Here is a 144179-nt window from a genome sequence, read left to right as displayed (position 1 = left end):
ACACAGCTCGGGTGAAGATGCATGGGGAGTGAGTAGCTGTATTATCAATTAACTCACGTATATATCTGTCTATCTGGTAAGAAGAACAGCTTGTCGGTGGTGGGGATCGTTTCACGTGGTGGTCATACACATCTAATCAAGTTACAGGATTCACAATTTGTTTCAAGTCACTTCAAAGTTTATTCATTTGCACGTTGTCACAAGAGAATGGACTTTTTCTTTTGAATTTTTCACCACTATTTACTTTTGTATGTATTGTTTATTTGTGAAAATTCAAGTTTAGCGCACCAACCTTTTTTTACATTCATATGTTCATATACTTTGGGTAAGTTTATAGCTTTGATCTTTTTTATTACTTTAGGGCAAAATATTCTAACTGACTTTAAGCTAAAATAACATGATTTACAGAAGTAAAATAGTTTGACGTACAGAAGCTATAAAATGTATATTTTTCAATAAAGTCATTCAGGATTTTGAAATAAAAATACAGACTTTAAACCTAATTTTTTTTTTTTTCCCTAGTGTGAATAATCCTATACTTTTATGACATACGTTTGCTGTCTTTCACACGGTGTAATTCTAGTCAGACTGCAGTCAAAATATATTTAAGGGAGTGTTAAAATTGTAATTTTAACCTTCATGCTATAATGAACACAGAAACTGGAGCAGAACAACTCTCAGCAGTGCACTGTTTTCAGTGACTTTGAGTAGGGCATATAAAACAATGGTGAAAAACAAGGAAATATGTGATAACCTATGCTATAAGGACACAGGAGATATGAGGATATGTGTGTACACAGATCAGTGAACATTTTTTTTATTTCCCTGTTCTTTTTCCTGTCTTACCATATTTGTTTCCAGTTTATAAAAGTTCAAAATGAAAAGTTGAATGCCAGATTTAGTTGACAATAACAGTGAAAAGTAGAAAGATTGGTAAAAAAAAAAAAAAAAAAAAACTGAATATAAAAGACTATCCACTATAGAAAAAAGCACAATATCCATATTATCTACTACACTGGCATTTCTTTTTTTTTTTTAGAAAATAGAGTCCCTTATTAAATAATTTATTTTTCAAAATAAAATAAAATTACTGTTATGAATCAAACTAAATCCTTCAGTCCAATTTTAAATATTATCATTGCCTGATGGCTCCTGCCTATATATAAATGCCAACTTTATTGGAGAAGTTTTTGCTCCCTCTGTCTTAAAGCATCCTTTTTGTAGCCAACATACCCCCTTGAGGTTCAACCCTGAGCAAAAGTACTCCTAAAGGTTCATAAGCTTAAGATGTATTTGAAAGTTTAAATCACCTTTATTATGTATCTGTTAATATACAGTACAAATTTTTGGTGTCAGAAGTGTTCACTTTTTATATTAGGTGATATATGAGGTGCTTTTTAATGCTATCTGTATAGCATGTCTAAGTTTATGGAAACATGTTTTTTTTACATGCATGTGAACAAAGTTTTAAAAGTTTCAAACTCATTTGCTATAGCTCTCATTTTCCAAATAATATTTCTTTTTCTTTGAATGCATAGATTTTATGTTTTGTTTAATAAAGAAATTATACTCACTACACATTTTACTGCATGGTTGCCTGAAAAGCCATATATTATAGGAACTGGATTTTCCAAACTTTACATTTTACACTACTGAAGGAAATATGTCTTTTTGTTATGCATGCATGGTTTTCACAGTTGAAATTAATCTGTGGAATAGATTTTTACTGCTTTTACAAGAAGGGTAGTAAAGTATTTAAAATAACTGGAAAAATTGGACATCGCATTGCTTTTGCACTATTAGTCAAATATATCAGTGCAGTGCTTCCAGTGCAGCTCTAGTGCAGAAAAAGCTGTCTATTTTTTTCAGTGATATCTGCTCTGGTAGTTATTTTCAGATTGTCACAGATGAAGATGCTTTCAGATGTTTCACCATAATAGGAAAATAGCAAGTCACATTCTTGGTATCAGATTTAGCATTAACTTTAATAGGAAAATACACATGCCGTGACAGGAATTACTATCAACATTTTCCTTTTAAAGTTTTAATGCTTTTACTAGCAGTTTGTCATTTTCTTATTGTGCAGAGATGAGTGGGGGGAGACAGACATCTGCAAGTACAGCACCTGTGGCTGGCATAGACAGCCAGAGGGACTTGAGCAGTACTCAGACATGCATGGTTAGACATTACACTACTACACAAGGATCTCGAGAAAACTAACAACACAGCTAGTCCACTCACATTATTGTATTCACTGAACTGTAATGGTGAATGAGAAGAGCTATTGGGTCTACGAGTGAATTGATTCTCCGAACTTTAATGGTGAATGAGAAGAGCTATTGGGTCTACAAGTGAATTGATTCTCCGAACTGTAATGTTGAATGAGAAGAGCTATTGGATCTACAAGTGAATTGATTCAAAATGCCTTTTTTACAGTAGCAGTAGAAAATAGCACATCTTTATGTTGCTCCTTCTTTAGATCCAAACACAGTTTCAAGCAGAGCAACAATAAAAAAAATTAACAAAAGTTTCAACTCATTGGCTAGCAATTTATGATAAATAATTAGGCCTATATTAATCCTTTGTTTGCAGTCAATGTCATTTTTGGTCTTTTTATCTAACATGTGTTCATGCCTTTAAAAAAGGAATATATATCTCATCTCTGGGTGATTTCTTTCAAAATGTTTTCAGAAGAGAGACGGTTTCACAAAGTTATTACTGAGTTTGTATACTAAGCAGGTCTGATTTAACTCCCCACTATACAAGTAGAAACTTATTTTTATATATTCTGGTTCATGCATTTTTATGGAGGACAGGAATGGTCTTGTTGGCTGTCCTTGTAGTCTTCACTGACTTTATAGGTTGAACTGGATGGACTGGTGTCTTTTTTCAATCTCACTAACTATGTAACTATGTAACTAAGAAAATATATAAAACACCGGGGAATAGGTATGATCACAGTGAATAGGAAAATATTCCTAGGTAAAGTGTCTCGACTTATTGGTAGTATATACCAGGAACCACAGGCAACTGTGAAATCACTTATGAAAAAAGGAAGGGTTTAGAGGGGATATAGATCCTCTCAGGATGGTTGCAATAACTTGGCTCACAATTAATAAAGTGCATAAATCAATTTTATTGGTGATATCAAAAAATAGGACAAAAATATATACATACAATGTTAACAGGGAACTGATGACTCAGCATGAATCATCTGTATAAAAACAAGACCCTTAGGACCGGGAAGGGTGGAGTTGCTGTATCTAGCAATACCCTTACCATGCCTTGCCCACCTTTGGGAAAGGTCTAAAGTGTGGAAAAATAGGGGATGCTGTGAGTGATCTATCCGGTGGGATAATTATGTCACTTCTACTGCCACCCTATCTATTTAGATCCAAGTTTGCCTTTTATATCGCACTTGGGGAGGACGGATTATGATAATCAAATCAATCAATCATGCATGAAAGTATATAATAAAAAATTACAATTCATTCAACATGCGCAAGTGACATTGGCATAGGGCTTCTTCCGACTCTGGAAGGAATTAGATGAGAGTTGTTAATGTCACAATCGGCCAATGTATTGTGGGGAAAAAATAACCCCTTATCAAAGAAAAAAGTGCACTTGGTTTCATACGTTGGCTTAAGCGTTGGAGCTCATATTGTGAAGATTAACAGTCACTCTAATATATATTAAATCCTAATGTCCGGAGGTATGACACTGTGCAGCGGTTAAGGTGTATTGGATACTTGGTGAAGGGAGGAGAAATTATGTCAGAATCCGGTATTTAAATGGAGAAATTTCTTCCTTAATTTCTGTATGGGACACAGATGGTTAATGTTTGGATCTTTTGTTTTGTCGGCCGTGTAGAGGGGCTCGTGGCACCCGGGACCAGGACAATCTTGTTAGGGGAGTGACTCCTTAATTGGTTATGACAGAGAATTTCTGGGCTATGCCCGATCGTTTCTCTATGTCAGTGAGTATTAAGTGTGCAGGTTCTTTATCATTACTCACCCTTTGTTGTCCGGTCAACCTGCCTCGGTGTCACTGAGCTACATTACCTCTTGGCTTCCAGGGAATGTCCGAGTCCGCATCACTGTGTAGAGCCTCCAGCTTAGATCATCTATGTCGGCTTTCTGTACGGAGCGTGGTTTGTTTCCACCAATTAAGTGCTTTGTGTTGAAATACCTTTTCGCTGCCGTAAGTGCAGTATTGCGGTGTCCAGGGGAATGAGGCTGCTTCGGTATCCGTACCTTCCGGGTTGCTGCGCACGTGTGTCGTACCTCGATGTATCGGTGTGCCGGACTTCATATGGCCCGCGGCGGCCTGCCACCTCTGTGTCACTGTCATGCAAAAAATACATCCTCCGGCCGGTCTCCAAGGAGATATCTCACGCTTCCTCTCCTGGCGCCGCCGCTGTGTTTCTCCTGGCGGCCGGCTGGGCATGCGCACAGCTCAATCTGCCGGCGCCGCTAGGACAGAGGGAGCGTGAGATGTCGCCTTGGAGACCGGCCGGGCCAATCTCCTGCTCTCTCTCCTCAGTCCCTCTAGCGGCGCCGGCTATTAGTGTTAGTGCCTTTTTTTTTTTTTTTCCTGTCAGCTAGCTGCACCCTGAGAGCGGGCTTTTGGCCCAATACACAGGCAGGGCTTGTACCAGAGCAGGGACAGACAGGAAGGTAGGATAATGCACAGATGTGAGAGAGTTTTTTTGGGGGTTTTTTGGGGGGGGGGACCGGGGTGGGGTGGTGAGGGCTGTGGAGGCAGGTGGGAGGATGGGAGCAGAACGCACTCCTGAGCCCCGCACGCCAAAACTCCGCACGCAACCCCGCACTCCATGCGCAGCACACTCCTGAACCAGCACTCCATATGCAGCACACTCCTGAACCCCGCACTCCGTACCCAGCGCACACCAAACTCCGCACGCAACCCCGCACGCACTCCATGCGCAGTGCACTCGTGAACCCCGCACTCCGTACCCAGCGCATGCCAAAACTCTGCACGCAACCTTGCACTCCGTACGCAACCCTGCACTCCATGCGCAGCACACTCCTGAATCCCGCGCTCCATACTCAGCGCACGCCAAAATCCGCACGCAACCCCGCACTCCATATGCAGCGCACTCCTGAACCCCGCACTCCATACCCAGCGCACGCCAAAACTACAGATACCACCGGCCCCTTGAGGGCAACTATACTGCTGATGCGGCCCCCGATGATTTTGAGTTTGACACCCCTGACGTAGTAAGACTTGGTCGAAGTCACCGCGTCGTGCTGGAATATCTAGTGCCCAGAGCTACATTACCTCTTGGCTTCCAGGGAATGTCCGAGTCCGCATCACTGTGTAGAGCCTCCAGCTTAGATCATCTATGTCGGCTTGCTGTACGGAGCGTGGTTTGTTTCCACCAATTAAGGGCTTTGTGTTGAAACACCCATTGCGCAGCACTTCCTTGAAAAGCATGAAGGCAACTCCAAAGGACTTAAGGTTAAAGGCTTCTGGGCACTAGATATTCCAGCACGACGCGGTGACTTCGATAAAGTCTTACTACGTCATGAGAAAGCCTGGATCTTTAGACTTGACACCTTGACACCCAAGGGTTTAAACAACGAATTAAGTCTAAAAGTCTTCCTGGATCCATAAATAAATCTTCAACATCTCATCTCTTTAAATACTCTGTTAAACACCCTCCCTATTATTCTAATATACAAAATGCTTCAAATGCATAAAATAATGTGCATCTAGAAATAATAATAATTAAAAACAAAAATGAAGCACTAATATGTTACCTTTACAGATGCCACCCGTTTAAGTATCAAATATAACTGACATTAATTTTTATTATTATCTATTTTTCCTCTTTATATATATTTTGTCAGTTTCTTATGTGTTTTATTGATGGCCTACCATTACATCAATACTAGATGGCACGAGTTCTGTTAGACAATTAAAATCAATTAAAAAACCGTCCAAATGGGAAAAAAACGCTAACTATTTAAACCACAACAGAACGATGTCCTCTACTTTCTGAAGAAGCGTGCGTCATCACGCGAAACGCGTCAACGGTAGACGCCAGCGCCAGCCCCACCCCTTGGAACCTCCGACTCCATGTGAAGTCCGGTACACCGATACATCGAGGTACGACACACGTGCGCAGCAACCCAGAAGGTACGGATACCGAAGCAGCCTCATTCCCCTGGACATCGCAATACTGCACTTACGGCAGCAAAAAGGTATTTCAACACAAAGGACTTAATTGGTGGAAACAAACCACGCTCCGTACAGCAAGCCGACATAGATGATCTAAGCTGGAGGCTCTACACAGTGATGCGGACTCGGACATTCCCTGGAAGCCAAGAGGTAATGTAGCTCAGTGACACCGAGGCAGGTTGACCGGACAACAAAGGGTGAGTAATGATAAAGAACCTGCACACTTAATACTCACTGACATAGAGAAACGATCGGGCATAGCCCAGAAATTCTCTGTCATAACCAATTAAGGAGTCACTCCCCTAACAAGATTGTCCTGGTCCCGGGTGCCACGAGCCCCTCTACACGGCCGACAAAACAAAAGATCCGAACATTAACCATCTGTGTCCCATACAGAAATTAAGGAAGAAATTTCTCCATTTAAATACCGGATTCTGACATAATTTCTCCTCCCTTCACCAAGTATCCAATACACCTTAACCGCTGCACAGTGTCATACCTCCGGACATTAGGATTTAATATATATTAGAGTGACTGTTAATCTTCACAATATGAGCTCCAACGCTTAAGCCAACGTATGAAACCAAGTGCACTTTTTTCTTTGATAAGGGGTTATTTTTTCCCCACAATACATTGGCCGATTGTGACATTAACAACTCTCATCTAATTCCTTCCAGAGTCGGAAGAAGCCCTATGCCAATGTCACTTGCACATGTTGAATGAATTGTAATTTTTTATTATATACTTTCATGCATGATTGATTGATTTGATTATCATAATCCGTCCTCCCCAAGTGCGATTTAAAAGGCAAACTTGGATCTAAATAGATAGGGTGGCAGTAGAAGTGACATAATTATCCCACCGGATAGACCACTCACAGCATCCCCTATTTTTCCACACTTTAGACCTTTCCCAAAGGTGGGCAAGGCATGGTAAGGGTATTGCTAGATACAGCAACTCCACCCTTCCCGGTCCTAAGGGTCTTGTTTTTATACAGATGATTCATGCTGAGTCATCAGTTCCCTGTTAACATTGTATGTATATATTTTTGTCCTATTTTTTGATATCACCAATAAAATTGATTTATGCACTTTATTAATTGTGAGCCAAGTTATTGCAACCATCCTGAGAGGATCTATATCCCCTCTAAACCCTTCCTTTTTTCATAACTATGTAACTGAGCCTGCCATTTTAGGATAATTGTGGCTCCAGCTCAACTTTCCTTTATCATGGAAAAATCAGTTTTCCTTTTACACTCTATTTATCCATGACAACAAATGTGGTATAATACAATTCCTGATTCCTGTATATCTCATAATTCCAATGTTGTATTTATGGTGAAGAATATAGACTTTAGGTGACTATCAATAAATTAGTCAGAGTCGATCATGATAAAGCCTTGCTTACAAGGCCTGAAGATCTGTTGTTATTAGGGTTGAGCGGACACCTAGATGTCCGTGTTCGACGGGTTCGGCCGAACTTTAAAAAGAAGTCCGGGTCCGTGTCCCGGACTTTTACCGAACTTTTCCCGGACACCGAACCCCATTGAAGTCAATGGGGACCCGAACTTTAAGGCACTAAAATGGCTCTAAAACACCAATGGAAAGGGCTAGAGTGCTGCAAATGGCAGCAAAACGTAGTTAAGAGCATGGCAAGTGCTCTGCAAACAAATGTGGATAGGGAAATAACTTAAAACAACAAAAAAAAAACAGAAAAATAAAACAATGTTCTTCATCTCTGAAGGACGAGGCCCATAAGGAGTAGGAGGGAGGTTGAGGTGGTGGTGGATGTGGCGGTATCATAGGCGTGCGCACAGGGTGTGCCTGGTGTACCTGGGCACACCCTAATCACCTAGGGCACATAGCATTATCGCTCTGTTTGCCAGTGAGGAGATGGGAAAGATCTCCCTCGCACCTGCTCTGCTCTATTTCTCTTTGCCAGCAGGGAGAGTAATGTATCGGGGCCATGTACATGTAGGCAAACACATGCATGTGTATTTCAACTTTGGGGTGCACACCCTAATGCAATAGGCTGCGCACACCTATGGGCGGTGTAGGTGGAAGCGGCGGTGGAGGAGGACCAGGGCCGGATTAAGAGCATCATGGACTTGGTGCTGAGGATTTTGAAGGGCCTTAAGGGCCGTGCCTTGGCATGCACCCAGAGGAGGAAGGGTGCAGCCATGCATGCCTAATTCAACATGGGATGCTGTCTCTGAAGCCCATAAACACATCCATGCATCGGCAACTGTCCCTCCTTGTCCGGCCTTCGCGCTGTGTGGGGAGGTTCTGAGGGTGCTGCCTGGGGAAGCGAGCATAGAAGCCAGACTTCTGTGTTTACAAGTGACAGAAGAGCGGTCACAGTGAATATGGCCAACCCGGGGCCTATATAAAAGGTAGGGGCCTGCATGGAGCTGCAGCTCCAATAGCCCCTACATTAATCTGGCCCTGAGGAGGAGGACGAGGTAGCCAACACTGCTTCTTTTCACAAATTTTAAATGAGGGTACACCCCAAAAGAGTGAGAAAGAGCAAAAATGGAACAATGGCTGGGTAAGGTCGGTATCCATTGCTATTCTGCACAAGGTACGGAAAAGTCCCGTGGGATCCATGCCTGGTTCATTTTAATGAACGTGAGCTTGTCCACATTGTCTCTGGACAGGCGGCTGCGCTTGTCTGTTATAACACCCCCAGCCGTGCTAAATACCCGTTCAGATAATACACTGGCTGCAGGGCACGCCAGCACCTCCAAGGCGTAAAGGGCAAGCTCAGGCCATGTGCCCAATTTGGAGACCCAGAAGTTGAAGGGGGCAGACCCCTCATTCACTACATGTAGGCGTGTGCACACATACTGCTCCACCATGTTGGTAAAATGCTGCCTCCTGCTAAGACGTTCCATCTGAGCTGCTGGTGCTGCTGTTTGTTGTGGCGTGCTGACAAAGCTTTTCCACATTTCGGCCATGCTAACCCTGCCTTCTGAGGTGCTGGCGGTGCCCTGGTTGAGTTGGCGACCTCCTCCTCCTCTGCCTTGTGCTTCCACTGTGGCCCCGCTGTCAGATGGGAATGCCAGCAGCATCACGTCTACCAGCGTGCGCTTGTACTCGCGCATCTTGCGATCGCGCTCCAGTGAGTGAATTAAGGACGGTACGTTGTCCTTGTAACGGGGATCCAGCAGCGTGGCCACCCAGTAATCAGCACAAGTTAGAATGTGGGCAACTCGGCGGTCGTTGTGGAGACACTGCAGCATGTAATCGCTCATGTGTGCCAGGCTGCCCAGAGGCGACGAAAGGCTGTCCTCTGTGGGAGGTGTATCGTCCGTGTCCTCTGTATCCCCCCAGCCACGCACCAGTGATGGCCATGAGCTGGCCTGGGTGCCACCCTGCTGTGAACATGGTTCCATCTCCTCCTCCAGCTCCTCCTCCTCCTCATCCTCCTCATCCTCCAGAACTGTGCCCCTGCTGGACAATTGTGTCCCTGGCGTTTGTGTGTGCAGGAACCCACCCTCGGTGCCCCTTGCGAATGACTGCCCTGAAAGCCTTTGAAATGTTACCTCTTCATCCTCCTCCTCCTCCTCCTCATCCTGTGCCACATCCTCTTCCATCATCGCCCGAATTGTTTTTTCAAGGAGGCATAGAAGTGGGATAGTTAAGCTGAGAACGGCGTCATTGCCACTGGCCATGTTGGTGGAGTACTCAAAACAGCGCAACAAGGCACACAGGTCTCGCATGGAGGCCCAGTTATTGGTGGTGAAGTGGTGCTGTTCCGCAGAGCGACTCACGCGTGCGTGCTGCAGCTGAAACTCCACTATGGCCTGCTGCTGCTCGCACAGTCTTTCCAGCATGTGCAAGGTGGAGTTCCACCTTGTGGGCATGTCACATATGAGGCGGTGAGCGGGAAGGCCGAAGTTACGCTGCAGCGCTGCCAGGCGAGCAGCAGCAGGGTGAGAACGCTGAAAGTGCGCACAAACGGCCCGCACTTTCTGCAGCAGCTCTGACATATCGGGGTAGTTTTTAAGGAACCTCTGCACCACCAAATTCAGCACATGCGCCAGGCAAGGGATGTGCGTCAAACCGGCTAGGCCCAGAGCTGCTATGAGATTTCTCCCGTTATCGCACACCACCAGGCCGGGCTTGAGGCTCGCTGGCAGCAACCACTCATTTGTTTGCTGTTCCATGCTCCTCCACAACTCCTGCGCGGTGTGTGGTTTGTCCCCCAAACAGGCAAGTTGTAAAACTGCCTGCTGTCGTTTACCCCTGGCCGTGCTGAAGTTGGTGGTGAAGGTGTTACGCTGTCCGGATGAGGAGGCGGTAGAGGATGAGGAAGCGGAGTAGGAGGAGTTAGGAACAGGAGGCAAACTGAAGCGCCCTGCAATCCTCGGTGGTGGAAGGACATGCGCCAAATTGCTATCCGCCTCAGGCCCATCCGCCACTGCATTTACCCAGTGTGCCGTTAGGGAGATATAACGCCCCTGACCGTGCTTACTGGTCCACGTATCTGTAGTTAGGTGGACCTTGGCACAGATGGCGTTGCGCAGTGCACACCTGATTTTTTCCCCCACTTGGTTGTGTAGGGAAGGGATGGCTTGCCTGGAAAAGTAGTGGCGGCTGGGCACGACGTACTGTGGGACAGCCACCGACATAAGGTTTTTAAAACTGTGCGTCTCCACCAGACGGAATGACAGCATTTCAAAGGCCAATAATTTTGAAATGCTGGCATTCAGGGCCAGGGATCGTGGGTGGGTAGGGGGGTACTTCCTCTTCCTCTCAAGTGTTTGGGAGATGGAAATCTGAACGCTTCCACGGGACATTGTGGAGATGGTTGTTGGTGACCCAGGTGGTGGTGTTGCTGACAGATCGTCTGTTTGCGGGGTGGCAGGTGCCAGTATCACTACAGATGTGGCTGGAGCGGCCGAGACTGCAGCAGAAGAGGAAGCAGGATGAGCCAGAGACGTTTCTTGGTTTTGAAGGTGTGTACTCCACTGCAGCTCGTGCTTTGCACTTAGATGCCTGATCATGCAGGTTGTGCTCAGGTTGAGAAGGTTTATGCCTCGCTTCAAGCTCTGATTGCACAGGGTGCAAACCACTCGTGTCCTGTCATCAGCACATTTTCTAAAGAACTTCCACGCTAGAGAACTCCTTTGAGCTGACTTTGGTGCGCTCGTTCCCTTGCTGCATTGGGCAGTAGCGGGCGTAGTGTCTAGGGCACGGCCGCTCCGCTTCTGCACCCTGCTCCCTCTTCTGCTGTGCTGGTGGCTCTGTGCGACCACCGCCTCTTCCTCCAAACTACTCAGGTCACCTGCATGACTTTCATTCCATGTGGGGTCGAGGACCTCATCGTCCTCCACATCATCTTCCACCCAGTCTTCACCCCTGCCCTCCTTGTCGGTCTCCACAATGCTGAACGCCGCAGCAGTTGGCACCTGCGTTTCGTCATCATCGGAGACGTGCTGCGATGATCCTTGCATGTACTCATCTTGAGAAATAAGTGGTTGGGCATCGCTGCACTCAATCTCTTCCACTTCTGGGGCAGGGCTAGGTGGATGGCCCTGGGAAACCCTGCTGACAGAGTCATCAAAAAGAAGAAGAGACTGCTGTATGGCTTGGGGCTCAGACTGCTTGCCTGATTTGCAAGGGGGTGAGGTGAAAGACGGTTGGACATCGGCTGCAGGTGCCAACTGTGACCTTTCTGCAGTAGACTGGGTGGGAGACAATGTGAAGGAACTGGAGGCACTGTCAGCAGCAAACCAATCTACTATCGCCTCCACTTGTTCTGGCCTCATCACTTCTAGGGGCGTATGATGCCCTACCAAATACTGATGCAGGTTCTGTCGCCTACTCACACTTGAGGAAGGTGTTTCACTTGTGCGTGTAGCTGGCACAGATCGACCACGTCCTCTCCTTGCAACAGGAGCTCTAGCAGCAGCACCACCACGACCCAGGCCACGGCCCCTATTTGACGCTCTCCTCATATTTCTGAAATTTAAGATCTTGCCCTAGAAAGGTCTTTATTGAATAGCGGAACAAAAGAACAACAGTATCGCACGGGTGTATCTCACAGTCAAATATGCAAACTATGCCGCAATTTAATGTTTTTTACACCAAAAGGGTGTGTATTGAATAGCGGAATAGGATAAAAAACTGTGTATTTCACACGTACAAACACAGACTAGGCCCGATTAAATTTTTTCCTACCCTAAAGGGAGGATGAGGAAGAGGAGTATGGAACAGGCAGCACCCTCAAATCTTCAGAAGTATGAGATGAACCCCAAAAACTTGGAAAGGTGGATCTCACACGTACCGACACAGACTATTCCGCAATTTAATTGAGCCCCAAAGGTTTTTATTGAATAGCGGAATAGGAAATATGATCAAAAAAAAGTGTATGTTTTTCACACGTACAGAAGCACACTAGGCCCCAATTACTATTGTTTGTACACCTAAAAGGATGGATGAGGAAGAGGAGGAGGAGGAGTATAGAACAGGCAGCACCCTCAAAGCTTCAGAAGTATGAGATGAACCCCAAAAACTTGGAAAGGTGGATCTCACACGTACCGACACAGACTATTCCGCAATTTAATTGAGCCCCAAAGGTTTTTATTGAATAGCGGAATAGGAAATATGATCAAAAAAAAGTGTATGTTTTTCACACGTACAGAAGCACACTAGGCCCCAATTACTATTGTTTGTACACCTAAAAGGATGGATGAGGAGGAGGAGGAGGAGGAGTATAGAACAGGCAGCACCCTCAAAGCTTCAGAAGTATGAGATGAACCCCAAAAACTTGGAAAGGTGGATCTCACACGTACCGACACAGACTATTTCGCAATTTAATTGAGCCCCAAAGGTTTTTATTGAATAGCGGAATAGGAAATATGATCAAAAAAAAGTGTATGTTTTTCACACGTACAGAAGCACACTAGGCCCCAATTACTATTGTTTGTACACCTAAAAGGATGGATGAGGAGGAGGAGGAGGAGGAGTATAGAACAGGCAGCACCCTCAAAGCTTCAGAAGTATGAGATGAACCCCAAAAACTTGGAAAGGTGGATCTCACACGTACCGACACAGACTATTCCGCAATTTAATTGAGCCCCAAAGGTTTTTATAGAATAGCGGAATAGGAAATATGATCAAAAAAAAGTGTATGTTTTTCACACATACAGAAGCACACTAGGCCCCAATTACTATTGTTTGTACACCTAAAAGGATGGATGAGGAGGAGGAGGAGGAGGAGTATAGAACAGGCAGCACCCTCAAAGCTTCAGAAGTATGATATGAACCCCAAAAACTTGGAAAGGTGGATCTCACACGTACCGACAAAGACTATTCCGCAATTTAATTGAGCCCCAAAGGTTTTTATAGAATAGCGGAATAGGAAATATGATCAAAAAAAAGTGTATGTTTTTCACACGTACAGAAGCACACTAGGCCCCAATTACTATTGTTTGTACACCTAAAAGGATGGATGAGGAAGAGGTGGAGGAGGAGTATAGAACAGGCAGCACCCTCAAAGCTTCAGAAGTATGAGATGAACCCCAAAAACTTGGAAAGGTGGATCTCACACGTACCGACACAGACTATTCCGCAATTTAATTGAGCCCCAAAGGTTTTTATTGAATAGCGGAATAGGAAATATGATCAAAAAAAAGTGTATGTTTTTCACACGTACAGAAGCACACTAGGCCCCAATTACTATTGTTTGTACACCTAAAAGGATGGATGAGGAGGAGGAGGAGGAGTATAGAACAGGCAGCACCCTCAAAGCTTCAGAAGTATGATATGAACACCAAAAACTTGGAAAGGTGGATCTCACACGTACCGACACAGACTATTCCGCAATTTAATTGAGCCCCAAAGGTTTTTATAGAATAGCGGAATAGGAAATATGATCAAAAAAAAGTGTATGTTTTTCACACGTACAGAAGCACACTAGGCCCCAATTACTATTGTTTGTACACCTAAAAGGATGGATGAGGAGGAGGAGGAGGAGTATAGAACAGGCAGCACCTTCAAAGCTTCAGAAGTATGAGATTGTGTTCACTGTACCCCACAAAGATTGTGTTCACTGTACCCCACAAAGATTGTGTTCACTGTACCCCACAAAGGTTTTGTTCACTGCACCCCACAAAGATTGTGTTCACTGCACTCCAAAAGGATTGTCTTCACTGCACCCCACAAAGATTGTGTTCACTGTACCCCACAAAGGTTTTGTTCACTGCACCCCATAAAGATTGTGTTCACTGTACCCCACAAAGGTTTTGTTCACTGCACCCCACAAAGATTGTGTTCACTGTACCCCCCAAAGATTTTGTTCACTGCACCCCACAAGGATTGTCTTCACTGCACCCCACAAGGATTGTCTTCACTGCACCCCACAAAGATTGTGTTCACTGTACCCCACAAAGATTTTGTTCACTACACTCCAAAAGGATTGTCTTCACTGCACCCCACAAAGATTGTGTTCACTGTACCCCACAAAGGTTTTGTTCACTGCACCCCACAAAGATTGTGTTCACTGTACCCCACAAAGGTTTTGTTCACTGCACCCCACAAAAATTGTGTTCACTGTACCCCCCAAAGATTTTGTTCACTGCACCCCACAAGGATTGTCTTCATTGCACCCCACAAGGATTGTCTTCACTGCACCTCACAAAGATTGTGTTCACTGTACCCCACAAAGGTTGTGTTCACTGCACCCCACAAAGATTGTGTTCACTGTACCCCACAAAGGTTTTGTTCACTGCACCCCACAAAGATTGTGTTCACTGCACTCCAAAAGGATTGTCTTCACTGCACCCCACAAAGATTGTGTTCACTGTACCCCACAAAGATTTTGTTCACTGCAACCCACAAAGATTGTGTTCACTGTACCCCACAGAGATTTTGTTCACTGCACTCCAAAAGGATTGTCTTCACTGCACCCCACAAAGATTGTGTTTACTGTACCCCACAAAGGTTTTGTTCACTGCACCCCACAAAGATTGTGTTCACTGTACCCCCCAAAGATTTTGTTCACTGCACCCCACAAGGATTGTCTTCACTGCACCCCACAAGGATTGTCTTCACTGCACCCCACAAAGATTGTGTTCACTGTACCCCACAAAGATTTTGTTCACTGCAACCCACAAAGATTGTGTTCACTGTACCCCACAAAGATTTTGTTCACTGCACTCCAAAAGGATTGTCTTCACTGCACCCCACAAAGATTGTGTTCACTGTACCCCACAAAGGTTTTGTTCACTGCACCCCACAAAGATTGTGTTCACTGTACCCCACAAAGGTTTTGTTCACTGCACCCCACAAAGATTGTGTTCACTGTACCCCACAAAGATTGTGTTCACTGTACCCCACAAAGGTTTTGTTCACTGCACCCCACAAAGATTGTGTTCACTGTACCCCACAAAGGTTGTGTTCACTGCACCCCACAAAGGTTTTGTTCACTGCACCCCACAAAGGTTTTGTTCACTGTACCCCACAAAGGTTTTGTTCACTGCACCCCACAAAGATTGTGTTCACTGTACCCCACAAAGGTTTTGTTCACTGCACCCCACAAAGATTGTGTTCACTGTACCCCCCAAAGATTTTGTTCACTGCACCCCACAAGGATTGTCTTCACTGCACCCCACAAGGATTGTCTTCACTGCACCCCACAAAGATTGTGTTCACTGTACCCCACAAAGGTTTTGTTCACTGCACCCACAAAGATTGTGTTCACTGTACCCCACAAAGATTGTGTTCACTGTACCCCACAAAGGTTTTGTTCACTGCACCCCACAAAGATTGTGTTCACTGTACCCCACAAAGGTTGTGTTCACTGCACCCCACAAAGGTTTTGTTCACTGCACCCCACAAAGGTTTTGTTCACTGTACCCCACAAAGGTTTTGTTCACTGCACCCCACAAAGATTGTGTTCACTGTACCCCACAAAGGTTTTGTTCACTGCACCCCACAAAGATTGTGTTCACTGTACCCCCCAAAGATTTTGTTCACTGCACCCCACAAGGATTGTCTTCACTGCACCCCACAAGGATTGTCTTCACTGCACCCCACAAAGATTGTGTTCACTGTACCCCACAAACATTTTGTTCACTGCACCCCACAAAGATTGTGTTCACTGTACCCCACAAAGATTTTGTTCACTGCACTCCAAAAGGATTGTCTTCACTGCACCCCACAAAGATTGTCTTCACTGTACCCCATAAAGGTTTTGTTCACTGCACCCCACAAAGATTGTGTTCACTGTACCCCACAAAGGTTTTGTTCACTGCACCCCACAAAGATTGTGTTCACTGTACCCCACAAAGATTGTGTTCACTGAACCCCACAAAGGTTTTGTTCACTGCACCCCACAAAGATTGTGTTCACTGTACCCCACAAAGGTTGTGTTCACTGCACCCCACAAAGGTTTTGTTCACTGCACCCCACAAAGATTGTGTTCACTGCACCCCACAAAGGTTTTGTTCACTGCACCCCACAAAGATTGTGTTCACTGTACCCCACAAAGATTGTGTTCACTGTACCCCACAAAGGTTTTGTTCACTGCACCCCACAAAGATTGTGTTCACTGTACCCCACAAAGGTTGTGTTCACTGCACCCCACAAAGGTTTTGTTCACTGCACCCCACAAAGATTGTGTTCACTGCACCCCACAAAGATTGTGTTCACTGTACCCCACAAAGGTTTTGTTCACTGCACCCCACAAAGATTGTGTTCACTGTACCCCACAAAGATTGTGTTCACTGCACTCCAAAAGGATTGTCTTCACTGCACCCCACAAAGATTGTGTTCACTGTACCCCACAAAGATTTTGTTCACTGCAACCCACAAAGATTGTGTTCACTGTACCCCACAAAGATTTTGTTCACTGCACTCCAAAAGGATTGTCTTCACTGCACCCCACAAAGATTGTGTTCACTGTACCCCACAAAGGTTTTGTTCACTGCACCCCACAAAGATTGTGTTCACTGTACCCCCCAAAGATTTTGTTCACTGCACCCCACAAGGATTGTCTTCACTGCACCCCACAAGGATTGTCTTCACTGCACCCCACAAAGATTGTGTTCACTGTACCCCACAAAGATTTTGTTCATTGCAACCCACAAAGATTGTGTTCACTGTACCCCACAAAGATTTTGTTCACTGCACTCCAAAAGGATTGTCTTCACTGCACCCCACAAAGATTGTGTTCACTGTACCCCACAAAGGTTTTGTTCACTGCACCCCACAAAGATTGTGTTCACTGTACCCCACAAAGGTTTTGTTCACTGCACCCCACAAAGATTGTGTTCACTGTACCCCACAAAGATTGTGTTCACTGTACCCCACAAAGGTTTTGTTCACTGCACCCCACAAAGATTGTGTTCACTGTACCCCACAAAGGTTGTGTTCACTGCACCCCACAAAGGTTTTGTTCACTGCACCCCACAAAGGTTTTGTTCACTGTACCCCACAAAGGTTTTGTTCACTGCACCCCACAAAGATTGTGTTCACTGTACCCCACAAAGGTTTTGTTCACTGCACCCCACAAAGATTGTGTTCACTGTACCCCCCAAAGATTTTGTTCACTGCACCCCACAAGGATTGTCTTCACTGCACCCCACAAGGATTGTCTTCACTGCACCCCACAAAGATTGTGTTCACTGTACCCCACAAAGATTTTGTTCACTGCACCCCACAAAGATTGTGTTCACTGTACCCCACAAAGATTTTGTTCACTGCACTCCGAAAGGATTGTCTTCACTGCACCCCACAAAGATTGTCTTCACTGTACCCCATAAAGGTTTTGTTCACTGCACCCCACAAAGATTGTGTTCACTGTACCCCACAAAGGTTTTGTTCACTGCACCCCACAAAGATTGTGTTCACTGTACCCCACAAAGATTGTGTTCACTGTACCCCACAAAGGTTTTGTTCACTGCACCCCACAAAGATTGTGTTCACTGTACCCCACAAAGGTTGTGTTCACTGCACCCCACAAAGGTTTTGTTCACTGCACCCCACAAAGATTGTGTTCACTGCACCCCACAAAGATTGTGTTCACTGTACCCCACAAAGGTTTTGTTCACTGCACCCCACAAAGATTGTGTTCACTGTACCCCACAAAGATTGTGTTCACTGTACCCCACAAAGGTTTTGTTCACTGCACCCCACAAAGATTGTGTTCACTGTACCCCACAAAGGTTGTGTTCACTGCACCCCACACAGGTTTTGTTCACTGCACCCCACAAAGATTGTGTTCACTGTACCCCACAAAGGTTTTGTTCACTGCACCCCACAAAGATTGTGTTCACTGTACCCCACAAAGATTGTGTTCACTGCACTCCAAAAGGATTGTCTTCACTGCACCCCACAAAGATTGTGTTCACTGTACCCCACAAAGGTTTTGTTCACTGCACCCCACAAAGATTGTGTTCACTGTACCCCACAAAGGTTTTGTTCACTGCACCCCACAAAGATTGTGTTCACTGTACCCCCCAAAGATTTTGTTCACTGCACCCCACAAGGATTGTCTTCACTGCACCCCACAAGGATTGTCTTCACTGCACCCCACAAAGATTGTGTTCACTGCACCCCACAAAGGTTTTGTTCACTGCACCCCACAAAGATTGTGTTCACTGTACCCCCCCAAAGATTTTGTTCACTGCACCCCACAAGGATTGTCTTCTCTGCACCCCACAAAGATTGTGTTCACTGTACCCCCCAAAGATTTTGTTCACTGCACCCCACAAGGATTGTCTTCACTGCACCCCACAAGGATTGTCTTCACTGCACCCCACAAAGATTGTGTTCACTGTACCCCCACAAAGGTTTTGTTCACTGCACCCCACAAAGATTTTGTTCACTGCACTCCCAAAGGATTGTGTTCACTGCACCCCAAAAAGATTGTGTTCACTGCAGCCCACACACAGAAAAATGGATGTGGATCACTGACACCTGCCTATCTCCTATCCCACACCACACAGCAATATCGATTGTAGTTTGTAGAACACAGTTTCCCTAAAATTCAGCAGACTCTGTCCCTAACAGGATTGAGAAGAGATCGTAGATCAGGAGAACTAAGTGCAGACCCCACCCCACACAGCAATATCGATTGTAGTTTGTAGAACACTCTGACCCTAAAATTCAGCAGCAGCCTCTCCCTAACAGGATTGAGAAGAGATCGTAGATCAGGATTGAGTGCAGACCCCACCCCCCACACAGCAATATCGATTGTAGTTTGCAGAAGACACTGATCCTATAATTCAGCAGACTCTATCCCTAAAATGCCTACAACTCGCCCTGCCTAAACACTCCGACCTGTCCCTCAATTCTATCCGGACACAAATGGTTTTTTCCTGCCTATCTTTCCCTAATCAGCAGCCAGCACGTTGATGTGTGCTCTGTCCCTGATCTAAGCAGCATAATGACGCCGCTGCGGCTGCCTCGAACTTATAAAGACTTGGTCACATGCTTCAGACGGCCAATCACAGCTACTGAGACATTTGCAGGCATGGCTGGGATGGCTTAAGGCACACCAGTTAAACGATTGTTGATTGGCTGTTGAAAGCCCGCCATGAAAAGAGCGCCAAAGCATGCAAAACCCGGAAATAAAACGACCGAACACGGATTTTTACCCGAATATACAGTAAAGTGTCCGTTTTCGTGTTCGGGTAACAAAAATCCAATTATTCGGTACGAACACGAATAATACAGTCCGTGTTCGCTCAACACTAGTTGTTATACATATTTTTATTTTTAAAAAGTATACTACTTGCTAATAAAGCAAAATACCTTACAGGGAGTGGAAACTCAACAAGCATCCCCCTCTTTCATCCCTGCAACAGTCTGACATGATCAACTTTATAGATTGCTTAGGATACGTTTCTGGTATAGATTTTAGGGGGGATCCCACACCATTTTTATTTATTTTTTGTGTGGAGTCCACATCAAAGTACACACCAGGACCTTATGTATGTAAGCAGTCTGGGGGATCAAGAAAGAAGGGGGCAGCCTGGGTTACCCTCCCCCTATTAAACATACCAGGCCACATGCCCCGTAGAAGAGGAAACAAAAAAACAGTGTGCATAAAAAAACCCCAAAACTCCATGCCACCCCAAATCCATACCAGACCTTCATTTAAACATTAAGCCCAGCTATGCAGAAAGGGGGAGGGAGCATGCACCTCCCCTTTTTGAACCCTATCAGGCCACACATCCTCAGCATGTGAAGGGTATTTTGCTAGGTGGGCTCCCCTGTCTAGGCCCACTGTCCCAATCAACATGGCCTTATCCCTACATCCCTAGCTTAGTGGATGTGGGGGTCTGTGATGGGAGACTTCTCAGAATCTAAAGGTCAACTTTAAAATAAGGAGGCTTCCCAAATATTTGGCACCCACTACATGAATGAGTAAAGGGTACACAGTATCCCTTGTTACCTATTGAGTAAAAAAAAATGCATAACTAAATAAATACACACACACAAACAATAGAAAAAAATATATTATAAACAAAGTCCTGCCATTTAACTCCAACTTCAAACATGTCATCCAGCAATGTAAATTCATTGTTAATCAGAATGAATGATATTCTGCAGACACAGGCATAATGACCTGCACATGGCGATCTTCTCCTGCTGGACTCACCACAGCAGACAGATCTCTAGCACAGCTGAAATTTAAAAACCAGGACCAGGAAACCTGGCTGCTCTTATAGCCATGCTGATCAATGATGTCACTCAGGGTGCCGGCCGGCTTGTTTACAATTTGAAACAAGCAGGTGGGCAGCCAGAAGCTTTGGTGAACTGGGGGATCAGGAAGTAAATAATATTTCCCCTGCTGCAGCAAATTGTATCATGCTTTATAGGCTTTTTCCCTTTCACTGAATCAACTGTGGGTTTAAGGTTATATTCATTTATTTTGTTTTTTTTTTTCTGTTGGTTGAACTAAATGCATTTCACTGCTATTGTGTCTTCCTGAAAAAAGTGACTTTTTGGGCAGATGGGCCCAAAATTAACTTTCTCTGGTTGGACCTAATGTCCCAGTCTAACCCCGGTTTAAAATGTAGCTTTGTAAGAGGGATATGCAAAGAAAAAAAAGAACATTAAAATTAAACATTATCATTGGTGATGGTGGTTGTAGCAGCTGTGGAAAGTATGGGTAGGAAATGGGAAGGAATACTTGCTTTCACAGTTTTTGTTTTTGTCTCTACCGACACTACCTATAATATATAATCTCGCTTCTTGCATCTACTCTCTCGCCTCTTGCTTTACCCCCATAGTGAATGATAGTCAGCATTACCTTTTGGTATGAGCGTTTGTATATTTGTATTTGTATATATTTGTATGGGTCAACTCCCAGTGCTTTTTGCTATTAGGTTTCTGTTTTCATTATCTTCTTGTCTTTCTCCTCTTTTTCTTTTTCTCCCCCCTTCCCCTCCTTTTTTTCTTTTCACACCCCCCCCCCCTTCTCCCTTTCCCAATGTTCCCTCTTCTTTCATTTCTTCCTTATTTCTCTCTTTTTCTTTTTTATCTTTTACTTTCTTCGTTTAGCAGTGGGATTACTTGACAGCTCTGTATTAAATTATAATAGCCATTTATTCCATCATTAACTAGAGTCCCCCATGTCCTCCGGGGAGAGATTTGTTGGTTGAGTTGGTATAGGAGTTGGTGACCTTTGCCATTCCCAGGTGAGCCCAGACCCCTTCCCCATTAATCCATATCTTTGATTTTGCACTGTTGTACTATTTGTAATTTATACCACCATTTTTTTTTTTGTGGATAGTACTTATTCATGTGTTGTTATCCTCCCTAGAGTGTGCGTATACTAACATCCTCCTGAAGAAGCGGATTATCTCCACGAAACATGTTGAGGAATATACGATTGAACATGAAATTCTACACTCTGTTCTCATCAATAAGTATTTACCAACATAAAGGTGTTATATAATAATGTCGGATGTGTTGTCTGTTGTAATGTAAATATTGTGGTTTGAATAAAATTTTGTAAAAGATTTTAATACATGTGAGTAGCTATTAAACCAAGGTACTGTGAAAGTCCTAATTCCTTTCCTTCCCCCTCCCCCTCTTGGGACTGTTCACATGGTGAGAACAGCCCCAAATTCCCCCTTTTTTCTTTATGATTAGATGTTTTTGGATGTTGGTACCTCCTACTTCCTTATTTATCTCAGGCATATTTATATCACTACCTATAATATGTCTGATACTAGGTCACTTTACAATGACATTGCACTGGATAGTTTTTCCTCTAATGACATTTTGGTTATGCTGTGTTTCCAGTTTACATTTAGAGATCTTTCATAAGGCCCATGTGCGTGGGGTTTAATGTATGCTGCATTAGCCCATTTCTTTACTATGGGCCTCATGCATTAAAAAATGTGCCTGAAATACATAGTTCACTGCAACAAACATTTATTCACGTGTACATTGAAATTTCAAGTGCATTGTTTATTGTCCATTAAAAATGAATGGTAAGCCCTCCCCCAATGCACACCCAATGTATGTTACTTATGTGCATTAATATGCATTACAATGCATATGCTTAGGTCTTGAGCCACACATATTGGGTAGTAGTGAGTTAAATAATTTGATGACATTTTAAGGATTTTCTGTGAAGATATATATGTTTACACAGCGAGGCTGAAAATGTCATAAAGTCCAGCAAGTTCAACCTATGCATGGTCACTTAACTTTTTTATTAGCATGCTTATTTATGCATAAGAAAAAAATCCAACAAATCTTATAATTCTGTGGCTTTAGTTTGGTTTTGCTGTAGTCGTAGTTCATCAAAATAAATTTGCTGCAGGCATGTTCTTATTGTACTGTATTTCTAACATAGTATGAAATTCCAAACTTATTTGGTTACAAACTTTGGATTAAAAAACTAGAAAGAAACATACTGCATATGACTTGAGAAACACAAATCAAACTGAGCTCAAGATGAGTGAATTGATTAGGGTAATATGCGAGTTGATACACTTGTAGCAGATATCTGTGCAGTTTTCAAAAATTAATGACATAAAGTTTTGCAATTTTAAACTCCTGGTGACCTTTGGCAGGCAGCCATATGCCACAAGACATGTCTTCTCAACCAACTTTGTGCCTGCCCAACCCTTGCCAATTAAGGTAGGATTTTGTGACCAAAAACAACTCCCAGAAATCCCTATTTAGGGGCAATAGCAGGATATGTGCTATTGCTAGTGTTCGGTGTCATTAGATATCACAGTTCATTTGAGGCTGCTCTCTGTCTTTGCTACGGTATTAGTGGCTGGGCTGGTGGGAAAAGTTTACTGCGTGTTTAGTGTTCATTCACTCTGGGTAGGTTTGAACACCTAAAATTGAACTTCTAGCAAAATAATCTTTAGGCAATCTGTCTTTTTCAGCCTTGTCATGTTTCGCTCTCAGCATGCCTTTTTTTGGCTATGAAGTTTGAACTTGTAATTGTGATACTGAGGGAAGCCTAACACGTAGAACACCCTCCTTTACCATTAACTCATAATTTTAAATGCAAGCTCAAAATGCTTTGTTTTTTAATCCCCTAATATTTAATGAATGGTAAATTCAGAAATCAGGCTACTGGATCAAAAAAGGTATGTCATACTTGTTGGGGAATTTTAAATGTTCACTGATCTCTCTCTTACTATATTTGATGACCAATTTGTTCTGTCTACTTTAGATACCTACAATAAGATAGAGTTGATTTACAAAAAGCATAATGACTATAATTGAATAACAGCTGCATAAGTTACTTAAAGGAACAGAAAGCAAAAAAAAAAAATATATATATATATACAGCATCAATATAGACTTATTTGGTTCAGATGATGTCAAGCGTGTGTGGCGACAATTAGGTGAGGAGTACAAAAGATATAATGAAATATTTACAAAAACGTGAGATTTATATATACAGCATCTCACAAAAGTGAGTACACCCCTCACATTTTTGTAAATATTTTATTATATCTTTTCATGTGACAACTCTTAAGGAATTACACTTTGCTACAATGTAAAGTAGTGAGTGTACAGCTTGTATAACAGTGTAAATTTTCTTTCCCTTTTCAGCACACAGCCGTTAATGTCTAAACCACTGGCAAAAAAGTGAGTACAACCCTAAGTAAAAAATGTCCAAATTGCGACAAATTTGCCATTTTCCCTCCCCGTTGTCATGTGACTCATTAGTGTTACAAGATGGGGTGCAGGTGTGTTAAATTTGCTGTTATCGCTTTGACTCACTCATACTGGTCACTAGAAGTTCAACATGGCAATCATGTTAAAGAACTCTTTGAGGATATGAAGAAAAAAGAATTGTTGCTCTACATAAAGATGTCCTAGGCTAAAAGAAGATTGCCCAAACCCTGAAAACTGAGCTGCAGCATGGTGGCCAAGACCATACAGCGGTTTAACAGGACAGATTTCACTCAGAATAGGTCTCACCATGGTCGACCAAAGAAGTTAAGTGTACGTGCTCAGCGTCATATCTAGAGGTTGTCTTTGGGAAATAGATGTATAAGTGCTGCCAGCATTGCTGCTGAGGTTGAACGGGTGGGGGGCGGGGGTCAGCCTGTCATTGCTCAGACCTTTCGTCCCAGAAGGAAGCCTCTTCTAAAGATGATGCACAAGAAAGCCCACAAACAAGACAAGACAAGCAGACTAAGGACATGGATTACTGGAACCATGTCCTGTGGTCTGATGAGACCAAGATAAACGTATTTGGTTCAGATGGTGTCAAGCATGTGTGGCGACAACCAGGTGAGGAGTACAAAAGATATAATGAAATATTTATAAAAACGTGAGGGGTGTACTCACTTTTGTGAAATAATGTATATATACAGTATCTCACAAAAGTGAGTACTCCTCTCACATTTTTGTCAATTTTTTATTATATTTTTTCATGTGACAACACTGCAGAAATGACTTTTTGCTACAATGTAAAGTAGTGAGTGTACAGCTTGTATAACAGTGTAAATTTGCTGTCCCCTCAAAATAACTCAACACACAGCCATCAATGTCTAAATGTCCAAATTGGTCCCAAGTGTCAATATTTTGTGTGGCCACCATTATTTTCTTGTACTGCTTTAACACTCTTCGGCATGGAGTCCACCAGAGCTTCACAGGTTGCCACTGGAGCCCTCTTCCACTCCTCCATGACGATATCATGGAGCTGGTAGATGTTAGAGGGAGGGGATCATGCTCTGCTTCAGTATGTCACAGTACATGTTGGCATTCATAGTTCCCTCAATGAACTGTAGCTCCCAGTTCTGGCAGCACTCATGCAGCCCCAGACCATGACACTCCCACCACCATGCTTGACTGTAGGCAAGACACCCTTGTCTTTGTACTCCTCACCTGGTTGCCATCACACACGCTTTACACCATCTGAACCAAATAGGTTTATCCTGGTCTCATCAGACCACAGGACATGGTTCCAGTAATCCATGTCCTTAGTCTGCTTGTCTTAAGCAAACTGTTTGTGGTCTTTCTTGTGCCTCATCTTTAGAAGAGGCTTCCTTATGGGTCGACAGCCATGTAGACCAATTTGATGCATTGTGCGGCATATGGTCTGATCACTGACAGGCTGACCCCCCACCCCTTCAACCTCAGCAGCAATGCTGGCAGCACTCATACGTCTATTTCCCAAAGACAGCCTTTTGGATATGACGATGAGCACGTGCACTCAACTCCTTTGGTCGACCATGGCGAGGCCTGTTCTGATTGTAAGCTGTCCAGTTAAACCGCTGTATGGTTTTGGCCACCATGCTGCAGCTCAGTTCCAGGGTCCTGGCAATCTTCTTATAGCCTAGGCCATCTTTATGTAGAGCAAATATTTTTTTTCCAGATCCTCAGAGAGTTCGCCGTGAGGTGCCATGTTGAACTTCCAGCTATCAGTATGAGAGAGTGAGAGCGATAACACCAAACTTAACACACCTGGTCCCCATTCACACCTGAGACCTTGTAACACTTACAAGTCACATGACACCGGGGAGGGAAAATGGCTAATTGGGTCCAATTTGGACATTTTCACTTAGGGGTGTACTCACTTTTGTTGCTAGCGGTTTAGACATTAATGGCTGTGTGTTAAGTTATTTTGAGGGGACACACAATTTACACTTTTATACAAGCTGTATACTCACTACTTTACATTGTAGCAAAGTGTAATTCCTTAAGAGTTGTCACATGAAAAGATATAATACAATATTTACAAAAAATGTGAGTGGTGTACTCACTTTTGTGAGATACTGTATATACTGTGTGTATATATATATATATATATATATATACATACATATACATATACACATATAAATATATATATATATATATATATATATATATATATATAACATAGGCATCCCAGTCTTAGTCCGTAGGGTTCAATATTGAGTTGTCCCACCCTTTGCAGCTAAGACAGCTTCAACTATTCTGCGGTGGTCCACAAGGTTTAGGACCATGTCTATGGGAATGTTTGACCGTTCTTCCAGAAGCGCATTTGTGAGGTCAGGCACTGATGTTGGACAAGAAGACCTCGCTCATAGTCTCTGTTTTAATTCACCCCAAAGGTTTTCTATTGGGTTTAGGTCAGGACTCGGTGCAGGCCAGTCAAATTCCTCCACTCGAAACTCGCTCATCCATGTCTTTATGGACCTTCCTTTTTAACTTGTTGGATCAGCACTTAAGTTATCTGAGGCTGTCTCATGTCACTAACAAACTGAATCTTCCATTTTCTGAAGACAAAATTATTTTAAATCTCAAAAACCTAAGGCAAGTATACTAACAGGCATGATTTGACAATCACCCGATTCTTCCATTTTCAGCAAGATCTTTACTGTACCCCAGCTGATAAGCTGGTGTTAGCTCCTGCCTTTCCTTCCCCATTTAAGAGAGCACTCTGCTGCATTCTTCCAATTGACTGTACTGTGAGCAGTAATATCATTCCAGCAGGTTTGACCACTTTCCAATGTCTGTGGGCATCTGACTGTAGATTCTAGTGTAGAGCCTAGCTACAAGAAATTCAAGGAAAAAAAAAAAAAAGCAAACCCATTTAAATAAAACCTAAGGCTACGTTCACATGTAGGCATTTTGGGGTGTTTTCAGCTCTAAGGATCAGCTCAAAAAATGTCCAACAAGACAAGTCCTATTCATTTTAATGGCCCCTGTTCACATCTGAGCGTTCTGACGCCTTGAGCAAAATGCCTGACGCTCCAAAAAGTACATGAGCTTCTTTTTGGGCAGATTACAAGCGTTTTTGGTAAATGTCAATGCCTTCCTCCAAACACCTGCAAAAAACACCTATAAAAATGCCTGTAAAACGCTTGTAAAAACGCCTATAAAAAACGCCTGTAAAACCCCTGTGAAACGCATATAAAATAGCAACGCCTAGATGTGAACTTAGCCTAAGACAACACCCTCAAAGATTGCTTTATATGATAGGATGGGCCCTGTTAGGAACCTGTCACTTTGTCGCTTTTCGTTACACCTCTGGATTTAGTCAAATATCTTTTATATCCCTTACCCCTTTTCCTCACAAGTTGTTCTAATTATTTCAAATCGTGTACTGATAAAACCTTATCACCATTTTGATTCAGCTTAATTATTGTCTGTCAGTGTTATTTCATTAAATTTCTGCTAAAACCTCCAAGGTCCCCTGTAGTACATTTTCCATTTAGATTTCTATTATAGATACCTTTATATAATGCACTTTGGATATTGATTCCTAAACTATGAATTGCCTTGAAATATAGGTCATTGCAACCCTGTGGACATCTTGCGATTTACCGAGTTATTAAATGCTGCATATATATTACAAAAGCAACAGAGTTTGCTAAAGCTATTGTATGTAATAATATGGTTACAAAGAGATTAAAAATTATAATGTTGAGAATAGTAATAAAACTGTACCCTATAACACAGGTTTGGGTCCATCAAGCCTGAAAGTGTGTGCCCTTTCCTTTAGGTGAAATAGTCAAATACAGGTGTCTTTTCTCTGCATAACTACCAGCCACACCTATCACAAGTAGAAATACATCATCCTATGTAAGCTTACAGTCTAAGAAAGTGATAGACAGGTAAAAATAAACAAAAATAAAAATGTAAATAATGTGATTAAAAAAGAGAGAGGTGTTGCTTTGGGTGCAGATGTCTATAGACTCCATTGATGGAAATCTGGCCTTGTGTGTCTTCTAGGTAATTAGGAGCTGCAAGTCACACATCAGCAGAACAAAGGAGGAGGTGCATGGAGGAGAAAGGTGGGGTTGGATAGAATGAGAGAGCAACCCTCGCCTTTTCTCCACTAGGAGAGCAAGGCTGGAGACAAAAACGGGGATTTTATGGTGCCTTACATTAATAATAGTTCTATAATTCACATATATATATATAAAAGCAAGAAAAATGTATTGGCACATCAAAAATTAAAACCATAAGAAAGATAGCAATAACACAATATACATATAATATATCCGACTCAGTGGGATCAAATGAATACGATGTGGGTAATTCAGGATCAACACGTTTCACCCTATTTAAGGGCTTCTTCGGGATCCAAATATGAAGAATTACCAACACTACATAAACATAAAAAAGTAGTTAACAGACAAATATGATATTAGACAAAAAAAAAACATATATATAAATATACATGATAATCAAACATATTCATATAAGCATATCTAGCACAAAAAAAGAGAAAGAGAGAAGACATACAAAAAAATGGGGAGGGAGGGGGGGAATGAAGGAAGAAGGGAAGAAGGGGAAAGGAAAAAGGAGGGGAGGGGAAGATCACTATGGGGATAGTGAGGAGAAACCCTGATTGGACATGAAAGACTGGGGGAGCAAAGACAGGGGAGGTGCAAAACAAATATAGCTTATAGAAATTACAATCATAAAATAGTAAATCAATCATAATTATGTTCCTTGTAAGGCACGAGAAAAATGCTAGTAGTCTGAAAGATGAAGACATAGTCCTTACCGGTGACCATGCTTATAAGATGTCAGATCTATCAACGTTTTTAAAAAAACAGGAGAAGAAAATTGTGACGGGCCAGTAGATAACCTAGCCTGTATCTAAACAAAAGTGACATGAAAGTAAAAAAATATAATAAATAGTGAAATGTAAAAAAAAAAAAAAAAAAAAAAAATATTAAAAATAAAACTATCTATGCTTACTCTTAAAAAAGAGGATCAGAGATAAAGAGGACAATCCTCCCTCTCCTCTCCCTTCACCACAAACAGATAGTACAACATCCAACAAAATAGGTAGTGCCAGATTTCAATCCTTATGTACTAGTGCACACGGTGACCTTCTCGGGTGTACAAACTGACAATCCCACATCCCCGCAAAGGGAGGCCGAAAGTATCTCCCCTCACGTGCCTAGAAAATAATACAATGCAGTTAGCATCCCTTGTTATCCTCCTCCAGTAAAGTAATAGGAGGAGAGAAGATGTGCAGCCCAACATTAGACTATCCCTTTGTTAATACAATTACCTGTAAGTGACAGACACCTTGATCAAGCACACAGCAACACCCGTTCACAGTCACACCAGCCCAGTCCCTCGGCTGTGGGCAGAACTGGCGCGCTTTTTAAACCCCCGTCTGCACTCGTAGGTTTGAACTAGACACCGCCCAGTGTCTTACGCTCCCCAATTGTATTCACAAAGGGATAGTCTAATGTTGAGCTGCACAACTTCTCTCCTCTTATTACTTTACTTTAAAATCCCCCTTTTTCTCTCCTGCCTTGCTCTCCTAGTGGAGAAAAGGCAGGGGTTCCTCTCCTTGAGTTAAATTTGGGGATAGTGCCTTGGATTGAATTGGATATGTATTTTGTTTGAATGAGACTCCACCTCTATGCTGAAATGAACCTATTACTGCAGGCAATGTGGGTGTGGTGGTGTCAACACTGCCTGTTTAGAGCTTCTAGTGACATTGAGGGGACTCCTCACTCTGCTGTTCATAGAGCAGCTACAGGTGTCTGGTCACCTGGAGAGGAAATGCTGGAGAAATAGCCTTTGAAGGGTAACTTTGGGAGCGGATACTGTACTACAATAAGGCAGAAAAAAATATTGTATGCAAGGATACAGAATAAATAGGTAAAAGGTTACCAACATCCCTGCAAAATACTATTTTGGCCCCCAAGATGAGCTAAAAGTTCTGTTACATGTGCATTTACCCCTGCAGGGGCTTTGAAATACTGCTTAGAAATATATACCACTGCACCTGGCTTCAACTCACAACAAACCGTGGTATGAGAATAATTGTCATAAATAGTGAATTTTTGCTAGAGGCAGTAATAACCAATGTAACTCATAGTCAGAGTTGTTGTAGGAACTTTTACGTTAGCTATTTATGGACATGATATTCAAAACTGTAAGGGCTCAAATACATTAGTTCTGTTGATATTCTGTGTTTAATTTAAAGCACACTTTAATTGCATGTCTGTGGTTTTCCCATTTACTTTCATTGTATAGTGTGGATGATCTTTTTGAGACTTTCCTACTTTCCTATACATTTTTTTTTTTATTTCGATGCAGCAAGTTCTACTGTATCCATTCACAAGTGTTTTACATTCGATGCATGCATCTGAGTAGCATTTTGCATTTTGAATACAAAATCCAGTGTTCATAAATTAAGTTTGCACAAGTCGTACAAATGTACAACATTTGAGAAATGCTACACTAATTTTTCTAATTCTCTGTAACTGGTAATTTGGGATAGTATTCATTTTTTTTTTTATTTAAATCAAAACATTTAATGCATAGGACACTTCGTTTTACTATGCATTCATTTGATTTGTGTTAACTTTTCTTATAATCTGTGTACATAGAACAGAGTAGGTTTAAATAAGAAGGACATCAGTATTAAAGAGAATTCCATGTCAGCATCAAGAAATGATTCAATTATTATCAAGTCTCGCCTTGAACTAGATTGTTCACTGAAATTTTGAATCTTCAAAGATGCTATGCTATACACCTTTAGAGTGATGAGTTTTAGATGTTTTATCTGTTTTAATTATAGGTATTTTTTTATCCAAGAGAGAATAACATTTTCAGTAAACACTGTTCTTTTTTATATACACCTCTTTGCAGTTTCAAGACCAATATGTATTCTTCTATTTCAACATGATAAAAACAAGTTATTGTTCATAATTATATTTGTGTATTTCAGACATTGATTCTGGTCATTTCTGGCTGCTAATTTTCCAAATGGTAGAAGAAAAATAAAGGCTAGAAGAGAAAAATCAATGCGTAGCAACTTAAATTACATGTTTTTCAAATCAACTCTGTAGTATATATTGTCTATTTTGGTGAAAATGTCTCACCAAATAGACATACCATTTTCACCTGCATTGTCATTCAGGTAGTTATTGAAATGTATCATTTTTTTGGCCAATCAATAGATATTGGAAAATAATGACATGCTAGGTTAGAACCCTGAGTTTTCTAAACTACAACAATCTTACCCCAAAATACTGAACTCTTAATTCCCTTCCAATTTGGTGATTTGACAAATGAGACTTTACTACTGTATAATGCATTTGTAGCTGCCATAAATTAAATTCAACTATAATGTGTACTACGATCATATAACATTATCATCCCCACTTAAAAAGCAAAAATACTATCACTGGGTAATCTGCGAATAGTTATTGCTCTGCATAGCACAGTGTTTTAGCAAACTAATTTGATTAGGTTTTACACCTCTTGGCGACCTCCTAACTGTAATTGTACGCCATTAATTTACAGTTAAGTACCGAGGCTATGGCGGCAGCTAGATGTCATAACCTCTGTATCTTTATTTTTCCTTAGGCAGTCGGTTTTCTGATAAAAGTGATCCCAGTAGCAGATTTGCCCCCCTAGCCGCTTCCATTGGCTGACAACAGCTGTGTTTTAGTATAGAGATGAGTGATGGCTAGGTGGCCACTGTTTATCTCTATGCCCTTGGAGGACCAGAGCAACTTCAACGTCACTTCCAGTTGTTGAGACGTGTAAACATGCTTTTTTTTTTTTTTTAAGCAGAAGATACATTTTTTTTTGATCTTTTGCTTTTAAGGGCAGAGGAGATATTTGGGGTCTTTTAGACTTGTGACAGCAATAAAAGTGATCAGAATTTTTTTTTGATTATAGACGTTTATTAAAGTTGAACATAGAAAATTATACAACCAGAATTTTTTTTAAAGGGACAGTGTAAAAATAAAAACAATATGATAATAATCCCCGCACGCAGTACCAAATGCATATGTAGGTTATGCCCACATATGTAAACGTTGTTTTCACCACACATGTAAGGTATTTCCGCAAAAGTCTGAGCAAGAGCAATAATTCTAGCACTAAACCTCCACTGTAACTCTAAACTGGTAACCTGTAGAAAATTTTAAAGCATCGCCTGTGGAGATTTTTAAGTACTGTAGTTTGGCACCATTCCAAGAGTGCGTGCAATTTTACAGCATGACATGTTAGGTATCTATTTACTCAGCGTAACATCATCTTTCACATTATACAAAAAAACTGAGCTAACTTTAGTTTTTTTTTTTTTTTAATTGTATTTAAAAAAAAAAAAACAACGATTGCCATTTTATTCTCTAGGGTCTCTGCTAAAAAAAAAAAAAATATATATATATATATATATACAGCTGCAAGAAAAAGTATGTGAACCCTTTGGAATGATATGGATTTCTGCACAAATTGGTCATAAAATGTGATCTGATTATCATCTAAGTCACAATAGACAATCAGCTTAAACTAATAACACACAAAGAATGAAATGTTGCCATGTTTTTATTGAACACACTATGTAAACATTCACAGTGCAGGTGGAAAAAGTATGCAAACCCCTAGACTAATGACATCTCCAAGAGCTAATTGGAGTAAGATGTCATCCAACTGGAGTCCAATCAATGAGATGAGATTGGAGGTGTTGGTTACAGCTGCCCTGTCCTATAAAAAACACACACCAGTTCTGGGTTTGCTTTTCACAAGAAGAATTGCCTGATGTGAATGATGCCTCACACAAAGACCTACGATTAAGAATTGTTGACTTGCATAAAGCTGGAAAGGGTTATACAAGTATCTCCAAAAGCCTTGCTGTTCATCAGTCCACGGTAAGACAAATTGTCTATAAATGGAGAAAGTTCAGCACTGCTGCTACTCTCCCTAGGAGTGGCCGTCCTGTAAAGATGACTGCAAGAGCACAGCGCAGACTGCTCAATGAGGTGAAGAAGAATCCTAGAGTGTCCGCTAAAGACTTACAAAAGTCACTGGCAAATGCTAACATCCTTGTTAGCGAATCTACAATACGTAAAACACTAAACAAGAATGGATTTCATGGGAGGATACCACAGAGGAAGCCACTGCTGTCCAAACAAAACATTGCTGCACGTTTACAGTTTGCACAAGAGCACCTGGATGTTCCACAGCAGTACTGGCAAATTATGTGGACAGATGAAACCAAAGTTGAGTTGTTTGGAAGAAACACACAACACTATGTGTGGCGAAAAATAGGCACAGCACACCAACATCAAAACCTCATCCCAACTGTGAAGTATGGTGGTGGGGGCATCATGGTTTGGGGCTGCTTTGCTGCATCAGGGCCTGAATGGATTGCTATCATCAAAGGAAAAATGAATTCCCAAGTTTATCAAGACATTTTGCAGGACAACTTAAGGCCATCTGTCTACCAGTTGAAGCTCAACAGAAGATGGGTGTTGCAACAGGACAATGACCCAAAGCATAGAAGTAAATCAACAACAGAATGGCTTAAACAGAAGAAAATACGCCTTCTGAAGTGGCCCAGTCAGAGTCCTGACCTCAACCCGATTGAGATGCTGTGGCATGACCTCAAGAAAGCGATTCACACCAGACATCCCAAGAATATTGCTGAACTGAAACAGTTCTGTAAAGAGGAATGGTCAAGAATTATTCCTGACCGTTGTGCACGTCTGATCTGCAACTACAGGAAACGTTTAGTTGAAGTTATTGCTGCCAAAGGAGGTTCAACCAGTTATTAAATCCAAGGGTTCACATACTTTTTCCACCTGCACTGTGAATGTTTAAATGGTGTGTTCAATAAAAACATGGCAACATTTCATTCTTTGTGTGTTATTAGTTTAAGCAGACTGTGATTGTCTATTGTTGTGACTTAGATGATGATCAGATCACATTTTATGACCAATTTGTGCAGAAATCCATATCATTCCAAAGGGTTCACATACTTTTTCTTGCAGCTGAATATATATATATATATATATATATATATATATATATATATATATATATATATATATAATTAAAATTGTTGGGGGGTCTAAGTAAATGTCTAGCAAGAAATACTGATTTTAATTTGTAAGCAACAAATGTCAGAAAAAAGGCCCAGTCAGCAAGTGGTTAATGGTCATTTTAAGTGAGAGAAACATGGGGACTGCTATTGCTGACCTCTAAACATATTAGCTGCCTGTCCATCAGGCTAACCCTGAACATTAACCCACATGCTGCAAGTGAAGTCAAAGTGAAGCCAAAATGACAGCCTGAAAACCAACACCTTTATAAAGTGATCAGTAGCTGAAGCCTTTTCACTTCTTTATTGATATATTTCCTTTAGGTGCTTATTGAGACAGGTAAAGGGATAATGTGCTTGCTTTTAATTATTTATACATCACTATTTAGTAAAGATATTAACATTGATAGGAAATGCTTAAAAGCTGGTAAGGTCTGTGTTTGTTGTCTTTTTTATTAACAAAGATACAAGGAAAATCCTTTGTGTATTGCCAAATGCAAGCTGGCATACCAGGAAGGCGTATCTGTAAAATATATGAAGCAATTATTATTAAAAGAAAAAGAAAGCTGAAAAATTGCTATTTTTTATGTCAGATTTTCCTTGGCAATTCTTACTAGCTTAAATTAAAATATTGATTTGGTGAATAACCTAAAATTCTGGTTTACATTAAAACAGCCTTTTTTCAAATGATTTCTAAGTGTTTAGAAACAGTAAACTGCTGTTATGATGGTTCTTCTGTGTATGGTATTCTCACATTTTCTTTTTGTAGCCTGTAAAGCAGATTACAAAGAGCTGTCATTTGGCGGTTGGATCTTCTGACCTCCTACTCATATCTATGGGTACTTTAAAACACTGTAATACTTCCTTGCAGCAGAGCAATTGCAACCAGGCTATCTAGAAATGAAGCAGTTTAAATGTGATAAACCAACCTGAATAGCTTAGGAAGCTAGAAAGCTATATTGCCACAATGCAAGAGAAATATCACTATGAACATTGGAAATGGAAGAATTCAGTAAACAGCATTTTCAGATATACACAACAGTGGATTCTAGCATTAGTGAAGTGCAATGTCATTTAATTGTTCATTAAAATGTTGATGGACATTCAATTAAACTTTGAACATTCAATTAAACTGGAACATTAAGCTAACAGTGATATACAATTCAAATTAAATACACATATATTTACTGTTCTAACCGACAAAAAAAGTATAATTTTGGCTTGCAGTTATTGTAAATGCATATACCTATGGCCAATCAATATGATCACTCTGCTACTGGCTAGCTTAGCATTAGTGCTTCCTGGGGGAATGAAAAATGACATGGAAAGCTGAATTGTTCAATCAGGGTTGTTACCTACCTGGTTGTGAAGGAGGTTTGAGAATCAAAAGATTGGCTAACCAGAATTACAAATTATACATATATCATTACAATTAAAACAATAAAATAAGTATCAACTGTGGTTTTAGCTGTTTACTTGGAAAGAACAAAGAAGCTTAATTTTTTTGGCAAATTTGAAATTGGAAGAAAATGTGTCCTTTCTAAATCATCACTATGTGATACAAAACATCAGCCCAAATGTGTATATTGTGAAGTTTGTAAAACTTCCAAAAAACAATTAATGCTTTTAGTACTGACCTTTTGGGACATCATCACTTTTGTACCACCCTAACAAAAGTCAATAAAAGTTACCAATGTTTAAATCCAAAAGTGATATCAATCAATAGGTATAGACAAAATGTAGCAGTCAGAATTGTGAGTTACAAATTGACAAAGTTGTAAGGTAGAAATGTCCAGCGGAAAGACAATAATATATATATATATATATATATATATATATATATATATATATATATAAATGGAAGCCACACGACTGCTGTGAATGATGGTGTACTTTCATAGGTACCTGTAATGTATCTATTAACCTACATATTCTCATAAATGAATTGTAAAACTGTCAAAGAATATGGCAAGTAAGTGAATAATAAATTGTTGAACATGTGATCATATTGAACTGACCAGAAATAAAATCAGATATGGAACAGTTACATTAGACCAATGGAACATTAAGTAATCTAACAAATTTCAGATAAACTATATAGAAATGTAAGACAAAATATTAATGAAACTTATGAAATACTGCTAACGTGCATGTCAAGCAAAGTACAGTGGCGCTATCTTTCCTTAACATGTAAACTAAAAGATAAGTGGAACATTTAAAATGAAAGTGTGCATAATAACCGGGGGGGGGGGGGGGGGGTACATTTACTGTGATATACCATGCGGCTTGAATGAAATCTAGTTTACTCTTTACACTATCTGAAGGAAATATCTAAGGGGACCCACATCATAGAGAACCATGAAAAGTTACTTCACTGATAGAAGGGTATCGCTAAGATCTGTAGTTACTTTTCTCTGAGACTTTATTTTACAAGATTCAGCCATCATTTAGATGCAGAGCAAGGGAAGTACAGGGGTTGTTCCCTTTTACATAGAAAACACGTGCAAATATTTGCATCCATGATGCATTCATTTTCAGCTTTTGACACAGAAAGCATGTCCCTAATCTCTGCCTGTCTCCATCACTTAAAAACTTGCCCCAAACATATAATATTCTATTACATCCTCCCAAATTAATTTTTACTTTGTCCTCTAAAATCGACTTCCTCATCTCAAAGCTGGCCATACATTGCTTGATTTTAACCAATTCCTGCTCAATCAGACAAAATTTGAACTATGGGTGGCCCTGTCAGCACTACCCAGCTCGAGAAACGGCTACTAAAAAATCGAGCAAACCTGGTAGAAAATTGTAAGTTGAACATGGCTGCATTTTATCAGACTTAGTCACTGTTTGGTTATTCAAGCAGCAGTGTTGCAGCGGCTTGAATGCAATAGCTGCTAGTAAAGAATCCTCTGTTGGGGGGTTTTTGGTGCCTCAGGCCAAGAGGGATTGGGACTTTAAGGGCAAGTGCATGAATATAGAAACAAGTATATAAATATATGAAGGATTATGTTCCATTTAAAATAAACAAAAATTTTATTTACAACAGATGTAAATCCATATATTGTAGAAAAGAAACATATATAGGTGAACAAAGTGCTTGGGGGTAGAGACCCCGGTGTGAAGGAAGTAATAAAGAAGTTGATTCAAAGATGAATCAGTGACAATGGTGAAAAAAGTGACATTTTGATAGGATTTCCACAGGTGTTGAAAGGGACATTAGTCCCCTAGGAGGATCCTATTGCTGACGCGTTTCGGCTCACTCGAAGCCTTTTTCAAAGCGTTGAGTCACTCTGTACTTTAGTCTATGAAAATAATATATATATAGTTTAGATCTTTATTCATGTCAAGTGTAATTTCTAAATTCTGACATTATTTTAGAGCAATTTTACCTACATGGATGTGGCTGACAGTTACTGCGCATGGCTCCCTTCATCCTGTTGCAAACGCAGCGGGATCATATTATGCATATTGCCTAGGATGGTAGGATGTGATTGTATTAGTAGGTAGTAGGACACATAGTATCTTTTGTCTTGTGGAATGGGTGAGACCACTTACATTTTATATGAGCTGAAGGAGTTAAAATACTTCCTCCCTCGGCAGGCATGTGGCACATTCCCACAAAAACAAAATGCCTAATGTCACATTTTCAGCACTGGAAAGGATTCACATACCGTGTAGAGGGGGTGACTGGAATAAACACCTGCTACAAATGGAAATGAGATGGATAAGACGTCTCCAAGCCACAAAACCACCTGGTTTAAACGAAAACGAGAGTTTTCGCCCCTTCCTCGAAGGGTTTGCATCAGGAAAGACAGACTAACCAAACAAAACGCTTTACTTCTTAACAACAGTGGGGACCCATTGGCATAATCATTGCCCAAGTATACCCTTTCTGTATCCAGTTATGTATCTGCCCCCCTCCAACTGAGTTGATATGGCTTATGGCTATCCAATCCATAAGATCCACCCATACTTCTCCTTTTTTGCGTTTTTCTTTCATATTTTATCTTTTATCTTTCATTTCTCTCAACCATATACTTCCCAACTCTGAATGAGATATCAAACTTGTCTCTTTCAACAACTTAAAGAGTTTTTTAATTTGTCATATATACCCTATACATCTAATCCTGCTTAACATGATCCAGAAACCATTCTGGATGACCGCCCCATCGGGATTTTCTCCCCCGATCCATTAGATTCACTGAGGAAAGGTCTTTATTATTGTTTTTCTGCTGTTCAATACTCTTGCAATATTGTATTGTACCTTGCTTTGTATATGTTATTTCGATTCTCCAAGACCAAAGGTCTTGACATACCATTAAGTTGAATATACCATTTTATAGTAAGATATATTACCGAATCACTTTTATTTTTATTTTTATTTATATTTTGCTTGCATGGTTCACAAGCTGTCAGCGCTGCAGACCGGCCCCCTTCCCTTCATCCCTGACAATCGCACCCAGCACGGGTAGCCCCTACGTATCGTCGTAGGGGCTGTCCGGGACCCATCCAATCACCCACAGGGAAAGGAGGGCCCCTCCTCCCGTGCTGGCGGCCAATGAGCGTCTCTCTACTCTAGCGCCTGCGCGCGCATCCACTTGGCGCAGGCGTATTACAAGGTGCCACGTCACGCTCGAACAAACCCTCTGACGTGCAGCAGTCACTGCGCATGCGCGGAGGGCTTTAAAAGGCCGGGGATCGACGTCAAGTCCTCACTTCTCTCCAACCGAGGGAAGAGGACGGACGAAACCTGCGTTAGCCGGAAGGATTACCCCCACCAGTCTCTTCTTCAAAATGTAAGCTCCTTTGGACCGCTTCACTTTCCAACAACAATGGGCACCGAAAGTCACCTTTTATTGTACAAACACAAGGAGGCTATACACCTCCATTGGGGCAAAGTCACCTTTTATATTACACCCAATGCAATTTGAGGTAACATAGACCATTTTTCTAACCTAGATCAAGCAACCTGAAAACAAGAGAGGGAAAACTATTCCCCGTGGAGGAAGTATTTTAACTCCTTCAGCTCATATAAAATGTAAGTGGTCTCACCCATTCCACAAGACAAAAGATACTATGTGTCCTACTACCTACTAATACAATCACATCCTACCATCCTAGGCAATATGCATAATATGATCCCGCTGCGTTTGCAACAGGATGAAGGGAGCCATGCACAGTAACTGTCAGCCACATCCATGTAGGTAAAATTGCTCTAAAATAATGTCAGAATTTAGAAATTACACTTGACATGAATAAAGATCTAAACTATATATATATTATTTTCATAGACTAAAGTACAGAGTGACTCAACGCTTTGAAAAAGGCTTCGAGTGAGCCGAAACGCGTCAGCAATAGGATCCTCCTAGGGGACTAATGTCCCTTTCAACACCTGTGGAAATCCTATCAAAATGTCACTTTTTTCACCATTGTCACTGATTCATCTTTGAATCAACTTCTTTATTACTTCCTTCACACTGGGGTCTCTACCCCCAAGCACTTTGTTCACCTATATATGTTTCTTTTCTACAATATATGGATTTACATCTGTTGTAAATAAAATTTTTGTTTATTTTAAATGGAACATAATCCTTCATATATTTATATATTTGTTTCTATATTCATGCACTTGCCCTTAAAGTCCCAATCCCTCTTGGCCTGAGGCACCAAAAACCCCCCAACAGTACATACAGGGACGGTGGCAACACCTACTTACCTATCATTTTTCTAGCAGCTAAAGGAAAACTACCCCCCTAGTAAAGAATCCTCTATTCAAGCGGTTTAGCTATTAAAAATCTTCCATTCAGCCTGTTGACTGAACAAGAATAAGCTATGTGTGTATGGCTAGCCTATAGTTGGCTCACACGCATCAATACATTTCATTCAATTTCTTTAAATCAATCTGTGGGCTGAACAAAAAAAACTGATTCCTCCATCTACACTAAACAGCAGGGGTGGATGAATCTCCCCTGCTGGCTTCTGCATTCTGACAGCCGGCACCCAGTGGCTGTCGAAATACAGAATAGAAAAATATAAAACAGTAGCTAAATCTGATTGGAAGCAGGTGTTGTTTTGCCAACAACTTTCCATCTGACTCCTTTGACAAAAGTCACTTGAACAAGTGACTTTTGTTGAGCCAGGTGTTGTTGACATTGGTCCACTCAGCCCAAATATCGAGCCTTGTATGTTAGCCTTTAGCCTACTGTCTCACACAAAATGAAACTCTAAATCTGTATGGTAACCTTACTCTCCTCAAGACGTCAATATCTGTGGTGAGATCTTATAGTGCCAGGACATGGGTACAAACTGGCGTGCTACACTTGAGAGCTTTTCTGTTTGGTAGTCTGCCCTTACATTGCACATTTTGGTTGTTTTAAGGTATAACTACAGCCAAAATGTGTGCTTATAGATTTAGATAGCATAGGAAAGGGATAGAATCTCTCTCTTTTTTCATCTATACAGAAAATATAAAATAATTCAGTAAAACAATTAAAAGAAATTCCAGTAAAATAAAGACATTTTGACATGGTTCACAAATTAGAGAAATGCATTGGAGTCTATATTGAACTACATGAGGTTATTATTGTTCAGCAGTATGCTGATATGTAGTTTTGTGCCACTACCACTTGTTTATTATGTGATTTGGTTTCTTCCTTTGTCCTCTTCTTCTGTTTAGTGCTCGTTAGTTCAGTCCTAGCTAGACCCTCTTAATTTCTTCAATATTTCCTCAGTCAGAGTTAGTTATTCACAGAGAGTGAGCCTAGAAAAGTCATTGACTTCCTCTACTTCAAAAGACTGGAAAAAATATATTTTGTACTGCAATTATGTGAAGTAAGATTGCATTGGATCCAACTTCTGTGTCTTTTTGAAGAGTTAAGCTGCATGTGGATGTTGTCAAGTCAGCAGGTAAACACATTATATGGACATACTGGTCAAAGGTGGTATGTCAATGCATAAGGCAGCACTTGAAACAGAACATCAAGTACCTTTTTTTTTAATGGATGCAAATAATTAAATTTCAGGGTCGGTTCACACCACAAACTTCTATTTTCAGGATGTGTTTTGATGCATTCTGGTGTGTTTTTCCCCTCTTCTTTTTAACTTCATCTCCATTGAGGAAATGTGCATTCTGGTGCATTTTTGTATGTGTTTTTGATGTGGTTTGCCACATTACAGATGCACTGCACTGGAACACTCTGCACTGGTGTGAACTAGCGCCATTGTAATCCATGTTAAACACTGTCCATGTGTTTTTGATGCAGAATAAGAATGCACTGGGCTGTATCTGGTGTGAGCAAACCATTAGGTCAACTATTGTATAGTGAGTCATCTGCTGAACTGGAAAGTCAGATTGCTGGTAGCCATACACTTGGAAATTGTGTTGCTTTTTATGTCTATTAAAAGTTAGGCAACAGAACAGAGCTTTGAGACTCGAAACCAAACCTAGATTGCAGAGAAAGTTAGTGGACTTTTGTACGGTATGTTAGAAGATGAGTAAATTGGTTTATGACAGTCTTTGCTGCAAGTATTGTGAGAACAGCATTCATTTTGATGACACATCATTGTCTACATTTTTGGTATTTACCGTTTCACTCCCCCTTTTCTAAACTTAATTAACTCAGAGCTGTAATAAAAATATGTAATCAATAGGCACTTGTATTCTTTAGTTTGGAAAAAAAAAAAAAAATTAGCAAAAACTAATAAATGCACATTGACAGCAGCGTAAGCAAGGTGCATATTACTTGGAAGAAAATGTTTGAGTCAAACATGGAAAGACAAGAAAGGTCAATTGTAAGAAAGTCGTTATGTGAAGATACATGAAAAAAATGCTTCTATGGAAGGAGCTGTGGAATGCAAACCTCTTGTGGAATGCAATGAAAGCAAGTCTTTGTTCCATATTCTTCTGCTCTCCTGAGCTTGTGGAAAAAGCAGAATTAGCAAATTACACGTAAATGTTAAAATGTATAAAAAAAAAGGGAAACAATGATCTGTTCACTTATATTTTCATATCTGAGGAATACTAACGTGTATGACCATCTTTTCCCAGATACTATTTTAAAAGACTAATAATATCTGATACCATCACTTCTATTTTGATTTTTGGCAGTGTTCCCTTGTTTTGCAGTTTATGGAGCTGTGGGAGTGCCAACTTTGATTAAACTTCTCGCTCGTTCTCTGCTCATCTGGCTATGCAGTAGTGCATGCCTGAGATGCATGCTCATTTAAAAACAAAGGTAAGACAATTTTTATACCGTAGCTCTGGTATGTGCTGACAGCACAATTGTCCATGGTCACAAAACAACTAAGTCACGATATATATTATATATATATATATATATATATATATATATATATATATATATATATATATACAGTATCTCACAAACGTGAGTACACCCCTCACATTTTTGTAAATATGTTATATCTTTTCATGTGACAACACTGAAGAAATGACACTTTTCTATAATATAAAGTAGTGAGTGTACAGCTTGTATAACAGTGTAAATTTGCTGTCCCCTCAAAACAAATCGAAACACACAGCCATTAATGTATAAACCACTGGCAACAAAAGTGAGTACACCCCTAATTGAAAATGTCCAAATGGGGCCCAAAGTTTCAATATTTTTGTGTGGCCACTATTATTTTCCAGCACTGCCATAACCCTCTTGGGCATGGAGTTCACCAGAGCTTCACAGGTTGCCACTGGAGTCCTCTTCCACTCCTCCATGATGACATCATGGAGCTGGTGGATATTAGAGACCTTGCGCTCCTCCACCTTCTGTTTGAGGATGCCCCACAGATGCTCAATAGGGTTTAGGTCTGATGACATGCTTAGCTAGTCCATCACCTTTACCCTCAGCTTCTTTAGCAGGCAGTGGTTGTCTTGGAGGTGTGTTTGGGGTCGTTTTCATGTTAGAATACTGCCCTGCGGCCCAGTCTCCGAAGGGAGGGGATCATGCTCTGCTTCAGTATGTCACAGAACATGTTGGCATTCATGGTTCCCTAAATGAACTGTAGCTCCCCAGTGTCAGCAGCACTCATGCAGACCATGACATTCCCACCACCATGCTTGACTGTAGGCAAGACATACTTGTCTTTGTACTCTTCACCTGGTTGCCGCCACACGTGCTTGACACCATCTGAACCAAATAAGTTTATCTTGGTCTCATCAGACCACAGGACATGGTTCCAGTAATCCATGTCCTTAGTCTGCTTGTCTTCAGCAAACTGTTTGCAGGCTTTCTTGTGCATCATCTTTAGAAGAGGCTTTCTTCTGGGACGACAGTCATGCAGACCAATTTAATGCAGTGTGCAGCGTATGGTCTGAGCACTGACAGGCTGACCCCCCCACCCTTTCAACCTCTGCAGCAATGCTGGCAGCACTCATACATCTATTTTCCAAAGACAACCTCTGGATATGACGCTGAGCACGTGCACTCAACTTCTTTGGTCGACCATGTTTAGGCCTGTTCTGAGTGGAACCTGTAATGTTAACCCGCTGTATGGTCTTGGCCACTGTGCTGCAGCTCAGGTTCAGGGTCTTGGCAAGCTTCCTATATCCTAGGCCATCTTTATGTAGAGCAATAATTCTTTTTTTCAGATCCTCAGAGAGTTCTTTGCAATGAGGTGCCATGTTGAACTTCCAGTGACCATTATGAGAGAGTGAGAGCAATAACACCAAATTTAACACACCTGCTCCCCATTCACACCTGAGACCTTGTAACACTAACGAATCACATGACTCCAGGGAGGGAAAATGGTTAATTGGGCCCAATTTGAACATTTTGACTTAGTGGTGTACTCACTTTTTTTGCCAGCTAAATAAAGACATTAATGGCTGTGTGTTGATTTATTTTAAAAGGAACAGCAAATTTACACTGTTATACAAGCTGTACACTCACTACTTTACATTGTAGAAAAGTGTAATTTCTTCAGTGTTGTCACATGAAAAGATATTATAAAATATTTACATAAATGTGAGGAGTGTACTCACTTTTGTGAGATAGTTTTTATATATATATATATATATATATATATATATATATATATATATATATATACACAATCTCAGAAGTGGCACGGCAGTGTTTGCTTCAATGCTTCAGTGCAAATGCAATCAGGCCGTCCCACTGGCCATATACAGAAAAGGTCCACAGGGATTGCTGCACATAAAATTTATTGAAAAAAATTCCATAAAGTACAATTCAGTACATCTGAGGGGTATTTCACATAAGAGTTTTGGGCTGGTATGATAGTGCCATTCTTCAGAAAGAAATACATCTAACACATGTTAGCTATAAACACACTTTTATATGTTTCAATAGTAGTTAGGAATCCATTCAGCCATCAATTAGCAATTAAGACACCACAGTCATTTTCAATTCATTATTTGAAAGGCTAGGGTGTGGCTACATGTAGTGAGTCCATTATTATTAAAAAGATGTGTTCTTCTATTAATAGGTTAGTCATTGGATACTACTGACAATGTGTTGAGGAATGAACTGATGCACAAATGGAAAGATGATGCACAAAAAAACCCGCAAACAGTTAGCTGAAGACAAGCAGACTAAGGACATGGATTACTGGAACCATGTCCTGGGGTCCTGGGGTCTAATGGGACCAAGATAAACTTATTTGGTTCAGATGGTGGCAAGCATGTGTGGTGGCAACCAGGTGAGGCGTACAAAGACAAGTGTGGCTTGCCTACAGTCAAGCATAGTGGTGGGAGTGTCATGGTCTGGGGCTGCATACGTATGCTACATACGCATCCCCGACACTGGGGAGCTATAGTTCATTGAAAGAACCATAAATGCCAACATGTACTGTGACATACTGAAGCAGAGCATGATCCCCTCCCTTCGGAGACTGGGCCGCAGGGCAGAATTCCAACATGATAATGACCCCAAACACACCTCCAAGATGACCACTGTCTTGTTAAAGAAGCTGAGGGTAAAGGTGATGGACTGGGCAATCATGTCTTCAGACCTAAACCATATTGAGCATCTGTGGGGCATTCTCAAACAGAAGGTGGAAGAGTGCAAAATCTCCAACATCCACCAGCTCCGTAATGTTGTCATGGAGGAGTGGAAGAGGACTCCAGTGGCAACCTGTGAAGCTCTGGTGAACTCCATGCCCAAGAGGGTTAAGGCAGTGCTGGAAAATAATGGTGGGCACACAAAATATTGACACTTTGGGCCCAATTTGGACATTTTCACTTAGGGGTGTACTCACTTTTGTTGCCAGCGGTTTAGACATTAATGGCTGTGTGTTGAGTTATTTTGAGGGGACAGAAAATTCACACTGTTATACAAGCTGTACACTCACTACTTTACATTGTAGCAAAGTGTCATTTCTTCAGTGTTGTCACATGAAAGAAAGAGATAATAAAATATTTACAAAAATGTGAGGGGTGTACTCACTTTTGTGAGATGCTGTGTGTGTGTATTTATATATATATATATATATATATATATATATATATACATATACATACACAATATACTGTATATTTATATATATACTATATTGTCAAGAATATTTGGACACCTTCCGTAACACGCACATGAACTTGAACTAATGGCATCCGAGTCTTAGTCCGTAGGGTTCAATATTAAGCACTGAAATGGATCTTTTATAAGCTCCTCTGAACTGCCTATTGCCATTGTTGCACAAAATCTGCACCTGAATTAATTTGCTACAATGAGATGACCTCCAAAACAGGAATGGTGTTACAGGTGGAGGCCATTGACATTTTTTTCCTTACTCATCTTTTCTGACTGTTTTTCACTAGTTTTGCATTTTGCTAGGGTCAGTGTCACTACTGGTAGCATGAGGCAATACCTGGACCCTATAGAGGCAGTCCAACTTCTCCAGGATGGCACATCAATAAGTGCAAATGCAAGAAGGTTTGCTGTGTCTCCTAGCGCAGTCTCAAGAACATGGAGGAGATTCCAGGAGACAGGCAGTTACTCTAGGAGACCTGCAAAGGGCCGAAGAAAGTCCCTAATCCATCAGCATGACCAGTATCTGCTCCCTTGTGCAAGGAGCAACAGGATGCACACTGCCAGAGTCCTACAAAATTACCTCCAGCAGGCCACTGGTGTGAATGTCTCTCACCAAACAATCAGAAACAGACTTCATGAGAGTGGCCTGAGGGTCTGACATCCTCTAGTGGGCCCTGTGCTCACAGCCCGGCACCATGGAGCTCACTTGGCAATTGCCATTAAACACCTGAATTAGCAGGTCCACCACTGGCGCCCTGTGATTTTCACAGATGAGAGCAGGATCACCCTAAGCACATGTGACAGACATGAAAGGGTCTGGAGAAGCCATGGAGAACATTATACTGCCTATAACATTGTTTTGCATGACCGATTTGGTGGTGCATCAGTGATGGTCTGGGGAGGCATATCCATGGAGGGACACACAGGCCTCTACAGGCTAGACAATGGCACCCTGACTTCCATTAGTTATCAGGATGAAATCCTTGAACTCATTGTCAGACCCTAAGCTGGTGCAGTGTGTCATGGGTTCCTCCTGGTGAACGACAATGCCTGGCCTCATGTGGGGAGAGTATGCAGCCAGTTCATGAAGGATGAAGGAATTGACACCATGGCCCCAAACTGAATGGCTCCTATGCTCACCTGACTTTAATCCAAAAGAAAACCTCTAGGAAATGATGTTTCAGTCCATCTGACACCAATAGGTTGTATGTCATTCTGTTCAGGAGCTCATTGATGGCCTGGTTCAGATCCTAGGAGGAAATACCCCAGGGCACCATCTGTAATCTTATTAGGAGCATGCCACAACATTTTAAGGCATGCATACCATACAAGCATGTGGGGGCCATACAAATGACTGAGTACCATTTTGAGTTGCTGAAATGAAATTTCAGCACAATGGACTAGCCTACTGCATCATTTTTTCACTTTGATTTTTGGGGTGTCTTTGAATTCAGTCCTCTGAAGGTTGATAATTTTCATTTCCATCAAACAATGTGGCATATTTTCATTCCCAACATATTACCTAGTCCATATTAGTATAGATATCCAGAATGATATGTTTTCCCATTGAGATCTAATGTGTTTTTAAAGTGTTCCATTATTGTTTTTGAGCAGTGTATTTAAAACAAATCTTATGTATAGAGAATGATTTGACAACCAGAAATCAGCAATCAGACAAGCCTATGAAAGTGGTTCATCCAATCAACCTTTTGGAAGACATTTTTTACACTGTAGCCACCCCCTTATTACTCTTTGATGCATGCTTTAAGATCACAATCCACCATTATCGAGGGATGGCCATTTCTTCCGTTTGTTTTCTAATATTACTTAATAGTACATTGACGTCTTTTTCAAAATGTATGCAACAATGCTTTTGTTTATTATGCACTGGTGTACGATCATTAAATGTTTAATTGTCTTCATCGCTGCATCAGATTGCTCTATTGATTGGTGTTTCATATATCTGTTGCTTTCTAATATACCTACTAGTATATTGATGTATTTTTGTTCAAGTACGCAGTTATGTTTTGATTTGATTTATCATGTTCTGGAGTAGCATCAATATTTAGGCTGTTACTGTTGGTTATTGCTGGTGGGGTATTTAAAATAACTTTGAATTTGATGTTGTTTAAATGCTAAATTGGGATGTAATTTTCACAATACCTGTAATGAAAATACAGTGCAATCTCAATTCATCTGTGTGTAACCAACATTGTTTCTACATGATAAGATCTTTTAGTATCATGAGTCAGGATCGATACAAAGTGACCAAATATAAAAAATGCAAGTGAACTAAACATGGAATGTATCTATTACAACATGTTCAAAAGGAAAAGAGTCTTCAGTGATATTCAATCAATCCAAAAAAAAAAAAAACTTAATCAGTCCAAAAGATCAACGGATAATCCTGCCACCTTTGTGTGAGATAATCAATTCAAAACCAGGTGCTCAAAAAAGACTCCACCACCAGGGATTCCTAGCAGCTCACCTCCAGCTTTGACTCCTCTTTCACCAGAGAGTCAAAGAACGCTGTTCCCCATTAGGGATGGTCAAACTCTGAATAAATGGATAGATGGATGTCTCTAGATGTATCAGGATCCCAATTTTTTCTCATATAAAATGGTCCACCATAGGGAACAAAAACAATATATCTAGTGCTCTCTGTAAAAACTTTTATTATCGCACAAATGAAAAGAGCTCACTCACATAATGTAGCACTAAGCCGTGCCAGCTGTAATATGCTCCTAAAATACATTCACTGGCTTTCAGCCGTAAAGTCGATGATGGTCATGAGTATAGCCGAATGTCAGCTCCTGCCTCCAGACGTGTTGCATTCTCAAAAGAACCTCTTCAGTGGGACCCTATCTATTATCTATAACTATCTTAACAACCTTATCTTTTATATTTTACCAAAAAATGGGTAAAATATTGCGTAATTACATGTCCCAAAATTAGCTTTAGTGTATTTGTTATTAAAATGTTGCTTTTCACAAACTGTTGCGCTAATATTGTGTGACATAGAAAATTGGAACTACCATTATTTTATTATCTAGGGTGTCTGCTTTCAGAAAATATATAATGTTTTGGGAGTTTAATGAAATCTTGAGGTCTAAAATTATTTCTTTAAACATATGTGCAAAAAACAAAAATGCAAAAATGGCTCTGACAGTGCAAAAGTTAAGGGGACATGGATGTTGTCTTTGTTAGATTTTTTTACAACTGTACTTATTTTTGATGTATTAATGGTTACTTTAATATCTTGAATTAAGTCTGTAGACATCTACTAATAGTAGTTTGCTTGTGATTGTTTAATTATATTATGTCTACAAGGACTCTGGATTTATAGGGGTTTTTGTAGGCCTAAACAATTTGGGATGGTTTCTTCTGGAACCATAAGGAATATCACTACAATGCATATAAAATCCCAAAGTGTTTAAGCAAAGATAACATGAGAGGAAGAGAGAGGGATAGAGACAGAAAGAAAGAGAGAAAATTAGAGAAAGAAAGAGAGTGAGTGGAGAGAAAGAGAACTAGTGAGAAAGAGAATTAAAGAGAGAGATAAAGCCAAGAATGAGCTGTTAAAAAGTCAGGCATATAAAGTAGCTCAGCTTAGCTTGTTCAAAGGTTTATGATCTTTGTCAATGTTTAATCTGAGCTGTATAAAATTGATACCTACATGTGAAGAAGCTGGCAATCAGCTCATCCCTTACCACGTGTTCCGCATTGGTGCTGTGGCTTGTTGAGACAGGCAGCTGATGCACCTCAGGCTTTGTATCCTTAATTATCTCCCAGGAATCATGCAGATGTTATAGAGCACACAGCAAGCCAGAATAACCCTAGAAGCCCTCTGGGGAGAGTAAACAAGGTTCAACCCCAGGCTGGGCCAAGCAGAGAAACTGGGCTTTGAGGAGACTGGTTGTGGTCTCTACAATTGCCAGGGTTCTTGGCAAGGCCTTATTGTAGAGATGTTCTGTTTCAGCCCCAGGGTGCCTGGTGGGAGCCAATGAGCCATGCCAACTGAGGATACCCTGCATCACCTTGAAAGAGAAAAGAAAAAAAACATGTAGTTACTTTTAACATGTTAATGGTACAATATGTCCCCAAAATAAAAAAATAAAAAGACTAGAGATTTTCAGGCCTAGGCTTAATGAAAAAGGCATCAGATTCTTCCCTAAGCTGAGAGAGCACTCATACTGCTAGGTGACCAGTGACTTTCCGTTCCCTTGTTATTTTCAATTCAATGTTAGGGCATTTTCAATAAATCTTTCACAATTTTCCTCTTTATTATATTAAAAGCACCCCACAAAAATATGTTGCCAACAAGCCTTGTAGTAATGTGTTGCCTCAAACTCACTGTGGAAGATTTACAACTCCTTATGGCTTTTTACTTTTAATAATGTTTATTAGTTAAAAAAAAAAAAACAGAGAACACTGGGCAAGCAGTAAATAAATGCCAGAGCAAATACAAAGAAACATAACAAGGACTCAATGGCCAGTATAAAATTCAAACTTAACACCATACATAAAGTAATACGAATGATATGTAAGTGGGATACCAAATGTCACAGATCAGCTGTGGAGCTGATCTGTGTCTTGCGGTTTACATCCTTTTTTTTACCTTTTGCTGCTGTAGGTCTGCTGACACCTTGTGGTTCCACAGACTTGTGCTCTGCTCTTGCTGCACTGACTTAGCAGCTAAAGGTGTCGCTTGCTTTACCTGATGGTTAATATTACCTCCTTCCTGCTACTTCCTGTCCAGCCTCCCATGTGTCTCCCTATTTTAATCCCACTCAGACCAGTTTCTGGTTGCTTGAGTAACACTTGTTCCTGAGCCTCTTCCATGCAATCATTGCTAACCTGATTTTTCCTGGACTGATGTACAGACTCGGTTAGTTCTCCTGATTACGTATGTCTGATGCCTGCCCTGATCTTGGCTCATTAAATGGCTCTCCTTTTGCTCCTTCCATCCATTCATCCATCTGTGCCTGCACTGTGTCTTTAGGTACTCTCCCTGCGAGCAGGGTGAACCTGGGGGTCGTGACCTGGGGTCAGTACACAGCTAAGTCCAAACTCCCGTGAGGGGGTTACTGGCAGAACACCGGCTGGCCCTTAGATTTTATGCCCTGGGGGATCCCGTGTCACCTGCTTGCCTGTGGGCTCACACCAGTAGTACCATAACACCACACTAGCACATCAAGCAATCTTGAACCCTTAATTAAAGAGGAACCAAAAATTACCAGCAAAAGGGCATACTCTCAGCCCTAATAAAAAGCCCTAATAAAAAGACTGGCCCTCACACCCTCCGTGGTCTTAAAAAACAGCACGGTTACAAAAAAAAAAGCAAACAAGAAAAAGTAGACAAAAAGAAGGGAAAAAATAAAGGGAGGAAAAAGAAAGAAGGTCTATACCGAAGGTAGAGAGAACTTTCAAATCACAGTACCAACAGTACGTCAAGATACAAATTTAACATGCATATATACCTAGCCCAAGGTTCTCGGGTCCTTTCAAATTTTTGGACTTGGAGTTTTGAAGACTACTAACAATGTTTTCATGTAACATGATCCATTAAATCTTTCTTCCTGCTGGCTTTTTAATGGTCCCTGCTGCTGCATTCCAGAGTGTTCTACAAAGCTTTTTGTCAATTTAACAACGTTGTACGCAAGAGTTAGATTAATTTCCCCCTTCCCTGCAAACCAAAGTTATAAAAAAATAGCTCGAAATTTCTATGAACATGTAAAACTTGATTTTAGTAAAATATATTGTTTATTATAGTTATGTTACCCTTTGCCTAATTTGGGATGGTGAAGGAAAGCCCTGTACACTTTTGAGCATTCTTGGACTCATTACAGAGATTCACCACTACTTCCTGTTATAATAATGCCATTTGTACAAGACAGGAAGTGACAAACTTCACAGCTGAAATTCAGACATCAGTAAAAAGCCCCTTTCTACGTTAACAAAGGGAATTATCTAACCTCTCTAAATGTCAACATATTTTATTCTTTTGCCTCACTTCCTCAGGACAGTAGTAAAATATGAGTGGTTACTACCCTGCCCACCATCACAAACTTTCTGAGTTTTGCCATGTCATTTTTATTCTGCTTGGTATTAGGATGTTTTAACTGAACAGTACAGACAACTAAATTAGCAGATTTTTTTTTTAATTTGTCCAGGTAATTGTTACTTAGCTTGGTTAATAAGAAGCTTAGCTTTCCTCAGAATTTTAGCAATTTATCAAAGTTGTCCTGCCATGTGATTGTGTATTCTTTCCTTATGTAAACACATGCTCTAAACTAAGTAAAAAAATCCTTGCAAAGTGAATGTGGTCTACTTTTTTAAGCAGCCCCCCCCCCCCCCCGTATTATTGTGGTGTGTCCTACAGACTTTCCATTGACATGTGTTTTTTTCCGTTATAGCTGACATTGGATGTTTCTGGATCTGCTTACCAAAGTTTGAGCAGCTGACTTTTAAATGTTAGTGAAAGGCTGTTTGCCCATGCTGACAGAATATGGGAACAGATGATGATTCTAGTGATTTAGCATGAAAACTGATGCTCCAACAGGTATATATGAGAGAGTGGAGAATAGACCGCAAGCTGTATGAAAACCACTTGACAGGCATAACTGGCCTTCTGCATTAATATGCAGAATGTCATGCAGCAAATAATTACAGTGGTCCAACAGTGAATGGCAGCCTGGAACCATTAAACCGCAGCAATGTTTGTATAAACAATGCAAAAATGCATGCAGCAGATCATCTGTAGCATGTACAATAAAACATTACATCAGGACAACTTAATCTTCAAAGGTGTTTTTTAATCCCTAAATGTGTGTAGTAGGTTTTCCAGGCATTGAGCCTGATGTGGGTCTGCCATTGTTACTGGTGACACTCCCAGCACATTTGAGCTGTAACCCCAGGTGTGAGAACTGAGGGAATGACCATTCCAGCATCTTTGCTTTGTTTTGTTTTATTGTATTTAGGGGATGGGCGAAGGGAATTAGTGGGATACTCCTCTGGCTCAACTAGGTACAATTTTGGGACTTTTCTAGAAAAGTGCCTGTTAGCGCTGTCTTGACGCCAGCCGACGCTAGCCAGCGCTTCCTGATGCTTTGAATATACTGTAACGCTGAAAACTGTGCTGGAACCTCGACTTTAATTCAGAAGATCCAGGACTGTAGAATACTTGACTTCTGACACTGCTTTGCTCAAAAGTCACTGAACAGCTCCCTCCAGCCTTACGCTAGCTTGAGGTAGCTTTTTGGAAATTCCTGTGCTGCTGCTACTCTCAACCTGTACACTCCACACTGTACACTGACTCTTCAGGGCCCAAACTGCAGGCGAACCCTCTAATACTTCAGGGTCCTCAGACCAGGCACCCCCTTTACAGCTAGTGGACTCTTGGATCCCAGAACCTTCTCCGGAGTGGTCCCCTCTGACACTAGATAGACCCACAGGGGCAATCCACAGTACTCACGACCTTTGTAGGCTTTCCTGGGACTGGACCCCTGTTTCTCTCCACTGGTTCTCGGCACACCAGATCCCCCTCAGCTCAGCTCAGCACCCTCTGGATTCTCAGGCAACACCCAGAGACATCCGCTTCCTCTGACAGGAGGAGAGACAGCCGTACTCTCCCTCCTGGGACTCTGCTTCCCGCCAAAGACCCCGAGTCATGCACTCCCCTCAAACTTATACCCACTCCCAGAATCCTCTGCAGTGGAATCTGCCTTCTGGGGTAGATACAAGCCCGAATGTATCTCTGATTGGGTATCCTCCACTGCCCAATGAAAAGCATCTCACAGGGCCAGTGGGGAGACTCCCCTCTCAGCAGACACAAGTGGGAGCCATGACAACCTACCTGACCAAAATAAATCATGGCTCTGCTATTAGGCAGACAAAGCACACTATATTTTAGGGTGCTACATCTGCAAATCCAGATACTCCATCAGCAGGACACCCCCCCCCCAAAAAAATAAAATAAAAACCCGCACAAGCACAAGAATTTTAGATATCCCTCACACGTTTACCACACTTCACCAAACCCCTCAAACCAACAAACACATTCACTTCCTGTTCCCTTGCACTGTCACCTTCCCTAAATCCAGCACAATTTGCCTATACATTGATCTAGTACTACCCCCACAGATGCTCACAACTTTGCACCACTGAACCTTTCAATTCACCCTCTCAAACCTTTAACACACTTTACATTCTTCACAACCCCACACAGCACAGTTCTTTCAGGATTCCTCTATACTCTCTGCCACCCACTTCTCCTATGTTTTCTCTCACAATCATCCCCCTATCAGCCAACACAAACCTCCTCAGCCACCATTATTCACCATGCTCTTATTCCTCCCACAGCCCCTCCCTAACTCCTCATAACCTCCTTCTTTTTGGATCCTACACATTCATCCTTAAACTTCTTCCCATGCCATCTGTCTTCTCCTTAACCCACTCAAACATTCTCCAATCCTTTATCCTCTCCTTAACCCCCTCCAATGTTTTCCTAACCTCTGCCTGCTTTTACACTATCCGAACCTACATATATCAACCCTCTCAAAGTCAATCAAAATACATTTAGACATGAACCTTAACTTAAACCTAAAATGATATATTGAAAAGATTAACACATTTATTCCTAAAATACACTTCTAATAAATAGACCCTTCAGTATTATGTTGGTTATTTGGTTTTATTATGACCTTGAGGGTGGAATATTGTATTGATTTGGTATTGATATGGAAATGTCCTTGTGTTTTTCTAGCCCCAATCTTGGGATTGTCCCCCTGCATTTTATTGGAATAAAATTGTATCTGGACTGCTTAGCAGTGGTGTGAAGCTTAAGTTTTCATTTTTGTTACATCACAAGCCAAGGAGTCCATGTAGATCCTCTGGGGTGTGGAAACTGACTGCCTGGGAGCCATATTATTTAAATGAATGTCAATAGTTTGAATGTGAATGTGGTGAAGTTTTACTTTGTGAAGAATATCCAATCAGGTGCAAGAATAATAAAAATAATTTTTGCTTGCACATGATTGGATGATGGTAATCAGCAGAGCTTCACCACCTTCATTAAGCTCTGGGGAAAATAAGTGCACATTTTATTTGCATTTAATGTATCAACCCCAGTGTGTTACATTGCCAAGCCAAAATTCAGCTCAGTGCTACTAAACATGAACATAGGTAGCAGACACTCTTTCTTTCCATGGACTGTTTTAGAACTGGTACATTTTCTTCATTTACATTATTTTCATTCAAACGTTTTCTATTTGTGTTAAACCTGCACTTTTTATAGGTATGAGCTGTATGCTGTAAATAAATTGCTGAATTAATTTAAAATTGTGCTGTGCCATGGCATTCTATGGTCAGATACACCATTCTCATGCATGCTCTGAACCAGGTTCCTAAATTTGACCTTACCAAATGACTCAAACCTGATGAAAAGGCTAATACATTTTGGGCAGCATGAATTTGCCTTGGCACAATGTCAGCATATTCGTGTTAGCTTAAGTAAACTAGGTCAAATATACCGGAGGAAAAATTTACAGATGATTGCAGGTAAAATATTACATTTTATTAAAAAGGAATTTTCTGATTGTTATATTTTTTTATGAATTCAATTCATAAAAAGAGAGAAAAGGCATACAAATCAACAAGAGCAGTGAATTGAAATACAGCTGAACATCAAGGAAACAGCAGAACAGGAGGTGTATATCATGTAAACATAGCCGTATGAGCTAATGATTGTTATATTTTTGTATAGTGATGTGATCCTTCTTGCAGGCGGCCCAGGAAAAATGACCCTTTTCTGACACTAAATCAGTGGTTGAGGCTGTCACCGGGTACCTTGTTGCAGTCTTCCTTCTGCTGGGCCCTGGTTTCCTTTTTGCTTTGACAGGTAGACTTTAGTCAATGGAGCAGATAAGGATTGTGGCTTAGAAAGAGCGAGTCTTGTGACTTTCCCCAACGGAATTGCAAGACAACCCGAATCCCAGTGTCATGAAGGATCTTGACAAATATGCTGCTCATGCCTGCTTGTGCAACTCTGAGCTTGCAACACTGCAGTGGAACTTCAATTGCAGGCAAGAGTCCCATCAGGAGCTGAAGGGGAACATGTTGATCAGCACAGAGCTGCACCAAAATTACACAGAAGCCCCCTGCAGCCACCAGACTTGGCTGAGCTACAGCATGGTAAGTTAGCAGAAAAGCATGCAATCTGCTGCTGGGATGTTGTGTGTGTGGGTTTTACAAGCTTGGGCTATACACTCACTTTTGCATTCTCCTCTTGGGCTCTTATTATCTTATCTTAATATTATTATTTCTAGAGCTGCACACTGCCCTCATCCCCAAAACTTTATCTGCTATCTCTCAAGTGCTGCCCCAGTGATCTCCTTCTTTTATTTATACCCAGTTTGAAATTGCTTGTTGCAAGCTTTTATCCATTCTGATTGGTGTGTGTATTCATGTGACAAGTCATGCAAACGTGTCTGCTTCAGGGACTTAACATTCTATTACAATTGAGAATTGAAAGTACACAGGGAACTGGAGTTGTAACTGACAGGAACCAATCAGTTTTCACCGTTTATTTTTAGACAAACAATAAACAACAATTTCATTGTTTGCTGTTGGATACAACTGCAATTGTGTGCTATTTTGCTTCTTGGAAGGTTTAATGGATCATCCCTATAGCTTCTTGTGATAATATGTTATAGATGTAAAATGTATCTATAGCCCAAGCTTTTTTCTTGTTTATTATGGATAGAATATAGAATGTTTACAAAGAGAGTTGGCAACCAGTCGATTATAATCTACCTGTTTATCATAGCCATGTTGGGGTATAGAAGGTTTTAGAAGAATTTATTGGGCCCTGGTGTCCTAAAAGTACCTCTGAAATTGATTACAGCAAACAACAGGTGAAGACCTAAAATCAGTGGTGTGTTTAGACTGTCTATAGAAGAAAATATAAACACTTTCAAAGAATTTAGAACTCTATATTACCTGTGAGGGCAGGGCCATTCGAAGGAATTTGGGGGCCCCAAGCAAAATGCACATGGAGGCCCCCCCGAAACCCCCACACACACGCAAAGCAGGAACCACAGCATAGCCATACAGTTTAAGTATCTATCTATATATATATATATATATATATATATATATATATATATATATATATATATATGTACATATATGATATAGATAGATAGATATAGATATAATAAAGAAAGAAAGAAAGGAGAGAGAGAGAGAGAGGAGGGGGACAGATAAACAAAAAGAGACATAGGAAGACTAAGATTAGAAGGGAGATAGAAAAAAAAAGGAAGAAGTTTTCAGACCTGGGCACTGGGCAGATGTAGAAGCAGAGGGTCCTAGCAGCTACTCACCCTGATGCTATCTGCTCCTCACTCATAAACATGGCTGCAGGAATTTTAATTGCATTTAGATCCCTGCTATCTGTATACAGTAGGAGCTGTCAGTCTGCACTGTCCATGGGCTGGATAAAGTCTAGCTGGTAGGCCAGGGATCTCTCTTGTGTCTGCAGATCTTATCAGACTTTTTACAAACCTGTTGAGGCAGAGAGGGGCCCCCTTGAGGGAAATCCCGATAACAGTGTCATTGCACTTTACTGCATTGACGATCAAAGGGGCGCTCACAGCCTTACACAGTGTCGTTGCATTTATTCTTAACCAGTCGTTGTCTTGGGGCCCCAGGCCAGCTTGGGGCCCCAAGCAATTGCTTGGTTTGCCTGCCTTGTAGCAACGGGCCTGTGTGAGGGTTTGGGGGCAGACAGTCCAATATAAAAACATGAACTTGATGGTAGTTTAGGGCACAACGACAACCTCACAATATGTCAGTAAAGTAGTAAACTTGGTTGTTATTAGGGATGATCGAACTTTTCAAAAGTTCCGTTCGGCCAGAACATCCGAGCTTCCCGAAAGTTCGGCCCGGATTTCAGAACCCCAATGAAATCAATGGGACCCGAACTTCGGTAATCAAAAAACACTGTTTTAAAGCCCTAAAACCCAATAAATGCCCCTAAAAAGTGCCTAGGGTTCTGGGTCATACCCCAGGGACTATTAATCACACAAAAAAAGTTCTTAAAAATTTTAATTTTTGATAGAGAGCCAATTATTGAAAATATATAAAAAAAAAAAATAAAAAAAAATAAATAAATTTCTTTGGATTTAGTATCTGGGGGGTCTAAAAAGTGTACCTGTGAAGTTTCAGCTCTGTAGCATGTCCAGAGCTATAAAAAAAAAGATCCATTGTATTAGGTCACTTATAGAACAGGATAGTGGCTTCTCTCTTTTCACACCTTGCCGGTTTAGTAGCAAGCATTTTTTTGGGCATTTTTTGGGGTCTTTTGAGGCAGGCAAAACATCTGAACTTGTGTATAAGGGTATATATACACACATACTTATATGTATATATACACCTAGACATATATAGGTGTGATAGTAGCAGAAATATATGCTTGCACTAATGAAATAATTTACACTAATATGGCTCCGCTCCTATAACACCTATATATGTGTAAGTGTAAAATACATATAAGTATGTGTGTATATATACCACTATACACAAGTTCAGATGTTTTGCCTGCCTCCAAAAACCCCCAAAAAAATGCCTGCAACAACACACCTGGGCGTTTTTTTTTTTTTTTTGACGCTAGCGTTTTTTTGGGCATTTTTTGGGGTTCTTTGGAGGCAGGCAAAACATCTGAACTTCTGTATAGGGGTATATATATACACACACACACTTATATGTATTTTACACATACACATATATAGGTGTGATAGGAGCGTAACTATATTGGTGTTAATTATTTCATTAGCGCAAGTAGTGTTTTCTGCTCCTTTCACACCTATATATGTGCAGGTGTATATATACATACATGGGTGTGTATATATACCCCCTATACACATGTTCAGATGTCATGCCTGACTCCAAACATGTGCTCAAAAAATCCCTATAGACGCCTGCAGCCAAAAAGCAAGCTGACAGGGGAGAAGCCATATTACTGCAGCGAATGTGACTTTAGAGAAACTAGCTTTTCTCTATAGCGGTCACCCTGATATGGAAGGGTTTGGTCACCCTGCCATAGCAGTCAGTGTCAGTTCAGCCTACACTACATTACGGTCACCCTGGCACGTAACACTTTCCCTACAGAAACTAAATTTTTGCATCTAACTAAAGTGTAAAAGAGCACTCTAACTACACTAGATATCCCTTTCCTCACACTAATAAATGCTAAATGACACTTTTAAAGTAAAATTAACAGAACTGCTTCCACTCTCTTCCATGTCCCTGTATTACAATGCTAGGAATTTGTATCTTATCTTATATACTGGGGAGCGTATTCACTAATGATTGGCCTAGGGACCCCCTAGTCACTCCAATCACATTCCTAGCATTCTCCTGCCCCCTCAATTGGCTTTTGCTAATGGTTCTGGTCCAATCATGGGCTTTTAAAGCCCATTTCCTGTCCCATTGCATTTTGGTCGGTTCTGGTTGCCGAATTCCGAACGTTTTCAGCAAAAAGTTCTAAATTCGGCCGAACCTCGAACAATCAATGTTCGGGTCGAACCGATGTTCGACTCGAACCATTCGATCATCCCTAGTTGTTATCCCACTCATGAGCAAAACTGAAATAAAAACTGCAGCTAAAAGAGTAGACTGCTCTAACAGGTCACCTGAATTGACCCCAGGTGAACACATTTAGGATGTAACTGAGCCTTTATTGCACAATAATTCCATATTAGCAGCTATCATTCACTACATACCACACCAAATTACATGAGAAACCTACTCACAAATGAACAATAAAGAACAAACTCATAAACATGGTGAAAAGCCTAACTTCAGGGTTTAGAGATCAGATGTTGACCCAAATAAATAATAGAAATTCACAAAGAAGGAAACCCAGGCAGGCCCATAATCTCAGGTATTGAAATGCTCACTAAAAGTATCTCCGACTCAGTGGAAGATATCTTAAAACTTCAGGCCTATAAAACACCCAAAGACATTCATTCCCTATAATGATGATGTTACAGCCTATCTAAAGTAACTTCAGAAACTGGAAACTGAAAAACTTTTTTTTTTTATATAATACAGTTTCCCCTAACTCAGAACTACATTTCCTCTGGCCAGGACCCTTTCTTTCAGCAGATAGGAGTGGCAATAGGATCAGAGTTTTCCCTTCAATACATAAATCTTCTTATGGCTAAAATAGTGAAGGAGCACCTATCTACGTGCCAATAGAACCCATATAACTTTAAATTAAACAAATCAGCATATCAACGTGACAGTACTAAGCAGGAATTGGGGCAATGCTGTTTTTACTCAGTGTATTGCCGATCTTTATCTATGGAAAAAAGTAGGGGGTGTTTAAGCGTGGCCTACCAGTATTTCAATTCTTTAACAGGATACTCCAAATCATCATAAAAAAAATATATCATACTTCATTATACCAAAAAAATTAGCTAAAACATACAAGAGTATTTGTACTTAAACATTCAATGTACTACAATAGAGAATTACTGTCAAGTGTACAAATTCAGTTACCCGTTTCGCATTTCATATCGCTTCTTCAGAATACTGTTCACTTGTGACAGTTATCCAATACAAGATCTTTCATATCTAGGAGTAAAAAGCATACAATAAGATTACATACATATGTATATGTTTATATTATTTAAACAAAACAAAATTGGTAAGGGCTATCCCCACCAGGTAAGATATGGAGAAAGAAGGAGAGAAAAAAAAAACACAACTATTCACAAAAACAAGAAAACTGTGCCAGGCACATTTTATTTGTTTCTATAAGCAGTTGTGCTTTTTTTTCTTCTTTCTCCATCTTTCTCCTTTCTCCTAGATATGAAAAATCTTTGATTAGATAACTGTCACAAGTGAATACAATGTTCTGAAGAAGAGATATGAAACGCAAAACGCATCACTGAATTTCTACACTTCACAGTGAAGCTGGGTTCACACTTAATATGGATGCGGCTCACAGCAGGGGTCCGGTGCATCCCTGTTCTCCCTTTCAGGGATGAATCAGGGCTCCATTGAGAGATGAGTACACTCTCCTGTCATGCAGGAAACCCGCATCAAATTCACACTAGTGTGAACCCAGCCTAATTTTTTATTGTAGTACATTGAAAGTTTGAGTACAAATACTCATGTATGTTTTTATCAAATTTTTTTGCACACTTAAGTATGATATATCTTTAAATGATGGTCTGGAGTATCCTTTTATAGAATGTAAATATCGGCAGGCCATACTTTGAAAACCATTCCTTTTTTTTCCGTTGCTTTTGATATGTTTTTGGGTTGGTGACCTCCCGGCATAAACATTGTTTGATTCCCACTGCTGCTTAGGCAGCCCCATTCTTTATATGCATGTGCCATGTATTGTCAATCTTTCATCTCCTCATGTTAGTGACTTTTTACAAACAAAATTGATTTTATTTTTAATACTACACCGTAAGATTTGCCCTTTTGTTGTTTTTATGCTTTGTGCAAAGAGTGCTGCTGAGCCAGACAATGGGAAAATTCTAAAGCTGTGTAACAGTCAGGCACATCTGATCTCGGTTTTCTGAGATAAAAATACCTGGTAAGGAGCTTTGGAACACTGGTGGCACGCTTGTGGAGCACACCTTGGTGTGTAGTGGTTCACAGTTGCCATGACATTTCCTCATGACAAATCTATGGGATTGGATCACAAGATTATTTGCTTTATAGGGATCTTCTTTTATGTGGATGATTTCTACATTGACAGTTTGAATATATTTCTTGTTTAATGTTGAACATTATTCACTTGTATGTGATTGTTTGTTTGCACCACTTCTTTTGTCACTTTGATATTTATGTTGATATGTTTTATGTAAAGTGATAGCACATGTATTCTTCAGTTATATCAAGGAGATACTGAGAAGAGCCATTCCTCAACTGCATTAAAGCTGAAGTGAAATAAAGTTAAGTTGAAATCTGCTAAATGCATTCCAGTGTTGTAAATATAAAGTTATGACTAATAATTAATATGGTCATTAGTGTTGTTGTGGAAACAGGAGTGCCTGCCAGGTAAAGAATGTAAACTCCTGCGATTCAAATTAATTTCTGCAGCGACTTGGTTCTTTCCCAGAGATTATGAATTTATTGGATCCAGTAATACCAGTCTACCAGTATATATAAAAATAATACAACAATCAGAAGCCTCCAGAGTCCACAGTTCTCCTGTCATATCCTATCTTAGCAAGCATATAGACACTCCACCCATCTAGCATATATGTCTGATCTATATTGTGCACCAAGGTGGCTTCCCTGCATGCAATGATGTACAGTATATTATATTCTAATTCATTCCTTCCAAAAATACTCTCTCAGCAATCAAAATCATTCCCTGATATACAGTTTACTTCCCCATCTAAACATGTAAAGGCAGCTCATTGGTTGATCAAACACTTTTGATCTTAACGTAAAAAGACCCTTATACTGAAAATAACAATTAAGGCTACTATAGTTAAAATCCTTGTTGCTTAAAACAGTAAACGATTGCCCATTTGACGAATTAATTACCTTTTTGTTATTACAGGTACAGTTTGTCTTTTTATTAGAATTAGCATAGAAAGAGTCTGACAATTCTATTAATCTTGATGACTTCCCTTTTAATGTGTACATGGACTGTTACCTGTCCATGCCTGTACATTCAGAAACACACACACACACACACACACACACACAATATATATATATATATATATAGTTATATCAAAAACACAATGAAAGTAACAATTTGCCTTCTCCCAGCACTCATATACCCTAATCATTCATAAAAACAGAATTCCATCCACAAACAGCCGCTGCTATAAAAAATACACATCTTTCAAAATTATGCTTCTAACACCCAAAATGGAAAAAAAAGCATTAGCAGCGCAAATTATAAAAAAAAAAACAATTCATAGAAAAAGGTTACAAAGCATCACATTTGGATAAAGTAATTGAAGAAGTGAGCCTGATATCTCAAGATAGTTGTTTGACAGATAGGAATAGATCTAGGGGAAACAAGAATGGGGATTTATACGTAATTGTCATGCACAATATAGAGAGGTCAAAACCATATTTAGGAAATCTTGGAATGTATTTTAATATCCATATTTTATATCATAATATCATATTTTATATCCATATTTATATGGATAGGGGGCTGAATAAAGTACTCCCAAGTGACCCTACTTTTATTTATAGAAAGGCGCCATCTTTTGGTAATAGGGTGGTAAAAAAGGTTTCCACAGATGTTCTGGATAGGGCCTGATTTTATGCCTGTAGGAAATGTAGGGCATGCCAACAGGTAGATACACATATCTACTAACTGCTATCTACTAACTACGTTTATATCTACCGCGAATGGAAGGGAGTTTGAGATTAGGGATTTTATCTCCTGTAGTTCTACCTATGTTGTATATGTGCTGGAGTGCCCATGCGGTTTATTATATATTGGCCACGCAAAAAGAATGTTGGGTAAATGTATCTTCAAACACATACATAACATTAGCATAGGTTTTAAGGACCACAGTGTTTCCCTGCATTTTAGATGTAAACATAACAGGGACCCATTAGGGCTAAAGTTTTGGGGCATTGATAGGACTCACCCAGTATGGAGGGGAGCCAGTAGGGTGAGGGAACTATCTAGATGTGAGACCAAGTGGATTTACCTAACCAACACTTTAAGCCCCAGGGGAATGATTGTTAAATTGGATTTCAACTGTTTCATAAGTGATTATTAACTCTTTATGATGGCATATGAGATTGATTTTTAATTACATTTTTATGTTTATTTCAAACTCGATTTTATTTTTACTAATAATATCATTTTTTTGTATTGATATTAGCATATATTGGGTGTTATGACAACAAATTTGCCTTAGTGAGGTATATTTTAATTAATTAGTTTATCTAATTGTTAACGATATGATTTGATGTGAAATCAATACACTGGAGTGAGGACACGTGAGGTAAATAGGACTATTTTATAAAAATAGTGTGTTGTAGTTCATCGCCATTTGTAGGGATAGATCCCCCTACATGTTCCGATTTCAACAGTTGGTCAAATATGGACCTTCCTAATAGTCATTCATTTGGCCAATGGGTTCAATAGGCACTAGGTTGATGCTGCAATCGTGATCGTGGAACGAGGAACACGCTGGGCGATATTGATAACCACCTATTAGGATTGATAATATATATATGAATACCTTGATTGGTTTAAGTTCACCACGTGTGTAAATCTCTCCTATAGTGTTGGAATAGGATGTGGTTTTTCCAGTCTTGGTCCTTTGGGTGGATACAGGGTTATTTTCTCTGTTGAGAGCCCATAAATTGAAGGAGCCACGCCGGGTGGCCAAGCCCTCTAACGAAGTTGACGATGAAACGATTTAGGACGTGTCATCCGGGCTACCAGTATAGCAGGCAGCGTGCAGCTCAACCTGGGAATCACCGTGTACTGTTTCTTCTGAAGGGCGGTGAGAAAGATACATGCTGGGGATTTGGAATAGGGGGGTTTGGTTTACCAACAAACGTTTGTAACAGAGTCACTCTATGAGATTGTTTCTTTCCTATGCTGAGGAGAGGAGGATATTTATATACAGAAAACTCTGTTGGGAGAATGTGTCTGTGTTTAAGGCATTTTTAATCTGTGATCTGGGGAGTTCAATATCCATAGGGAGCTTTATTCCATGAGGTGTGCTGATGGGAAATGGTAGCAGTACTTGAATGGTTTACCAAATACATGCAAAGAATAATCATTGCAAGAAGACTTTTATTCAAAATAAACAATGAGAACAAGCAGATTCACCAACATTCTTGCTCATGTATAAGAACTCGAGCATATTACTAAGATGGATGGATCCAGGTTGGCAGAAAACCACATAAAATATTGCAGCGGGCAGAGCTCTTTGCTAGAAGGTCCACAGAGGACCAGATCCGGTCCAGATGCCTTATATAGCCTCACACCAGCATTCCAGGTATTACCATTGGCTGCCATTCCCCACCTGGAATAACTGAGGAAAATATTAAAGGGGCAGTGTGCCCAATACACAGTAATGACAAAGATTACAAAAATTAACAGCAGCTTAGAGAGAAAAGGGAGGGGGGAGAGCAGACGCAGTCCCACAAAGGTGTGCCTTAAGGGTTGTGCCCCCCTTTAACATTCTGAAAAGAAGGGCACTTGCTCTCAGTGTGTAAGTAGTGGTCTTTGTACAGAAGTCTAAAAAGAAATATGCAAAGTTGAGCCTACAGCTCTCTGATGAGCAAAGTCCTCTGTTGATTGATGAGCTCTAGTCCAAAGCTAAAGTAGAGTATATAGGTGCAGTTTTTTTTCCTGTTCAACCAGCTGTGCTATTGTAGTCTGTCATCCAATGAGAAGTGAAAGGGGGCGGGGTCAGGTCACAACTTGATTTCTGAATGGACACAGTCTGCCCTGGGCAACGGGTGTCCCCATAGCAAGCTGCTTGCTGTGGGGGCACTCAACAGGAGGAAGGGGCCAGAAGCCCTGAAGAGGGACCCAAGAAGAGGAGGATCCGGGCTGCTCTGTGCAAAACCACTGCATAAAGGAGGTAAGTATAACATGTTTGTTATTTTTAACTAAAAAAAAACAGAGACTTTAGTATCACTTTAAGCTTAACTGAAGCCTAAATCATTGCTACCTGGGAAAACCTTCACTCTTTTTCCTGCAATGTTTATAGAATGCTGGCTGTTAGATAATTTTTGCATCCAGTTTTTTTTCATGTTATTTTTCACAGTTGAATACAAATAAAGTAATTTACTACATGCTCACAAGACTGATAAACCTGTCCTTTCTTCAAATGTTATGGGAGAATTTTCTATTGTTTTAATTATGCACATTTGTTGCTCTGTTGAGATTAATAAATATACAGTGTGGCTCTTTTTTATCCTAAAAAAGGAAAGGAATAAAAAAAAAACAATTTTTTTATATCACCTACAACTTCAAAATATTTAAAGCCCTTCTACAATGCAAGGCCTTTTTAAAAAGGTATAGTCTTAGAACAAGGCTTAAGAAATGAAATTTGTATTCATCAGATTAAGTCTGGAAACATGATGCCTGATTCTGTTTTCTATCTTGGATTTTACTGTATTTCCAATGTCACGGGTATTGCAACAGCTCTATGTTACAGGTATTGAATACTTACATTGAAAACAAGTCATCTCTGTAGATCACAGTAAAAAGTAATGTTCTCTGGGATGGTGAGAGAGCACAGCCATTCAACAAAAGAAAATTTGCAGCATGGAAAAAGGAAGCAGGAAAAACTCCTACACTGTGTATTGAGGTTTCTAGGCTCATGAGCTACGCAAAATGAGAGCTTGAATGTGTTATGAATGGTGCTTATTCACAGTGCTGTTTAAAGCAGCCTATGGAATCACTGCTGAATGAATGTGGGAATGCGTGACATTCCTCTCTCCAACTGGCCAACCAAATCTAGCATTCTATCTAATTTTGTGAGTGAATTGAAAAAGATTTCTAAAAACACAAATATAAATTGGTAGCAATTATACAGCATATGCAGTCATATAAAGACTGTTTAAGATTAAAAAAATATCCACAAATTTCTTGGGTATGGTGCTTGAAATGAAAAATAATACAGTAAAACCTTGGATTGAGAGTAACTTGGTTTGAGAGCGTTATGCAAGACAAGAACGTTTTTTTATAAATTTTGATTTGATAAACGAGCGATGTCTTAATATACAAGTAGCGTCATGTCACAACAGAGTATAAAAGAGAAGAGAGGCACCTCTAAGCGCAGCAATATGGTTACATTTAATGAAGGTACAACATTTAGCAACTCACATGATTGATGCTTAAAACAGGCACATCTAAGTATGTAGGTATCCGGGGTGAAACCTGTAAGACAAAGGTATTTTGAGCTAGTAAGCATCGCATTCTAGCTCATTATGAAATACTTACTTTAGAAAAAAGTCCCCCAGCACACACCGCTGAGATGGCTAACATCTTCCCTGGTATTTCTTATGGATTCGCAGGCTCCAGTCCTGAGAGTGACCGGAGCCACGATGACGTCACTCCCACGTGCATGCATGTGGGAGCCGCAAATCAAGGCACAGGGCTCTGAAGAAACGGCACGGGCGACCGTTCCTTCAGAGCACATGCGCCAATGATGTCATCGGTGGTGTATATAAGAAATATCTCTTTTACGGTAAAGTTTAGGAGATATTTACAGTACCTATAGGTAAGCCTTATTGTAGGCTTACCTATAGGTACAACCAAACTAAGGAGGTTTACTTCCTCTTTAAACCTTCTTGCTTGTTCACTAATATTGCTATTTTATATTACATAGTATAATATACAGTATACAAAATTTGAACATCATCAAAAAGTTAATTTATTTAATTGATTCAATTCAAAAGGTGAAACTTAATTTTGATAATTATGGCTTACAGCTAGTGAAAACTCAAAATTCAGTATCTCAGAAAATTTGAATATTACATAAGACCAATAAAAAAAAAGGTTTTTAATACAGAAATGTTAGCTTACTAAAAAGTATGTCCATGTACAGTACAGTATGCACTCAATACTAGGTCAGGGCTCCTTTTGCATGAATTACTGCATCAATACAGCGTGGCATGGATGAGATCAGCTTGTGGCACTGCTGAGGTGTTATGGAAGCCCAGGTTGCTTTGATAGCAGCCTTCAGCTTATCTGCATTGTTGGGTCTACTGTCTTTCATCTTCCTCTTGACAACAACCCACAGATTCTCTATGGGGTTTAGGTCAGGTGAGTTTGCTGGCCAATCAAGCACAGTGAAACCATGATCATTAAACCAGTTATTAGTACTTTTGACAGTGTGGGCAGGTGCCAACTCCTGCTGGAAAATGAAATCAGCATCACCATAAAGCTGGTCAGCAGAGGGAAGCATGAAGTGCTCTAGAATTTTCTGGTAGAGGGCTACGCTGACTTTGGACTTGATGAAACACAGTGGACAAACACCAGCAGATGACAAATCACCACAGACAGTGGGAAATTTTGCATTCAATTTTGCATTCATGGGAAATCAAGGTCCCAGAGTCTGGAGGAAGAGTGGAGAGGCACAGAATCCAAGTTGCATGAGGTCCATTGTGAAGTTTCCACAGTCAGTGATGATTTGGGGAGGTGTGCTTTCCAATATTGTGATTGCTGTGATTAACTATCACAGTGGTCACATGGTTGCAAGCTTTCGATTGCAAGTATGCATCAGGAGCTGCCTGTGACAACTTAATTACTGTTCTAAGGGTGTTTAGTGAGTGGGCTTCTAGCACAGAAAGACCATTCCCTATAGGTGCATATATGTGGCCTGCCTATGCGCACAGCTGGTAGGAACAGGTTAACGATTTCATTATTGTAGAATTTGGCCATATCAATTAAAACTATAACATATATTTTGTCCTTGAATCAAATGTAACAGTTTGGTTTATTTACTGTACTGCACAAAAGTTTAGACATTTTACACTCTACTTCAGAGCAGAGTTTTTAGTCATTTGTCATTATAAATTGTGGTAATTATGGAAACTATTTAGAAAATTAGGGATGGAGATCTACAAAGAAGAAGAATCTTATTGGGATGCTGACAGTTTTTCTTTATTTGAGTCATGTACCTCCTCATAATGGGATTATGCTGGCAATAGATATATTATATACGTGTATATATTTTTCATTTGATCTGAAACAAATACTTTTGGTATTAAGATGTGGTGTGACTTGTTTGCAGTTTCCTATAGTGGCAACCATTCATAGAGAATTATTTTTATTGTATATGTATTTAATAATGGAAGATAAAATACATGGAAGAACGAAACATACAGTCATGGTGTGTTATGACTGATCTTGTAGAAAACATGGGAAAATACTGTTTCCATTTCAACACTGTTTTATACTCAGTTACACATACTGTACCTTTGCGTAAGGCCCCTTTCACACGAACGATCCGATCAGATCCACCTGTCAGTTTTTTAGGCGGACCTGATCGGATCCTCCACGCACCCCTATGGGGCAGCGGGTGACATGTCCGCTGACACCCGCTGCCATCTGCATCCGATCCTGTCCGTGAAATCCGGATGGATGGAAACCCTATTTTCCATCCGTCCAGGGGATCGGATCGGATGGGATCGAATAAGAGCGGACAATTCCCCCATAGAGAGCAGCAGGGCTCTGACACCTCCCTCTCCGCACACAGAGCAGAGAGGGAGCTTTCACCTGCCTGCTCAGTGGGCATTGGTGGATCATGTGAAAGAGCCCTAAAAGTTTGGAAAAATGAAAAAGTAGGAAGTAAATGATGTTTAGTACACATAATTTATTGTAAAGTATGTAGGCAATGACAATATACAGTATGTGCTAAATGTACATAAAACTGAAAATTGCTATCCTGGAATGTCTACATTTTTTATTTTATTGACTAATTTTTCTACTGCTGACAGGAAGTAGTGTCATGATGTCATAATGAATAAACAACCCTGGTTTCACTGTGCCTTTCCTTCCATTTTCTCTACCAAAGCTGGTGGAAAAACGACTTTAATAAGTAAGTCATTATCATGTCCTATGGAGGGGGTACATGTGGACCCTGGGGGCATATTCTATATTAATTCCATCCTCTATACACTTCTGCTATACTTTGCTCTCTTCATGGGCAAATTGCACAATATTATCTGGAAAACTAAGCATACCTTAGCATATTTTGATAGGGCTACTTCCTCTAAAAGCAGAACCTCATATTTATCTGCTTTGGCCTTTGCAGGAGATTTTACAAATAGTTAGGCTGGGTTAACACTTATGCAAATTGGATGCGGGTTTCAAAGGAGCCGTTTCACACACCATCGGGGCGACCGTGGTCAGCACTTGGAAAGGGTGTTGTACATCTTAAGCTCTGAATCAGGTGCGAATCAGGGCCAAATTTCTGCCTGAATTTGCACCTAATCGGTGAATAGGGATACACAGAACCCCCTGCTGTGAACCGCCACCGCAGCAAGTGTGAACCCGACCTTAGTGTTTGAAAAAAACCTCATCTACAGCTGATCTACAGTTTACAGATCTAATCCCCTCAAAAAATTATATTCCGTATAGATTCGGCATCCTCTTCATAGATATTTTTTATCAAACGTATCAGCCATCTGCTTTCCCTAAATTGGCCTTACCTATCCACAAACAAAATTTCACCAAGTATCAAGCCAGTCTGATATGAATGTATAATGGTAAAAATGACTTGATTAGGATAAAGGGATAAAACCTTGTACAGGATCTTAACATTTGTCTGTGGTAACAAGATGGGTCTATAAGACTCAAGGTAAGAAGAATCTATATTTGGGATAAGCCATGTTTTGGGATACGAATTTAAAGTACTTAAAATATATATCTCAGGAATTTTGAACATTCACAAGCTTGCTCATAAAGGTTGAGAAGCCGAGGGGGTCAAAGACTCGATATAGGTGGCAAACTCTACAGATAGGTCATCTTTGTTTGGAGCCTTGGCTCTGGTGAAGATAGCAATTATGGTTTTAGTCTCCTTTAAAGTTAGTAGGGCCTCCAGCAAAAACACTATGGCAAAGAAATTAAATGCAGTTGCAAAGGAATTTTTGTTTACAAACTATTTTTAATGATGTATGAAAAAAGAGTGCAAATGACCCAAAGGGTTAGCATCATACAAAATAATAAAAAAAAGAGTAAGAAGCTCACAAGAAAAACAGTTCAATATACACTAAACAGCTATATGGCTATATCTTTACAGAATAATATAAGGATACCGATAAAGCTTGGCATACAATATAAGACATAAAATAAATAACAGAAAAAAGAGTAGCACAACATACGACTATGTAGCGCTCCCCCCTTAAGGCTGCAGATTAACTGGGATCTCCCACCCTGCATAGCCAGGCACACCAAATTTCCACAGGCATTCAGAGTCAGAGAACAGTTTGTGACTTTGTTTTTTTTTTGTTATTCATTGAGGGATAACAGTCCTACAGTCAGGTCCATAAATATTGGGAAATTGACGCAATTCTAATCTTTTTGGCTCTATACACCACCACACTGGATTTGAAATGAAACAAACAAGATGTGATTAAACTGCAGACTTTCAGCTTTAATTTGAGGGTATTTACATCCAAATCAGGTGAACGGTGTAGGAATTACAGCAGTTTGTATATGTGCCTCCCACTTTTTAAGGGACCAAAAGTAATGGGACAGATTTATGGCCGGAATACACGATAAGAATATCGGACGAAAATTTCCGTTCAGCGAGCGATCGGCCGATATTCTACTTGTTAATGTCCAGCCATCAATGAGCGATATCGATATTATGAACGAAAAATACCGTTTGAAAAACCCGAAAAATTCTGTCGTCTCGTTTGCGAAAGAACGATATTCTATACGTTGATGTTGAGGTCGTTCAATTCAACCTCATCACGCATGTCCGAAATATTTCCCCGGAAATGTTTGTTGACCCGGAAGCATTGTACCATGTCAAGAAGTTTCGTAAACACGAATGAAAAAGCTAAAGAAGTCCTCTCAGCCAAGATATAGCATGAAATGTCAAATAGACATATGTCATGTATTTTTTTAGCAAATCTATTGGTAAGGTATTCCCTATTTAAATTGTTAAATGGACTTTTTAAAATAAAGCATTAATCAACATTGTCCGATATATATTAAATGCATGATAAATTGATGGAGTCCCTCATAACTGTGTCTTGTTTCCTGATATGGGGACCAATTACAGATAATAAATTTTGGAAACAAGCATCAGACATCCTGAGGTAGTTCCTGTAGTCATCGGGATTGTTCTCCTTTAGCTCTCTAATCAAGTCAATATGAGAATATTGATCCCGGTTCTGCAGCCATTTCTTTGTCCAAATTCTTTTCTTCCTTTGCTCTTTTTTTGGTGTTTATGGATGGCTAAAACACCAAGTGCACTGATGTAAATTTTCTTATTCTGGGCCTTATCCATATTCTATATCGCCCGTTCGTGAACACGAACACTAACCGACGAACGCACGTGTGTGATATAGAGATATATATGTATATATACACACGGCTATATTAAATTATGCCTTTTAACGTTGGTCCCACGCTCGTTCGTGCTAGGCAGTCGTTGGTGCTCGGAGGAAGTGCGTGGCTCTTGGTGCTAGGAGGAAGTGCGTGTCTCTAAAAAGGCCACACGCACATTACATCACTTCCGCTTTAAAGTGCAACGTGCGGATTACGTATCTAATCGATTGGTCTGTAACGTTTTTTTTTGGATCGTTGATGTTGGCAACGTTTTCGACCGACGAATGCTGTTTCGATAGTCGGCGGGCACCGGTCGGGCGATATTCGGGCCGTGTATGTTGGCAACGTTTTCGACCGACAAATACTTTTTCAAAAGTCGGTGGTCGAATGATCGGGCGATATTCTTATCGTGTATTCCGGCCATAACAATCATAAATCAAACTTTCACTTTTTATACTTGGTTGCCAATCCACAATTACAGCCTGAAGTCTGGAACGCATAGACATCCCCAGATGCTGGGGTACATCCCTGGTGATGCTCTGCCAGGCCTCTACTGCAACTGTCTTCAGTTCCTGCTTGTTCTTGGAGCATTTTCCCTTCAGTTTTGTCTTCAGCAAGTGAAATGCATGCTCAATCGGATTCAGGTCAGGTGATTGACTTGGCCATTGCATAACATTTCACTTCTTTCCCTTAAAAAACTCTTTGGTTGCTTTCGCAGTATGCTTCGGTTCATTGTCCATCTGCACTGTGAAGCGCCGTCCAATGAGTTCTGAAGCATTTGGCTGAATATGAGCAGATAATATTGCCCAAAACACTTCAGAATTCATTCTGCTGCTGTTGTCAGCAGTCACATCATCAACAAATACAAGAGAACCAGTTCCATTGGCAGCCATACATGCCCACGCCATGACACTACCACCACCATGCTTCACTGATGAGGTGGTATGCTTTGGAGCAGTTCCTTTCCTTCTCAATACTCTTCTCTTCCCATCACTCTGGTACAAGTTGATCTTGGTCTCATCTGTCCATAGGATGTTGTTCCAGAACTGTGAAGGCTTTTTTAGATGTTGTTTGGCAAACTCTAATCTGGCCTTCCTGTTTTTGAGGCTCACCAATAGTTTACATCTTGTGGTGAACCCTCTGTATTCACTCTGGTGAAGTCTTCTCTTGATTGTTGACTTTGACACACATACACCTACCTCCTGGAGAGTGTTCTTGATCTGGCCAACTTTTGTGAAGAGTGTTTTCTTCACCAGGGAAAGAATTATTTGGTCATTCACCACAGTTGTTTTCCGTGGTCTTCCGGGTCTTTTGGTGTTGCTGAGCTCACCAGTTCATTCTTTCTTTTTAAGGATGTTCCAAACTGTTGATTTGGCCACACCTAATGTTTTTTCTATCTCTCTGATGGGTTTGTTTTGTTTTTTTTTTCAGCCTAATGATGGCTTGCTTCACTGATAGTGACAGCTCTTTGGATCTCATATTGAGAGTTGACAGCAACAGATTCCAAATGCAAATAGCCCACTTGAAATGAACTCTTGACCTTTTATGTGCTCCTTGTAAATGGGATAATGAGGGAATAACACACACCTGACCATGGAACAGCTGAGCAGCCATTTATCCCATTACTTTTGGTCCCTTAAAAAGTGGAAGGCACATATACAAACTGTTGCAATTCCTACACCGTTCACCTGATTTGGATGTAAATACCCTCAAATTAAAGCTGAAAGTCTACAGTTAAAGCACATCATGTTTGTTTCATTTCAAATCCATTGTGGTGGTGTATAGAGCCAAAAAGATTAGAATTGTGTCGATGTCCCAATATTTATGGGCCTGACTGTATATACAGTCTCTATATGCACTCCTCTTCTTCCTCCAGCACTCACTTGCCTGCAGAAACCCAGCTGGTTTACACTGTAAAGATCTGACAAGTGGCTACTGATCCCAGCACCAGCTCTTCAGACACTACCAGCCCGCCTAGCTGCAGCTGCCCCTTTCACTAGCCCTCCAGGCTAACTTATCCCAACAGTCCTCCACACTGACACTCTCTCCACAGTCCTCCAGAATGAAATTTAACAGCCCACTGGCTGACTCTCAGGGGATCTCCCAGGAGTGTTGAGCTGCTCCTGCTGCCCTCCCCTTGCTCCCTTGCCTCCAGGAAGTTTTTCCTCAATGTGTTTTAGGGGGAATCTGCCATCACCCAAGCCCCAGGCCCGAAGTCACCCCCCCTGATAAGGGGGTGCCCTCAAGGGCCACCAACAGTCTCCTGAGCACTCCATTTCGATCTTCCCCCAACTGCCCCTGCTGACATGACTCGTGTCTATTTATGAGGTGGCCTACCCCCTCCCAGATCCTTTTTTGCTGGGGATTGGATGAGGACCTCATAAATATTCCAAACAGCCCCTCCTGGCTTCCACCCACTACATCTAGAACCTTCTTAAAGGTTCCAGAAAATAGGGGAAGACACCCGAAGAGCTGTCTGAGTCATCCAGCCTCCCTAAATTACTCATCCCTGATCCAAATTCACAACCCAGGCCTGGCTTTCAGCCAAGTCAATTTTCCTACACTAACAAACCTATTTACACCTAGCAAACTACCTAGAGGGTGCTACAGCTATAAGAGTAACATAGCAATTAGGACAGAAAAGAGGAGCAGGGGGGACTTCCAAGCATTCCATTTGTCATCAAAGAGGTGCATTATATCAAACATGTGGTGTATACATTCCCTGAGCATTACATAATCTACTCTATCAATCATAAGTGAAAATGGAACTTCCATTGAAGGGCTATTGCCTAAATCTTTGCAACACAAACAGTGTGGATAAGGCATTCCTCTTGGCTTGTGACACAGAGAATAGAGTTAAAAAGCAAACACAGAAGAAGTCAATTGGAGTGGGCTGCATACAATCTTGGTAGCTATCTCAGAAAACCTATGGCACACTGGTTTCAACACTTGACAGGACCAAAACATATGATACAATGTGCCTTGGGCCTGGCAGCCTCAAAAACATAAAGATGAGGAATTAGGGAAGATAGCATGGATATGAACCGGGGTATGATGCCATCTAGTTAGAAGCTTGATTACCATCTCCCTAACAGTGAGGGATTGTGTACAGGCTCTGAGATTTCCTATCATTGAATCCCAATCTTGTGGAGTACATTGTAAAGTACAATCCTCTTCCCATTTGCATTTATAAGAAAGGAACTGCAAATACATTTTATCAGGATTGAGTAGTATATCATTATTGGAAGAAGGTGACTGATCAAGTATCTCTTGGGGGTCCATTATTAAAGTGGTATTAAACCAAAAACGTAAAAGATTGCAATTTACCAGTCATTAGATGTGGTGGCTGCATTCGTTCGTTTGGGGGGCTTTCTTCCCAAAGTTTTCTTTAGGTAATCTGGCCATAAACACCTATCCTGTATTAAGGTGCCTCCAGTCAGGATGAAGGAGCCCAGGGGCACATTTGGACAGCAGCATTGTCAAGCGGGGGGAGGGGCATGTTAGCTAGCAGATTTAAATACACCAACACATTGAAGCCAGACTCCAGTTCACATTTTTTAAGCAGTTACAGCAATCATTTTTTTTTTCCTTTTGTGATAAATGTTTTTACATAAATAAATAAAACTGATCACTGAAAGCATCCCTGCCAGTGCCAAATGGTTTGTCTCATCCCTATAACTGATACATCTGCAAGAGAGCTTGTTTTTTTGAAGAACAACAGACTTACTGGCTGGATCACCAGGTAATGGTAAAAACATTGAAAAATGTGTAAATAATAACATGTTTTGTGATTAATATGGGAGTTGCAGTGAATGTTTTCTTAGGTGAGCTTTGTGATAGACTTCATGCAGCAGTTCTTTGCCAGGTTTGATTCAGCATATGTTGCCCAACAACAGATACAACAGACTACAAGGGCTAGATTCCTCTGCAACCTGCCATAAACGTAATACAACCACCAGTCTATGATAGTGGCTAATGGCCTTTTGATCGTCTCTCTCATGTGTCTGACCGTTGAATGTTTTGCCACTAACCAGTTTGTAAACTTTCCTATAGCTTTTAGATCTGTTGTGACTGCTAGTTCTACCATTTAATTAAGAACAATTACTGCTGGGTAAATACATTTTTTTGTTGCATCCTAAACTACTAAGTTGAAAAGAGTCAGACTGGGGTGCTGCTGTCATATTTCCACCAAGCTAAATGTAAAAGATTGAGCATTTTTTTCACATCCAAAATATGTGATCCCGGAATACGGTGTCACTGTCCTTGAAAATCATACTGTTCTGTTGCATACAGCCTTGTAAAAGAAATGTTACATTTTGTCTATAACTGAATTCTATTTTGTATGCTTTGCCTATGTACAGTGCCTCAAGAAAATATTCATACTCCTTGAAATTTGTCATGTTACAACCAAAAACGTAAATGTATTTTATTGGGATTGTATGTGATATACCAACACTTAGTGGCACATAATTGTGAAGTGGAAGGAAAATGATAAATTGTTTTCAAAATTTTTTTACAAATAAATATCTGAAAAGTGTGGCGTGCATTTGTATTCAGCCCCCTTTACTCTGATACCCCTAACTAAAATCTAGTGGAACCAATTGCCTTCAGAAGTCACCTAATTAGTCCACCTGTGCGTAATTTAATGTCAGTATAAATACAGTTGTTCTATGAAACTCTCAGAGGATTGTTAAAGAACCTTAGTGAAAAAAACAGAATTATAAAGGTCATGGAACACAGGCCAGAGATAAAGTTGTGGAGAAGTTTAAAGCAGGGTTAGGTTATAAAAAAATATCCCAAGCTTTGAACATCTCACGGAGCACTGTACAATCAGTTATCTGAAAATGGAAAGAGTATGGCACAACTGCAAACCTACCAAGACATAGCTGTCCACCTAAACTAAGCAAGGAGAGGATTATTCAGAGAAGCAACCGAGAGGTCCATGGTAATTCTGGAGAAGCTGCAGAGATCCACAGCTCAGGTGGGACAACTGTTAGTCATTCACTCCACAAATATGGCCTTTATGGAAGAGTGGCAAGAAGAAAGCCATTGTTGAAAGAAAGCCATAAGAAATCCCATTTTCAGTTTACGAGTAGCCATGTGGGGGACACAGCAAACATGTGGTAGAAGGTGCTCTGGTCAGATGAGACTACAATTGAATTTTTTGGCCTCAAGCAAAATGCTATATGTGGCGGAAAACTAACATTTTGATAGCTATAAAAGGAAAATGTGAGTACATTCACCTATTTTAATCAATAAAAACATGTATTGAGGATAATCTGCTAGGCCTATGTGCCCTCTGTGCCCTCTGTGTTCTTCTATGTCTATATCTTTTCAGCTCATTTGGACTTCCCCAGTCTTTGGAAGGCAGTGAGGTGTGCATTAGCCACACATACCAACATGTAAAGAAAAGAAAAAGAAGAAATAAATGCTCCTGCACTTGAGAGTTGCTGGCAGCTAGGTCTGTAGAAGAGCAACACCACTTGTTTAGCCTCTGTTTCGGCTGTGCTGCCACTCCAAACAGGTCAGGGAAACCCAGATAGACTCTAAAAACTATAAAAATACAGAGGGGTCACCAGCCTAGTGCATTACCTTTGCAACAATTTATTAAAAAAATAAATTTCTGTACATTATACTCACAAACAAGGTGACTTGTTCAAGCGTGATAAAAAAAGATATATATGTAAAAGTCCACCAATTGTCCATGCAGCATACTCTACTTATTAGAGATAGTTGTGGGATTTAAATCTCCAAATGAAGCAGACGCGTTTTGAGGGTGACTCCTCTTTTTCAGAGCTAGATAAAAGGAAAAGGTGAGTCCATTACCTCTATTTTATTCAATAAAAACATGTATTGATGATAATGTGCTAGGCCTATGTGCCCTCTGTGTTCTATGCTTTCAGCTCATTTAGACTTCCAATCCCCAGTCTTTGGAAGGCAGCGAGGGGTGCATTACCCACATATACCAACATGTCAAGATAAGAGCCTTATAACACCTTGGGACTTAGCGCACAGCACAAGAGAGTTAACATTTTGATATACACAGTCTGAAGTGCTGTGTTCCGGCAGTGGTACAGGAATAATATAGAGGTGGGATGAGCATTGCTTTCTCTAATTTGCTGAGGTGAGAGATGAGCGGATGATATCCCAAACCTCAGCCATCAGCGGAAGTTTTGAATTAATTCATAAAAATACAATGCTTCCTGTGAATGGTTGAGTGGCATTCAGCCCTACTTGATTTTGATCTGGGTACAGAATAAGAAGTCCCCGTACCAAAACTGGAATTTTGCTGATACTACATACAGTTTATACCGTGCTCATAGTAAGTGCCAATTTTAACGGAGGAAATACTATTAATACCATTTAATAGTTAAATAGAACTTGAAGTTAGGCTGTAAGTCTCATTAGAAAGTTTAAATTCGCATAGAATGCCAATGGAATTTTATGACAAGTATGCAATTGACCTTGCTTCCTGTCCCCTAGAAATTCTAATAGTGTTGGGTAAAAGGTTGTGTATGTTAATACTGTCTATACACATATTGTCTGTTTTTGATAAAGATTTGTAAAGGCAATAAACCAATGACTCATGACTGTGGGGGGGCTCCTTATATTTTTTTTTTGTCAAATTGAGCTATATTAAATCTAAATATGCCAGTTGAACTACCAAGTTAACTTTCTGCTTTTATTTTCCTCAGTTTCAAAAAAGTTCAGGTAGGAGCCATTTCTGGATAATATTTCTTAATGCTCTCTAATTTCAACTCTTCATTAATTTTTGTTAAGGGATGTTGAAGCTAACTTTTAAAGCATCTAGTCCCTGCTCAATATGGATGAAAACTGTTTTGTCTCCTGCTTAGTGAAAAAGATTTTTCTCTATAAAGGACGTGCATTTGTTTCTAGAGTTAGCTTTGGTTGAAATAAATAAATCTGCTGGACATTTTTATTAACATGACTTCTGCTAAATGGATGCAGAATTATTTCCCTATAATAAAAAGGGGTTGTTTCACTAAAGGCAAGTAGACTGTACACTTTCTAAAAAGGGAATTTTTCCCAGTGCTAAATTAATGACATAAAGCTATGCTGACTTCCATCATGCAATCATATGCAAGCAATTTTTTTTTCCTTGCACATAATTGGATATTCTTTGCAAAGTGACATTTTAACACTTTCACTTACTTCTGGGAAAAATTCCCTTGCACAATACAACTTCCTTTGGAAAGTGAACTGCCTAGTTGCCTTTAGTAAGCCAACCCCTAAAAGTTAATCTAATGAGTTTTGTTGATAACTCAAATACATAAAACGTTTTTTTTTTTTATTAGTTGTAGTCTTTTTTAGGTGTTAAATAAGTTTTAATCCTAAAACGCAGAATGCATCTCAAATTACTGAAGTGGTTTGAGATGAACAAAAAACATCAATCTGCACTGTCTGTTTATACAGTAAATGAGGGCTAAAGCCAAAAAACTGTCAAGGCAACAATGTGAAATAAGAAATCTGATACGTTTTTTCAAAGAGTTTATTTTACTTCACAATAATGTGAATAGTTGAAGATGAAGAAATTACTCAAGTGTGCTATCATAACAAGTTTACAGCACGTGTGTTATCACAACAGTTTGCAGACTACGGACACATACAATTAATGGATTCTTCCTTCTAGAAGCGAATTAGAGTACAATATACTTTGGCAACATAATTTATAATTATGATTATCACAAGAGCATTGATCAAGTTAGTATGCCGAAACATTTCGAAGGTCTAATAACAAAAAGTAACTTAGCTCCAATATTCCTATCCCTTATAGATTTCAAATTGTGTTGGCATTACATCAAGTCATTTTAAAAAAATAAAAAAATATATCTGATCCGATCCATTATATACTAAAGTCACTAAGGTTTGCCCCAGGTTTCCTAAGTAAGGGGGTTATTACAGCTATTTTGAAAGATGAGGGAATAATAACAGAGGTGAGAGAGGGATGTATGATATTAGTAATTAATAAGGACAGAGAGGATAGACAAGCTTTAACCAGGACAGTAGGGAGAGGATCTTATGGGTAGAGGGCTTTGCTTTCTGAATAAGGTTAGGTATTTCAGCGACAAAAGGAGGTATTAAGTTTGAGAAAGAACAAGAGAGAGGAGCAGAAAGAGCTGGAGAAAACATACAGTGGGAGGGGTTTAGAGTCATTTGTTGGTGAATCTTTTCAACTTTGGTGTTGAAAAATGTAATTAGAGAGTAACAGAAGTTGTACAGAGATAAGGCTGAAAAGAGTCTGCTGGCCTATGCTATTAACTACTGAAAACAAGGCCTTAGTGCCACCTTCACCTGAACTAATTGAGTAAAGCAGGTGGATTTTGCTGCAGACAGAGTGTCCTTATAATGAAGAATATGGTTATTATACAGTTCTGTGTTAATAATGTGTCCAGTTTTCTTGTAAAGATGTTCCAATTAACAGCCTTTGCTTTTAGTTGACATAGTTCTGATGTGTAACATGGTGCTGAAAGGGTGAAAGAGATAGTCCAGGATTTAAAGGTGACAGGACATTTAGAAGACTGTGAAGGCCATCATTGTAATGGGAAACCAGTTCATTAGGAGTGGATAAAGAGTTTATGCTGAGGAGGCAATTTATACCACAGGAGAGAGCAATAGAATCAATGTCCTTAGTAGGGCGGGAGCATGTACATCAGTGGAGGGAACCCAGGAGTGCTCCTCAGGACCATAACCCTTCCCGTCCACCAGGTATCGAACCTGACTTTGGAACAGATGAGAATCCAAGATACTGCTAACCTCATACTCCTCATGATTGCCCACAGGAATGGGACGAAGACGGGGAAGTAAAGAAGTATAGCGATTGCAAACCAGTGGCTTCAAAAGTGACACGTGAAAGACATTGCAGATATGCATGCCAGGGGCAAGATCAAGGGCATAGGCCATCAAGTTCAGCTTACGAAGGATGCGAAAAGGCCCAACAAAAACGGGATGCCAGTTTTGGATTAGGCACCCTTAGGTTGAGATTATGGGTCGACAACCACACCCTCTTCCTGACCTGGTACGATGGAGCAGATAAACGCCTCTGGTCAGCCTGGAGATTCTGACGCTATGTAGAGAGAACAGAGGGCACGAAGATGATCCTCCACAGCCAGGATGTCCTGTGCTGAGAACGACCTGGGCAACACAGCGGGTTGGAACCCATAATTGGCCATGAACGGATACATTCCGGAAGACGAGTTGATGGCAGAGTTCCTGGCAAACTCCGCCCAGGGTAGTATATCAACCCAATTGTCATGATGGTCAGAGATATAGCAGCAGAGAAATTGCTCCAGAGCTTGGTTGGAACGCTCAGTGACACCATTGGACTGTGGATGGTAGGCCAAGGAGAAGGAGAGTCGAATACCCAACTGGGAGCAAAAGGTTTGCCAGAACATGGAGACAAATTGGCTCCCATGGTCTGAGACAATCTCCTTAGGCAACCCGTGTAAACAGAAGACCTCCGTGGCAAACACCAAGGCAAGCTCCTGGGCGGTAGGCAGCCACCTAAACTGAACACAGAAGCGGAGAGCCAGTCAACAACCATGAGCATAACCGTGTAACCTCAAGATGCAGGAAGTTCCACAATAAAACCCATGGCCAGGTGTGACCAAAGATGCTCCCCATTAGGAATGGGATGCAGTAGGCCCAAGGGAAGGTGCTGAGAAGATTTGTTCTGGGCACAGGCCGAACAAGCAGCCACATACGCAGCAACATCAGTGCGGAGAGATGGCCACCAGAACTGACGGGAAATAGCCCAGGACATCTGGTTTTACCAGGATGACCGGCAGTCTTGAAATTGTGGTATGTGCACAATAGTCTGATGCGCAACCCCTCAGGTACAAAACATTTGCCAGCAGGTCTCTCTGTGGGAGCATCAGGTTGGGCAGCCAACATCTGTTCCCCAAGAGGAGAAGTTAAGTTGGTACGGATGGCAGCCAGGATATGATCTGAAGGTATGAGCGGTGTCGGCACAGAGTCCTTCCTGGACAACTCAGAATACTGGAGAGACAAGGCATCAGCTTTAACATTCTTGGAGCTGGATAAATAGGAGACCACATAGTTAAAACGAAACAAGAACAAGGCCCATCTGACCTGATGGGATCTGAGCCTCAGGGCTGCGAGAGATATGTCAGATTCTTATGATCAGTGAGAATGAGAGCCGGAACCACAGAACCTTCAAGCAAGTGTCTCCATTCTTTGAGAGCCAGGATAATTGCCAAGAGCTCTCTGTCTCCAATCTCATAATTGAATTCAGCTGGAGACAGCTTCTTTGAGTAGAACCCACAAGGATTAAGGGTCCATCAGGTGTCCGATGCTGAGACAGGAGGGTGCCTATTCCCGTCTCAGACGCATCCACCTCTATTACAAAGGGCAAACCGGGATTGGGATGAGACAGAATGGAAGCCAAAGCAAAAGCAGACTTGTGGGCCTCAAAAGCTTGGATGGCAGCAGGCGTCCAATTGTGGGAATTGCTTCCCTTCTTGCTCAGATCTGAGATGGGTTTGATCAAAGAAAAAAGTTCCTGATAAATTTACGATAAAAGTTGGCAAACCCAAGGAAACACTGAATGGAATGGAGACCACTGGGGCGAGGCCATTGTAGAACAGCCGAAACCTTCTGAGGGTCCATGGAGAACCCCTCAACTGAAATGATGTAGCCCAAGAAGGCAACCTGAGACAGGTGGAATTCACATTTTTCAAGCTTACAGAAAAGCCCATTCTCACGTAACCATTGCAGCACCAGTCTGCCATCCAGGTAGTGTGATTAAATGGAGTCCGAGTAAATCAAGATGTCATCCAAATAGACCACCATGCATTGCTGCAACATATCATGAAAGACATCATTGATGAACTCCTGGAAGACAGCAGGTGCATCGCACAAGCCAAAAGGCATCACCAGAGATTCGCAATGACCGGTTCTGGTATTAAACTTGGTCTTCCACTCGTCGCCCTCCTTGATCCTTACAATGTTATATGCAGCCCTTAAGTAAAACTTGGCAAAGACCATTGCTCCCTTGAAGCAGTCAAACAATTCAGTGATCAGCGGAATTGGGTATGCGTTCTTGACTGTGATGCGATTGAGGCCCCTATAATCAATGCAAGGTCACAACTCGCCAACCCCTTTCTCTTTACGAAGAAACAACTGGCACCCGTTGGAGAAGTGGACTTGTGAATGTGCCCCCTGGGCAAGCACATCTGCAATGTACTCCTCCATGGCTTAATTCTCCGCAACTGAGATAGGATAAACCCTGCCATGAGGTAGCAAGTCTATGCCACAATAATACGGACGATGGGGAGGAAGAGTACCAGCTTGCACCTTGTCAAACACATCCTGATACTCACGATATTCAGTAGGCCACAGTGAATCCGAGGAGGTACAAAGTACCTTAACAGGCTCATGGATACAAACAGCGCCACACTGTGGAGACCAAAAGAGGATCTCGACTGACTGCCAATCAAAGATCAGATTGTGTTCCTGAAGCCACGGGTAACCCAAAACCACAGGGTAGTGTGGGGATGATATAACCTGGAAACAGGTCAACTCACTGTGAACATCCCTTTCTCCATATCAACCGGAACAGTCTTGTGGGTAACGTGCTGGTTGCAGGGGTCTGCCTTTAATCGCCACGATAACTAGTGAAGAAACACGAGGCTGCAAGGGTATGGAATTAGCAGCAGCAAACATACTGTCAATAAAGTAACCGCAAGCACCAGAGTCAACAAACTCCTGAGTAACCGCTGAGCCCACTGTCCAGGAGAGGACAACTGTGACTAGCAGTTTATCTTCACGGGAAACCAGGGAAGAGGAAATTCCACCTAAGATCTGCCCCCAACAGGACCTTAGGTGCGAGCGTTTCCTGGACAGGTAGGACAAGATTTCAGGAAATGCCCACCAAGGCCACAATACAGGCACCGGCCCTCCCTCCTTCTAAAGGCTCCCTCAGCCTTGGAAAGGCGGGTAAACCCCAACTGCATGGGTTCACAGCCAGATGCACCATCCCCAGGAGGAGTGGGAGGTGAGGGAGGAATGGGTGGGAAAGAAAACGTAGGAGCCAATCTGGTAGGAGGCCTCCGCAGGCGCACCTTAAACGATGGTCTGGTATCGATCATCAAGTAAGATCCAAAAATGTGTTTCCATGCAGCTTCTGCCATAGGAGGAGGACATCATCAATTTAGAATTGATAAAAAGTTAATTCGGGCCACTCACGACTCCAAGAATAGATGATGTCCTCCTCTTACCTGGCAATAAATAAATTGGCCAAACCTAGCCCCCTATGGCCACTCCCCTAGTCTGTAAAATGTTTTGTTGAACCCAAAAAAATGTATACTATATTACCAAAAGTATTGAGACGCCTGCCTTTACACTCACTTTGAACTTTAATGGCAACTCTGTCTTAGTCCGTAGGGTTCAATATTGAGTTGGCCCACCCTTTGCAGCTGTCCCATCCCAAACTTGCTTATCCATGTCTTTATGGACCTTGCTTTGTGCACTGGTGTGCAGTCATGTTGGAACAGGAAAGTGCCATCCCAAAGTTGGGAGCATGAAATTGTCCAAAATGTCTTGGTATGCTGATGACTTAAGAGTTATCTTCACTGGAACTAAGGGGCCAAGCCCAATCCCTAAAAAAAACAACCCACGCCATAATCCCCCCTCCACCAAATGATTTGGACCAGTGCACAAAGCAAGGTTCATAAAGACATGGGTGAGCGAGTTTGGGTGGAGTCCTGACCTCAACCCGATAGAAGACCTTTTGGATGAATTAGAGAGGAGGCAGTTACATAGTTACCTTGTTACATAGTTAGTGAGGTTGAAAAAAGACATCCGTCCATCCAGTTCAACCTATGATGTGTGTGTGTGTGTGTTTGCTGTTAATCGTACATTGTATACCCCTGTATGTTGTGGTCTTTAAGGTGCCCATCTAATAGTTTTTTGAAACTATCAATGCTCCCTGCTGATACGACTGCTTGTGGAAGAGAATTCCACATCCTTACCGCTCTTACAGTGAAGAACCCCTTACGCACTTTAAGGTTAAACCGCTTTTCCTCTAGTTCTAGTGAGTGGCCACATGTCTTATTGTATCTCCTTTCTCTGAATAGTTTGTTTCTTATGCTAGGGTCGCCAGTACAGTATTTGTACATTGATATCATATCCCCCCTCAATCGTCTCTTCTCCAGAGAGAATAAGTTCAATGCTTGTAGTCTTTCCTCATGGCTGATGTCCTCCATTCCCCTAATTATTTTTGTTGCCCTTCTCTGGACTCTTTCCAGTTCCAGCACATCCTTCCTGAGGACCGGTGCCCAGAACTGGACAGCATACTCCAGATGTGGCCGGACCAGAGTCTTGTAGAGTGGGAGAATAATCTCTTTATTTCTGGAGTGAATCCCCTTTTTTATACATCCCAGTATTCTGTTGGCATTGCATGCCACTGCCAAGCCTGTTGTCTACCAGTACCCCCAAGTCCTTTTCCATCCTAGACTCACCCAGAGGTTCCCCCCCTAGTGAGTAGCTTGCTTTCTGGTTTCTGGCACCCAGGTGCATTACTTTACATTTTTCAACATTAAACCTCATCTGCCATGTAGTCGCCCACCCCATTATTTTGTTCAAGTCCGCTTGTAAGGTTTCCACATCCTGCATAGAAGATATTGGCATGCTTAGTTTAGTATCATCCGCAAATACCGAGATTGTACTAGATATCCCCTCCTCTAGATCATTTATGAATAAATTAAACAGGATTGGTCCCAGGACAGAACCCTGGGGGACCCCACTTTCCACACTCGCCCAATCCGAGTACTCCCCATTAATCACCACCCTCTGGACTCCCCCCTGGAGCCATTTCTCTATCCAGGTACTCACCTTATGGTCCATACCTACCTTCCTTAGTTTGTACAGTAAGCGTTTGTGGGGAGCGGTGTCTAAGGCCTTTGCAAAGTCCAGGTACACCACATCCACAGGCTTTCCTTTATCTAGGTGGCAGCTCACTTCATCGTAGAAGGTTAATAGATTGGTTTGGCAAGAACGATTTTTCATAAATCCATGCTGATTACTACTAATAATACCGTTTTCATTACTAAAGTCTTGTATGTGGTCCCTTAACATCCCCTCCAAAATCTTGCAGACTACAGATGTTAGGCTGACCGGCCTATAGTTACCCGGGATACATCTCAGCCCCTTTTTAAATATTGGTACCACGTTGGCTTTTTTCCAATCAGCTGGCACCATACCCGTCTGTAAACTATCCTTAAAGATCAAGAATAATGGGCTCTTTAAGAACCCTAGGTGCAAGCCATCCGGTCCCGGTGATTTATTTATGTTAATTTTCTCTAGTTTAGTTCTAAGTCTATCTTCTGTTAGCCATGGCGGCACTTCCTGAGGTGTGTTGTTTAGTTCGGCCTTACAAGCTAGGTTCGTGTAGCCCCCTGATTCTTTTGTGAAGACTGAAGAGAAGAAATTATTTAACACTTCGGCCTTTTTTCTGTCCTCAGTGGCCATATTTCCTTTGTCATCTTTTATGGCCAATGTATTCTGGCCTCGCTTTCTTACTGTTTATATACTTAAAGAATTTCTTGGGGTTCTTTTTACTCTCCTCCGCTATATGTCTCTCGTGTTCTATTTTAGCCGCCCTGATTTCATCTTTACATTTCTTATTGCACTCTTTGTAATGCTTAAATGCTGCCAATGACCCCTCAGTCTTGTATTTTTTGAAGGCCTTTTCTTTAGCACTAATATGCATTTTTATGTTGGAGTTTAGCCACCCAGGGTTTAGTTTTGCTCTTTTAAATTTATTTCCCTTTGTAATGCACTGGCCAATCCCCTTGTTAAGTATGCTCTTGAAGCACTCCCATTTTTCCTCTGTGTTCTTTGTTCCCAGGGTTCTATCCCATATGATATTTTCTAGCAGCGAGCGCAGTTTTGGGAAATTGGCTCTTTTGAAATTCAGTGTCCTTATATTACCCTTGTGCTTCCTATTTCTGTAATTAATACTGAAACTTATTGTCCTATGGTCACTGTTTCCTAAGTTGCCCCTTATTTCTATATATCCGTGAGCAGGTCTGTATTGTTGGTAATCAGTAGGTCAAGTACCGCATTGTTTCTTGTTGGTGCATTCACCATCTGACCCATGAAATTGTCCTGCAAAACATTTAGGAACTGCCGAGCCTTGGCTGAGTGTGCGGTTCCTTCTGCCCAGTCTATATCTGGATAATTAAAGTCCCCCATTATAATGACATTTCCCATCCTTGCTGCCAATCCTATCTGTAAAATGAGGTCTGCCAGGCCTTCTTGTCCAACATCAGTGCCTGACCTCACAAATGCGCTACTTGAAGAATGGTCAAACATTCCCATACACACACTCCTAAACCTTGTAGACAGCCTTTTCAAAAGAGATGAAGCTGTTATAGCTGCAAAGGATGGGCCAAAATCAATATTGAACCCTACGTACTAAGACTGGGATGCCATTAAAGTTCATGTGAGTGTAAAGGCAGGCGTCCCAATACTTTTGGTAATATAGTGTACATATTTTTTGGTTCAACAAAACATTTTACAGACTAGGGGAGTGGCCATAGGGGCTAAGTTTGGCCAATTTATTTTTGGCTATTAAAGTTCATGTGCATGTAAACACAGGCATCACAATACTTTTGGTAATATAGTGCATGTGTCATAGTAAGGTCCAATAACTCTAAAATAAAATGTTTATTTGTAGTAGAAATGTTAGCTGTTTCATTTAAATAATATTCAACAACCTCCATACCATCAGTATGACCTATGTTGCTATATACGAAAAGGCAATGTCCGCTATCACCATGTAAGTGGACGAGTCATACACAATGTTGCATAAATCCCTCATGACCTGTTTGGTGTCCTTAAGGAAGGAAGGAAATTTAATCACCAGGGGCTGCAGGAAGAAATCTATATACTCCCCTGCTCTAGAGACTAAGAATCCAAACCCAATAATAATAGGTCTCCTGGTGGGTTCTTGTGAATTTTGGGGAGGCAATACATTATAGGCATGCGTGGGGCATAGGTAATCACATTCATTCTTTTTAAATAGACTTTTTTTGTGTCTATATTTAATGGCTCTTAATAACTCTTTTTTTTAATATAATAAAATTATTATATTTAAAAAAAGTTAGGTGTGAAAAATTAAAAATTAGAAATACAAGTAACCATGCATATACTGTATGTGATTGTAGCTTTTTGAAAATAATTTTGCCTGTAAATAGTGCTTGTTCTTAAGGGCAGCAACCCATGGCATTCAATAAAGGTTTGTCTTGTACCAATTTGACTTCAAGTCAACAAATACATAACATATTTCCAGCAGTCTTCTGATCAGCTATAAAATGCTGTAGAGAATAGTGCCACAGAAGGAAAAAAACATTTTCTCCTGTGAATCTAGGGCAATTAATGACTGTCCTCCAGAAGTTGTGTCCTAGAATCATTCAACAAATAACAGACCATGAGTCTGCAGAAGACAGTGTTTGAGATAGGTAAGTATTGCAATAGGGGCTTTTTGTTTTTTTAATACCACAGGGATTGTTTTATTTTAAACTGCAATTATGGTGTAATTCTAATATGCTGACTTTTCATAACCAGAAAGCTAAATTTGGTATGCATTTCTTAAAATGTTTCAGATTTCTTGAAGGTAATTAAAAGAGAAGTCTAGTTTGTATTTAAGAAACATGAGTTACATGACAGATACCACATAGGTAGTCTCTTTGAAAATATTATCATTCAAACTTAACTTGACATCTAGCCAAATAATACAATGCTTTATTGTTTGTATTTGCACCTGCTTTTTTAATAATGAAAGAATTAAATCCCAATGAAATTACTAATACAGTTAAAATAACAATACCACCTTTTTATCTACTTTGTTAATTAGGACAAGGACCGAACAACATTATTATAAAAAAAAAAAAAGTCTGATACATTTTACTGCTCTCCAATTTTTAGTAGCAATAAATAAATACTTTTAGCAATGCATTTAGAATTGTGTTGATTCAAGCTCAGTAGCATAGCTTGTGCAAACTGCTTTTAACATTACAGCTAGAACTCAATTGTTCATTGCTAGGTGCAGCATCAGGAAATTGATGTCTTTGCAATTTCTCAAGAGTGATCACAGCCTGATATGAGATACAATTTCATCAGTTAGGGCCTGCAATAAGAGTAGATTGCATCAGACAGTTTCCTAGTAAAAGATGACATTTTATGAAACAAACTCTTTTCTCTTTAACAATATATTACAATAGAAGAACAAAGAAAACAAGGGATTTTTTTTCTGGCTGGATGATTTTTTTCTCCGAAATGGTTATACTTTACATTTTCAAACAAAGTTTTTTTCAGAACTTATGTTGAGTCATTTGGCATCAAGCAATTTATTACCGTATATATTTCAGCTATCAGGATTGGTTTCAGACTCATAGGAATGTATTTATACATTTCTGTGTTGATAGTAAGGTAGACCAGAACAAAGAGGTTACATATGCTCATGAGTGTGAAAAATCCCATCTTAGAATTGTTATTTGGCCTCAAACATTTGATATCAAGCACTGTACTGATATTTCCCCTTGTGATTTGGCAGTAATACTCAATGCAGACCAAAGATTTGCAATTGTACAAACAGCAACAAAAGGATTTTTTGTAGTTTACAGAGAGGCTTGATGTGCAGCTCTTCCTGTTTAGAAACGAGGCTTAAGTTGTCCTAAATGCAGGTTGAAAACCGAAAGTTCTGCGTTTGATGTATGTCCGCTTTGTGGATTTCACACTGAAAGTGAGGCTTGACACTCAAACAGGGAAGGCCATTGTGATGTGAGCCTCATTTTCATAATGAGGCTTGACACTCACGCTTTGGCGCCATCTTACCTGTCAGCTATGATTAGGCACCAGTGAAGGTTGTGAAATGCGTTAGCTGTTTGCTGTGACTGTCTCCTATGCTTTTATGCTGCATGGACTTATCACGTCAATAAAGGTGTTTGTTTTGGAGTGTGGCCATCCAGAACTTTTTCTTTTCTCTGCCATCTTGCCTGTCATGACATTAGGGAGACAGCACTCACATCTGAGTCTAGCGGTATCTTAGGTAATCTTCCTTAATTGGGCACTTATTCTTCTATAAATACACAATAACAACGAATGACGGCATACCCCAGATGATGTCTTTTTAGAAAAAACGAGTCGGGTGAGCGCCATTCGTGCCAATGCGACCTATGCTGTCTATGGAATTTTTTGAAGGCCTAATTTATTCACAACTGTAAGTGTTCATAATCCCTAAATAAATACCCTTTGTTATGGTTTTACACTATGTGGCGGTCCTTTTGTCTTTTTTCTCTGGGTATCCATTGATTGAGTACTATCTGAGAAGATACCTTTATGCCCTACTGGGACCTGTGGATCCTCCACTGAGTCACTTTCATTAATGGTGGAATATTTTGTGGGGTGGAAAGCAGAGTGGAAAGGGACGCAAGCGATTGCAACCATCCTCCTCCCTTCCCAACCAGGTGTAGATGCACCACTGCTTGTCTTGGCCCATTAGGCATAAGCCAAATTGGCAATTTGAAATGTAAGACCGCACTGAGGGTTTAGATGAAAGCAATAATTTTCTTTGTTCCTCGAAAAATATTCACAGACAGACAGTGTACAGGAACAGACATGTCCAGTAGGTTGACGCGTTTCACGACATAAAACGTCGCTTACTCATAACCACTCAGTGTGGTTATGAGTAAGCGACGTTTTATGTCGTGAAACGCGTCAACCTACTGGACACGTCTGTTCCTGTACACTGTCTGTCTGTGAATATTTTTCGAGGAATAAATAAAATTATTGCTTTCATCTAAACCCTCAGTGCGGTCTTACATTTCAAATTGCACGTTCCTGGATGGCGGATCTGACCAGCACCGGGTCCTGACACATGCACCTGAGCGGCTCTCTCCCCTTCATCTTCCATAAGCCAAATTGGGTCTAGTTGCTCTGGTAAGCCTCCTTAATGTTGGTGATTGCTGTTTTATTCACAATTTGTTTCCATTAATGTTACCTACAACCACTTGAATCACCAGTTGAAGATTCCCTTTTCACTCTAATATGGACTTTGGATATATGGACTTTATTCTTTGGCTTTGTCTTTTACCATTTTTAAGATGGTACTTCAATATAACCATGAATTATTACATTGTTTATGCACTATTCACCACTCACTTCACTATGTATAATTGATTGTAGTAATTTCACGTTTCCGTTTATTTGTAGATATCAATTATTGATACTATTGACACAATTGAGACCTAAATAGCGCTGCACTTATTGTTTCCAATTGCACAAACACGAGTGTCTTTCAATATAACACTGTCACATGTATTTAACACAAGAATGTACATGTCATTACAATAAATGATAGCACAATATAAAAATATCTACATCTATTTTTAGTAAAGACCAATAAAGTTGGACTTAAAATCAGAGGCAATTTGTAGAAAGCATTATAAAGAAATTATTTGGTTTCATGTCTCTTAAGTATTTCTTCTGCTGCCATCCAGGGTAGACCTGCCATGACCAAAATAAGTAGTAAGTGAAGACAGGCAGCAAACATGGATTGACGGGTAGAAACATAGGATTGTTATGGCAACCTCCCCATCATTATGTACTTTAGTACATTGGGTTTCTTTTGTTTGCTGCCTTAGGGTATGTGGATTGCATTCCATACCTATGTGCCTGGGCTAATTGGGACATTTGGTATTTGTGTGGTTGGCTGTGGATGGTGTGCGTGCTCTGTTTTAATGGGTGTGGGGAGCCATTGGACTTGTGGGTGTGCATGGTTCCTTCCTTTTCCCTGTTTGCATGGTGGGGTTTTCTGTTTGTGTGAATGATGTGTGTCTGAGAAGGGTGGTTGGTGTGGATGTAGTTGTGGATGCTCTGGGTATTGGAATGCAGTCCATGGCAGGGAGCGGCTACTGTGTTCCTTGCGGCCCAATCCTGTTTTGGCAGGGGGGAATCATTGCACGCTACAGCATGCATCACTTTCGGCACTAGCTGATCCCAGAAGAGAAGTATAGCTATGGACATCCACATTACCCGCCCCACTATTTCCCGACATGCCCGAAGAAGTACCCGCCCGAAGTCCCACCACGTGGCACGTAGCGTGTCGGCCGCGGGGAGGAGCTCTGTCCATTGCAGCCATTTCCTCCTTCCCATACATATATATATATATATATATATATATATATATATGAGGGAGGCACAGAGACGATCCAAGTGGACGTCTCATTCACCTCCTGTGTAGAGGTTCTTTTTGCAGCCAGAATCGGCACAGGCATGAGCAGAGGCTCAACACAAAAGGTTAGTCCCAGGACCTTTTTAAAAGGTGGGCAAATGTTGAAGATTTGGGAGATAGCTCCCCTATTTCTCCCCATTTTTCCCTACCAATTCACTATATAGTGATATGTATATAGCCTACATTTATGTCCACAGCGGACTACCAACATATGGGACTACCTATCTATTAGTCTTACCCTAATCACAAATTTGAAGTTCATCTACTTATTGCCCTTTCAAGTAAGTCCTTAATACAGTATATATTTACATTGACACAGATTTCTACCTAATTGTGCATGTCTACCTCCACTTTTTTGTCAAGCATTAGTTGCTGCATCTTTTCTATGTATCACAGAAAAATATCTTCATCTGGAGCAGATAATACACACTGACCCAACCTGCATTATATTGTTTATTTTTCAGGTGTAAGCTTGGCCACAGGGCGAGCTTTCCTCGCTGGCTGCATTGTGCCCAATGCACACTGCTTTCGGGGGTGTTTGCACTTGGCTCCCCTCCCTACCACACTGTGGATAAAGTGGATCAAGTGCTATATGTTCCCTATTTAGGCTTGGGTAGGTACCAATGAGTACTCAATCAATAAAAATAAAAATGATTGCTTCTGTTTTGGAATATGTAAAATGTATGTTGATATAGTTTTGATATGTAAATTTATATTTGAATATTTAAAATCATATATTATGTTGCGTCTCCTATTACCAATAGGATGATCCTCTGAAGAAGCTATAAGCAAAACGCATAGTGATCCCTTGGTAATGGCACATCAACTCCTTGTTTGGCCCTGATATGGAAGATCATTGCAGATCCTTTATTTCAAAGAATTAAGTTCTCTACACCAATAGACATTCTAACAGGTTTCTTTGTAAAGCCATACACCTCACCGATCTACTTATGGGAGGATGTTGCATATATTCGCTATGTACAATTATTTTTTATATGTTTTTATGATGTTTTATCATGTTGTTATAATACGTTTTGGATTTTTTATCCAATTTAGTACTCTCTCTTCCTTTTTGGTATTACTAGTGACAACCAGTAAAGTCCTATACAATTTCTAATTTTCGTTTTTGATCATTGGGTACTTATAAATTCTAGCAGGAAATGTCATGTCACACTGTATGGCGCTCATAATTCATTAGCTTATCAGTAAAAGCAGCAAACATCAGGTAGGTTAGTCTCATTAACCAGAACAATAAAGAAGCATTACGTGTCATGGAATGTCTTAAAGAGGAAGTAAACTTCTATATTTAAGTTTTACCTATAGGTAAGCCTAAATAAAAGGCTTACCTATAGGTAGTGTAAAAATCTTCTAAACATGAACCGTTTAGGATATATTTACTGTCCTAGCAGCCAGTTACGTTACTGGCGCATGTGCTCTGAAGGAACGGTCGCCCGTGCCGTTTCTTCAGAGCAGTATGCCGTGACTGGTGGCTTCCGTGTGCATTTTTGGGAGTGACGGACAGTCACAGAGCCGGAGGCGGGAACCAGGAAGGAAGATGAGGTATAGATGAACTCTGCCTCCAGTGATGGCATTGCATCGCTGGAATGCTTCGTTTTCAGGAAAGTTTACCATAATGTGCTAGTATGCGATGCATACTAGCACATTATGTATTTGCCTTGCAGGTAAGTAAAAAAAAAAAAAAGTGTCCATGACTGGCTGATTTATTGAATTCACCACTTAATCTGAAGCTGGTAATAACAAAAATATTAATTATTCAAGTATGCAAAATTTTTTATGTGAGAAAAAGTAAGGCCCTTTATGGCAGCCATACTGGGGTTGATTTATCAAAATAAAAAGAAAATAAGTACAAAATAAAGCTGTAGATGCATTGTACTAAATTTTGGCAGTGTCCATAAGCATTGCTCATGGGAAAGACTAAGCACAAAGAAGAATGTCCAAGGCCTGTCTGGGTTTAAATTCACCTGCCATGATGCCAACCCACTTAGAAAATGGGCAGTAGCCACCATGGTGGATGCATTCCACTGTTGCATGCATTTTAGCACCTGAATGTGGCGCCAGACCCGGGGGAGGGTGATGAATCTCTACTGAGATTTACTTGTAAAGATGTTACCACCCCTGCCAGCATGGGCCATTTCTAAATCTTATGAACCAATATGCATATGGGCAACTTGACTGCTTTTGGGACCTGAATTATTTTCCACAGTTTTTTAAAGACATATACAGCTTTTATTTGGGATATTGTTTAAAAACTGAAAGTTACCCATGCAGTGCCCGCCCCGCCCCGCACTGCTTTGATTACCTGCTTGCTTGGCTGGGGGAGATATGTAAAAATACCTTATTGCTTATTCCTCAATTGAATGGTGCTCTCCCCTATTGTCCAACACAAACGTGGGCAGACCCTTGCTGTCCTCCCATACAATGCAGGACAGCTGGTTATCTTTTACTTTAATAGCCAGATCCTGCTAACTGACAAATTGTCTCCCTGTGCTGGCATCCAGTATTCCTTTCAGATATATTTCAAAATCCTCTAGAGCTCCCTTAAACCTGATATATCCAATTATATCCAATTATGCAAATACAGATTTTAACTACAAAGTATTCTTTTGACCCTACCCAGTCCCACTTCCTACACCTTACTATTGACCCATCAAGGTGATGGGCTGTCTCACTGACCAATGGTCACTGTATTTGCTGATGCATTTTTGGTCTTTGATGGAAAAGCTGATACAGTTCATATGTGAGAATACCTACAAAGAGTATTGTATTAAAAATAATTCATAGTGTACTGTGAAAGAAATAATTTTTGTTCTCTGACAATAATCTTCATGTGTCTAAAGCCTGCATAAAAGCTGTGAAATAATAATAATATGATTAATGGAAGAAAAGGCCTAAAGTAAATATTGCCTATGACATCCACACACAATCAGAACAACTCAAAATGAGACATTTTAAATTCTTAACAAATATTAAATGATATTAATTCCTGCATATTCACAAAACGAATGTCAATAAGAATAATAAAAGCAAAATTAATAGCAGGAGATGCTGAAAATACTGCTAAAAGTGCAAATAGTTTCTATGCAAGTAATATTAATATCCCCAAATAATATATGATAATATATTAAAAAATATTCATAATATATAAAGTGTAATTAGGACCTCTTGTAATGCATACATCTAACAGATATAATAAAACACTTTCAAAAAAAGAATACAAAAATCATGATATCCAAATATGTACAATAAAAACGATCAATAAATACATGAAAAGATTGTTAAAAATGAAAATGGATTAAAGGGAACGTACAGGCTTTTCAATACATTTTTAGAGATACATTTAAAAGAGATACCTGGATAATATACACTGTATCATCTTATCATCTTATAAAATCTGGTCAATATCTATTTAATGTTTTAAAAATGTTACTCCTATAAAAAGATGAAAATTATATACGTTTATGAGGGCAGCTATAATTACATATTACATATGCAGGCATATGCTTCATGCTTTGCAATACTGCACAATGCTTTCACTACTTTACTGCTCGTTTTTTACAGTGCAAGTCACAATGGGAGGGATTTACTAAAGTTGGAGCAGCCAGAATCTGCTGCAGCTGTGCATAGCAACCAATCAGCTTCTGACTACAGCTTGTTCAATTAAGGTGCATCAAACATGTCTTCTACTCGTCATCTACATTTAATGAAAGTAGTTTAAGGAGGTTGGGATAACATTATCCGTGCTTTCAATTCAGCTCACAGAAAGTGACATGGACACTGAATTTCTGACCTCCAGGTTAGTCCATGCTGACAATCAACCTAACAGGAAAGATAAAGAGCAGCACACCTGAAAATGGAAATGAAGACAGCCACCAATGCTAAGGACAGGTAAGCTGCAATATAATACATTTTGTTCACAGGTTGAAATATCTTCAACCCTTTTGCTGCCAGAGCAGGTTTTTCCTTTTTTTTGAACACATGTTAAAACACACATTTTTGGCCCGTTGTTTACTTAAAACCCCCAAACATGATATATTTTCTTAAACAGAGACCTTGGAAAATAAAATTGTGGTAGTGCAACAGTTAATCAAATGCGCATTTTCAATAAAAATGTGCTAAACAAATGAGATACCCACCATGTCCAACTTGAAAACTGGCACTATCCACCCAAAAGCACCCAAATCACTTCCACCAGAAAGACGGCGTTTGGCTTGTAATGTACACACACATTCTTTAATGCTGTAGTATCCAGGAGTGTGTGTAAAAGTAGCCATTGCTACTGACGAAAGCTGTACATCAATGACTGCCAAAGGGTTAACAGCAGTGATGATTGTTACTTTAACCACTTTACCACTAGAGGATTTTGCTGTCTTACGTCTGGGCCACTTTTTGCGATTCGGCACTGTGCGACTTTAACTGACAAATGCGCGGTCGTGCGATGCCATACCCAAACGAAATTTACGTCCTTTTTTCCCACAAACAGAGCTTTCTTTTGGTGGTATTTGATCACCTGTGCGATTTTTACTTTTTGCGCTATAAACAAAAAAAGAGCGTAAATTTTGAAAAAACAACAATATTTTTCAAATTTTTTTATATGAAATTCCCCCCCAAAAAAATGTAAAAATCAAAATTTTTTTACATTTTTGGCCAATTTGTTTTCTGCTACCTATGTTTGGTAAAAAAAATCACAATAAGCGTATTTTGATTGGTTTGCGCAAAAGTTATTGCGTTTAAGGGAAAGATTTCTGTCATTTTTGCTGTTTTTTTTTTTTAACGAGTAATGGCGGCGATCTGCGATTTTTTTTGCGGGACTGCGACATTGCGGCGGACAGATCGGACCCTTGACTGACATTTTTGACACTTTTCGGGGTACCAGTGACATTACTGCAGTAATCAGTGCTATATATATGCACTGTTACTGTAAAAATGACACAGGCAGGGAAGGGGTTAATTTTATTGGAGAGGGAGGGGTTAATGTATGCCTGGTGCTTACTGGCGTGTGTGGGGGGAGGTGACTGTGTGACACAGGGACAGATCGCATGTTCAGCTATGCTGAACCCTTCAATCTGACCCTGCCTGTCACTTAGGAGATCCGCCCGCTTGTGTTTACACAAGCAGGCGGATCTCCACACTAGATCCCCGATGATCGGGAAAGAGCAGCAGCGATCGCCGCTGCTCCTCCCCTGGCCCGACTCCCGCTGTGACTGAATACAGCTGGAGCGAGCCTCCGGCGGCGCGCGCGCGCCGCCGAGAAAGGGGAATGTCTGACGACGTAGGTCTACATCGTCAGACGATAACAGACCACTTTGCCGCAGTAGTGTCAACGTAAGCAGACGGCAAGTGGTTAAAGTGCAACTGTAGTAAAAAAAAAAATGTTTTTTCATTTTCGATACAGGGCCCACTTACACTTGCTTTGACCTCAACACACATTAAAACTACAGCTTCAACATGCCTTTTTTATGTATTTTTGATGTTTCTGTGATGCTTCGTGATGTTTTTTTGAAGACTGAAGCTTGGCAGATGCCCTGTGTGAGTGTTGATATCTCATACCTGCAATACCTCCCAAACAAAGCGAAGCTAAAGCTAAATAAATGCCTCTCAAAAGCCACAGGTGCTGTAAGTGATCTTTGTCATAGACTTCTATGAAGGCCTTGAAGATGCTTCGAAGCACCACTAAAAAGACATAGGGTATAATTTTCGAAGCAGAGCAAACACAACATGTGAACAGGACTGTAAGCTAACCACTTTATTTTGTGACAGGTGCTTTGTCTAGTGTCAAGTGCTTAAAAAACGTGTGTCCAATGCAATGTTTTGAAGCTAAGAATTAGCCCTGAACTTCCGGTTCCGGCGCCACAGGATGCGGACGTGAGGTACATGAGCTCCCGCCGAGTACCCCGCAAACCGGCTCTAATAAAGGCACAGGACCGCCCCAAACACGGGCGGAGAGCCCTCAGAAAGGTCACTAACTCAATGGATAACCTCCGGGACTGGCCTTGTCTCCCGCAGCCTTCCGCTCCCCAGCCACGAACCGAGCCTTCCAAAGCCGCCGCCTCCAAAATGGCGTAGGGCAAGCTTACATTAAAACTGGCCGGGAATGGAGCAGCGCTGTCACAGGCAGTAACGCCAATAAATATCTCAGCACAAATTGTAACACCCCCTTCAGAGGAAATGGCGCATTTGCGCATTGCTGAGGCGGTTGCCTCACTGCTCAAGCCCGCAATTAATGCAGCAGTAGAAAAAGCAGTTGCTGAGGGAATAGAACAATTAAGAAAGGACATGGGGTCACAGACAAAAAGGATACAGGAGGCAGAGCTTAAAATTGATTCTTTAACTGAAGACATGTTAAACACTTCATCTACATTACAATCTTATGGCTTTACAAATGTTCCAGGAGAAGATATCAGATTTGGAGAATAGGTCTAGACGGAACAATCTCAGGATAATAGGTCTGCCTGAATCATTTTCTTCTAATGCTCTTTTTGAACTTTGCTCCATACAGATTCCTGCTGCTCTCGGCTTGCACACACCGTGTATAGTGGAGCGCGCACATAGGCTCGGAGCCCATGCCGAAAACCGTAAGTCGCCTAGACCTATTATGGCTCACTATCTCAATTACGTTGACAAACATGCAATTTTACAGAGTTTCCGCCGACAGCATCAGCTTCTAATAGAAGGAAACAGGCTGTTAGTGTTTGCGGACTATTCTCCGGATATTGCTAACAAACGCAAAGCTTTTCATCTATTTGTTCCACGCTATTTCATAACCAAGTTAAATTCACTCTGGCTTATCCTGCTATCCTCCACCTCACTACTCCTGAAGGAAAACGTTTGTCATTTTATTCCCCCTCTGAGACGGAAAAATACCTTCAGTCCTCTCAAATATAACCTATGGAGGACTCCACTACTGAGCTGAAAGCCTCCCTGTCCCGGAAATCACAAAACGGGTCCCAATCCAATTCTCCCAAGAAAGTTCGTTTTGCACCTTGAACAAAGGGATCTGTTTGACTTTGCATTACAGAACTGACCTGTTCATGCTATTCTACCTTTTATACATGCATTGGGCCCAATCTGTTTGTGCCCCTTTCCTTCCTTATTATACTCTACGGGAACTTTTCCCCATTGGTTTCTCTTGTGGAAAAAAGTGAAGCCCTAGGTTAGACAGAATTTTGATTTATTATATAGTACTCTTATTCTTTTATTTCTCCTTTCCCTACAGGTTATTTTTAGTTGTTATACCGTATTATAGAAGTACTAAGCTGCCTTGTTAGCCTTGCAGTACCTTATTGCGTTTGAATCACTTGCACATATCTATTTAGTATTTCATTTGCCAATTCAGCAGATTACATAAGTTCTGTGCTCTTGAGCTCCCTCCACCCCACCCACTGTTAAACGTATTGTCATCATGCTAACAATTGTCTCCTGGAACGTTAAGGGCCTCCGTTCCCCTTGTAAAAGAATGCAAGTGTTATGTCACCTTAGGCGCCTCAAGGTGGACGTGGCTCTGTTACAGGAGACACATTTACACACTGAGGACTTTCACCGCATGCAAAAGTTATGGGTGGGAGAGGTGGTGGGATCATCGGCACAGGGTAGGAAGGCAGGGGTTTTGATTTTGATTCATAAAAATCTCCCTTACGCTATCACTTCAGTGAATAAGGACGAAATGGGTCGCAGGATCTCCATTACTTTACAGACAACTCCTAAACCCCTGACTATATCAAACATATATGCTCCTAACTCCCCAGACAAAACCTATTTTGCTGACATCTGTAAATGGTTACTAGATGCTACTCTTGGACATCATATACTGGGTGGTGATTTCAACTCAGTAATGCACGACAGTGAAGACAGACACTCCCGTAAACGCACTAATCCTACTGTTACCGTATCACATACACCTCGATCTGACAGGCATCTTCCACGTGTAATCAAATCAGCGGATATGTTGGACGTATGGCGTATCATGCATCCAACTGCTGCTGAGTACACCTTTTATTCTAATGCTCAAGATTCCCTGGCAAGAATAGATTATCTATTCTGCTCATTGACATTTCTTCCTTTCATAGGTGAATCCACAATACATGATATAGTAATTTCCAACCATGCCCCTATCTCTCTCACAGTAAATGAGACTTCGAAAGACGCCAGACCTTTCATATGGCGCTTTCCTGCATACCTAACACATAATACAGATTTCCATGCTATGCTGCAAAATGCCTGGGCGGAATTTAAAACTTCCAATAGAGAACACACAGAAACACCACACCTGTTCTGGGACACTGCTAAAACTTTTCTCAGAGGCAGGATTATGTCTTATACAGGCACCTTTAAAAAAGCTTCACTTAAACACTATTTGCAGGCCAGTGAGGAGCTTCGTGTGGCGCAGGCTAACCTGACCACTCAGGACACTGTAGAGTCGAGACGTGCCTGGCAGGAAGCCAAGCGCAGTTTTGATCATTGGACAAAACAACAGGAGGCAATCAAAAAATCTTATGTGGATTTCAGGTTTCACAAGTTTGGAAACAAACCTGGAAAACTTTTGGGAAAACTTGCCAAAGATGCCTATAAACAAACGCACATTACTACTTTGAGGGATGACTCAGGACAATGCGTTACAGACACAAAGTCAATTTTTTCTATCCTGACTCACTATTACTCCTCTTTATACTCTAGCACCCCCATAGATGAGACAACGGCTAATAACTTTCTACGAGACTTGCCCCTCCCTAAAATTAGTGATTCAGACCTGGCACGGTTAAACGACCCCATTTCCCTTGATGAGATCAGGATGACAATCAAATCCCTTGCATCTCACAAGGCACCAGGCCCTGATGGCTACACGTCGGAGTTCTACAAAGCGGCTGCCGAACTTGTTCTCCCCACCTTGGTCTCGGTATACAGTGTCATGTGGGAGGAGGGATCGTATCTACCCACAGGATCCCAGGCTTATATTAAGCTTCTGTAAAAAAAAGGCAAGGACCCCTCTCTTCCAAATTCTTATCGTCCCATATCGTTGCTACATTTAGATGCAAAAATACTGTCCAAAATTATTGCTGACAGGCTTGCAAATATTATGCCCTCCCTGATTAACCCGATTCAAGCTGGCTTTGTCAGAGGCAGATCTGCAACTTCCAACATACGCAAGGTCATTTTAGCCTTGGAACATGCCAAACACCATCCTCATGAGGACTTGGTAATTTTATCGATAGATGTCTAGAAAGCTTTCGACAATGTCAGCTTTTCCTGGTTATTCCTTGTACTCCAGAAACTAGGGTTTAGCGGCCGCTTTGTGGAATTCCTGATGGGGATGTATGCTACCCCTACGGCTAGAATACTCACCTCGGACTTTCTTACAGCACCCATCCATCTGCATAAAGGTACGCGACAGGGCTGTCCCCTATCCCCCCTTCTATTTAATATGGCCATTGAACCTTTTTCTAAATTCATCTCAGAAGTCTCCCCCATTCATGGTATAAATACGGGCTCCCAGGTTCTCAAGGCGGCGATGTTCGGCGATGACATGCTTTTATTTTTGTCTAACCTTAGAGTAGATCTTCCAATTTTAAACTCAAATCTGGAACTTTTTTGTAAGTGCTCGGGTCTTACAATAAATTTTGACAAGAGTGAATTGCTATCGCTCACTCCACATACCTCACAGGACGTTATAACAACATCGGGATTCTTGCAAGCTAAACATCATATCACTTATCTAGGCATACAAATTGGTAGAGACCCTTCTTCTCTTTATAGTCTTAATTTTCCAAATGTTATTACCAAAATCTCTAGGGAATTGGAGGTCTGGGTGACACTTCCCCTCTCGCTGTTCGGGAGATGCCATTTAATCAAAATGGTGAGCTTTCCTCACCTACTTTACATTCTTCAAACGCTTTCCTTGCTTCTTCGTCATAAAGACGTACAAACCTTAAACAGGGCTTTTCAAAACTTCATCTGGATTTGAAAAAAACCTCGCATTGCTATGAAAAAACTGCATCTCCCGAAGAGTGAGGGGGGGTAGGTTTACCTAATGTGAGATTGTATAATCTAGCTTGCCTGTTCAGATACTGCCTTGACTGGCTCACGGGATCGTCTAGATACTCCAATTTTGTTCTGGAATCCTCTCTTATCCACCCACATAACTTCTCTGGTCTTTTGCATTGTTTGTGGCGTAAATTACCTATCCCAATACAGCATAGTGTCCTGTTCAAGGACACTTTGATTGCCTGGAGGGAGGTCAGGAAATTGTTGAAACTCCCACCTCTGTCATCCAAATTCTTACAAATACATGGTAACCCCATGTTTCCACAAAGTTACACTTATAAGGCATTTGAGGTGTGGAGGTCGAAATGGATAGCTCGAAAGCCGTCCACTCAAAACCACTACCCTATATCGGCTATTTATAGCAATTTATCTCTTATCGAAAGCGACAACACGGGTTCTCAAACCCATTCTAATTGGAGCAAGGACATACCAGAGGAAGACCTTGGTGCAAAGCTCTTAACTGGCCTTCGTACAATAAGGAAGCTATTGATAAACGAAAGCTGGAGGGAAACACAATTTAAACTTATACATAGAGAATTTTACCCTTTTTTTAGATCAAACCCCGAACACCCACTATACCTTAAATGCCCTCATTGTAACCAAGAAAAGCCGTCCCTATTTCATCGTCTTTGGATCTGTTCCCCGATTTCGCTTTTTTGGGAAGAAATTCTTTCATTCATAACCACTGTCACTGGAGAGACACTGCAGAAAGACCCTCTAACTTTGATATTCAGCTATTCCCCGCCAAAACCGGACAATGGTCATAAGTAGGGTTGAGCGGACACCTAGATGTCCGTGTTCGACGGGTTCGGCCGAACTTTAAAAAAAAGTCCGGGTCCGTGTCCCGGACTTTTACCGAACTTTTCCCGGACACCGAACCCCATTGAAGTCAATGGGGACCCGAACTTTAAGGCACTAAAATGGCTCTAAAACACCAAAGGAAAGGGCTAGAGTGCTGCAAATGGCAGCAAAACGTAATTAAGAGCATGGCAAGTGCTCTGCAAACAAATGTGGATAGGGAAATAACTTAAAACAACAAAAAAAAACAGAAAAATAAAACAATGTTCTTCTTCATCTCTGAAGGACGAGGCCCATATGGAGTAGGAGGGAGGTTGAGGTGGTGGTGGATGTGGCGGTGACATAGGCGTGCGCACAGGGTGTGCTGGGTGTGCCTGGGCACACCCTAATCACCTAGGGCACATAGCATTGCCAGTGAGGAGATGGGAAAGATCTCCCTGGGACCTGCTCTGCTCTATTTCTCCTTGCCTACAGGTACATGGCCCCGATACATTACTCTCCCTGCTGGCAAACACATGCATGTGTATTTCAACTTTGGGGTGCACACCTTAATGCAATAGGCTGCGCACACCTATGGGCGGTGTAGGTGGAAGCGGCGGTGGAGGAGGACCAGGGCCGGATTAACAGCATCATGGGCTTGGTGCTGAGGATTTTGAAGGGCCTTAAGGGCCGTGCCTTGCCATGCACCCAGAGGAGGAAGGGTGCAGCCATGCATGCCTAATTCAACATGGGATGCTGTCTCTGAAGCCCATAAACACATCCATGCATCGCCAACTGTCCCTCCTTGTCCGGCCTTCACGCTGTGTGGGGAGGTTCTGAGGGTGCTGCCTGGGGAAGCGAGCATAGAAGCCAGACTTCTGTGTTTACAAGTGACAGAAGAGCGGTAACAGTGAATATGGCCAACCCGGGGCCTATATAAAAGGTAGGGGCCTGGAGCTGCAGCTCCAATAGCCCCTACATTAATCTGGCCCTGAGGAGGAGGACGAGGTAGCCAACACTGCTTCTTTTCAAAAATTTTAAATGAGGGTACACCCCAAAAGAGTGAGAAAGAGCAAAAATGGAACAATGGGTGGGTAAGGTCGGTATCCATTGCTATTCTGCATAAGGTACGGAAAAGTCCCGTGGGATCCATGCCTGGTTAATTTTAATGAACGTGAGCTTGTCCACATTGTCTCTGGACAGGCGGCTGCGCTTGTCTGTTATAACGCCCCCAGCCGTGCTAAATACCCGTTCAGATAATACACTGGCTGCAGGGCACGCCAGCACCTCCAAGGCGTAAAGGGCAAGCTCAGGCCATGTGCCCAATTTGGAGACCCAGAAGTTGAAGGGGGCAGACCCGTCATTCACTACATGTAGGCGTGTGCACACATACTGCTCCACCATGTTGGTAAAATGCTGCCTCCTGCTAAGACGTTCCATCTGAGCTGCTGGTGCTGCTGTTTGTTGTGGCGTGCTGACAAAGCTTTTCCACATTTCGGCCATGCTAACCCTGCCTTCTGAGGTGCTGGCGGTGCCCTGGTTGCGTTGGCGACCTCCTCCTCCTCCTCCTCTGCCTTGTGCTTCCACTGTGGCCCCGCTGTCAGATGGGAATGCCAGCAGCATGGCGTCTACCAGCGTGCGCTTGTACTCGCGCATCTTGCGATCGCGCTCCAGTGAGTGAATTAAGGACGGTACGTTGTCCTTGTAACAGGGATCCAGCAGCGTGGCCACCCAGTAATCAGCACAAGTTAGAATGTGGGCAACTCGGCGGTCGTTGTGGAGACACTGCAGCATGTAATCGCTCATGTGTGCCAGGCTGCCCAGAGGCAACGAAAGGCTGTCCTCTGTGGGAGGTGTATCGTCCGTGTCCTCTGTATCCCCCCAGCCACGCACCAGTGATGGCCATGAGCTGGCCTGGGTGCCACCCTGCTGTGAACATGGTTCCATCTCCTCCTCCAGCTCCTCCTCCTCCTCATCCTCCTCATCCTCCAGAACTGTGCCCCTGCTGGACAATTGCGTCCCTGGCGTTTGCGTGTGCAGGAACCCACCCTCGGAGCCCCTTGCGAATGACTGCCCTGAAAGCCTTGGAAATGTTACCTCTTCATCCTCCTCCTCCTCCTCATCCTGTGCCACATCCTCTTCCATCATCGCCCGAATTGTTTTTTCAAGGAGGCATAGAAGTGGGATAGTTAAGCTGAGAACGGCGTCATTGCCACTGGCCATGTTGGTGGAGTACTCAAAACAGCGCAACAAGGCACACAGGTCTCGCATGGAGGCCCAGTTAAATTAAATAGCGGAATAGAAAATTTGATCCAAAAAAAGTGTATGTATATCACACGTACACAACCACACTGGGCCCCAATTACTATTGTTTGTACCCCTAAAAGGCTAGATGAGGAGTAGGGGGAGTATGGAACAGGCAGCACCCTCAAACCTTCAGAAGTATGAGATGAACCCCAACAACTTGGAAAGGTGGATCTCTCTCACACGTACCAACACAGACTATCCCCCAATTTAACTGATCCCCAAAGGTTTTTGATTAAATAGCGGAATAGAAAATATGATCCAAAAAAAGTGTATGTATATCACACGTACACAACCACACTAGGCCCCAATTACTATTGTTTGTACCCCTAAAAGGCTAGATGAGGAGTAGGGGGAGTATGGAACAGGCAGCACCCTCAAACCTTCAGAAGTATGAGATGAACCCCAACAACTTGGAAAGGTGGATCTCTCTCACACGTACCAACACAGACTATCCCCCAATTTAACTGATCCCCAAAGGTTTTTGATTAAATAGCGGAATAGAAAATATGATCCAAAAAAAGTGTATGTATATCACACGTACACAACCACACTAGGCCCCAATTACTATTGTTTGTACCCCTAAAAGGCTAGATGAGGAGTAGGGGGGGTATGGAACAGGCAGCACCCTCAAACCTTCAGAAGTATGAGATGAACCCCAACAACTTGGAAAGGTGGATCTCTCTCACACGTACCAACACAGACTATCCCCCAATTTAACTGATCCCCAAAGGTTTTTGATTAAATAGCGGAATAGAAAATATGATCCAAAAAAAGTGTATGTATATCACACGTACACAACCACACTAGGCCCCAATTACTATTGTTTGTACCCCTAAAAGGCTAGATGAGGAGTAGGGGGGGTATGGAACAGGCAGCACCCTCAAATCTTCAGAAGTATGAGATGAACCCCAAAAACTTGGAAAGGTGGATCTCTCTCACACGTACCAACACAGACTATCCCCCAATTTAACTGATCCCCAAAGGTTTTTGATTAAATAGCGGAATAGAAAATATGATCCAAAAAAAGTGTATGTATATCACACGTACACAACCACACTAGGCCCCAATTACTATTGTTTGTACCCCTAAAAGGCTAGGAGTAGGGGGAGTATGGAACAGGCAGCACCCTCAAACCTTCAGAAGTATGAGATGAACCCCAACAACTTGGAAAGGTGGATCTCTCTCACACGTACCAACACAGACTATCCCCCAATTTAACTGATCCCCAAAGGTTTTTGATTAAATAGCGGAATAGAAAATATGATCCAAAAAAAGTGTATGTATATCACACGTACACAACCACACTGGGCCCCAATTACTATTGTTTGTACCCCTAAAAGGCTAGATGAGGAGTAGGGGGAGTATGGAACAGGCAGCACCCTCAAACCTTCAGAAGTATGAGATGAACCCCAACAACTTGGAAAGGTGGATCTCTCTCACACGTACCAACACAGACTATCCCCCAATTTAACTGATCCCCAAAGGTTTTTGATTAAATAGCGGAATAGAAAATATGATCCAAAAAAAGTGTATGTATATCACACGTACACAACCACACTAGGCCCCAATTACTATTGTTTGTACCCCTAAAAGGCTAGATGAGGAGTAGGGGGGGTATGGAACAGGCAGCACCCTCAAACCTTCAGAAGTATGAGATGAACCCCAACAACTTGGAAAGGTGGATCTCTCTCACACGTACCAACACAGACTATCCCCCAATTTAACTGATCCCCAAAGGTTTTTGATTAAATAGCGGAATAGAAAATATGATCCAAAAAAAGTGTATGTATATCACACGTACACAACCACACTGGGCCCCAATTACTATTGTTTGTACCCCTAAAAGGCTAGGAGTAGGGGGAGTATGGAACAGGCAGCACCCTCAAACCTTCAGAAGTATGAGATGAACCCCAACAACTTGGAAAGGTGGATCTCTCTCACACGTACCAACACAGACTATCCCCCAATTTAACTGATCCCCAAAGGTTTTTGATTAAATAGCGGAATAGAAAATATGATCCAAAAAAAGTGTATGTATATCACACGTACACAACCACACTAGGCCCCAATTACTATTGTTTGTACCCCTAAAAGGCTAGATGAGGAGTAGGGGGAGTATGGAACAGGCAGCACCCTCAAACCTTCAGAAGTATGAGATGAACCCCAACAACTTGGAAAGGTGGATCTCTCTCACACGTACCAACACAGACTATCCCCCAATTTAACTGATCCCCAAAGGTTTTTGATTAAATAGCGGAATAGAAAATATGATCCAAAAAAAGTGTATGTATATCACACGTACACAACCACACTAGGCCCCAATTACTATTGTTTGTACCCCTAAAAGGCTAGATGAGGAGTAGGGGGAGTATGGAACAGGCAGCACCCTCAAATCTTCAGAAGTATGAGATTGTGTTCACTGTACCCCACAAAGATTGAGTTCACTGCACCCCACAAAGATTGTGTTCACTGCACCTCACAAAGATTGTGTTCACTGTACCCCCCAAAGATTGTGTTCACTGCACCCCACAAAGATTCTGTTCACTGTACCCCACAAAGATTGTGTTCACTGCACCCTAAAAGGATGTTGTTCACTGCACCCCACAAAGATTGTGTTCACTGCACCCTAAAAGGATGTTGTTCACTGCACCCCAAAAAGATTGTGTTCACTGTACCCCCCCAAAGATTGTGTTCACTGCACCCCACAAAGATTGTGTTCACTGCACCCCAAAAAGATTGTGTTCACTGTACCCCCCAAAGATTGTGTTCACTGCACCCCAAAAAGATTGTGTTCACTGTACCCCCCAAAGATTGTGTTCACTGCACCCCACAAAGATTCTGTTCACTGTACCCCACAAAGATTGTGTTCACTGCACCCCAAAAAGATTGTGTTCACTGTACCCCCCCAAAGATTGTGTTCACTGCACCCCACAAAGATTCTGTTCACTGCACCCCACAAAGGATTTTGTTCACTGCACCCCAAAAAGATTGTGTTCACTGCACCCCAAAAAGGATTTTGATCACTGCACCCCAAAAAGGATGTTGTTCACTGCACCCCAAAAATGATTTTGTTCACTCCACCCCAAAAAGATTGTGTTCACTGCACCCCACAAAGATTGTGTTCACTGCACCCCAAAAAGATTGTGTTCACTGTACCCCCCAAAGATTGTGTTAACTGCACCCCACAAAGATTCTGTTCACTGTACCCCACAAAGATTGTGTTCACTGCACCCCAAAAAGATTGTGTTCACTGCACCCCAAAAAGGATGTTGTTCACTGCACCCCAAAAAGGATGTTGTTCACTCCACCCCAAAAAGATTGTGTTCACTGCACCCCACAAAGATTGTGTTCACTGCACCCCAAAAAGATTGTGTTCACTGCACCCCAAAAAGGATTTTGTTCACTGCACCCCAAAAAGGATGTTGTTCACTCCACCCCAAAAAGATTGTGTTCACTGCACCCCAAAAAGATTGTGTTCACTGCACCCCACAAAGGATTTTGTTCACTGCACCCCAAAAAGATTGTGTTCACTGCACCCCAAAAAGGATGTTGTTCACTGCACCCCAAAAAGGATTTTGTTCACTGCACCCCAAAAAGATTGTGTTCACTGCACCCCACAAAGGATTTTGTTCACTGCACCCCACAAAGATTGTGTTCACTGCACACCAAAAAGGATTGTGTTCACTGCACCCCAAAAAGATTTTGTTCACTGCACCCCAAAAAGATTGTGTTCACTGCAGCCCAAAAAGATTGTGTTCACTGCAGCCCAAAAAGATTGTGTTCACTGCAGCCCAAAAAGATTGTGTTCACTGCAGCTCACACACAGAAAAATGGATGTGGATCACTGACACCTGCCTATCTCCAATCCCACACCACACAGCAATATCGATTGTAGTTTGTAGAACACAGTTTCCCTAAAATTCAGCAGACTCTGTCCCTAACAGGATTGAGAAGAGATCGTAGATCAGGATTGAGTGCAGATTCACCCCACCCCCCACACAGCAATATCGATTGTAGTTTGTAGAAGACACTGACCCTATAATTCAGCAGACTCTATCCCTAAAATGCCTACAACTCGCCCTGCCTAAACACTCCGACCTGTCCCTCAATTCTATCCGGACACAAATGGTTTTTTCCTGCCTATCTTTCCCTAATCAGCAGCCAGCACATTGATGTGTGCTCTGTCCCTTAGCTAAGCAGCAGAATGACGCTGCTGCGGCGGCTGCCTCGAACTTATAAAGACTTGGTCACATGCTTCAGACGGCCAATCACAGCTACTAAGACATTTGCAGGCATGGCTGGGATGGCTTAAGGCACACCAGTTAAACGATTGTTGATTGGCTGTTGAAAGCCCGCCATGAAAAGAGCGCCAAAGCATGCAAAACCCGGAAATAAAACGACCGAACACGGATTTTTACCCGAACATACAGTAAAGTGTCCGTGTCCGTGTTCGGGTAAAAAAAATCCAATTATTCGGTACGAACACGAATAATACAGTCCGTGTTCGCTCAACACTAGTCATAAGAAAGGAAGGCATCTCAAGCATTGGACACACATATGCCTCATGGCAGCACGTAAAGCCATCTTGAAGTCTTGGATGGTTACAAATCCTCCGACCTTGTCAATGGTCAAAAAGGACCTCACAAACCTACTCTATATGGAAAAACTCGACGCCATTCTCCAGGACACAGACACTTCTGAACGCTTCTTTGCCAGGTGGAAAGCTTACATGGAACATGTATTCACAATAGATTAAATTTCTTCTTTAACGACCCCCTTCCGTTACTCCAAATGGTATTGCAGGGCTGATCTAAGTAACACGCTAGGCAATTTCAAGTTGCCCACTATACAAACATGATTTGTTATGTCAGGCTCTAACTAACTACAAACATGCTTTGTTATGATAGGCTCTAACTAAATCATTAATATCAGGTTATATAACTTGTTATTCTTTTTGACTTTTTCTTCAGCACTTATAGTATATTGGTATTATAGTCATCCAGACCTCAACTGTTAATGGTTTTTGGAGTTTTCTCCTCCTAGCTTCTCTTCTGAGAGGAAGCTCCAGCTTTGTCTTCATTGATGTCTAATATTGTGCTATAATATTTTGGTACTGTCTCACTTAGATTTTCATGGTTATATGGATTTCGATATATGAGATGTTTTCATGTAAAATGTCTTTTATTTCGTGTATTTGTTGCAATATTCAATAAAAATATATATAAAAAAAAAAAAAAAAGAACACCGAAAGAATTAGCCCTAAGGGAGGGTTAATAACCCCTGTCATGTTTTTATGCTATCTATATCCATTAGGGGAGATTTCCCTTTCCTTCCTGTCCCATAGCCAAAACAGGAAGTGAGAGGAAATCCCCCAAAGTGAGGGAATCCTGGGGTGTTACCAGGTCACCCGAACTAGTGTCCTCATTGGAAAATGTCACCTCTATTACTGTTCTGGTTTTACCCAAAATGTGAGATTTTCTTTTACTTTCACTTTCAAAAATAACAACAAACAGGACAAATAGAAAGGGTGAATCTTACTAATTGGGACACAATGTGTTCTACTACATCTCCACTCTATCTAAAGAAAAAAAAAGGTTTTTGCCTTTGGTTACACTTTAAACAAGCTGCTAGCAGGTTGTTGGAGGACTAATATAGCCTGCAAGCTGCTTGTTTAGGGAGTCACAGTTAACACTATCATTAAAATGTGTGTTAAACATACACAACTGGAACTGAGCAGTTCTTTGAACGCCTCAACAAAGCTCCTTGAAGTTTCTCCATAGCATTGCAAAAGATTACAGAAATGTTGGCAAAAACTTTCTGTACACTTTTTACAAGCTGAAGCCCATGTGAGCAGGGCAGTAACAAAAACTATATGTTGATCCTGCCATGGCCTCATACCATTTTAATCAGTTAGCATTGTATTCAGCTATCTATTTGGACTACAGAACGTCTCTCTTGTTGTTTTGGAGAAGAAGAGAGGGGGGGGGGGTGTTCTATGGTATTTTCCTAGGATGACCACACTACTCTTCAAAAGATACAGTACATCCCTTGTATGGAAAGGTCTAAATATTTATACATTCTAAATATGCTTTAATATTGCCTTTTTGTTTAAGGTGCACCATAGAAAGAAAATCTTGGAAATATTAGAAAAAGTTCCAGAAACAATAAAAACTTCAACCTAAAAATGGTAATGGTGATTTATTATACTTACCTGTTCTGTGTACTTGTATTTCACAGAATGTCAATAAACCCTCTCTTCTGGGGTTCACCTCCAGCGCTCCTGTTTCCTCCTCTTCTATCTTTGCCTCCATGTAAATCCATTTACTATCTGGGCAGACAAGCATGCTCGCTTCATAGCTGGGCTGTGTGCATCCATATACACACACAGCGTGGCTCAGCCCCGCCCACTGCTCCTTCTTCACAGTGGCTTCCACTGCAATCAGTCTGCTCTGCTGAAGAGGGACACCGCTCTGGATCGATACTGGACTGAGGTAAGTATTTTAGGCAGGGGGAGCAAACATTTGGTGAACGTTTTTTTTTTTTTTTTTTAACTTTAATGCAGGTAATGTGTTAAGTTAAAAACTTTGTGACTTTAGAACCACTTTAAGATTCCAGTGAGAATATGTTGACAGTCAAAAACTACAGTAGATGAAACCAAATATCAAAATTATAGAATTATATTTCTGAACACTGTCACGGAAAATTGATAAATAATTTTAGAAAGTAGTATGTTTTAAATAATAATGATAATATAATTATGTTTATTTGCTAGATTTGGTCAGTCTATATTTTATATGCATATATAAAGCATATACTACAGAAAGGTTTGTGGTAAATTTAATGGATATTTTAATGGAATTTGATTCTAATGCATTCTTTACAGACAGGCTCAACTTTATATGATCCATAGCCTCCTTCTGCCCAGTGTGTGGCTCATTGAGAAGCAATGCAGCTTCCCAGCTAGTGAAACTAGTATGTATGAATATGCAAAGAATCATTTGAATGTCTGTGTTGTAGAGAGTTGTTTGTAACATTGTGGCCCCGAGGACTTGCTTCTCCACCACATTTATATTCAGCCTCATTTATAGTAGATGCCTATTTGTAAAAGGATTATTTGTGTCTTATTTTTTAACACAACTTTTCAGTGATATTCTTATGGGAATAGCAGAAAAACGCAAGAAAAAATAGAGAAAGTTTTTCTTGAAGCACGGCTTTAAAAATTAATATGCTGCAATTGTTTGTTGAAAAATAGTCTACTAATAATATGAAAAATAAAAAGTCTTAAAATGTGTAATTGCTGTGCTTTTTTTATTATTTGACATACTAACCAAATCTAATTTTCTTTCAGTTGTCATGTGTGAGGATTAGGATGCCCTACATTATGGGCATCTTTTTTTTTTTTTTTTTTTTACCTAAATAGGTATATTGACTAGAAATCCAAGCACAATCCCCAAAGGTGTGCACTATTGAGGGATACAATGGGGATTTTAATTTGAGGTGTGCACATTGCCTACTTCTTATTTAGTGTATAAATGATTTATAATAGTTAATATTAAGTTATAATAGTTATATTTAGTTATTTATAATAGTTTATAATAATAAATAATTCATAATCTGCTCTGTTGACAATTCCACGACTTGTCCTTTACAGTTCAATCTATTGGAAAATATTTAGTGAATACTTAATTTGAAAACACAAATTTTCACATAGCAAAGTCAATTTTTACTTAGCTTAGTGAATCAGGTGAAGCTCATTCACTTTACAAAGAATATCCAAACATGTGTATAAAAAAAAAAAGAAAAAAGCAGTATTTTTGCTTGCACATGATTGGATGATTTAAGTCAGAACAGCTTCACCTCATTCATTAGGCTAAGTGAATAATGTTTACTTCTTTGGAAAATCAATCCCAATATTGTACTTTCACAAGTTGCTGTGTGGCCTCACCATGCCTCTCAGCAAATAGCTTAGGGTATCTACTGTCCAAAAAGGGGTCATTTGGGGGGGGGGGGGGTAATTTGTGCTACCTTGGCATTTCATGGCCTCCGAAATTGTGATAGGTAGTGAGGGGTGAAATCAACAATTTACGCCATTAGAAAGCCTAAAGGTGATTATTGGTTCCGGGGTCCTGTACATGGCTAGACTGCCAAAAAGTCTCACACATGTGGTATCCCTCTACTCAGGAGAAGCAGCAAAATGTATTTTAGGGTGTAATTTCACATATACCCATGGCATGTTTGAGCAATTCTTTTTACACAAAGTACCAACTTTGTGTAAAAAAAAATAAATTGTCATTTTCTCGCAAACTTTTGGCAAAATATAAAATATTCCTTGAACTCACCATGCCTCTCAGAAAATAGCTTGGAGTGTCTACTTTCCAAAATGGGGTCATTTGGAATGGGGGGGGGGGGGATTGTGCTATCTTGGTGTGATCAGATGCCTTCTCAAATTCTCAATGGCGCTGTTTATATCTGGTGAAAACAAAGTCATAAAATGTTTGTAGCTTCCAGTATCTTAGGCCATATAGATGATTGGAGCCATTCTGGTCTCCAATCAGCTCTATGGTCAGCTGATGGAATCACTGGCTGCAATCTCGGGTTACCCAGTGGGACAGGAGTGCCCGAGCAAACCGTGAAAGGTGGAAGGAGGGGGGAGTCCCCTCCCTCTGCTTTTAAAAGCAGTCTAGTGGCTAATTATCCTCTAGTATTGCTTTTACATGAAAACCGACCTCTGGCTGTTAAAAACGGTACCAAGATGATGCCTAAATCTGCAGGCATCATCCTGGTATGACCACTCAAAGTCCAGCAACGTACCAGTATGTTGCTGGTTCTTGTTGGGCATATATTACATGGTTCTTTTTTTCCATGTAGTCTGTGGGTTGAACAATTAAAGAGAACCTAACAGATTCCTCCATTCACATTGATCAATGTGGATGAAGAAATCTCTGCCAGAAAGTGTGTGGTATGCCCACCATTAGACCTCCCAGCATCCACCCACTTCTAATGATGAGCATACATGCAATGTTCTTTTTTTTCGTTCAGCCCATGGGCTGAAGGGAAAAAAGAGCATAGCAGGTTCCTCCATTCCCATCGATCGATGTGGATGAAGAAATCTCTGCCAAGCAAAGTGCTAAAAAACATATGGCAAAGCATATATCCTAGATCCGCCCTCTAGGTTCACCCCATCACCTATGCTTCACCATATATGCTCTTTTTTTTAACTACGGTGGTGAAATCACCTCCTACATCGCTGCAATCATTGATTTACGTATATGGTGAGAGCAAACGCTGTTGCAGTCAGAATAAACAAACCAGTGCTGCAGCTGATGGGCGTACCTGCAAAGCAAACAATGGTTAACAATAAAACACAGTAACAATAAAACAATACAATATAATAGTATACAGTGCAGTAAAACAGTAGAATGGTGGTATCTGCAAAGAAAACTATGGTTAACAATGAAAAACACAGTAACAATAAAACATTACATTATAATAGCATACGATACAGTAAAACAGTAGAATGGTGGTATCTGTGAAAAAAAAAACTATGGGCTCTTTCACACGGCCGCTCCGTGTGAGAGCTCCGCTGCGGTCCTTTTTTTTTTTTTTTTCCACGGAGCGGATGACATTTCTGTCATCCGCTCCGTATGCCCGCATATCATGCCATCCGTTTGCGGATGATATGCGGACATAATGTAAGTCTATGGGGGTTTGCGGATGTCAGCGGATGACACCGCTGACATCCGATTTTCCTTCCTTTCCGTTTTTTGGACGGAACAAAAATAGGGTTTTGTTCAGTTCCAAAAAACGGAACAGAACTGACAGGAAGAAAATCGGATGTCAGCGGATGGTATTCCGCTGACATCCGCAATGCCATAGACTTACATTATGTCCGCAAATCATCCGCAAAAAAATAGGATGATTTGCGGACATACGGAGCGCCCGTGTGAAAGGGCCCTAAGGTTAACAATAAAAAACAGTAACAATAAAACATTACAGTAGAACAGTATATTATAAAGTACAGTAAAACAGTAAGAACAGAAAATAACTCAATAAAACGACAACTATTTTTGACTTTTTTAATTTTTAATTAAAAAAAAAAAAAGAATTTTATTTTTTTATTTTTTGTAACTTTTTATTTTTACGCTTCTTTTGTAAGTGTAAAAAAACGACATTCCAGGCTAGGGTCTCAAAATGTGATAGCCATCTAACATATTTCGAGACCCTATGTTAAAGTGTGCCCAAGACTTTGCCGTGTTGTACCCTATACTAATACTCTACTAGTGTGTGGTAGCGACGGAAACAGTCCCGATGCAGAGACCAGGTAGGCCAGGACAGGAGAGAAAAAAATGTGTGTGTCATGCCTATATCCGCATTTTATACAGACACAGACACTTCTTTGGGGTACTCTTTGGATAGGGGTACTAGGGAGGACATCTGAAGAATACCTCTCATGCAACCACCTCACTGCATCTGGGTTGTGAATTTGGGCCACAGAAGGGCTGTGATGATCTCTTCCTAGAATTTTAGGAAGGAGCCACTTCTTCCTGACACTTTGTAAAGCACATAAGCGTCCAACAGAGCCAATTGGAATAAATGTACAGACAATTTCTTGGCCTTACAGGCAATTAAGTACGGCACCATCATTTGGTCATTGAAGTCCACATCTCCCATGTTAAGGTTGTATTCATGGACAGAGAGTGGCTTCTCAACAACACCAGACGCCATTGCAATTTCGATTGCAGTATCTGCGAGAATAGTGGACAGAACGAAAACATTCCGTGTGTCCCTCCACTTCACTGCAAGCAATTTATTACACTTCTTCAAGCAGGCTCTCTCCCCCCGTCTAAGTCCGGAATCTACAAACCATTGGAGGAAGCTCCGGTGATTAGGTCGCACAATGCCACATGCGCCAATTCCAGAATCTAAAAGGTGACTAAAACATGTCACGCTTGTGTAATAATTGTCCACGTATAAATGGTACCCCTTTCCGAATAGGGATGACACCAAGTCCTAAACAATCTTGCCGCTGCTCCCCATGAATTCTGGCCAGTTGGGGGGCTCCACATTGCTATCTTTTCCCTCGTAAATCCTGAAATTACATGTATAGCTTGTTGCCCTGTCACAGAGCTTATGCATCTTGACTTTAAATCTGGTACGCTTGCTGGGGAGAAACTATTTGAAAACATAGTGGCCAGAAAATGTAATCAGGGACTCATCAACGCAGACAGCTTTTTGGCATGTATACAAGGCTGCAAACTTTTGGTTGAAGTGATTTTACGAGGGACCAAATTTTTTGAAACCGGTCATATCCAGGCTCACCCCGAGGGCGACATAGATCATTGTCATTGAAATGCATGAACGGCAAGATTTGCTCATATATAGTCCTGGCCATGGCAGCAGAGAACACGGCATATGATGAATTGGGTCACTCTGTTTAGTAATGCCCATGATGAGGGATAGGTCCAGAAAGGTTTTAAATTAGGAAACAGTAATACGTTTCTATGCAAATTCTCTGGCAAGGGTCAAATTTGGATTTGCGGTGATAAATTGTTCAGCATATAAATTGCTTTGTTCCACATCAGATCTGTACAGATCCTCCGTGAAAAACAGCTCATAAAAATCGAGGGGAGTAAAATCGGCTGTTTCCACCTGAATTCCGGGTTCCAGTGAATGAAGGAAGTACGGGCGCTGCAGAAGTGGTGGGCTCCCAATCAAGATTTGCAAGCGCATCAGGAAGGACACTATGAGATCTACGGGCCTGTCTTTGAATTCTTGGTGGCTGCGGGACACTACTTCTGCTAGCCACTGCACCAGCTTGAACTGCACTTATGGGACTCGCAATGTCACCAAGTCTTACTGCATTGCTGGTTTGACCACGCCCAGGATGTACTAGGCCAGTTCACCAGGAGGTTGAGCAGCGCTAGTACTAACACTCTGCTGCATACGAGAACCCTGCGATTGTTGCACCTCAGCAACAGAAGAACAGGGTCAGGAATGCCTGACCTTAGCAGGGATCACTACTCCATCATCAGAGCTATCTGTTAGGGTGCCACTGCTCTCTACAGGTTCGAATACTGAGCCTGATTCTGACAGTGAGGCTTCCCAATCGCTCTCATCTGTCATGCTCAGCATCGTGTAGGCCTCTTCACTAGTGTACCTCTGTTTGGACATTTTGGCCAATAACTTTATAGGTACCTTGTGTGAATCACAGGTAAAAAAGCACCTGGTTGTCAAGGATTGTTTAAACCGCTACCAAAAAATGTTACTGCTAGTGCTAGCAGAGATCAGGCCTGACTCTGCTAACGCTGCAGGTTAGTGTGCTGTGTATTGGAAGTGACAGTAATCTGCTGATACTGCACTTCTTGGGGCTGGGCGGAGGGGCTTAACGCAGGTGCTGGCAGGTGTCTGGGCTAATCCTGCTAACGCTGCATTTTTGGGAACACTATACTAAACTATTGGGGACGGTAGTATAGTTCTGATCTGATCAAAGATATTGATCTGTTCAGACACTATACTAGTAATGGAGGTGTTTAGTGTTGTATTACTAAATATGCAGCAGGCAATCTGACACTAATATTATCTGTATACTGTATATAGTGACTCTGTGACAGGAAGTGAAAGGGTTAACTGGTGGTGATCAGGGGGTGACAAATGTGCCTATGTGTAGTGGTGTCAGTGTAGTGCTTGTGTACTCCCTGTCTGATCTCTTCTCTCATGCTGGAACCGAAAAGGACTCCAGAAGAGAAGATTGCTTGATTTCCTGTGTTTACATTACACAGGATGTTCTGCAATTGGTCAGAACCAATCACCAGGGTTAAAATGTATTCAAAGGGTTAAAATGTATTACTAAATATGCAGCGGGCAATCTGACCCTGTCCTGGATTGACGCTTACTAACGCTAACTGATGCACCTGTGACACTAATACAGTGATCAGAAAAAGATCTGTACACTTTAATAGTGACACTGTGACAGGGCAATGAAGGGGTTAACAGGGGGTGATCAGGGGATTAAATCCTTATTAGGGGATATATGGTGGGTACCCTAAACCTATCTGGGACTGTCACTAACTACCACTAACTGCCTCTCACACTAACTTGTGCCACAATGACACTAATACAGTGATCAGTAAATTATCTTTATACTATATATAGTGACACTGCAACAGGGAGTGAAAGGGTTAATTGGTGGTGATCAGGGGTTGACAAATGTACCTATGTGTACTGGTGTCAGTGTAGTGCTTGTATACTCCCTGTCTGATGCTCTCTTCTCTCATGCTGGAACCAAAAGGGCTCCAGGAGAGAAGATTGCATCATTTCCTGTGCCTGCGATTACATTACACAGGATGTTCTGCAATTGGTCAGAACCAATCACCAGGTCCAGGTCAAAATTAATTGGCCCCGCACGCAACTGAAGTACAGTTACGTTGGTTCGCGCAGCCGAGCCCCCTTGCTGCAGTAAAACTGAGGCGGGTGGTCGGCAACTGGTTAAAGTGTATGTGATATCCTGACATTGACCACTTCTTTTTCTTTTTCTAAATGACAAAGAAATATATTACTGAGTGTTAAAACCTGCATTTGAAATTGTCTATGCAATTTCTATACCTACAATTGCTATGTTTTAGTTTATATATATATATATATATATATATATATATATATATATATATACAGGGCTTTTTTTCTCAGAGAATAGGTGCAGGAACTCACCCTTTTAAAATACTTTGTGTCTCTGCCCCCTACCCACCTCCTAGCACTAACCCTTGGTTTCACCCCTTCCAACCTCCGAGCACTGAACCTTGGTTCCACCCCTACCCAGCTTTCGGGACAACCTCTTCGGGACAGCCTATTTTAGAGAATATAGAGCCAAGTATAATTTTGTATTGGAATGGATGGAATTAGGTTGTGATAACAAGAAAAGCAATAAAATAGACCCCTCCAGCAGCAGCAAAAGATCTCCCAGCAGCCAGCATCAATAGACTCTCTAGCAGCCAGCAACACTAGACCCGTCCCTAAACAGTAGATTCCTTCTAGCAACAATTAACCCTCAGTATCAAAAGATCCTCCACCAGCAACAATAGATTGCCATGCAAAAATAAATACCCCTCCAGCCACAATAGATTTCCCAGCAGCCAGCATCAGTACACCCTCCAGTACCCATTAGAGGTGCCGGAACTGCGTTCCCCCCTGTTTCTGCTGAAAAAAAGCCCTATATATATATATATATATATATATATAATCCAGTGGTTGCCACTGGACACATATCAGAGAGAAAATGGGCCCGGGTGCGCAGCAAAGTCTGTAGTACATATAGTCCAAAAGAGAGAGCGGCACTCATAGGTCTTGGACGCACAAAACATATTTTATCCCAATGTTTCAATAAAGCACAAGCTGATAATTATTGTATCAGGTACAACGAGGAAGAAATATCTTTAGATATTTTAAGGATGAATAATTTTGTCCTCCATTGTGATATCGCTAGACCTGATACTGCGTTTGAAGTGACTTTATAGTGAGAAGCCTCTACTATTTTTGAGTGGTTCCTTTGATACAAACCTGGTACCCCTCTTTGATAGTTTAGTTTTCAGTGTTGACCTATTACCTATTATTTTTTCCTTCCCTGCCCAGATCTCTCTACTGTCTCTATCCAATTTTTGGGATGATTGAGAGGCTTCTTTTGTCCATTATGGGGTCTTGAGGTGTATATAAAGTTGCTCTTGTGAAGATTAGTTTATAGCTTGCCAATCCCATGTACAACAGGGTAATGTATGACATGTGTATACATATATTGCACTTTTATTAATTTTTAGGGTATTATCGTCCCCCTTTTTTCTTGTATGTGTATGTTCATCCTCTAGGCTTTGGACATACCAACAAGTGACTATACACTTTTTCCTGACCATTTTTGTAGACTGCACAGGTGTTAAAATAGTGGGCTCTGCCTCTCCCTGCCGGCCTCTCCTCCTATGCAATAGAGATATTTCACTTAATAATTCTTGCTGATTTTGTCTGTTGGCTTTGGCATATTTAGGAATATGTGACTTGGGATCCACCATCTTGGTATGATTACAATTTCAAATCTTATGATGGTAAAACCCTTTTTTTTTTATGAATATGTCTATAATACAGTAAACCCCCCTCCATTGCGGGGGTTACGTTCTGGACCCAGCCGCGAAAAGTGAAAATCCGTGAAATAGAAAAACCCTATTAAAATTCATTGTAGGCATGTTTTTTTTACTGTCACTGTATGTGTAAAAAAACTGAACCGTGATGGAGCGGGGGTTTACTGTATATGTGTTCATACTTGTAGATTCCCATCACATGTACTCCTGTAGAAGATTATCTAAAATGTGTTGAGTTTACCTGTAGATTTTCTTGGATCATTACATCTATGTGAACAAAAAAAAATGACATTTTAATGCCTTGCAGTATTTCCTACCTTTGTGTCTTTTAAGTACAATTTCTTGATTTTATGCTAGTGTTCATTTTTTTTTCACTGTCTACACAAAACCCATGTCTAGATAAATTTTGTTTGAAATGTACATTACTATATGTGGATGTGTACATGCAGCACACACTGTCCTTCTGGCAATAAGAATTGGTGATGTTTGTCTAGGTTTCTGGTAAATCCTAAGAGAAGTTTAAAGGGGGCCCATCATCCAATCTTTTTTTCACATTGTATGGGTTTTCCAGACATAGAACTGACTCAGGTCTATGCATCAGACTCTAACTAGAAGTCACTTGTTCCCTATTTAATATTGGCTGTACTCATATCTGTTTAAAGAGGAGAAGCCTATACGTTTTGAAATTAGAAATCATCATAGTGTTACCATAATCTATGTTCTCTGCGTTTAAACCAAGAGTGGTTTTATAGCATCTTAATATTGATATACAGTATATTTACAATATACAGCGTTCCATCACTGTTTAAACTCCACTCCAAAATACAAACATTTATACTAAGTAAATAGTTTAATGTGTCATCATAGGGTGGCACTATGGACACTATGGTAGACCGTGCCTCTTCCTAATTTGTATAGAAAAAATGGAGAACTAGGAGTGGACTTTGTTGGCACATCATGACTGACAACATTGTCATAAAAATGTATACTTTATTTAAGACAAATTAAAATTGTTTAGAACATTGCCTTTAAAATATGCAACACCATCAATAAACGTGTTGATAATTGACATTTGGACTCCACCAAACCAACCAATATTGTAAGCAATATAGGAAAAGGACCCTATGTTCAACTTCTGGAATGAAATAGGGTATAGAAGTGATAGGTAGTCTGCAACGGAGGAGGTGGATTCACTGTACGATACTGTTCTCTACATGTTTTGTGCAGCTGTGCTTCTTCTGGAGAGTATCAAACACAATTAGATCAAAATATCTAAGAGAGTAAGGGAAAGGATACGGATGAAAATCAAAATCAAACATGACATGATATTTATCAATGCAATGCTATTTTGAAATGTACAAATGTCACCTTACCAATAATAACAATCCAAATGTTGCAGAGTACACATAAACAATTCAGCTGAGCAGTGGATGGCACAGGTTTATCCCAAACAAGTTGAGGTGGGGGAGTATCTAAGATAAAAGAGTGTGTATCATGGAAAGTATATATATAAGTATTCAAAAAAATACTCCAAAGAGTATAGTCCTGTGTTAATACCAAGAGGCATGCAGTGCCATAATAAGAATGAATCCTTACCGAGATCCCAAATTCATATCAAGAACAGTAGATTCAGTATGCTTCAATCAATAAATAATAACGGGGATCATGGATGGATACAAATCCTTCCATAGGTAAGTCTGTTGTCACAGTACTAGTCAGACCATGATGAGACTGTAGATCTGGCAGCTTGGTGATGCAGGCAGATCTAAAATTAAACGTGTCTAAATGAATATAGAGCAAGCAGGATAATTTGGGTAAAAGGCAGATGATATAGAGAGGTGTATAAGCACCAATATCCCTATAAGACATTACCTGTAAAATGTATGATGTTATGGGCAGCTCTGTATTAGGACATGTTGGGGATAATATCGATCCTCACACTCAGATAAACTCAGTCCTCACACTGGGGTGGTGTCATCCACGATTGGAAGCCAGACCGACTGGAGTGTCGGTCTGGTTTAAATACCTCCCAACCGAGTGAGTCAGAGTGCCAAGAAAGGTGTCTGATGTCACTTGGCCTGGCTCGTCTCGTCAGCCCCTCCCTGCCGCAGATCGCCCATGCACAGTAGCACAACGTAGACTGCAGCAAGGTGGGGTGATTGAGTTTGCAGAATGGGGAGGGAACCACCCACAAACCACAGAGTGCGCCGTCCAGGACACTAGGGAGAACCCACAGGGCCAGTGAACGGCGCCACCAGCCGCACCTCCCTGAACAAGGGAAAAACAATGTGTCTCCAGCCACTCGGCAATAGCAGAGTACATACAATACAGAGGTAATAAGAAAACTAAAATGTTTAAAGCTTGGGAAATCTTTTTGTATCCAAATCCAGCTTTAAACGTCTCCACAACAGTATCTCGGACCTTCCTGGTGTGTTCCTTGTCCTTCATGATGCTCTCTGCGCTTTAAACGGACCTCTGAGACTATCACAGTGCAGGTGCATTTATACAGAGACTTGATTACACACAGGTGCATTCTATTTATCATCATTAGTCATTTAGGTGAACATTGGATCATTCAGAGATCCTCACTGAACTTCTGGAGAGAGTTTGCTGCACTGAAAGTAAAGGGGCTGAATAATTTTGCACGCCCAATTTTTCAGTTTTTTTTTAACAAAGTTTGAAATATCCAATAAATTTTGTTCCACTTAATGATTGTGTCCCACTTGTTGTTGATTCTTCACAAAAAATTACAGTTTTATATCTTTATGTTTGAAGCCTGAAATGTGGCAAAAGGTTGCAAAGTTCAAGGGGGCTGAATACTTTTGCAAGGCACCGTGTGTATATATATATATATATATATATATATATATATATATACTGTATATATATATATATATATATATATATATATATATATATATATAATGTACAAAAAATCTATATACGTAATTTTCAGGGCCAAGTCCATACAATTCCTTTCTGCAAGTTAAGCAGTATTTTGCAATTTTGCACATAGTGTGATAAAACAAATCTTCAACTGTTCCTTTCTGTTCAAAAAACCTCCACCAGCAAAAAAAACCACACCAGCTTCTTTTGGGGGTCAACTCACCAGATGTTGATCCCTTGAATTAATAAACCAAAGGTCTGGTCTTATCACGCATGAGGACATGACCATATATAAGAGAGACTCTCTCCTCACTTTCCTCCTGTATAAACAGCTCCATCGGTGTGTGCACATAAATGTTATGTAACATACTGTAGACGAGAGACCATCATAGTGCTAAACTGTATTTAATTATATGAAACATAAAAACAGATAAGTAATGTTTGATAAGTGCTTGCCCAGCACCAAGGATACACGTATAAACATGTAGGAGTCCCTGCACATCATACTCAGTTCTGTGTGTACATATCTTCTGTTTGTAATGACATAACTGTACTATTGCCCCACCCAATGTGTTCTGATCAAGGGCCTCTTCCCCACAGCCCTGGTCAGTGGTTGTAGGAATCTATTGGTTAGGAGCTTATCATTCTGGAAGCCCCCTTTAATAATAAGGTCCTTCCCCCCTATTCATTCTCCAAAAAAAAAAAAAAAAAGATGTAAACTAGAGATAAAGACACACATATATTGAAAAGTCCTTAATAGAAAAAATAAAAATCCCCAAAAATGTCCCTCATTGTACTTTGTAAATTCATCAAAAATCACTAGGCCCGACACCCGCCAACTTGCTGAAAAAGAAAACCACAATGATCTGGAACACAGGACTGGTCTCAACACTACTCATAGCTGAATGACAGTGCCCCCAGCTGTCATCAGCTATATAAGGTAAGGGGCAGGGATAGTGGTGAGGTTCATTGATCAGGAATCGCCATGGACATATTTGGTCAATGTCATTACCTAAATATGACCAATGGCCATATTTGGGAAGTGAGGTCACAACTGTCTTTGCCCTTTGCTTTTGTGGCAGGGAGTCCCCGTGACATCAGCTGTTCCCAGGGATGCAGTGTGTAATACTGTAGTTAGATCAAGTAAACAATTAAAACAAATGCATAGTGTTAGTGTAGCTCTGAAATGGTTTGTTATATTAGTGTAATATACAGTAGTGAAGTTTTCCTTACAAACAATAACCCTAATTCCCTAGACAGACCCATGCTTCAAGATTTGTCCCCGTAAATTATTTTTCTATGCTTATATTAGGTGTGGCTGTGCACTAAACTACAATATTGTGACTAGCTGCTATGCTCTTATCTTTGCAGATAATAAAATGGTGTTTACAATGTACTCAGTACTCATAGTGACTAAATAAATAAATAAATAAAGCAAAATAAGAAAATAAAATTAAGCGCATTATACACTATAAGAAAATGAGACAAGCTATTGTTCGGTTTTCCTCGATGTTTTATAGCATTTACAGGTTGAAACTGAGTATTGTACTTATTGTATGAAAGTTCTCAAAAAACAAAAGCTTTTTTTTGTTGTGTTGTTTGTTTCTGATCATGCAGTCTTTTGTATTCAATTTTTCCCAGAAGAAAACTGTATGAAAACAGTACACGAAAATTGTTAGTTCTGTTTACATACAAGAAAAATTTTGTGCTTTGTGAAAATTTTGTGCTTTGTGAAAATTTTTGGTCGGAAAATCGGAATCAGATGTCAAAAGTTTTGTACACACTTTACGAAAATCAACTTATTTTGCCTTGTACAAGATTTTTCTTCCGATGCGTACCAATCTTAAAGTGATTGTAAAACTCAGTTATGAAATCTTAACAAAGCACATGTATCTGTAGTGTTAACTTATCTCTCACCAACACTCTAAGTGTTGTTTCTCTCTGGTGCTTCGTTCCTCTGTTATCAGCATGAGTTACTTCTGACAAGTTTTCCCGACACATGAGAATTATGGGAGGGAGCTCAGCACACAGTTTGTCTATTCAGATGAAGAAGGCTTTTAATATGATTCTGCCCTTTTGAAGGGGTGTAGGGAAAAGAAGACTACTGATAAACACATAAAACTTATGTAGGAGGAGTTGTAATCCTCTCTGTGTATCATCTGAGGCTATTCACTTCACTGGGTATATGACAGGGTTTACATCCACTTTAAGTGTGTGACTTTCTTTGTGCCCATGTTGTTTGTGTGTGTACATCTTAATACACATACAGTACATATATATATAAATTAAATTCTTCTCAAAACAGTACACTTCTCGCTGTTTAATAACTATTGTCCTCTTGTGCTCCCAATATAATTTCTTTTAGCTGTGATGACAACATTCTTGTGCCACCTCTAATAGAAATGCTCACTCATTGGACCTCGCTTAACCTTTTCCACTGTTAAATTAATGGTTGCTGCTTATTACCTATGTGTTACTTTAACATTGAAAACATGGAATAAATAAATAAATAAATAAATATAATAAACCTCTCCTAATACAGTTTATCAACCACCTTGCTACTCAAACAGATACACTATAAGTAATAAAATCGAAATTACATCAAATAAATTATGGTTAATAAAAGATTACAAATACATCCGTCTATTTAACAGAGGAAAGTGTTGTTAGAAAAGGAGGGGATCCGTATGGGCAAAGGTGCATAAGAGGCAGGAAGGGGTTGATGATGATGCTGCAACTGTGGAAGTGAATGTGAATGCCCACATAAATGGTCTATTTGGTGAACTTTGTGTTGAAATATTCACTTTCAGGTCATTACAGAAGACAAGGGGGCACTTTTTAAACCTGCAGGAATCTCCACATACGAAAAGGCTTTTCACAGTAAGAGCTGTAAAAATGTGAAATAGACTCCCTCGAGAACTAGTTCTGGCCAGCTCAGTAGATTGTTTTAAAAAAGAGATGGATGCACTCCAAAATGCACAAAATATACCTGGATACTAACATTTATAGGTAATAACAGCAGTGGTAACTGATCCAGTGAATATCTGATTGTCTCCTAGAGATCAGGAAGGATTTTTCTCCCCTGCTGGAGCAAATTGGATCATGCTTAAGGCTCCATTCACACCTGGGCGTTTTCAGCTCCAAAAACGCTCAAAAGAAACGCTTCCAAAACGCCCAACAAGTAAAACCCCATTCATTTAAATGGCCCCTGTTCACATCTGAGCGTTTTGCAAAACGCCTGTAGCTGAAAAAAGTACATGAGCTTCTTTTTGGGCTGATTACCAGCGTTTTTGATAGATGTCAATGAAAAACGCCTGAAAAAATCGCGGTAAAATCGCGGTAAAAATCGCGGTAAAATCGCGGTAAAATCGCGGTAAAAAACGCTATGCTCAAGTGTGAATGCAGCCTTATTGTTCTTTTTTTTTTTTTTTTTTTTTGCCTTCCTCTGGATCAACTGTGTGTATAGGATTGTGCATATGAAAGTTTTTTTGTTTTGTTTTTTTTTTCTGCTGGTTAAACTAGATGTAGTAGTGTCTTTTTTCAACCTGAATAACTATGTAACTATGTAAGGAACACGTAGAGGTGGGGTCTAAGGATGTCATCGTGTTTCCTGGAAGTTTGCACGCGATTCCCAAAGGTGGGGAATTTTATTGCAGAGTACTAGTGCTTATACAAGTGCTAATTACTGCATAGCACTAGAAGATGAAGATGAATTTAAAGGTTTAATAAGTAAAAGCTTAAAATATTTTTATACTGTACTACGCAGATGATTTCATTCCTATGTATGCTACTTAACTTGAAACTGTCAATGACCAACTGGAAGTGAAGAAGGTAATTAATAGTTCCAGAAGAGGTTCATAAAAATTGGCTGAAGGTGGAATAACCCAGAGATGGCAGTGGATCCTACATATCCATGATAAGGATTAAAAGTGAACTTATTGTTAATAAATGGTCAAAATAAGTCTGGTAAGTATTTTCATCACAGCAAAAAAATAATTATATTGGGAACAGCACAAGAGTCCCTAATTAATACGCACTGTGGGAATATACTGTTTTTCAGTGGAATTAAATGTATTTATATAAACACTGTTAATGTTTATTTAATTTTGATTACCGTATTTATCGGCGTATAACACACACTTTTTTCCCCAGAAAATAGGGGGCAAATGATGCGTGCGTGTTATACGCCGATATAATGTTAAGAACCCATAGTGGCGCAATGTAAGGCGGGTGGATGTCATCTTTAACAGCGCAGTCCTCCGGCAGCCTTCCTCTGCTGTAAGAGAACATGTCACACATTCTAAGGCGAGTAGATGTACGGTAATCTTGAACGGCTCGCATTTCAGGCCTCCGGAAGCCTTCCTATGCTACAGGGGAATGTCACAGCAGACAAATTCTCGTGGCCGTCAGAGCGTAACCACGGTAAAGCTCTGCACTGCTCGCGAGAGTTTGCAGACTCGTGATAGTTTCACTGCTAACGAGGAGAGAATTGACTGAACTTCTACCCGTCGGGTACAAGTAGTTTTCATGCCATTTTAAAGTACAAATATGTAACAAGTACTGCACGAGTATTGCACACAAAGACAGACACTGCCTGACAGGGGGAGGGGGAGGGGGAGCTAATAGACCTACACTAGCTGACCCCCATCCCTGCAAGTGCATTGATTTTAAAGTGGACCAGAGTAAGAGAAGTCTGCCAGGGGGAAAGCAAAGAAACACTGCAGTGTTTCTTTACTCCTCCCTGGCAGACTTCTTTTGATACTCTGGTCCACTTTAAAATCAGTGCACACTGCTGCCATTGGGGGGGTTTGTCAGCTAGTGTGTGTCTTTTTTCCCCTGAAATGTCACTCTTAAAATGAGGTGCGTGTTATACGCCGATAAATACGGTATGTGGATTGTTTATGGAGCATAATTGAGTGTTTGCAATTTTTGAGATATGTATATGCATTAAGGTGTTAAACACACAAATGATACAGGACACATCATACATATGGTCACACACTTATTTTATTGATTTATTTTCCTTAATGTATTTTTTTGTTCAAATATTTTATTGAAATAAGTACAGTTCAGAACAATATCATAAAAAGATAGATACAAACTGTAGGCAGTCTACAAATATTGCAGTCAGTGAAATAGTAAGCATATTACAACCTTTAGATAAACCTTGTGAGAGGATATATGTTATGAGAGGCATAGAAGGTTGATAACCAAATGTTTGTGTGCAGTAATAGAAAGTAACATCAATTAAACTGTTTACAATAGACATACTCAGTGAATGGTATAGTGGAAATCACCATCAGAGGATCTTAAGTGTAAAGCATGGCCCTCATCCGGTGTAATGCATACTTAATGCTCTGTGAGAATGTCCATGCAGTAGCAGTAGGGCTGTTTCATCTTGAGTGTCCCTAAAAGGGAAAAATACAGAAAAAGAAGAGGTCAGCCCATGACCTCTGCCTAATTTGGCAGAGGAAAGGACAGGAGGACAGAACAGATCTTATGGAGGTTGAGAAATAAGTATTGAGAGTAGGTGTGAAATGCCAGGTAGCAGGAGAAGAAGAGGAATGTGAGGGGTGAAGAGATGTCAGGTAGCAGGAGAAGAGGAATGTGAGGGTGAAGAGATGTCAGAGGGGAGGGACAGGGAGGGGTCCCTAGAGAGGGCCCTAGCCAGTATTACTGGCTGACTATGGGTAGTCTGGGGTCAAAAAATATGGTTCTACCCTCAAGGTAGTAAAAGGGAATCATCAAAGCCTGGAGGTAAGTAATGGGCAATCCAAGGTCTCCAGAGCTTTTCATAGGAGAGCACTCTGTCTAGTATGATTGCTTCAGTCTTGGCATGGATCATCATAGCTTGTGTGACCCTATTTTTTATTGCTAGGAGACATAGTGAGGAGGATTTCCATGCTTTTGCAATAGTTTGCTGTGGTAATATAAAGTAAGAGTTTAAACTGATGGTGTGTTAGAGCCAATGGTTTGTAATTCAAGAGCGCCACTGTTGGATCCGGTGTCAGGGATGTATCGAAAAGGGTTTATAGGATCCCAAACACTTCAGATCAGAAGGTGCAGGCTATGGGGCATTCCCACCACATATGGACCTGCGTGCCTAGTTTGTCATAGCCTCGGAAGCAATGGGGGGTTATTGGGGGAGAAATTTAAAGATCCTGGCAGGGACCAGGTACCACTTGGTGAGCACTTCATAGTTGGTTTTGAGAGCCACTATATTTGGTGATGCAGATTTTGTTGCCTGCCAGATTAGCAACCTTACTTAATTTATTTTAGTCAATATAAGCACTAGGCACATTGTAAACATGAAACCAACCCCGAGACTGTATCATAGAACCCTCCTCTTATAACACACCTAATCTATTATCTTTGAAATTATACATTTAAGATCTTGTTTTGTGAAAACTAGAAATGTAGTAGTTCTTTGAGATAGTATCATGTGCTTTCACGGCAAAATGCCTCAGGAACATTTTCTGGAATTATTTTAAAAAGCTGATGAATGCACTGTTCAAAATAGGCGACTATGTGATGATTTATGTAGTCTCAGAGGCTGTGTAAACAGTCATTTTTATTTCTGTAGCATTCTTACAAATTCATGGAGTCTTATTTACTAAAGCAGTAAAAATACAGAAACAGAGCATCCAATCAGGATTTAGTTTTCCCCTGTAGCCTAGTAAACACTGCCCACAACACCTGTACTAAGGTTATTATATGGATGGGACGTCACCACCCATGTTTCTATTGCATGCGATATGCATTTTTACGTTGGTCTAAGGTAAAATTTAGCTTTGTGTTATGGGTGTGAAGCTAATATTAGGCAAACAAAGCTGTATAAATAAAAGAGAGAGAGAACAGAGCAGCGCTACCTGAGTGTAGTATTAAAACAATCCTTTATTGGCATAAACGGTAATGCACTCACATGAGTGATAGGAAAGCAGGCTTTACTGCAAGTCATCCGATCCACTGCAGGGGAGGCAGGAGAGGTATAGACAGCCCTGCGTCCTGTCTGTGTCAGTGGCTTCTGGCACTTCCTGGTGTCCTGTCGGCGTCACAGCTTCTCCCTCATCACATCCGGTGGAAGCGGGGTGGTGCTAGCGTTCGAGGCATGCGTTGTAACGCTCCTGCGTTTTCTGAAACAAGATGGATTTGCAGCTGCAGAAAAACTCCACTCAGTAGTCATGTAGAGATACGTTGAAATACCAATTCCAACTCCCAAGACTCATCACTGTGGTCTGTCTGATTCAGCATACAAATATACACACTCAATAAGATGTTCCTGGAGTGATAGATGTATATAGCAGTATAGTGGTCATGAGTTGAAGAGACAGGTATGAACAGTGACAAATAGGTGAACAGCACTTGAGAGAAATGTTCATGAGAGTATAGATGGTAACAGGTAGGATGCAGATAGGTTAGCAATCATGTATGGTAGTAGGTGGTAGGACAGCAGATGACATACAGAAGAGACTAACCCAGTGCAAGGATAGATGTTAGTAGGCTCAAGAGCTAGCAATCTAAAACAACAGTGCAGATGATAGTTACAGTCCTTAATATGCAGAGCTAGATAGTGTAAGCTTAGTAGGAAGGTTATGGAGGATTCCCCTGCGGGGTGCTTATCACTAATAGCAAGCAGTAGTAGAGAGGTTCGGTATGAGCGAGTGATCCGGTAGCGGGATACAGGGATCAGCAGCGAGGTTCCGACAGCGAGGTACGCTTGTAAGCATATGAGCTTCAAGGCAGGTTGAACGAACATGTGAGTGAGAACGCCGGCGGTTGAAATAGCCGCTCTGCGGCGCTCAGTGATGACAGCATCGGTCTTAAAGGTGTATGCGCACTCACCAGAAGAGAATGGTGGGACGCATACACTGAATTGGAAAGTGGAATAAGGGTACCAGAGGTACCAGAACATTACATGCGTGCCCCTTCGTCAGGCATTGTCTGACGAAGGGGCATTGTACTCACTTTTCTTGCCAGTGGTTTAGACATTTTTGGCTGTGTGTTGAGTTATTTTGAGGGGACAGCAAATTTATACTGTTTTACAAGCTGTACACTCACTACTTTACATTGTAGCAAAGTGTAATCTCTTCAGTGTTGTCACATGAAAAGATATATTAAAATATTTACAAAAATATGAGGGGTGTACTCACTTTTGTGAGATACTGTATGTATTTCTAGTACTGTGTAGTTCTGTGCTCACTGTTTGTCCTAACCATTGTCAAAGTGATGAACCACTAAGCAAGTTAATTGACCAATACTTGAGACTTCATGTAATGAGCTTACCTTCTTTTATCCAAGATACACCAGACCTACTCAGGGTACTGTACGATCGGGTAATGCCCATGGGGTGTATTATGATTGCGTTGGACATCGAGGCGCTATATTCCTCGATTCCACACACACTCGGATTGCAGACAATAAAAAGGTTCTTAGACGAACGTGGCCCCCAAGCGAAGTCCTATAACCAATTTATTTTGGATGGGCTAGCACACATCCTAAGAAACAATGTGTTTACATTTGATGGTTCCCATTTCATCCAGGTGCAGGGTGTGGCCATGGGCACATGTTGTGCCCTGGCCTACGCGAACCTGCACCTGGGTGGATGGGAACGAGACATATTCAGTGATGAGGCCCTCTCTATGTACCTGAGCCATGTAATTACCTGGCTCAGGTACATAGATGATGTCCTCATCATCTGGGACGGGGATATTGACCTCTTTGAAGCTTTCTTTAAACGATTACAAATTAACACCCTTAACCTCAAATTTACTATGACATGGAGTTATCAGCAGATTACCTTTCTTGATACCACTCTCTATTTTGAGGAAGATGGAAGTATTGGGTCAACATTGTTTCGAAAACCGACAGCAGGGAATATAATATTACATTCTGAGAGTTCCCATCACAAAGCTTTAATTAAAAGTATCCCGTACTCTCAATACTTAAGATTGAGACAAAACTGTTCAAATGACCTCAATTTTCAAATAGAGGCAGACAAGCTGAAAGCACGTCTGCTGCAGAGAGGATACAGTATCACAATGCTCAGAAAAGCACACAATAAAGCGAAAGGAAACAACAGACACGACCTGCTCTTTAAGAAAAAAATCAAAAAAGAAGATAATAAGGTCAGATTTATTTCCACGTATTCTAAACAATATGATGAAGTTCGAAATATCTTACAAAAAAATTGGGAAATCCTGACTAACGACCCAATACTCAGGAAATACTTAGATGACCATCCAAACATCACATATAAAAGAGCTAAATCCCTAAGAGACGGCCTAGTCACAAGTCATTATCTAAGACCTAATGAAATATCTCACACTAAAGGCCTCTATAAATGTGGGAGCTGTGATTTTTGCCCATACATACTTGAGGGTGAATCCCTTATTATAATGCCTAATGGACACAGGAGATTTATCAATCGATTGGTCACATGTCAAACCAAAGCGGTAGTCTACATAATGCTCTGCCCATGCGGAGCTTTTTATGTGGGTAAAACCATTAGACCCCTTTGGAAAAGAATTTCGGATCACATCTTATATATTAATAATGGCCAAATAAATACCCCTATTGGTGGCCATGTCGGCTTAAAGCATAAGTTTGACCAATCGATGGTTAAATTTACTGTCCTGGATGTTGTCCCCCAAGATGCAAGAGGGGGAGATATTGACAAAAAAGTCCTCGCCGGTGAGGCTAGATGGATATATGACTTAAAGGCTACCGTACCTCCGGGCTTGAACGATGTAATCAGTTACAAACCTTTTCTATGATACCCATCGGCCACCCTATGTCCCATTCGGAAATAGTATCTGCTATTTTTAATACCTCCTACTTTGTAAATAATCTCTGCCCCCCCCCCGTTCCTCCCCCCTTTCCTTCCTTTTCCCCTCCTTCCCCTTCCCTCCTTCCCTCTCCCTACTCCCCAATTTTTCTTCCCCTTTGTTTCCCCTGCTTTCTCCCCCCCCCTTCCCCTTCCCCCTTCCCTGTCCTTTCCTTTTTTCTCCCCCCCTTCATTCCCTTTTTTTTCTCCCCCCCCTGTCCCCCCCTGTCCCCCCCCATTTCTCCCCTCTCCCCTCCCTCTGGCGATTGTCCACAGGGAGACTAAAGATTAACGGATATTGCCCATATAGAGGGACTACCACCTATACCCTATGTATAGGATTATAATTCCCCTATACATTTAAGTACACAGTGTGAATAAAATATATGATAATCAATTGTGATTCTGTAATGTGCAGAGATTAATGTTCTGTATATCTTCGGTTTATTGACTAGGGAGGTGATGACGACGATACAATTTTGCTGATTTATTGTTTTACACTGCCTTATATTAGGTTATACCATATATACTTCTGTAAATACAACTCCATATATTGACAGATATATAGCCTTTGTGCTGCTTAATAATCGGATATTGGGATAAGTGTCTGCCCCTCTGCTCGCTCACACTTAGCAACGCTGCCTTTGTATGTGATACCTCCGAGAGCCACTAGAGTGAGCCCATTCCCAGGCACTCAGCCTATGTGTCTGGAGCATAAGAGGTCACTTCCTGCAGATGCCGGATGTTTCCGGCTGGAGGGCGGTCCCCACTTCGGTCGGGCGAGCACCGAGGAGAGTAACCTCACTTCCGGTGCGACCGGAGATGACGTAGCTTGGCGGCACCACCGCCGGCCAAGCCAATTAGAAGCGGTATCACCTGTATTGACACAATTTTGGCGCCAAAACGGCGCAATAGGAGCAATCAACTCCCCTCTCCCCCCTATATATGATCTGCAGGATCAAATGGGAATTAGGCAGGTTGCTTGTGCTGATCAACACAAAGGTACGTACTACGAATACCAAATCCTGTAGATAGATGCATATTGCTGCTGCTGACTCTACAGCAGTAGTATTATGGAACTTATGATAATAAGATGGATACTTTTTTCAGGACCTGTGTCCCTTCTACTTGTATGAAATAGATATTTTTTCCTGCCTGAAGTCACCCCTGTATCATAAATAGGTGGGTGTTTGTCCCCCATTTCCTCCATTCCCATTTTTGATAATAACTTTATCTCTTTGTGATGGCTACACATATATAATTGACCATCAATATACTCACATGCACTGGCCTTTACTATCCTAGGTTTTTAACCTCTCTTTTTCAGGACCTTGGAGTCCGGGACCTATTGTCCTTTCTACTTGTATGAGAAATATATATCTCCTCCTGCCTGAAGTCACCCCTGCACCATAAATAGGTGGGTGCCTGTCTCCCATGTCTTCCATTCCCATTCTTTGATAACAACTTTCCTTCTTTGTGATGGCTACACATATGTAATCGACCATCAATATACTCACATGCATTGGCCCTTACTATCCTAGGTTCTCAACCTCCATATATCGTTAAGAATATATCAAGCTATTATCCCCTTGGGTGTACCTAAAGAAAGAGGATCCTATAGGCTGACATGTGAAGTGCAGCTTCGTAGGTATGAATTTTAAACTCATATTATTCGTTAACACACTAATAAATAGATCCTCCATCGTAATAGGTATATGATAATTCTATTGATATAACTTATTTTACACCTATAGATCCTATAGATCCTTTATACCTAACGCTGAGTATCTATATCTTCAAATAATTCGAGTACACCAAAGAAAATTGGGCATTCAAGCTCCCAAAAAATTGCCATCAGTATAGATCTAAAGGTGGGTCAATATACCACTTCTATTGTAAAAGAGATAGAAATATCCAGTATTATAAGGAATAGACATAAACACATACCTATATATTGCTCTATTTCACAGCTTTGCTCCTGTGGTGAATGAGGGTCTGAACACTTGAATCCAGCTTAATGAATATATAAATGCAGATATAATATGGAGATTGTATTTTGAATACTGAAGCAGTGACATTTATCAGTATCTGTGTCGCCACAACTTTGTCACCTCCCTGAGTCATTACCAATAAGGGTCAGTACAAAACCAGAGCTATTTGTAATAATGTGCATTGATGATTTGCTAATGGACTTATGAGTTACTAATTATTATTCTGTTATATTTTATATTACCTATAGAAATACCGGTCTGTCATGGTCTCTCAGGCCCTGAGGAAGCCTTGAGCGAAACGCGTCGGCTTGCTGGGGACCTACATTGACCGCATTCCACCTTGAGACCTACCTTCCATCCTACACAGGCTTTTGGTTTTGTTTCCCTCACGGGATGTATTTCTATACTGTGAATGACTCACCTTGATTGATTTTAACAATTGCTTTATGTTAGTCCGTTCTTGCAATATGTGCATGGTAGTCCATGCCTTTTTACCTTCTAAACTAATAAAATGTTATATGGTTTTATAAATTGGTTTTGTGTCTGATCCTTCTACTCCCACTGGCCCGTAAAGCCCCATCTTTCTCTATTTACATTTTTTCTGGCATCCAAAATGGGTAAGGGCCCAAATTACACGGCAACCTTTTTGTGTGAAGATATTTTTGGCTAATTTTACATTTTACATTTACATAACAAGTTACAAGTTATACTTGACCTATAAAATATGTGGTTGTGTGTTCAGTAGTTTTACTGTAGTGGTTGCGAAATCAGTATGATAAGTAATAACTTTGTTAAACAGTTACAGGCTGTTTTTTTTTTTTTAAGAAGGTGCCCCAGTTTTGAGTCACCATCCTGAGTCCCTTTCAAAGGCTGATGTAAAGAACATACCAAAAAAAACCCACCAAAAAACAAGAAAAGGGCGCACGACCTAGTGCAATTTCATTAAAAAACATTTTTTAAAGGATAAAAAGTGACACACATAATACTCACAAACGCATGATGTATATACGCATATCAAAGCAAAATGAAGACAAATCAACTCTGGGACCGCTGTAAGGCTCCAACAGTGCAAGGAGACTAGATGGCCTAGTGGCTCTGAGGAAGAGCGTTCTCCCTCGAAATGCATCAGCCAAGTCATCACGGACGCCATCTGGTCTCCTTGCACCATTGAAGCCCTCCAGCGGTCCCAGGGGCGATTTGTCTTCATTTTGCTTTGATATGCGTGTATACATCATGCGTTTGTGAGTATTATGTGTGTCACTTTTTATCCTTTAATAAATGTTTTTAATAGAATTGCACTAGGTTGGTGTGCCCTTCTCTTGTTTTTTGCTGTTTTTCAGTATATTTGGATACCCATGGTCCCAAGAGGGCAGCAAGACCTCAGGCTTTGACAAAAAGGACTAGACACACTCCCTTCCTTTGAACATTTCACCTAGGGTCAGGAGAGTTGCTTTCTTGGATATAAAGAACATACAGACTAGTTCATATATGCAGCCCCCTTTTCTGGGAGATACCAGTCCATGTACCTGGTGGGCTGGGCTAATATCTTCATGGTATATAGGTATGCATTGTATTTTGTTAATAGAGAAAAGAATGGTTAATTGGCAGATTTAATCCCAGAGAACAAAAATGCAGGAGTGGATTGAGTAAATTGTTGGTGGAACACATTTTTCACTACTGTGAAATCTGACCTGTTTATGAATTCTAGTTTAAATTAAAAGCAGTATAAAAGAAGATGCTTAGCTGTGTTAAAGTGGCTGTAAAACAACTTTTTTTTCTTGCTATAATACCCTGTGTTAGATTACATTATGTGCCCTAGTGTATGTTATTTATAAAAAAAAATATGTAGCTGTAGACTTTATTGCAAAGCGCCGCTTGGCACTCACATGACCACCCGCTGCTGACTTTCCCGATCTGACAACTACAACGGGCGGGGTCTTCATTCGATTTAGTGTTCTGCACACCTGCATCTCTTCTCTCCCCTCTCTTCCTCTTTACACAGGGACACGGAAAGCAGCAGGAGCCATAGGCTGCTGTGGGTAATAAGTGGGGGTGGGGCCAAGCCCTGCTGTGTGCATCTTTAGAGTGCGGCTCCTTAGACACACACAGCTCGGCAGCGAGCATGCAATGAGTGCCCCTAAAGCAAACTGCTTGCTATGGGGGGCACAGAGAAGAGGAGGAGCCAAGATCACCTGCAGGGGATCCCAGAAGAGGAGGTTCAAGGCTCATCTGGGCAAAACCATTACACAGAGCAGGCGAGTATAACATGTTTGTTATTTTATTTTAAGAAATTGGTTTAGTAACACTTTAGCTGTATACAAACCGCCAAAAAGATGATGAGGTTGATTTGCTAAAAGAGTAGAGACTGTTCACTAAGCAAAATACATATTCCCTTAGCTTGCTAAATAAGGCAAAACTAAGTTCACTTTATTTACAAATCTATGTGTACATTCCCTTTGCAAAGTGAACAGTTCTTTAAAAAGTCAATCCCAATAACTACTACACAGACATCTGAATTTATATGATCTTGTCATCTCAGGGCCAACATTTTAGATCCAAGCAGTAGATGCTGATCCTGCCTTATTCCTGGAAAAAATGATGTTTCTGACCCTTTGTTGAGAAAAAAATATAAAAGCAATGTCAGGAGAGCTGTGATCTTCATGTAAGATAAAAAAATATCTGTAAATTGTATACATTACTTATTCTTATATACTTTTACTTTTTAATTCTTAATATATTAAAAAAAAGTTTCAAATTGTGCATTTAGTCAGTGAATTCAAGATACATCTTTTCATTTACCATTATTAAGAGTAAACCTTTTTTTTTAATTATAAATAGTTATAGTATCAACTAGAAATCATACTTACAACAAATTATATTTAAAATATCTTTTTAAAATTATATTTTAATTCACCTCTGTCTGTTCTATTGATTTCAAATAGAGTATGGTCTTAACCACTTGCTGACCGCCGCAAGTAGATTTACTGCGGCGGTCAGCCCCTGCCAGGCAGAGTGACGTTAATTAACGTCACTAGCCTGGGAGGGTCTGGGGACCCCCCCGCACGTGTGACCAGCGGACCCGATGTCCGCCGGTCACTCGGCGATCGGCGGGGGAGAGGGAGAATGTCAGGCAGCTTGTGTAAACAAGCCACCTGTCATTCTCCTCGGTGTAAAGACACTGATCACACGGATCTACTATGTAGATCCGTTGATCAGTGTCCTTACAGCTCAAGCCACAGCCAATCACAGTAGAAAGCACGCCCCTAGGGACACACACAGCCCCTCCCTCCCAAATAAAGTTAACCCCTTCACTACCAGTGTATTTTTACAGTAACAGTGCATATGTATAGCACTGATTACTGTAGAAATGTCACTGGTAACCCCAAAAGTGTCAAAAATGTCAGTCAAGGGTCCGATCTGTCCGCCGCAATGTCGCAGTACCGCAAATAAAATCGCAGATCGCTGCCATTACGCGTTAAAAAAAAAAAACAACAAAAATGACAAAAATCTTTCCCTTTGTTAGTAAACGCGATAACTTTTGCGCAAACCAATAAAAATATGCTTTTTGCGATTTTTTTTTACCAAACATAGGTAGGATAAAACAAATTGGCCGAAAATGTTAAAAAATTTTGATTTTTACATTTTTTATTTGGGGAATTTCATATAAAAAAATGTGAAAAATATTGCTATTTTTGCAAAATTGTCGCTCTTTTTTTGTTTATAGCGCGTGATCAAAAAATCGCACAGGTGATCAAATACCACCAAAAGAAAGCTCTGTTTGTGGGAAAAAAAGGACGTCAAATTTGTTTAGGTACAGCGTCGCACGACCGCGCAATTGTCCGTTAAAGTCACGCAGTGCCGAATCGCAAAATACCCCCTGGTCTTTTAGCAGGAAAATCCTCCGGGGCTTAAGTGGTTAAAACTCTTCTTACTGGTAGACAGATTGGCACTGGTTCTCACCCATCCTTGCATCATAAAAGGAAATCTTTTTATAGGGTTATCAAAGAAATGCCTGGCAGTGATGGCTTGCCAGTTGCCAGCAAACCCCAGAAGTTCACACGTGTATATTATAGAGCAGGGCTGGGAAAATGCTTACACATTGGTGAAAGTCTAAGATTGTGTTCAGTCAGATTGTGGCATTGAATAAACAAGAAAATTAAAAAAATGTATATTGTTCCCATGTTTTATAACTATGTTTAAGATTAGTTCGATTTCATATATGCCCAAATATAAAGGTTTTGAAGCTTAAAAACGTACCAGTATTTTTAACTTAATGTAATGTCCATTGACTACAAAAAAATTATTAACAGAAATTGGGAAAATAGTGTCCATCATTATATTGTTTAGCAACAGTATATTTTATTCAGTTGTAAACTCATCTCCTGATTTGTTTTACATTTATATATATTGCTCAGTGGTATCATATTGAATACGGCACCCTTGCCAGAAAAACACCTTAATGTCATAGTTTTGGATTGTTCCAGGCAAAACAATGTGTTTTGAAGGATCTGCATTCTGTTTATTAAAGCTAATAATAAACAAATTTGAAATAATTTACCGTATTTCATATTATTACATTTGATCTTTTTGATGATACACATTTTTAAACCATATTTAGAAATAATTATTAATTAATAGCAAACATGTTTATCATTAGCCCTAAGGAAAGGAATACAGATACCTGAAATGCTTTGGCTCCTTTGGAAACTTCAACGGGCACTGCCTCTCCTGATGGAGTGGAGGGCTTTCATTCCTTTTATTTGCAATCCAAATTGAACCAAAAGTGCCTTGATCAGGTACTGATGTAATGATAACAGGGATAAGAACAGGAATAAGGTATTCATAGGACAAACTGTGAAAAACAACATGAACAAAGGCAGGATCACAGAATAAATATCCTTAGAAGCTTATCTTCATAATATGGAAGAAAACGTTGTTGTCTGGTGGCCTTTTAAAGACTTACTGATCATCAGCTATGCATATCCATGTGGTCCCTCAGATGCATATTCAACATGTCTATATAGAATATCTGAAAGTATAAACTATGTGCATAGGAGAAAATTAGGAGATGTTTGACCAACAGGAATCAGGGTGGGTCAAAAGCAAATAGCTAGCACTAGACCACTTTCAAGTGGTTAACTACCCACAGCCCAGCAGATGGGGAACCAGCAGGTACCCAACTGACAAAAAAGTAGGTAAGAGAGATATTACTTACACAAATCCAAAGAATAACCTAAGAAAATGTACAAATATCTATATGGAGCTAACCATGTTTTACATTTTTCAGACAAAGGGGCATTTGATTTGCTGAGGAGAATAAATGACAACAAAGAAGTTAAAATTTCATTTGTTCTGCATCATTTTGACAGGTAGAAGAACAGATACAGTATATTAATAATTATTTTTCAATGAAAATCAGAATGTTTGTAGCTGTATCCTAATTATTCCAACTGCCATAATTATACCATGCCACTCACGTTGTCACTGGCATTTCTTCCAGACCAGACACCATGTACCCTATTTTGCTAGTGAGGATATAAGGAAATTAAAACAATTATAAACAATATGAATCACAGAAAATGTACCTTACACTAAAAGAACTAGGAGGATATGGACTTTTAGCAAGCTGCTCCTATTTTGCAGCTAGGATTTAAGCATTTTACTATCATAATTTTAGTATCTTGCCATCTTCATAATGAAAACTAGTCTTCAATTCTTACTTTAAGACATCTTATTATTCTTGTATTTACATTTAAATTTTCTAGTTATTTTTTTAACCACCACTTAAACATGTAAGTCTACAATAACAGCATAAATAATAAAGACTGATATAACTACACTGCACAATGTGCAACAGAGCTATATACAGTATGATTGTGTAAGCATTAATAAAGAAGTTGAGAAAAGACTGCAACAATTTTGGTGCTCTTACTCCCCTAGTTTAGAAAACCCTGTAAAAGCTGTCCTACACAGGAGCTCTTCAGAAAGTTGAGGTCAGAACTCTGTGCAGGTCAGTCAAGTTCTCCCACCCCAAACTTGCTCATCCATGTCTTTATGAACCTTGCTTTGTGCACTGGTCCAAATAATTTGGTAGATGGGGGATTATGGTGCGGGATTGTTTTTCAGGGGTTGGGCTTGGCTCCTTAGTTACAGTGAAGAGAACTCTTAAGGAGTTAGCATATCAAAACATTTTGGACAATTCAATGCTCCCAACTTTGTGGGAACAGTTTGGGGATGGCCCCTTCCTGTTCCAAAAAGACATGGATGAGCGAGTTTGGGTTGGAGGAACTTGACTGGCCTGCTCAGAGTCCTGACCTCAACCCAAAAGAACATATTTAGGATGAATTAGTGACGGGACTGCGAACAAAGCTTTCTCGTCCAACATTAGTGCCTGACCTCACAAATGGGCTTTTGGAAAAGTGGTCAAACATTCCCATAGACCATGAGTGCTCAACCTGTGGCTCTGCAGCTGTTGCAGAACTACAAGTCCCATCATGCCTCTGCCTTTGGGAGTCAGGCTTGTAACTGTCAGCAACTTGCAATTCCTCATGGGACCTGTAGTTCTGCAACAGCTGGGGAGCCACAGGTTGAGTACCCATGCCATAGACAAACTCCTAAAACTTGTGGACAGCCTTCCCAGAAGAGTTGAAGCTGTTAAAGCTGCAAAGATTGGGCCAAATAATATTGAACCCTACAGACTAAGGATGCCATTAAAGTTTATGTGCTTGTAAAAGCAGGTGTCCCAATACTTTTGGATAATATAGTGTGTATATATACTGTATACAGATAGATAGATAGATAGATAGATAGATATATAGATAGATAGATAGATAGATAGATAGATAGATAGATAGATAGATAGATAGATAGATAGATAGATAGATAGATAGATAGATAGATAGATAGATAGATAGATAGATAGATAGATAGATAGATAGATAGATAGATAGATAGATAGATAGATAGATAGATAGATAGATAGATTGTAAGATTGGGGTGACTAGACTCAAGCTGTAGGTACGTTTTCAATGAAAGCACCAATCCAACACTGTATTTTTAAGGGCATGGTAGCCCACTATTATTTAAAGAGAACAGAAAAGTTCACAAAAGACATCAGTTGCCCATGCAGGGGGTTCCACTATTACTATACCTTGCACAATCAGAAAATTTCAGCCTCTTGGCTTACTCTCTTTACACATGGCTGCTTTAGGCCTCCAGCCTAGGTTTCAGGTCTGCCCTTTAGACCAATACAAAGAGTTCTTTGATGTCAAACTTTCTCATAGTTTACTCATGATTAGCTCCTTGCTGCTCTGTCACAGACTAAATATGCCTCCTACAGACATGTATGCTCTGGCTGCCCCGTGCAGCCTCTTTAACTCCTAGAGAGGATGGGTATCCTCCTTACTCCCATGCAAAGACCCCCTGCCTGTTGCCTGGGGCTCTAGGAAGCCATAGTCAGGTCACAACTAATAGCCCAGCACACACGTGTGCAATCAGTGTGCTGGTCTCTCCATCTGGCGTAAAACACCTATCTTCTAAGTAGCACAGGGTCCCACTACTACAATATATATATATATATATATATATATATATATATATATAGTGACAAAAAGGTTCTCTGTCATGGTGCAAAAAGGCAATCTGGGCCAGGTTTTGTAGATAACAGGCACACTAATGGTGCAGGTGTGTGCTGGGTTTTTAGGATAATCAGAACTAGGGTTCTGGGCTCCACCATTCTGAGGAGCCTGTGAGTTTGCAAGGTAGCAAAGAGGAGTGCATGTCAGCACTGTGCTGTCTGGGACAGGAAAGACAGAGGCCCAAGTCTGAGAGACTGAGCAACAGGGAGCTGCAGAAAAGAGACAGAGACAGACAGACTGACAGAGGTACAGCGTTTGTGCACAAGAACTGGGATGTTGTGCTAGATGGTCAGAAGGACCAAGGCACAAGGCCTGAGGAACAGTGCTGTTACAGAGAACCAGGAGGGTGAATGTTATTCATTTCATGCTGATGGTGGAAACCCCTGCAAGTCCTGTGAACTTTTCTTTGTTTTAAATAAAAGTGGAAAAGAAAAAGCCCTGAAAAGACATATCTTACATGGATTGAACTCACTGGTAAGCCCTACATTTAAGTCAAACAACCCCCAAGTTGCCACAATATAATATAATATAATATAATATATTATATTATAATATAATATTTTATATATATATATATATATATATATATATATATATATATATATATATATACACAGTATCTCACAAAAGTGTGTTCACCTCTCACATTTTTGTAAATATTTTATTATATTGTTTCATGTGAGGAATATAAACATTTTCCAAGAGAAAACAGTTATCATTTAGCATGCACATTAATATTATATACCTACCCTCTTTGTCTTTAATCCATTTTTTGCATTGGAACTTCACAGAGTGAGAGATCAACACACTCACCCCTCTAGCATATGTAGAAAAAGTAGAGTGGTATTGAAATGGAAAACTTCTTAAGTCATAAAGTATTGTATCCTCCTACTCTAAGTGAGTTTTCTGCAATAGTACCACCTCTGGTTTATAGGTTTTAATTGATTCAAAGACTGCTTGTTTTTTATCTCTTTCCCCTAGCACATTCCAAGATATTATCCTGGTTCCACAACCAATCTTTCTTCTTATTCATTTCCAAAAAGGAAGAGAGAGAGAGGAAATGGGAAAGGGGGGGGGGGGGGGAGAACAGAGAGAAGAAAAAAAGAAAAAAGAGAGAAAAAGAAGGAAAGAAAAAAAAAAAAAACACACCCTAAAATACACATTCATGTTGGGGACCCTTCTCACACCCTTGCGTTCCCCACTCCAACTCACCCCTGTCCACACGGGACACATACCAGGGGCTCTACTAGTGGCAAACTTTGTAGGACCAGAAGTGCACCAGTGCCATAATAATTATACAGTACCCATGAA

The sequence above is a fragment of the Pelophylax lessonae genome (assembly GCF_965119305.1).
Source record: "Pelophylax lessonae genome assembly, chromosome: 1".
Taxonomy (NCBI): domain Eukaryota; kingdom Metazoa; phylum Chordata; class Amphibia; order Anura; family Ranidae; genus Pelophylax; species Pelophylax lessonae.
Note: the sequence above shows the minus strand (reverse complement) of the source record.